The 111,461-nt window shown below is 38.7% G+C and overlaps 9 protein-coding genes and 1 long non-coding RNA gene across 22 annotated transcripts in view; 3 read left to right on the forward strand and 7 right to left on the reverse strand.

Annotated features, from left to right (window-relative positions):
• Positions 1-10,074, forward strand: part of sod3a (superoxide dismutase 3, extracellular a) — a 15,776-nt gene extending 5,702 nt beyond the window's left edge. For 2 of the 3 annotated variants that reach the window (XM_053233197.1, XM_053233199.1), the window contains 4 exons: positions 3,400-3,473; positions 3,604-4,084; positions 4,177-4,267; positions 9,610-10,074. In XM_053233197.1, the coding sequence (XP_053089172.1) occupies positions 3,400-3,473; positions 3,604-4,084; positions 4,177-4,267; positions 9,610-9,617 (654 nt within the window). In that variant the 3' untranslated portion in view covers positions 9,618-10,074. The remainder of the gene's footprint in view (positions 1-3,399; positions 3,474-3,603; positions 4,085-4,176; positions 4,268-9,609) is intronic. The other variant, XM_053233198.1, reaches the window with a different exon arrangement.
• Positions 10,075-13,862: 3,788 nt separating this feature from the next.
• On the reverse strand, positions 13,863-30,292 carry ccdc149a (coiled-coil domain containing 149a). Of its 5 annotated transcripts, none has more exons than XM_026936454.3 (13): positions 30,134-30,292; positions 27,379-27,540; positions 27,182-27,220; positions 25,937-26,044; positions 25,000-25,116; positions 24,408-24,580; positions 22,618-22,690; positions 22,427-22,511; positions 22,081-22,225; positions 21,417-21,493; positions 20,064-20,096; positions 16,401-16,517; positions 13,863-15,669 (listed from the first exon to the last, which is right to left on the reverse strand). In XM_026936454.3, the coding sequence occupies exons 1-13, from the start codon at positions 30,245-30,247 to the stop codon at positions 15,065-15,067; spliced, it is 1,848 nt and encodes a 615-aa protein (XP_026792255.3). In that variant the 5' UTR covers positions 30,248-30,292; the 3' UTR covers positions 13,863-15,064. The 5 variants fall into 5 exon arrangements, with proteins under 5 accessions (XP_026792255.3, XP_026792254.3, XP_026792257.3 ...); XM_026936453.3 differs by having other exon boundaries at positions 16,401-16,520; XM_026936456.3 differs by lacking the exon at positions 20,064-20,096.
• Positions 30,293-32,743: 2,451 nt separating this feature from the next.
• LOC113540167 (uncharacterized) lies at positions 32,744-43,571 on the reverse strand. The gene is made up of 7 exons (XM_026936452.3): positions 43,419-43,571; positions 37,019-39,029; positions 36,703-36,866; positions 36,403-36,623; positions 35,435-35,564; positions 34,902-35,002; positions 32,744-34,815 (listed from the first exon to the last, which is right to left on the reverse strand). The coding sequence occupies exons 2-7, from the start codon at positions 39,012-39,014 to the stop codon at positions 34,659-34,661; spliced, it is 2,769 nt and encodes a 922-aa protein (XP_026792253.3). The 5' UTR covers positions 39,015-39,029; positions 43,419-43,571; the 3' UTR covers positions 32,744-34,658.
• Positions 43,572-46,609: 3,038 nt separating this feature from the next.
• On the reverse strand, positions 46,610-57,923 carry lgi2a (leucine-rich repeat LGI family, member 2a). The gene is made up of 8 exons (XM_026935825.3): positions 54,054-57,923; positions 53,695-53,766; positions 52,744-52,815; positions 52,365-52,436; positions 52,202-52,273; positions 51,589-51,758; positions 50,995-51,159; positions 46,610-49,558 (listed from the first exon to the last, which is right to left on the reverse strand). The coding sequence occupies exons 1-8, from the start codon at positions 54,236-54,238 to the stop codon at positions 48,741-48,743; spliced, it is 1,626 nt and encodes a 541-aa protein (XP_026791626.1). The 5' UTR covers positions 54,239-57,923; the 3' UTR covers positions 46,610-48,740.
• An 818-nt stretch (positions 57,924-58,741) lies between these two features.
• sepsecs (Sep (O-phosphoserine) tRNA:Sec (selenocysteine) tRNA synthase) lies at positions 58,742-72,902 on the reverse strand. Its single transcript, XM_026935938.3, has 11 exons — positions 72,395-72,902; positions 70,770-70,924; positions 68,914-69,032; positions 68,666-68,824; positions 68,219-68,372; positions 67,686-67,788; positions 67,467-67,596; positions 66,850-66,941; positions 64,299-64,392; positions 63,353-63,443; positions 58,742-59,221 (listed from the first exon to the last, which is right to left on the reverse strand). The coding sequence occupies exons 1-11, from the start codon at positions 72,506-72,508 to the stop codon at positions 58,975-58,977; spliced, it is 1,458 nt and encodes a 485-aa protein (XP_026791739.3). The 5' UTR covers positions 72,509-72,902; the 3' UTR covers positions 58,742-58,974.
• A 145-nt stretch (positions 72,903-73,047) lies between these two features.
• Positions 73,048-90,459, reverse strand: aco1 (aconitase 1, soluble). 4 transcript variants are annotated; one of them, XM_026936661.3, is made up of 21 exons: positions 90,364-90,459; positions 87,354-87,493; positions 86,418-86,586; positions 85,331-85,468; positions 84,329-84,398; positions 84,041-84,224; positions 83,185-83,324; positions 80,856-81,027; positions 79,612-79,712; positions 78,960-79,076; positions 78,607-78,766; positions 78,270-78,405; positions 77,581-77,665; positions 77,334-77,490; positions 77,086-77,210; positions 76,887-76,991; positions 76,556-76,698; positions 76,308-76,455; positions 75,549-75,671; positions 75,196-75,381; positions 73,048-74,605 (listed from the first exon to the last, which is right to left on the reverse strand). In XM_026936661.3, the coding sequence occupies exons 2-21, from the start codon at positions 87,448-87,450 to the stop codon at positions 74,489-74,491; spliced, it is 2,673 nt and encodes an 890-aa protein (XP_026792462.1). In that variant the 5' UTR covers positions 87,451-87,493; positions 90,364-90,459; the 3' UTR covers positions 73,048-74,488. The 4 variants fall into 4 exon arrangements, with proteins under 4 accessions (XP_026792462.1, XP_026792464.1, XP_026792463.1 ...); XM_026936663.3 differs by lacking the exon at positions 90,364-90,459 and adding an exon at positions 90,180-90,318; XM_026936662.3 differs by lacking the exon at positions 90,364-90,459 and adding an exon at positions 88,687-88,809.
• On the forward strand, positions 88,001-91,319 carry LOC128318096 (uncharacterized). The gene is made up of 3 exons (XR_008301591.1): positions 88,001-88,446; positions 88,695-88,762; positions 91,180-91,319. It is a non-coding gene; the product is annotated as an uncharacterized LOC128318096 (long non-coding RNA).
• Positions 91,251-95,817, reverse strand: LOC113540271 (leucine-rich melanocyte differentiation-associated protein). Of its 3 annotated transcripts, none has more exons than XM_034303868.2 (5): positions 94,933-95,817; positions 93,241-93,477; positions 92,795-92,911; positions 92,576-92,653; positions 91,251-91,395 (listed from the first exon to the last, which is right to left on the reverse strand). In XM_034303868.2, exons 2-5 carry the CDS (start codon positions 93,417-93,419, stop codon positions 91,251-91,253), a joined length of 519 nt encoding a protein of 172 aa, XP_034159759.1. In that variant the 5' UTR covers positions 93,420-93,477; positions 94,933-95,817. The 3 variants fall into 3 exon arrangements, with proteins under 3 accessions (XP_034159759.1, XP_034159758.1, XP_053089161.1); XM_034303867.2 differs by having other exon boundaries at positions 92,795-92,974; XM_053233186.1 differs by lacking the exon at positions 94,933-95,817 and having other exon boundaries at positions 92,795-92,974; positions 93,241-94,476.
• A 2,524-nt stretch (positions 95,818-98,341) lies between these two features.
• On the forward strand, positions 98,342-101,281 carry ppp1r15a (protein phosphatase 1, regulatory subunit 15A). Its single transcript, XM_053233184.1, has 3 exons — positions 98,342-98,575; positions 99,166-100,174; positions 100,768-101,281. Exons 2-3 carry the CDS (start codon positions 99,182-99,184, stop codon positions 100,999-101,001), a joined length of 1,227 nt encoding a protein of 408 aa, XP_053089159.1. The 5' UTR covers positions 98,342-98,575; positions 99,166-99,181; the 3' UTR covers positions 101,002-101,281.
• Positions 101,282-101,992: 711 nt separating this feature from the next.
• On the reverse strand, positions 101,993-110,821 carry acer2 (alkaline ceramidase 2). 2 transcript variants are annotated; one of them, XM_053233185.1, is made up of 6 exons: positions 110,234-110,821; positions 109,832-109,889; positions 108,043-108,184; positions 107,751-107,888; positions 103,770-103,907; positions 101,993-103,545 (listed from the first exon to the last, which is right to left on the reverse strand). In XM_053233185.1, the coding sequence occupies exons 1-6, from the start codon at positions 110,336-110,338 to the stop codon at positions 103,359-103,361; spliced, it is 768 nt and encodes a 255-aa protein (XP_053089160.1). In that variant the 5' UTR covers positions 110,339-110,821; the 3' UTR covers positions 101,993-103,358. The 2 variants fall into 2 exon arrangements, with proteins under 2 accessions (XP_053089160.1, XP_026792445.1); XM_026936644.3 differs by having other exon boundaries at positions 109,832-109,946; positions 110,234-110,804.
• Between the last annotated feature and the right edge of the window lie 640 nt (positions 110,822-111,461).

A 111,461-nucleotide genomic window follows, 5' to 3' on the forward strand; every position in this document is an offset into this window, starting at 1 on the left:
ATATGTACCATGGAACACCGTGAAGGCCATCATCAACAAGTGGAGACAATGGAACACCGCAGTGACATCATCAAGAACAGGAAGTGCCTCAAATATTTACAAAAGTACAAGACAAAAACTTACCAGGGAGGCTGCCAAGAGACTAACGGCAACATTAAAGGAGCTGCAGGAATATCTGACAAATACTGATTATTCTCTGCATGTGACAACAATCTTCTTCATGTCTGGGCTATGAGGTAGGTTGGCTAGGTGGAAGCTCCTTCTCACAAAAAAAATCCAAGCTCAACTAAATCTCTCTAAACTATGTGGCAACATATCTTATGGTCTGATGAGACCAATTCCAAAAGGTATAATAATTCCATAATTCCAAAAGGTATGTTTGATGCAAAAAAGCACATCACCAAAAGTACACCATACCCACGGTGAAGCGTGGTGGCAGCATTATTATTATTATTATTGAAGCATGGTGGTGGCAGCATTATTATTATTATTATTAGGTGCTTTTCTTCAGCCAGAAATGGGGCTTTTATCAAGGTGGCAGGAGTCACTAATAGCTACAAATTCCAGTTGATTTTAGTGCTTCAGGTGCTAAAAGCTTCAGGTGTCTGTTATTAAGCTGAAGATGAAAAGGAATTTTACTTAGCATGACAATGACCCAAAGCATACATCCAAATGAAAAAAAAAATGGCTTAAGCAAAAGAAGATCAATGTTTTTGAATAACCTAGCCAGAGCCCAGACCTGAATACAACTAAAAATCTATGGGGTGACCTGAAGCTGGAGATGCCCTTGCAATTTGTTGGATCTAGAATGTTTTTGCAAGAAAGAGTAGGAAAGTATTGGAAGAGACAAGATGTGCCATGCTGATAGACTCTTACCCAAAAAGACAGAGTTGTGACGGCCTGCATACCTGCCTGCTGTGTTTTTTTTCTTTTTGTGTTTCAGTGGGGCGGAGCTGCAGTCCGAGTGCGGATGGAGGACACCTGGGCCCGGAGTCTTTCCTCATTATAAAACCTTTCCCCTGTTGGGGGGGTGTGTGTGAGGGGAGTTTCTCTCTCCCGCACGGCACCCTTATGTTACTTTTGCTGGCATTTGTGTTCAATTACTATTTCGTTTGTTAAATAAATTTGTTATATTGTGATTAAATCCCTGCTTCCCTCTTTTTTGTCATAATCTCTGAGCCGGGTTATGACAAATGGGGGCTCGTCCGTTTGTTTTTGGGTCGTTTTTGGGCTACGTATTAAGTCGCGCGTTTGCGGGACAATATTTGTGAATGAAGTGTCGCTGGAGTGACGTCACATGTCCGTAGTATTGGACCGCGTGGTGCAGCTGTAGGTTGTTAAGAAAGTTTGCGTGGTGATTGTTTGCGTGAACGTGGTTTTTGACCGATGCGCGTGAAAATCTAGGTGAGTAAGTATTTTAAATTAAATTCGTTTTTTAATAAGGTGCTTCTCTGTGAGGTTTAGTGGCGTTACCCCTTTGGGTTTGGCCTGGTTTGTTTCTGTAGTGTTGTGGTGAAAGTGGACAGAGCAGTTGTCTCGGGGGCACTTCCGTGGTTTTAGGAGAGTCGCCAGTTTCTGGTTGCTTTTCCTTCCCATCGGGTTTTGTGCATAATGGACCCACCATCAGTAGCCGCATGAAGATTAGGGTTGAGTTTATGTAGGTAGTTTAGGGTTGAGGTAGTTAGAGAGGCGCACCTTATTTTGTTTCTTTGTGGTATAGTTTATGTAGTAATTTGATTGCTACTGTTTTTGCTGAGATTTCACGCACACGGTTAAAATGCCTACAGTAGAGGAATTTATAGCGTCTCCGTCGGAAGAATTATTGGATCTCTGCACAAAAGAGCGGCTTCTTTAAATAGCTGAACATTATGATATTGATGTCAGCAATGATATGCTTAAAGAACGACGAAAAGCTATTTTGAGAAGTAACTTAATTGAAAGAAATTTTGGCGGAAAGATCGTCTGTTTCATTACCTTTACTTTCTATGTCGACTTCAGATTTCACATTTGAGCAGCAAAGAGTTACTTACGATGCAAAGTGAACATAAAGTTTAAACTGAAGGCAGAAATGGATAGGGATTTAGCAGTGGAGAAAATCCGACAGGAGACAATGCAGGCTAGGTTCGATTTTGAACATGGACTTGAAACGGATAGAGAAGGTGCCGCAGCTGGGATAGGTGTGTTCAGTCAACTTCTTTTTTAGGACGGGGTAATTCTGGTTTTGATGTTGTAGGAAATCTGCGGCTGGTGCCGAAATTTTGCGAAAAAGATCGAGATTCTTTTTTTTGTACTTTTTGAACGCATTGCCGATGCGTGTAATTGGCCGGATGCGGCCCGCGCATTGATGCTTCAGACTGTATTCCCAGGTAAAGCACAGGACGCTTATTCGTCTTTAACTGTGGAGGATAGTCGGGATTATGCAAACGTGAAGGCAGTAGTGTTAAAAGCCTACGAACGTGTCCCAGAATTTTATAGGCAGCACTTTAGAACCTGGAAGAAAAGCGAAAAGCAGTCATCTTGAGTTTGAGTTTGCGCGGGATTTGCAAACGCATTCTTCACGCTGGTGTTCTGCTGCCGAGGTCAGTGACTTTGACGGGTTGTGCAACTTAACTGTTTTGGAACAATTTAAAAATTCTGTTCCCAATCGTGTTGCGGTTCGTTAGTGAACAAAAAGCGCAGGCAGCAACTAATGTAGCAATGCTTGCAGACGATTGTGTTAACGCACAGACACATTTTTAATCAATAAGTACCAGTCAAGTTACAGTAGGCCAAGTGCCAATGTGTGACGTTTTTGCGCGCCAGAGTGAAGGATTCCCGTCTGAAAATAGAGCTAATGGTTCGCGTGACTCGGATAGATTGTCAACATTGCCATAAACGAGGTCATTGGAAGTCTGACTGTTGTATGCTTAAATCTAAGCCCAAATCTGTTCCAGGTGCTTCGGTTAAAGGTACGGGTTTAGTAGTGCCTGTGCGTTCGTCTGATGCGGGCTCTTCTGTACAAATTAGAAACTCTTGCTCCGCAGTGTTGGAATCTTACCAACCTTTTGGTAAGGGTTTGTGTCTTTAGTAGGCAGTGATACAAAAGTGCCTGTAAAAACTGAGACAAAGGAGCATTCGATTCCTTTATTCTGGCTGATGTGTTGCCCTCCTGGGAGTCTGAATTGGGTAGATTAGTGCCAGTTCGGGGGATGGGGTTGAATGTTTTGCATGTGCCGTTGCATAAATTGATGCTTGACTGTGACTGAGGATGATCACTGATGAGCCCGGGTTAGCCCATTAGCATCGCTAGCCCGTTAGCCCAGCTACCACAAAGTTTGTTTACGTTTCTCACACCGAGTATCTCTGTTGTACTACTGCTATAAAACACTCTGTCGGTTGTGTGTCTGCCTTTGAGTGCAGGTGAGGATACATTCGAGCTGCACTCGGTGGATCTGGAGCTGGAGGCCGCGGAGAAGCAGAGCTGCGACCTACAGGTGAAGCAGGCCCAGCTGCGACGGCGGAAAGCCGCGCTGGAATTGTCCCGGACTGACGCTCACCTGTCCCAGGTAAATTCGGGGCGGGAAACAAACACTCCCACACCCTCAACTCCGCGTACTTCTCCAGGTCCACTGCACCAAGGACGCGGCCCGCCCAGGTTTCGTTCACTCCGGCGCCGGGGTACCACGGAGCCTGGATGCAGCAGCAGTGGAAGACACGAGCCAGGACCTCTCCCCCTCCGCCATCACCCGTTTTCGAGATCTCGACCCAGAACTGCTTCGCTCCCCTTCGCAAGACGGAATGCGACGCGGTGATCATCGGAGACTCCATCGTCCGGCACGTCCGTGCTACCATGGCTAAAGGTAAGGTGCGCACTTGCTGTTTTCCTGGTGCTCATGTTCTCGATGTCGCTGCACAGGTACCTGCGATCCTGATTAAGAACAACATTGGAGCTGTGGTCCTCCATGCTGGCACGAACGACACCAGGCTGAGGCAGACGGAGATCCTGAAGAAGGACTTCAGAAGCCTGGTTGAGAAGGTACACAGCGCCCATGACGAGGATCATCGTGTCAGGACCGCTTCCCGCGTTCCAGCGAGGAATCGAGAGGTTCAGTGGGCTATTTGCTTTGAATGAATGGTTAGTCATGGTGTCAAGACCAGAAATTACCCTTTGTTGATAACTGGAATTTTTTCTGGAAGCGTCCTAGGCTCTACCATACTGATGGCCTGCAGGGTTGGAGCAGCGGTCCTCTCGGACAACATTTCCAGGACACTACGCACCATCTGACTGGTAAGTCATACCTCAGATCACAATTATAATAGCTACTGTTCAACTCACCAGACTGATACAAGTGTACACATAGCTTGTCTTATAGAAACGGTGTCTGTTCCACGAATAGTGAGATCAAATCTAATCACCATTAAACCTGAAAAAGGCCAAATAAGTAAACAAACAATTTCTAAAGTTTGGGCTTCTCAACATTAAGTGCTTTCCATGTAAGAGATCTACTGTTAATGAAGTAGTCTCAGATTATAGTCTTGATGCACTCTGCCTTACTGAAACCTGGCTTAGACCAAATGAATACACTGGTCTGAATGAGTCTACTCCGTCAGCATATTCCTATAAGCATGAGCCCTGTCAGACTGGTCGTGGAGGTGGTGTTGCAACTATATATAACAATTTTCTTACCGTTACTCAGAAAACAGGACCCAGGTTTAACGCATTCGAAGTGCTTGTCCTCAATGTTGCACTCAGACATGCATAAAAATCCCTACTATATCTTGCTCTGGCCACCGTATATAGACCCCCAGGGCCGTACATTGATTTTCTTAGTTTGCACATTTACACTCAGACCTGCTGATTAATTTTGACAAAGTGTTGATTGTAGGAGACTAACATTCATGTTGATGATGCTAATGACGACTTAGGACTGCATTTATGGACTTATTAAATTCATTTGGGGTTAAACAAAACATTACTAGACCAACTCATCGTTTTAATCATACGCTAGATTTAATTATCACGTGGAACAGATGTCACTGATAGATATTCTACCTCAAAGCAGTGATATCACAGACCAACACCTCTTAGTGTACACTCTACCTGTAGAACATATTAGCCATGTCCCTCCACGTTATCAGTTCAGTAGAAATATTCTGACCACTAAAGACAGATTCACATGTTATCTGCCGGATCTGTCTCAACTTCTCACTAGACCCCTAAATGAAGTGACTAACAGCATAGATGAAGTGACTAACTAGATGAAGTGACTAACAGCATAGGCACTATTTTCACCAGCACACTAGACACTGTTGCCCCCATCTGATTAAAAAAAGGTCAGAGATAAAACACCTGCACCATGGTACAATAGTCATTCTCGCGCCCTCAAGAGAGCAACCCGTAACCTCAAGCAAAAGTGTCGAAAATCTAAATTGGAAATTTTTAGAATTGCGTATAAAGACAGTATGTCTAGCTATAGACAGGCTCTAAAAGCTGATGGGGCTAAGCATCTGAGCAAACTGATAACAATAAACCAAAACAATCTCAGATTCTGATTTAGTACAGTGGCTAGACTAACAAAACATCAGATATCTCGAGAGAGTATTCTATTACAGTTTAGTAGTGAGGACTTTATGAACTTCTTCACTGAAAAAATTGATAGTATCAGGAACAAAATACTGGATGTTCAACCTTTTGACAGCATCCTGTGATCTAGGGGAACATTCTTGATTTGGTCATTACTGAGTCTCCCCTTTTAAATGCACCATTTGTGTATGATCTGGGTGTATCTGACCATAAGGTCATCTCCGTCGAGCTGCCATTTCTGTCTTCCCACATCAAGCCCAAACGTGAAATACGTTTCAGAAATCTGAAAAACATTAACACAGAAAACTTGACCTTAAGCCTTCAACATCTTCATTCTGTAAATGTCTCATCAGTCACTGAATCTGTGGAATCTTATAATAAGATACTGAGCAGCATTTTGGATTTTCATGCACCCATCAAAGTTAGGACAATTGCGTTTTCTCGCTCAGCTCCCTGGTTCACAAGTGACCTGCGGAAAATGAAAGCAGCTGGACGTGCCATTGAGCGGCGGTATAATGCTTCTGGACTTACTGTTCACAAGCTGGCCTATCGGGACCACCAAAAAGCTTATTTGAAGTCCATCAAAGAAGCACGGTCACAGTACTATTCAAATATTATTCACAATAGTTCTGCCAATTCCAAACAGTTGTTCTCCACCATAAATCACCTCCTTAAACCTCAAATTGCTCCACTCACAGGAGCTACAGAAGAACAATGCAATGATTTTATGACCTTTTTTTAAAACCAAAATTGACAAAATTCACTCCTTTTTATGTTCCTTCCTCCTTGTCTGCCCCAACTGCTGACCCGCAGTCTGATATTTCGATCCTGCTTTGCTGCTTCCCAGAAGTTACTCAACATGAGGTCGAAGACACCATCAGGGGGATGAGATCCTCCACATGTGCCCTCGACCCTTTTCCTAGACCTCTGCTGAAAGCAAATATTTCTGCCATCAGTCCCCTTATCACCATAATAATAAACCAATCCCTTCAGACTGGCCATGTACCGTCTGCCTTGAAAACGGCCATAATCAGACCATTACTTAAGAAACCCTCAATTGATCCTCAAAGTTTTGCTAACTATAGGCCCATATCCAACCTGCCATTTCTCTCTAAGGTTCTGGAGAAAGTAGTTGCCAGCCACCTTCAAGACCACCTCAAACACAATAACATTTTTGAAAAGTTTCAGTCTGGTTTCCGTTCCGCTCACAGCACAGAAACAGCCTTAGTGAGAGTCACAAATGACCTGCTGATGACAGCTGATGCTGGTTCACCATCACTTCTTGTCCTTTTGGATCCTTCTGCAGCGTTCGACACCATTGATCACGGTATATTTCTCAACAGGCTACACCACTCCGTTGGACTTAATAACACCGCCTTGCGTTGGTTCGAGTCATACCTTGCAGACAGATCTGAATTTGTGGCCATGGGAAGCTCAAGGTCCCGCCTGTCTGGAGGAGATAAGGGCTCACTGCCTGTCTGGAGGAGATAAGGGCTTGGATGAATCATAACTTTCTCCAGTTGAACAGCTCAAAAACAGAAGCCATCCTCATTGGTTCCCCTCATCAGATCAGAACATCTACCATAACTTGTATTACATTCTCTGGCCAGGACATCCCCCTATCACCATTAGTTACAAATCTTGGTGTTAGGTTTGACCCTCATTTAACCTTTGAGGCTCACATTAAACATCTTTGCAAAACATCATTTCATCACCTCAGGAATATAGCCAGACTCCGTCCTATACTCTCCCTACATGATGCTGAGAAACTCGTCCACGCCTTTGTCTCCTCCAGACTGGACTACTGCAACTCTCTTCTTATCGGGATCCCTAGCAAGAGCATCCAGAAACTCCAGCACATACAGAATAGTGCCGCTAGGATCCTGATGAGAGTGCGTAAATACGAACACATCACACCAATTCTTCAATCATTACACTGGCTTCCCATTTCCGCCCAGATTGAATACAAGGTCTCCCTCCTCACACATCAGTGCATCTATGGCAACGCCCCCACTTACCTTAAAGAACTCTTCACCCCACAGATTTCAGCACATCCCCTCCGCTCCACAAACACTCATCTCCTCCCCCCTAGGACTAATACCCGCACCATTGGGGATCGAGCCTTTTGCGCCGCTGCTCCTCGCCTGTGGAACGCCCTCCCTGAACATCTGAGGGCTCCACAAATGACTGATGGTTTTAAAAGGGGTTTAAAAACATACCTTTTTAAAAAGTGTTTTAATATAGTTTAAATTTCTGTGCTAATCTCAGTTGGCAGCTGGTTTTAATTGCTGTTTTTTTGTAGCACTGAGATTTTCTTTAAAATGTAAAGTGCTTTATAAATAAAATGTATTATTATTATCTAGTCCAGCCTAAAGCTCCACATTTAGTGCTAAAATGCTTTACAGGTATAGGACAGGAAGAGCTTTATAAACTTATCACCATGGCTAAATCAACATGTTTGTCAGACCCAATCCCAACTAGATTGCTGAAAGAAGTGATACATACAGATGGAGAGCCTCTTCTCAACATTATTAATTTCTCATTATATTTAGGTCACGTCCCAAAACCTCTCAAGTTAGCAGTTATTAAGCCTCTTCTTAAGAAACCTAAACTAGACCCTAATGAATTATCAAATTACAGACAAATTTCAAACCTTCCATTTATATCTAAAATATTAGAAAAGGTTGTCTGCTCAATTATGCTCCTTTTTACAGGAAAACAATATCCTTGAAGAATTTGTCAGGTTTCAGGCCCCATCATAGCACAAACTGCGCTAGTAAAAATCACAAATGACCTGTTTTTAGCTTTGGACCAAGGCTGCATCTCAATATTAGTCTTACTTGATTTTAGTGCTGCATTCAACACTATAGATCATAACATTCTCGTAGATCGCTTACAAAATCACATGGGTATTCAGGGACGGGCATTAAAATGGTTTAGATCCTACCTGTCTGATCGATACCATTTTGTAGATTTAAGTGGAGAACTATCCAGTGTAATGCCAGTGAAATATGGGGTTCCACAAGGATCAGTTTTAGGACCTCTGCTGTTCTCAATTTACATGCTTCCCTTGGGTAACATCATTAGAAGACATGGGATTAGTTTCCATTGTTATGCTGACGATACCCAGTTATACATCTCATCAAAACCAAAATAGTCTAGATTAACTGAGTGTTAAAGATAGAAGATTGGATGACTGAATTTTCTATTACTAAATCCTGATAAGACAGATTACTTATTGGTCCAAAAACCAGTACACAAGCTCTCACAATTCAACTTGCATTTAGAAGGATGTATTACTACTAGCTTGACAGTGAAAGACCTGGGTCTAATATTAGACAGCAGCTTGTCTTTTGAAAATCATATTTCCAATATTAAAACAGCCTTCTTCCACCTTAGAAACCTTGCCAAGCTTAGGAACATTTTATCTGTATCAGATGCAGAAAAGCTAGTTCATGCATTCATGACCTCCAGACTGGACTATTGTAATGCATTGCTAGGTGGTTGTCCTGCATCTTCAGTAAACAAGCTACAGTTAGTCCAGAATGCAGCTGCCGGAGTTCTTACTAGGTCAATAAAAGATGATCACACAACCTCAATATTATCCCTGCACTGGCTACCTGTTAAGTTTAGAACTGATTACAAACTAGCACTACTTGTGTACAAGGCTCTAAATGGTTTAGCTCCCACGTATCTAGCCAGTCTTCTAACACGTCACAATCCACCATGCTCCTTAAGATCTCAAAACTCCAGACTTCTGGTAGTTCCCGGAATATCAAAGTCTACAAAAGGGGGTAGAGTGTTTTCGTATTTACCTCCTAAACTTTGGAATAGCCTTCCTGACAGTGTTCGGGGCTCAGACACAGTCTCCCAGTTCAAATGTAGATTAGACATATATCTTTAGCCAGGCATACACTAAATACATACCATAACCTTGTACTTCAGTACATCTGATTAATTGCACCTTATGATCTAGTGCTTGCTAATATTATGAACAGCAGCTATGCTAATTCCTTTCCACTTATTTCCCTTCTACCCATCCCAAGGCACATAGAGATTGTGCCAGCTCCGGTAGACAGAGGCCAACCCTACAAGGATCCTGAGGCACCCAGAGATGGACCAGCTCCAGCTGGTTTCTGCTTCATGAGGACTTGGGTATTCAAAGCAACGCTGCCAACCCTATGTGGACTTTGAGGAAGACAACAACCTCCAAATTAATATACACACACAAATCTACATGACTATACATAAATGCAGAAAGGGTATTGTTCATATCACACTCCAGTGTCACCCAAATGAGGATGGGTTCCCTTTTGAGTCTGGTTCCTCTCAAGGTTTCTTCCTCATCTAAGGGAGTTTTTCCTTGCCACAGTCGCCTCAGGCTTACTCACTAGGGATAATTTTGTCTAACATCTAGGACTGTTTGGATGTTTTTTGTTTGTTCTGTAAAGCTGCTTTGAGACAATGTTCATTGTTAAAAGCGCTATACAAATAAAATGGAATTGAATTTGTTTCAGGGCGAAGCTGCACTGGCTGTGTGTCCGGCATTGCCGATTGAAGGAGTGGCAGTTATTCTTGGTAACAAACTAGCAGGTGATCGGGTTTGGTCTGATGTTTCGCTGTTGCTGTTGGTGAGAAAATGGGTTGATCATAAAGGTAAAGCCCTTGGGAACCCTGTTTTTCAGATTGTGCTGCCATCAAAATTTCGTGATGCGAAACAGTGAGGCATTTCTTTTGGCCTCGTGTTAAAGACATGTCTGCTTATATTAAAACTTGTCATACATGTCAACTTGCAGGTAAACTGAACCAAACGTTAAAACCTGCCCCGTTATTTCCCATTCCTGCAGTGAGTCAGCCTTTTGAACATCTTATAGTTGACTGTGTAGGTCCTTTGCCTAGATTGAAGTCTGGTGCAAACTATTTACTAACAGTAGTCACATTTACATGGACACTTTTTGTTTCAATCGGAATGAAATTAATCGGATTGATTAATCCGATCGCAGTGTTTACAAGAACACTGAATAAAGTAATCGGGCTGATATGCGCGTTTACATGACAGAATCGGATTTGATCTTCGGACATGCGCCCAGTGCATGAATACACGTTTCCAGCCGTTCCAACACGCAGATACTAGCAGCCACTCTTGCCATTGCTTCTTTTTTGCCATTGCAGATAGCAAAACTATCACTTCAACCCCTGAACGTAGAAAGAGCACACAGCTGTCACGTTAATCTATTAAAACCGTGTGCTGCCCGTGCGCTTCAGTCGTCTGCGTGTAGTGATCGTACTGTAAACCACGCTCATGCGGCGTGTGTCGCTGACTCGGCAGCTCCAGTTAAAGCTGATTGTATAGACTTTGAAAATGCATTGGATGAGAGAACAAATGTCTATAGATTGTTTTAAAAACTCAGACTGTGGCTAACTTGGGAAAAGTGTTTGCTCATTTGCCAGCGGCGCAGTCGACAGAGTTAATAGTTGTCCTTGTTTATTCTCCTACGCGCACTCATCTGCTAGAACATGACATTGAGGTTGGCGATGTTAAACTAATAAAACAGATTCTATCGGGTAAATGCGGAAAAACAAACAAATGGAGGAGCAGATAAATTACATGTTGGAAAATGACATTGCGGAACCCAGGTTTTCTCCCTGTCTACTCGTTCCTAAGTCGGGCGGCGCTATGCGTTTTTGCACTGATTTTCGTAAAGTTAATTCTGTCACAAAACCAGATTCGTTTCCCCTTCCGAGAATGGCTGACTGCATCGATCAGGTGCGACCTGCGAAGATTCAGTAAATTTGACCTCCTTAAAGGCTACTGGCAGGTCCCCATGTCTAACCGTGCACGTGAGATTGCTGCGTTCATTACTCCAAAAGGTTTGTATTCTTATAAGGTAATGCAGTTCGGGCTTCGAAACTCACCTGCGTCCTTCCAGCGTCTCATGAATCGCGTTATAGGTGATGTGCAGGGTTGCGCTGTGTATCTTCACGATGTAGTCATTTATTCAGACACCTGGGATGTTCACTTGGAACGTATGCGGGAACTTTTTACGCTTTTGGTGTAGGCAAAGCTCACGGTCAACCTCGCAAAGTGAGTTCGCGAGGGCGAGCGTGACCTGTCTTGGCCGTGTAGCCGGACAAGGGCAGGTGCGTCCGGTTAATGCGAAAATTCAGGCGGTGGAGCAGTTTCCAGTTCTAACAACTAAGAGCTGATGCGTTTTCTAGGCCTCGTAGGTTATTACAGAGCATTCTGCAGAAATTTCTCTAGTGTTGTGGCGCCTCTCACTGATTTGTTGAGGGATAAAGTGAAGTTCGTTTGGTCTCCTTTTTTGTCAAAGTGCCTTTCAGCACGTTAAAACGCTCCCTGAGGGCAGCCCTCATGCAGGAGGATGACCTTGGCGTTGAAAGGCCGGTTAGCTTCTTTGAATTTTTTTTTTTTTTTTTTTTTAAATCTTTGTCAGTTGAATTATTCAGTGATCGAAAAAGAGACGTTGGCTTTGATTATGGCTCTAAAACAGTTTGTTTGTCAGTGGCAGTGCTCCTGTGGTGGTCTTTACTGACCATAATCCCCTTACCACCTTAAACTCCTCGCAGTGTCCGAACCAAAGATTGATTCGGTGGTTATTTTTGCAGTCTTATTGCCTGGATGGTCGCTATGTGAAGGGAGCTGACAACGTGATTGCAGATGCGCTGTCTAGAGCGCCTCTAACTGTTTATCCTCTGTGTATTCTGCCTCTTCTGGATACTTAAACTGCTTCCTAGGTGAACCGTTTGCTGAAGCAGAAGCAGGAATGGGAGATGAGGGTTGGAACAGTGGCAGTCCGAGTGCGGATGGAGGACACCTGGGCCCGGAGTCTTTCCTCATTATAAAACCTTTCCCCTGTTGGGGGTGTGTGTGAGGGGAGTTTCTCTCTCCCGTGCGTCACCCTCATGTTACTTTTGCCGGCATTTGTGTTCCATTACTATTTCGTTTGTTAAATAAATTTGTTATTGTGATTAAATCCCTGCTTCCCTCTTTTTTTTGGTCATAATCTTTGAGCTGGGTTATGACAGTGGTGTCATAAAATCAAAAGGTGCTTCAACAAAGTATTAGATTAGGGGTGTACACTTATGCAACGAAGTTATTGTAAGTTTTTTTTTGTTTCCCTATAAAAGTTTGATTGTATTTCACCTTTTCAGATACTTTGCAATTGCACATTAAAGGTGAGAAAAGATCTGACATTTATCTTAGTTTCATTCTTTTACTTCACAAAAACCTGCCATTTTATAGGGGTGTGTGGAAATTTAAAAAGGTCTATTGTATTAATAAAGTTAATTTCTCTTCAATTATCCTATTATAAATAGCTTTCCAATACACATTCTGTTGTTTAAGCTCCTGCTCCTGTATCTGTGTTGCTCATGTTCTAATTTCCAATACACACAATTACACAAACCCTCCTAAGAAAAGGCAAGTGGTCTCCCAGTGTTCCATGTGGCTAATTTCCCATAATCACTTGTGGGCTAGCCTGGCACTGCAGTGGCTCAGCGCATGGCTTCAATAGAGCATAATCCAGCCTGCCATTCCACACAGCCCGCCAACACGACGCATCAAATACATCAGCTGGCATCACGCCTCACCCTCCGCCTGGCTTCTCCAGAATTTCTGCCCATATGATTGAGAAAGTGTGTGTGTGTGTGTGTGTGTGTGTGTGTGTGTGTGTGTGTGTGTGAATATAGCAAAGTGGGATCAAAAATAGAAAAGCCATGCCTTCTGCAGAATACGCAATTGAGTTTTTGGCTTAGATGATGCATTTGCTCAGAAAAGCTGAATGCCAGCTGAGTCCGTGCTGAGATGGAATGTGTGTACAACCTGAATTGAACTGGGAAGTAGTAACTTACTCCTGAAAATAAGAGAAGCGAGAGTTTGTATAAGAGTAGATGCTACCTCTTTCCAAGAGAAGTCAGGATTTTACAGGATGTTGATTTTGCACAGGCACAAGAGGGTAGATTCTAACAGTGCTACCCTTGACCGCTGGTGTCATGGCCTTCACAGCACAGTAGCTACATGCACAAGGGTTCTGGAAGATTCTAAGAAACCACTGACACTGTAGATGTGGAAAAGTTGCATGATCATAGCTTTTCAATGTTGTTTCCTTCTGATAATTGTGTTACAAAGATAATACAATTGACTAACATACAGAACTATCATTTCTGAATCAATCAGTTAATAAATGTGCCATGTATTTAAGTTGGAACTTAATGGAACATGGTTCAAGAACAGAAAATGACAATATGAATTTGACCCTTTGACAATTTGAGAAAATATATATTTATATTTAATTAAACAGGTATACCATATCAGAGTATACAGGTCATAGACAAGATAATTGACATGAACTTAATGCCAAGAGACTGAAAAAGAAAACAAACCCTATCCCATATCATCCCATCACATTTATCTTGTCTCTCCCAACAGAGAAAGCACAGTTCATTTTGCATTATAAGGCACATGCAGCAAAAAAAAGAGGGAGGGCAGCCACAATCTACATTTGTAAACATTTAAATTAGTGTATAATTAGTTGTGTAAACAGCAATACCATCATGATTTGAAACAATTTGATATCTTATGTGAATCATTTGTGATTCAAATGTAATTTGTGTGAAATCTGTGTGCATTTCTTTTTTTAAATTGCATCATTTGTATGACACATGTGAATACAATTGCCTGACTTTTTTCTCCAAAAAAAAAAGAAAAAGGGAGCTAAAAGAAATAAACATTCTACAGAAACAACAGGAAGTAGAGAAGGTAGAAACTATATGGCATTGGCAATCAGGACAACAAAATACTATATGTAACAACTGCAAGAAAACAAAATCATAAACAATTACATAATCAGTGCTGAAAGGGTTTCTTAGACTGGTTTCAAGATTGCACAAATATGATCCCTTAACAACAACACTAAGTTGACATAAAGTGTAAACACATGTAAGATATTAAGTGGTTCACTGACACCTTATTCTTGACACCGGCGTGATATATGTAGAGTACATGATGCAGTCTGTGATATACATGCATTTAAATAAAGTTCAGAGTGAACTTATCCCTGTTTATGGAGGATGAATCACTGTTGCTTGTGAATTTTTGTCTAATCATAAACTTAATTTATACACAGGAACTGTAAATTTAGCATACTGTAATTCAACAGACAAAGACATGTAGAAATAAAGCAAAACACAAAAATCACTAATACATGCACTGGTTTTAGATTTAGAAGAATATTCCAACATCTTGAGATGCAAGCGTAAAGTATGCACACTTTAGTTCATTTACAGCTGGGTCCTGCCTGTTTCATGTTTCATATTTGTTCTTATCTACCATGCCTGATCGAGGTCATCAACTAAATATTAAGGCGTTTTGAGGGAAAACATGAAACACGCAGGGCAACAAACAAGAACTGAAAACCTTTGCTTTAGAGATTTAATTCTTACACAAGTTCCTGTTATAAGGAACAGAAATTTGGTCACTATTTAAGCCACACTTTCACTGTGACAGCTGTCAGTCTCTCCTGATTGATAGTCCAGATCCCACCTTGGTGTGAGAGGTGAAGCCGGGGTAGGCTCTTTGGAAGTAGATGCAAGACTTGAGAACTTCTCTTCCAACACATCTGCAGGGTCAGTAGTTACACTTAAAATCTGTCTAAAATCATGATGGATATAGTCCTCATGCTGGCTTTGGTCACAGATGCGCATTGAACTGAGATGTGGAGAATAATCAGAGCTATCAGACACTGGAGAAGCCAGTGCCATTGCAGCATCTTCACCTTCCTCCACAGTCAAGCTGCTGTCCACCTCTACAACTTCCCCCTCCTCTACAACAGGATGCTGCTTCGTGATTGGCTGCATCTCTGCAACTGGCCCCACTTCCTCATCACATAGCCGCTGCTCTGTCTGCCTCACGATTTCCAGCCCGCTAGACTGCGTATCCTCCCCTTGCTCAGAGGTGACAGGTGTCTCCACCTCGTCTCCACCTCCATCTGGACTGGGGCGGGAGCGAGGCCACACATTCAGGAAGCTGTCATCGCCAGCTGTGTCCAGTTCCCATGGCAATAACCCTCCACTTCCTGTCCTGTCATCTGAATCAGTCAGGGGGACAAAGAAGATTAATGGTCATTGTTTTAGTGCCATTGCTAATGAAGAAGTGTCCTGTGGGCTCATGTCTGCAATGTGGAGATGGTGGTAAGATCTCAACAACTCCAAGACAGTTCAGCTTATAAAATGTCTATATAAAATAATAGCCTTGATATAAAATAGACTGTTGTTGAGACTAATAAAGTCAAGAAAATCCTAAAAAAGCAGATTTTGGAATGCCTAAGTAGCCTCTCAATAGCAGAAATAGATTTATTTACAGGAGTGTTTTACACCAGCATATTTTAATGTGAAGTCATCCATGTGGAGAAGCAATTGACACCCATTCTCTTGGATTACTGAGCCATGTTTGGATGCATGCAAGCAAAAGGTTAAACACTTTCACAGCTTTCTCAAGTACGAGTGAAAAGAGAAACAGCTCACAGTATGGCTGGCATCCATATTTATGGACCATCCCTTTTGCAAAGACGTCCCAAAAGTTGGTGAATGTCAGCAAGCGAGAATTTGCTAGCATTTGCAAAATGCCATGGCATTTGAGAAGGATTGGCCATTTAGCCACCACAGCGATAAGAGTGTGCGTGAAGCAGAGGTGCGTTCATGGGGACACATGCAGGACGAGCTACAGTGAGTGATCAAGCTAATTATGGCTCTTTAGCTTTGAGTTGAGGGCACAATTAGAGAACAGTGGTTTCAGTTACACACAATTACAGTCCCTCACCTGCAGGGGGCTGTGAATCAGTCAGCCGTTCACTGAGCACAGGCTGTAAGGGAAAGCCAAGAGAGGAGGGAGGCGTGGCACGCTGACTCTCATTCAAGATAATGGCATCTTTACCTCCTGCTGAACACCAAGACCAAGAGAGAACATAGTGTTATCATTCAATTTCTTTAAGACAACTACATTGGCATCCTGAATGGTTCAGAATGACTGAGGAGGATTCAATGATGACATGATGGGATGGACAAAAAATGGGACTATAGAGGACATGGGTGTCAGACTAATTCTGGAGGGCCAAAACCCAAACTCAACCTCAGTAATCCTAAGATCATCGGTACTACACATAACCCTAAACTCAACCTCACTACACCGAACCCTAACTTCAACCTCACTACACATAAATCAAACCTCAACTCATGGCACATAACCCTAACCTCAACCTCATGACACAAAACCCTAACTTCAACCTCACTATACCTAACCCTAACCCCAACATCACTATACTTAACCCTAATCTCAACGTCACTACACTTAACCCTAACCTCAACCTCAATACACCTAACCCTAACCTCAACCTCACTATTCCTAATCTTCAACCTCGCTACACCTAACCCTAAACTCAACCTTACTATAGCTAACCCAACCCACAACGTTACCATCACAACTCTCAACCTCATTACAGCTAACTTCAACCTCACTCCATCTAACCTGAACCTCAACCTCACGGCACCTAAACCAACCCTTAACCTCATTATATCTAACCTCACTACACCTAACCCTAAGCTCAACCTCACTGTGCCAAACCTCTTGACGCTGTTCTGGCAACTTGCGGTGGCCCTTTATGTTGATTTATATATGTATATGCTGGAACAAAATATACTAAACACACACACACACACACACACACACACACACAGAGGAAGTGGCTACAGACACTCTGTCATCTGTCTTCATTAGTGCTAGCTGTATGCATCACAGTCTAAAGCCATATGCTGCTCACAGACAAATTTCCACTATAGACCTGTGCCATCACAGTTGCCAGTGCTTACATGTTTGATCTGTCTTGAAACCAGGTTCCAGGTTCCTTGTTGATGGGAACATCAACAAGAATATAAAAGATATATGAGATATAAGAAGACTATCATGTCAAGAGGGCACAGGAATGTTGTGCCAAATTTGTGTTAAATTATCCAAAGATTAAGCAGTGGGAAAAATCTCTTTCTCTGTCTCTCTCAGTCTCCCTCAGTTTCTCTCGGTCTCTCTCGGTGTCTCCCTGTTCCTCCCTGTCTCTAACCCACACATCCGTACACAATAAATGTGGTTATTATTTTTTTCTAGTGGTGAATGAGTGATGCTTTAAAAGCACCATGTTCAGCTCTCTTGGTTTGAAAAGGTCATTGATGTGATGTAGAAAGGCACCTCAGAACCAATTAAAAACTTGGGCTAATTTGGTATGCAGAGCAGGATGGACGCTTGGCACAGCCTGCTGCGCAAAGCGGAATGGATGGATGAGTGGCTATTCCCACCTGGCAGCTGCCCATCCATCCGTTCGCTCTCTGTCTCTCCCTGTGTCTGTCATTCTCTCTCTCTTTCACACACACACACAAACACACACACGCATACAAAAAGCAGATTGGACAAAACTCTCTCCCTCTGTCTCTCTCACACACACATAATACATATATGCTTGCACACACACAAAAACTAGGTACTTCACAATTAATACAGCTTGTTTCTCACTAAAAGTGCCTGCACTGTCCCATGCAAATGTGCACCTGCCTGTCTTTTCTATGCATACAAAGGCAGGGATGTGAAGACACCTGTCTGGGCTCGTATTTTGACATGACCGTTAGTCTGTCACATTGTCATCACAAACACAGCATCTAAAACCAAAGCTGTCACATAAAGAGACAATAACAGGGGATGAACTGACTGGAAAAAATGGTTTACACTGTTTTACAACTGAACATTTCTATGCAAATAAATTGGCTGTATTTCTGCACTATGGGCAGGTTGTGCTCTTAATACGTAATGAAATGCTGACATTTCCCCCTCATGGTCACATTATTCCTCCATTTTCTCCCTGGCATTAACTGGTACAGGCTGTCTGTTTTCACAAGGCCACTCACTTCCCTCCCCACTGCATTTACCTTCGTAGGGTGAGCTGCGAGCCCCTCTGTCTCGTCTACAAATTCCACTAATAACAACACATTCCCCAAATGTGTTTGTAATGTGGGCAATCATTTTTTGTAATGGATGCTTGTCAGCTTTATGGTGGTAGAAAGACAGTCTTACGACAGGCGAGCTTCACTGGGCCTCAGTGCATCAGAGTTAGACTTGGAAAATGGTGAAAGAGCCACACTGCCCTCTTGTGGATGGAGAATGGGAGCTCTGTCCTTCACTATGACTGTGCTTTTGTTGGTAAATGCATTAAGCCCATCAAGGTAAAGGCATAATAGTTCATTTAACAATTTGTCATGCTTTGATAAACATCAAAAGATACTAGTGCCAAAGCAGTTGGTTCCACAGTGCTGTTAAGAATACACAATATTTATTGTTAATTCATTCATTCATTAATTTTCAGTAACCACTTTATCTTGGTCAGAGAGTTGTGCTAGATCTAAAGGCTATCCTGAGAACCCTGAGTGGGACCCTAGTCCACTACAGAGCACCATACGCGCACACACTCACACACTCACACACTCCTTTATACCTAGGGGCAATTTACACTACAGTTCAGATAATTACCTGCTAGACCACCATGCCCCCTCATCTAAATATTAGTTAACAAAATTTACTAAAACAAAGAGTTGTTGTAATACCAAAGTGGCGTTTGAAAGGTTTCAAACTCAACTTTATCAAAAAATAAATCCATAGTCATGCATTTCAGGCTTGTTCTTTCTTTGCTTGCATGTACTTTCACTACTTTGTCAAATGTGTCATATTGAAAAATGCAGTGTGAAAACATCTAAAGAACATCTATTCCTAACGCACCACTGAACACATCTCTACACACTTTAGCACTGTCACTGAATCAAAAATAAAGTTGAGTCCATTTTTTTTTTCCAGAAGCTTTCTTAGTCACTGGGCAGATGAACACATTGAGCTATTCTTAAATCATCTCTATAACTGCATTGTTACCTGCACATAACAAATCTGCCCACTCAAACACCATTTAACACACTGTTAATGCGTAGAGCACCTAATTTCACACAAGGGAGATCAGATGCCAAAAACTGAATGAGAATCTTGGACTTGCTGACATTTGAATTATTGATATAACTAATCATCATGTTACAGAAAAGCTAAGTGCTATATTTTATTTGTTTGCTGCAGATATTAATGATGTGCTTGCGCACTTATTTTTCACTTTAAATTTGCAGTACAGACCACTTAGCCTAATAAACACAAATTATTTACTAAACATATCAGCTAATTATCAAGACTTAGATGACTTGGATATGGTGAGTTTGAGCAGAAAAGCATTAAACTCTACATCATTAGGGCTTGGGGTGTGAGCTCTGGACACACACAGATGTCACATTAGTATGGAGTGTTTATGGGAGGTGGTTATGACAAAAAAATGAGGGGCAGGTTAGTGGGCAGGTGCCCAGCATCCTGGTGACACATAATAATGAAGCAAAAGCCAGAGGGGCAGAAACATACTCCCTAATCCCACTGATATGTTGTAGGTCAGACCTTAACAAGGCAGCAAAGGAAAGGAGAGAAAACATCATCAATTTTACATCCAGCTTGGTTTTCATACAGCAAGGCTTTGACATGCAGGCACTGCTACAGCTGGGCTGAATACAGACTAACACATATACACTCACCAGCCACTTTGTTATACCTGATAATTCAGGCAATTATCAGGACTGGTTCACACTGACAGGAAGGCCACGGTAACTTAAATAACCACTCTCTGCAGCCATGTAGAGCAGAAAAGCATCTCAGAACATGACACGGCGAGCTTTGAGGTAATGGACTACAGCAGCAGAAGACCACATTGGGTTCCACTCCTGTCAGCCAAGAACAGTTGAAGATTGGAAAAAACATCATCTGGTCTGGTGAATCTTGATTTCAAATGCTGTGACATTTGAAATGCTAGGGTCAGAATTTGCAATGCTAGGGTCAGAATTTGCAATGCTAGGGTCAGAATTTGGTGTCAACAGCATGAATCCATGGAGCCAAAATGCCTTGTGTCAACAGTTTATGCTGGTGGTGGTGATGTAATGGTGTGGGGGATGTTCTATTGACACAAATTTGGCCCCTTAATACCAATCAAGCATCGTTTAAATCCCACAACCTGCCCATCTGATTACTGATGCTGACATCATGCATCCCAACAATTTACCCATCATATAATGGCTACTTCCAGCATGATAAGCCATCACAAACTGGTTCCACAAACATGTTAATGAGTTCAGTGTACTTCAGTGGCCTCCGCAGTCACCAGATCTGAATCTGATAGAGCACCTTTGGGATATGGTAGAACAAGAGCTGAAGAGATCAAGAGATGATAGTGCACCTGAAAAATCTGCAGCAATTATGTGATACAATCATGTCAGCATGGACCAGAATCTCAAAGGAATTTTACCAACACCTTGTGGAATCCATGCCATGAAGAACTACGGCTGTTCTGAGAGAAATCCTACAAAGTATTAGAATGCTGTCCCTAATAAAGTGGCCGGTGAGTGTAGATTGACTATTTTTCACCCAGATGTTAAAGTTTTAGTTAGACAATAATAATACAGTTTTAAATATGGTGAGCAAGATCTAGTCATACATATTATTTAACACTGCTATATTCATTCCTGGTACTGTGATCTCAGATCTCCACAGGTACAGACATTAATAAATGTGTTTGTGTGTGGTGTTTCAGTTAACAGATACAGCAACAAAAATATAACATGAAATGAGTGTAAAACTGCAATTAACAGCCATGTGATACTAATGCACCTTAATGTAGACCACGGCATGACAATTAGCAAATACCTAAAAGCAGAACACAGCACTGACCTGGTAAACTCCAAAGCCCAGATACCTCCAGAGTCTTCAATTTCTTCTCAAGCTCAGCAACTCGGTTCCCCAGAATCCTGTTAAAGGAACATCAACACCAAAGCTGGAGCTGTCAGTCTCTAGACATCCATGCAAAAACTACCATAAAGCTGCAGTAAGCATTTTTACGTGTGATCTCAGTCCAGAAATACCGTTCTGTGCAAAGGTCTTAGGTACCCTAATATTTTTTTAAATGCAAATGTTTATTTTATGACATCTGATTATTAAATCTGTAAAAAAAAAAAAGATTTGATTTGCAAACATTACTTTTCCAACCAAAACAGAAAAAAATGGTTCATATTTCAATACACCACTTTTCAGACCAAAAATAAACATAATAAGGCTGTCAGGTTTTAGCAAAAAAAAAAAACAAGTGTGATGAAGTCTTTTAAACACAAATGGTTGTCGCACCAAATACTGACTTTGTTTAGTTTATTACTGTTTACTGCTCTTTATAGTAGATTTTTTTATGCAGAAAAATTTCATTTCATTTATCAAAGCATTTCTTTGCATGTGCCTAAGACTTGCACTGTACTGTATGCGCATGAGAAAATTAAGAGATTAGAGTTTAAACAGAGCAAAAAAAAAAAGCAAGCAAAAGGAACACACTCACACACACACACACCTGTTAGTCTGTCGTTGGTGCTGAATAACCATGTTCTTTTCATGAATTGTTTCCAGCAGAGCCATGGCTAGAGACTTCAGGTCAGAGAGAGACTGAGGCGTGACTGGAAGACCACATCCATTATCCTCCATCAATAAATCTTGCACTGCAGTGAAACGTGGTTTGTGTGTGGTGTGTGAAAGTGAATATGAGAAAAGAAAGAAGAGAAGAGAGACAGAAGAAAGCAATCTGATATAAAAAATTTCCAGTTAAAGACATTCACAGTGTAAACTGAATAATTCACTAATTCTTCACATCTTCCATTCTTAGCATTGAAATATTCACTTCTGAGCTACTGTCCAGTTACCCTGTTTGGCAGAGAGCACACCAGTAAGTGCACTAGTGTTAGATTTGCCACTTGTTTTTGAGTTCTTTCTCCGGTCCAGGGCATTCTGCAAACAAAAATACACATGTACAGATGCAGCTTCCTAGAGAAAAATGGTTTGCTTCCATTAAAAGCATAACCTTCTCCTTTAAATACTTCAATTTAATTCATACCTTGTATTTCATTATGTTTGTTTTCAGCAGACTGACTTCTTCTTGAACTTGTTTCAGTCTCTCATGTAAATACCTGGAGTTAAACGAGACATGGCAATGTGAAGTACTAAGACAAAATAAATTTGAAGAAACAAAAAACCATTAGGTTACTGCAAGTATTTGTTTAAAACATACAGTGCTCTCCAGTAATAATTAGAGAAATTATTGTACAATTTAACCATGACAGACAATTTAAAATTTCCATTCAAACAATACAAAAAACTGTTTATTTTGGATCTAATAAAAATCATTCTTTTTAGAACTACTTTTTTGATATTAGCATTTCCTCTCAAAAATATAGAGGCTTGTACTAGTATTACTGACAATACTAAAAATTATTTTAAATAAATAAAAACAAATTGTAATTTTTGAAAAACTTATTTTTCATTTGCTCTCAATCCCTAAGTATTCTGTTACAGCCTTTAACCATGTTGGCTGCAAGCATTGTAAAATCCCTCTGACATCCATTACCATGGCAAAAAAAAAAAAAAAAGCACTTCTAATAGAAAATGGAAATATGGGCATTGACCTGCACAAATCAGGTAATGGATATAAAAAATACATAAGAAGATAAGAATACCATTAAGTACAATTAGTGCCATAAATAATTAGAATCATGTGTTGTGGACTACTGAGGCCAAAATCAAAATGTTTGGTCATGCACACCCTCAGCAGGTTTAGTGACAAAAGGGGACTTCTTACAAAGAAAAGGACTTGATAGCTAAAATATGTAGCCTTGGAGCTGTTTTGTTATTGGTGGTTTGGGGGCTCTTGATAACGACATTTCAGCCCAAAACCTGGTTGCCTCTGCCAGGAGGTTTAAACGTGGCTGTCAATAGAGTTTTCAATAAAAGGGTTTTTAAATCAACACAGCAAGGTTAAAGAAACACAAAATCAATGTTTGCAATGACCATCTCAGTTTCCAGCCTGCTGTGGTCTGTGGTCTGAATTCAACATGCACAAACCTTAGAATATAATGAAGTTTAAATAGGAGAAGTGGACCTTAAAGCAACTATTTCAACATTTACATTTACTTGATTGCCATTTAAATATTTGGTTCTGGGATTCAGAGTCTCATTTATAAATTATAAACCTATTCAGAATGAAATGAATACTTGTGGTTTGTTTGCTATTTTTGGTATGGTTCAGCTTCAAACTATACATAATCAAACCAAAAGCAAAAAAAATTGCAGAGAGGTGGTGAGGCTGAAAATGTACTCTATTATTTATTGCTCAGAATACAGTGAATGAAAATATAAACCAATTTTTTGCAAGTGCTTACAGAAGATCAAAGAAAGCTCAGAGAATATAGGCCCTATGCTAAATATATGATAAAATGATTCTATAAATAATTAGTTTAAAACATTCTGTGAACCATATTCAACACTTCCTTTCTTTTTTTTTCTTCTAGCTATTGTGCTCTGTCCTTTGGCTCAGTTTGCTTCACACATGCCAGTTTTTAGTCAACACCCATGTGCTGTGTTCGCACCTGCCCAAACGAACTGCACTGACAGACTAAATCCGGTCTATGTGAAAGTGCCCTTAAAGCTCTGTTCCAGTGTCAAGTCCCATCAAATTGAAAAAAAAAAAGACTGAACACAACAATGTGATTAATCATTAATAAGCTTCACAATAACAAGCTAGGACTAAATTCCTTGTAAATTAATGTTTAGCCTGGATCACTATAGCAATTTGTAACTGTTGAAGGTTTATAACATAACTAGCTGTAGCTACATAAAACACTGCCTGACCTGTTCTCCATGCAAAGAGCGTCCACATCCACGATGCGTTTGCCTCCACCTCCCAATACATGGTTGAGCTCGAGGTTGAGGCGATCAGCTTTCTCCTTGTATACAGTCCTTTCTGCCTTCACATCCTCCAATTCATCACTCACTGCCTTCAGGCTGTTCTCCAGCTCTTCTCTCTGAAACAGGGATAATATTGCACTGATGTCAGACACTGTCAGTTCTGCTTCAATACTCTTCAAGTTTTATTATACAGCACTGTCAGTCTTGTTAAAGTGAGATCATCAAGCCCTATCAAGTCCCCTGATGTACGGCATGATTATCATTCCCAGTCTATAAGTAATGCTATTACACATCTCAGCAGTCATGAAGTGTGAAAGTCGGAGTGAAGTGCGCTACACTCTAATCTACTACATTAGTGTTACTACACTTGGTGCTGTCACATGCTGATGAAGAATGTGTTAACGTTATCCTGGATTGGAAACACAGGAGTTAAAATCTCCCGTTAGATGGAAGGCTGAAATCTATTCTGTTGTATTCAGAAGCAAATCAAAATTCTCAATAGTGCTCATCTTTTTAGGCATCAGTGACTCTTTACCTGCAATCCTGCTTCCTCCAACTGCCTGACTAGATCCTCTCGTTCATGGGCTGGGAAGTGCCTGACCCCAACTTCATCATCCCCAAGCCTCTGTTTAGTAATTGTCATTCTCAAAAGCTGTTGAGGAAGCAGAAACATCAGATAAGAACAGAAAGCTCTGTATTTGCATTTTTACAGCAGACAGATTTTTACAGCAAATTAACTGTGATCCTGCATATTGTTACTATTTCCATCACCACACAAGTCATGCCACACCCAAGTACCATGTTTTTTTGCCCATGTACCAAGAGAACCAAGGTGGAACATAGCTAATAATAGTGGAGACCATCAACTGGTCAAACACAAGCATCACAGAATGTTCCTGATGACTTCTCTGGATCATAATCACTTTTCTACTGGACAGCGATCTTCAGTAGTGTAGTGACTGTTTACCAAAAATTATTCCTTTTCTCAAAAGTCAAAAGGTTTTCTGGTAGATTTAAGACACATCACAGTTTAATGTTTCTGATTCATTTTTATTTATTTTCCCACTGTAATGTTTTCTTAATGCTATTTGGTTTGATTTCACATTCCACATAACAGTATTTATAAAAGCAAGTAAAATTCCTGCTTCTTCTAGTTAGGGCAGATCCCTAATAACTTTCTATTCAGGTGGTGCACCTATAATATGAGTACAGCATAATGAAGCTGTGCACCCTACCTAGTGTTCTATATGCATACTGTAGAACACCATTTGAGTCTCACTGACAGAAAAAACACATGACTCCATGGTTTTGTTGTATTTTCAACAGCCTTATATAAAGTTTGTGCTCTAGTTGTATTTTCACAGAATCGAGATTAAAGTATCAGCACACATAGCTGTGTTTGGGTGTGCCTTGTTTGCTAGAAAAGTGCTGTAAGAGTGTGTGTGTGTGTGTGTGTGTGTTTGTGTATTTACCTTGTTGTCACCCTGGGCCTCAGTTAGTCTCTGAGTCAGCTCCTTCACTTCCTCTGCTAACTGCTTACTCCTCTCCCGTGAATCCCTCAACAGCTGGGCCAGATTTACCTGAGATAGAGAGAGAGAGAGAGAGAGAGAGATTATATATTGTGTAAGTGGAATATTATTGACCCGTGATAAATAAGGAATAAAACATGACGGAGTGTGCTGTTATAGGAAAATAATCAATGACAGCTGGTTTCTGTTACTGTCTGTTACTGTTACCACCCCAAAGTTGATTATTTTCCTATAACAGCATGTCCCGAAGCGTGTTATTCCATTTAAGCCACAGCAATTTCCCAATGATTGCAATTTTTTTTTTATTAATGAACAAAACATCATACATCTTCCACTTAATCCACTTACAGTTACATTTAATGTTGTGGAACAAACAGAAAATAAGTTACATCCTGTTATCGTGTATGTTATGACAGCTATAAGCAGTCATTCCCTCACGAACCTCTCCTTTTTATGTCTAATAAGCTAATAAGGCAAAAAAAAATGCAGCTAGTCATGTTACCAACAAACTCCCTCCAAAATCCTTGCAAAACTGTGAAACACACATCTCCTCACAGAACACTTTACTATATAAACAATTACATGTTTTTGTTAATCTGTTTATGTAGAAAGTCCACTTTTCTATGTCCTTGTGTTAGTTGTTACTATGGAAATGATAACGTGTTAGAACGAGTTCTGTGACTTGTCTTGCAGCTGGCACTATTGTCAGCACTGCTGTTATAGAAAATTAATCAACACCTTCTGGTCAGTCAGATCAGAGAATTTAACAGCACAGAGCTGTAACTGCAGTTTTCCCTATAAAACATGGCATTTGCATTTTTTTTTCTTACATCGCACATGTCTTTCAGCACTTGTCATTTCCTTTAATAGCTCTATGCTTGGATTGTATTTTGTTTAACTTACAAATTGATTTGGATAAACTTGGCTGCCTACGAAGAACTGTAAATAATTTAAACACAGTTAATCAGTCTGTCTATAGCATTCAAATTGATCATATCACAGGTTTGGTAATATTCACTCCAGTACTGAAGGCCCACTGCCCTGCAGAGTATCAAGTGTTTCCTGCTTCCAACACAATACATGCGGTTCATCATATAATAATTGATTTAGGTGTGTTTGCAACTGGAATTGAGAAACGCTGTCTTACTGAAACCGCTCTGATGGTTATACTATTGATCACAGACCCACCTGGTTGCGTTTCTCTGGTGGTAACGTAGGATCTCCATCCTGAAACACAGAGTACAAGGGTAAGCAAAGCTAACAGTACAGTTCTAGCAACATTTGTCATTCATTCTTTTTAATGTTAGATAATATTTCATGGAATACTGTCTTCAACATAAACACTGCAAAATTCAGCTGTAGTATGTATGCTTCATAGGACACACAATAAGTTCTCTGTATTTTTTCTTCAGGCCCTGATGTCTCTCGCGCAGCTGATTGGCCATCAGCTTGTACTGGTCTCTCTCCTGCTGGCATGTGTCTAACTCTTTGGACAGAATCAGCAGAGCCTCCTTCTTACTCTCTAGCTTACGCTTGCAGATCAGAAACTGGAAATAAAAACAAACAGATCAGTTTATTCAGGTGCATTTATGTGTTTAACAATAAGGTTACCATTCTTACTCTTTGTCATTTACAGTGGTAAATTCACCCGTCAATTCTATTTATATCTAGTATTCCAGATATCAACTACCCTGCAGATATATAACTACACAGAACACGGAGTTCAGGCTCAAGTTTAATTTGACACTCCTGGAAAAGTAAATATTCCGCTTTGTTTGAGGGGAGGAGATAAGAATCTACCTCTTTCATTTTCTTAGTGGAGTACTTCATGCTTACGTAAAGCCATTCTGAATTAAAAATGGCTTACCAGAACAGCAAACACAACAAATATCCGTTACAAACACAAGACAAATAAAAAACACAAAGTTTATGTTTGATGCCTCACACCAAATGACCAAATACTGTGATCTATTACATTTGGTGTCGGAACAGCATGCACTCGTAATGTCATGAGAAAAAAGACTGCTGCACAGGTTTTTACACGTGGCAAATGGACACGGTTGTTTTTATCTCGAATGGAGACGAGCAACTTGACTCTAGACAGTGTTCGATGCACATAACCCAGAATGATGACTTAGTGCTCTTCCACACTTACCACTTTTATCCCACAACACCATGAAACTAATCTCAAATTAGATGTCAGAACATAATTACATTTACAGCATGATGTGGCCCAATATATTACAGTTGGGCCACTAAAATCAAACTGGTCCATTACGTACAGATGGTAGCATTCAGCCTTTTTGGCACAAATGCTCTGAAACCTTTAATTGTGGCATCGTTTATTTGAGCAGCGTTTGTGGTTACAGGAAATTACACAACAGTTAGTTCCAACCATGCAATCTGATTGGTTGAAAAATGTTCTTGCTCGCACTTTTTTTCAACGAATCTGTATTTTACTGCGACCATAGGTTGTTAAGTAACAGCAATAGTAGCGTTACTGCAGTTTAGGGCTTAAAATAACAGGTCATGTGACCCGTTGACATCACTATTTGTCATTTAGTCTGTTAGAAAAATTTCTCTCTGATACTGTGAGGAAACCTGCATCAAGACTGGATTTAAAAAAACTTTTTCACAGAGTTTGGAACAATGAAAATATGTTTAAGTTTGTAAAGCAATGCAGAGTTTATAAAATATAATCTCAGTTGACCTTTTTTGACAACCATCATAAAAAGAATAGCTGCACACTCGCCAGCTAGTGCAGCTTCCCCAATAGCCACTAATTTACAGTTACAGTGTACATCTATTTATCCACCAAATAATAACATTGTTACTTTGTTGCATAGCAACAAGCCACTTGTGATGAAACTACTTTTTTTGTGATGGATGAAATAGCCAGTATGAAAGGTCGATATTTAAAAGTGTTTATCATTGCTTTACTACTTAAAAAAGCAATAAAACCTATTGTGTTATTGCCAATAACATCACACCTTCTTTAGCTATTCCTGTAACAAATTCAAGCAGTGATATTATTCAAGCTAACACAATAACTTTTGTGTTTTATTGCTTAATTACACTACAGCAATTTGCAAATAATTACACTTTAATAATTTCATTAAAGAACGAAGTGTTATACTTTTTATCCATTTATAGTTACATTGTTGATTATTTTCCTGTAACGACAGTGCCTGTCTGCCTTTATTCCAGACATAACCAACCAATGTGTGCCTAAAACTGTCATATTTGTTCAGAAATCATCTGCTATCTGGGTAGGTGTACATTTTCTGTGCAATATTCTACTTTTTTACTTACAGCTCAATAGTTATACCTCTGTACATAGGAAATTTGTGTTACAAATTCGTGTCTTGTCCTTGTTATCTTGTTGTAATGTCTACAAGCGAGAGTTCAACAACCAAGTGAAATTCCTTGTATAGCCTGCACAAGTGTACTTGTCCAATAAAACAGGATACTGGTCCTTATTCTAATGCTCTAAATCAAGGTATGGCCTTTTAATAATAGCTGGAAAAGAACCACAAGGAATTTCTTATTCGCCCTCGATTAATTTATATCTACATCTGTCTTTCTATCTATCTATCTATCTATATATATATATATATATATATATATATATATATATATATATATACATAAACAACTTAAACCTTTATCTTCCATGTAACTAATGTAACTAATTCTATGCTGCAATATATATATATATATATATATATATATATATATATATATATATATATATATATATATATATCTGTGTGTGTGTGTGTGTGTGTGTGTGTATATTGCAGCATAGAATTAGTTAATTAAAAATAAAAGACACATGGAAGATAAAGGTTTAAGATGGTAAAGCATAAAAATGACATACGACCAACTGTAAACACAGTAAATACACACACCTGCACTTAACGTCCTTGTCTAATCTAACTGTATGATGAAGCCATCGTAAGTGTATCATATCTCTCCTTGTTTAATACAGAATGTTAACTGGATACTATATAATAAACAAATAAACAGTATGAAAGTTAGCGCATGAAAACAGCTGGTTGCTATGCGTATCCTGTTCCATATGTTCCATATGTTCCATGATAACACAGCAGCCTGCACTGCACTGCATTCAGCACCCACCTCGCTCACTAAGCCTTGCCAGTCACTTTCACTTCTTGTAGAAGAGTTCATTGTGGCAGCATTTACTGGCAGCTGATTAATGCAGCTCTCATTTGATCTGCTAGCCAGCATCATGCAGCAACACCGAAATATTACGCTAGTGGTTTTTTTTTTTTTTTTTGGGAAGTTCCGCCCTCTCGCCGCTATTTACCGACTGTAAAGATAAGCAGCCAATCGGATTGCTGAGTTTTGTCACGTGATAGGATTCGCCACCAACCTGAGCCTGCACTGATGGGAATTCCAGCTCCTGTCAGTAGGGCTGGGCGATACCACTTTCCAAACAAATACCGAGTAATGTCAAATTTCAAATTTGACATTATATATATATATATATATATATATATATATATATATATATATATATATATATAAAGGAGCATTTTTAATTTCTAAAGCGAGAATTTACTAGTTACTGAGGTTAAGGTTAGATTCAGGTGTAGCATAGCATTAAAGAGCTGCCTCAGTAATTATGTCAGTGTAAAGTCCTCACAAGTATTTTATTTTATTTTACTTTATTTTATTTTTTTTTTAAAGATTTTCAAGCCTGTAATTCAAGCACCAAAAACAGTACATAGAACAAAAAAAAATAAAAAATCAAAAAATCAAATAAAAATAAAAATAAAACAAGATGGACATAACTATCTGAACTATTACTGAAAACTAACAAGCTTGTTAATTATGAACCAACATCATTCAAACTGTTTACCTGTTTATGAATGTCTGCATTTAGAAAAAGAAACATTATTTAAAATGTCAGGAATGTAAGCACGTGTCCTGTGAAATTCCCAGCTGGCAAAGAGTCTTATGGGTGTTATTCTGTTGAACACTATGCTTCTGATTGAAATCTTTGGTTTTTGTACCCTTTGTGCAACTTGTTTTTGGGAAGCCAGGCTTATGTTTATTATGCCAGAAGAGGGAGTAACCTTGAACTTTGGTGTGATTTATGAAAGCTTTCTCAACCCATTTTAGCTCAGCAGGTCCATTTTTACCCTGCTGACATAGCCCGCATAGTGATTAAAAAATAAACATACTACACATACAGTGCTGGTGTGAATCTGCCACCTCTTTGCCACCTGCCACAGCATAGAGGAAAACAGACAAGCATATAATACTTGACTAATTCTGAAATAAATGAAAAGGATGGACTATAGGCTTCATGTTGGACTTGTCTGGACTTGCATCTGACTCCTGGACCTACGCAGTCTCTGCAGAGTCCCATCATTATGCTTCAGACCATCCACTAGAGGGGGTACCAAACATGAGAGATGATACCAGCAGCAGTTGAAAGCAAGAAAACTGTCACTGTACTGTTAGTGTGCACTGAGCCATTGCTGCAAGATACTTTTCCAATGTCCAATGACAGTGACAATCAGCTGTTTAAATGAAAAAATGCAGTATATCCAACACTCATTAAATGGTATCCTTTCTTTATAAATGATATTGATAATAGAGAATTTATTATAAATAGAAAAAGGGTAGTTCACAGGCAAAAAAAGATCTAATGCAAGACACTGAAACTGCTGACACTTGGTTTGTCTCTGGAAGGCCCTAGTTTGGTAGAGAACATAACTAAACAAACATGATCATGAAGACCAAGTCAGTGAAGCAACCAGGGGACTAAGGATAACGTTAAACACGATGCTACCACCACCATGCATCATTGTGCAGATGGTGTTCTCAGTCTGATGAGTCACGTTTGTTAGTTAGTACCTAGGCAAAAAGTTTTGGTCTCATCAGACCAGAGAACATTTTTCCATGAGTTTTTCTGAGTCTTCAACATGACTTTCACAAACTCCAATGAGATTTCATATGACTCACTACTCTTGCATAAAACCCAGCTTTGTGGCTGTCCTGTGAACATCTTCCATCTGAGCAGTGGATCTTTCCAGAATTTATCTTGTCCTTGTTCCCCTTATCTGGTCACTAATTTGTGGTGGATTTCCTCTTCTAGGCCATGGTTGGGCAATATTCTTTCCAATGTGTTACAACAGGGAATTTAAATTCTAGTTTGTAACTTATGCAAGCTGTTGTAAATGCTGATTTTTGCATCTCAAACTTTCATTGTTTGGAGAGCAAAAACATCTCTAAATAGGCATTAAAACATCCAAACATTCGTATTTACTATTTAACATTACCTTTACCTGTCAATGGTGATGAACAAGTGATACTGTATGGAAAGGATATCCTCAAACTATACTCTCTAAATGTGAAATGTTTTAAGGAATTAAATGATTCTTCTGTCTCTTCCTAAGAGCTTAATTCTTAGAATGTATCAACTGTAGCTTTAAAATTAAATGTTTAATGAAATGAAATTCAACATTCATGTTGTCATGACTGCCTCATTCAGAAAGAGGTAAGAGATAGTTAAATATTGTGATTTTACACAGTACTGCTAAGCCAACACCATAAGGTTGTTTCTCCCTGTGCACTTTTTACTCTTGTTCTTGAGTTCTTTAAAACGTAAAATATTAATGGCATTAAGCTTCATTTGTTATACATCACAGTGAAAAGTCAGAAATTTTTTTTTTAAATAATTTAAATACTAATAATAAATAAAGACACCAACAGAAATTTAAATAAAGAAAGTAGTTTAATTTGGGTAAAATTCAGATTTTTCAAAAATTCAAAAAGGAGTAATAGAAAAGTTTGAAACAGGAAATCTTGAATAAAAAACATTATCTAATAACATAAGTAAGAAGCCTTTCAGTTATCGAATGCATTTAATGATTTTGACGTTTACAAGCAAAACTGTTTTTATTCAAATTAAATGATTCTAAACTGTATCAAAAAGACACATTTAACAAAACATGTTTCACAATTAATGGCACCCCTAGAAATTCCTGTAAACAAATTCTGGTATAAAATTAACGTATATTCCCATTTATATTTTACTGTATTCCTTTTTATTTTTCAGTTAAGTCTTTTGGAAATAGTCATCCATGACTTTCTGTTTCACAAGGGTATAAATATGACAGGCTAAATCTATTCATCTTTAAAAAAAAACAAAAAAAAAAAAAACATGCCCTGTTTGACTTGCCCTTGTCATTTCCCCTTAAGGGAATCCTCAATGCCACTTTACTTCATAAGTGAAGTTTGTTAAATGAGGGCAAGGGATCTAGCCAACGCAGGTTTAGACTTATCTAGCCAACGCAGGTTCTGATTTAGACCAGAACTTGCCCAGAAATCATTCTGATATTACCCAATTTCATTTCTTGTTCTGAGTGAATGAAAAAGTGAATTCACAATATGACTTTGTACTGAAATAACAATCTTCACTGAGGGCAAATGCATTCTTATTTTAAAATCTGCTCCTTGTTTGGCAAGTGCCCACTTATGTGTCATGGGTGTTAAGGACTTCTGCATTCATAAGGGCATGTTAAAAGGAGCATTGATAAAGAGCATTAGTACTTTATCAAAAGGGGAATGATCAGAGAATACAGAATGTTTAGCCAAGGAACAGTCAATGTTTCTCTAAGAATTAATGTTAGAAAATTGCAGAAGTTGATAACACCTTGGGATCACCAAATCTCAAAAACTATAAATCAGACACCAGCGCCATACCAACTACCAATTTGGAAGTTGTGCCAGAAAAACGACTCAAAACAACTTTTAGAAAATGCTGGGGACAAGGATGAGGGCCAGGTAGTTAAGTATTACATTCCTATTTCTCTTTCCATGTAAGAAGGCATCCACCTCATGTAAAACGTCACCTAGAGCTGGCTTTTTTTTTTTTTTTTTTTTGCTTTTATCATCAGTTGGCTAGAATGTTTGAAACAGCAGCTCATGAATCTATTGAAACAGCAACAACTACACAACAAACTAAAAGCAGTAACTAACAGAGTGCTTTAAAATCAAATTCTGTGAATGTCACACAGCCAAAGTCTGGTAGTAAAATGGTGCCAGCTGATTAACCGGGGTGTAGTAATCACAGCCACAGGGATAAAGCCGTACTTTTATATTCTCATAGGACAGTATCATGACTGTACTTTTCTATAAATAAATGAACAATTCATTAATGTGATCAAATGTTTACAATCATTAGGGTTGGTATAAAAACAATAAGCTGCTAGACCTGTGTTCATTTGTAGCTGTTCAGACTTGAGAGTTTTATCACAGATGACACATACAAATATTACAGACATTTCCCTGAGAAACTTACACTTTCAAAATGAGGCTTTAGGGACATTTGTCTGGAATGGCTTCTTCCATGAACTATTATATAAACAATTTTTAAAAGAGTACTTTTAAAAAGTGGAGACATCATTGGGCATTTTAAAAGTGGTCATGTCCCTGGTATCCCAAGCATAAATTATACTATGATGATATACACATAGTGCTTATTTAGAACAGATTTGAGTGCACTTCATGCACTGACACATTTGATCACTCCACAGAAAACTCATACCTGATCATTTTAAACATGGAATATTCTCTCATAATTCTGGTGTCACACAAACTGGTTACAATTTTGAATATGTAGTACATGCTATCCAGTTAAGTCCTGATAAATCACTGGTACTGTGCGAAGCCATTTTTTCAGACTTGGTCTGGTGTTCCATCCTCTCTTTTTGGCAAACTTGAAAGAATTTCCAAAAAGGTCAGGGAATAATGTCATCAAATTTAACTTCTCGGCATCTTCAGGGCTATTCAGACAGAGCAAAATTAATTAACTTTTACACAGTACAAACAAAATTATATCAGTAATGTATCTTTTTTTTACACCACTCACTAATGCTCATGTAGATTCCGTATGAAGCGCAGCAGGCCGAGTGTGTTCTCCGGGTAGGGCTTTTTCTTACCATCCAATTTTTGTACAAGCTCAGAGGGCAACTGTGGAGAAACAGGTATTATAGAAAGCCATGAACTTTATGATGCATGAATAAGTATTCTGTAGTAGTCTCACAAATCACATTTGCATGGTGAGATCACTGATGCAGGCTATTGCATGATATAATCCCTCATAATAAACAAAGCACAAGCTTGTTTGTATATCTTTGAGCAGAAACACTTTAAACAGTTGACTTATAGTTTTTTCCAGCTACTATCATAAATCAGTAACTACCAAATTCACTGTTTCAAAATTTGCACATTTCTTTGCACAAACATACTGCACATTATTGCACACATATTTCATGACGAAAATGTGACTAAAATACAATAAACACATCTTAAATGAAACATAGTGGCACATCTGTATTGTCTTCTGTAACATGGCTGAGAAAATCAAGTCAGTATTAAAGAGTGAGATCTGGTTGGACTCACTTTTGTTTTCCAGTCTGAGAAGCTTTTCCCTGCTGTAATATCCTCTATAGCAGAAAGGAGGTCCGGGTCAGCGTTACGGCAGTTCTCCACATCCTTTTCATTCCCCAGCCTTTTTAAATACTCCACTTTCCTGAAAATTTTATATGAAATTTGAAAAGCAACACACCATACAAAATTCAGTTTGCGATGTATTTGAAAAAAAAAAATAACTTAGAAAATTTAACTTAAATATACAATGCAATTTCAGTTTGTATTACAGTTTTTTTTTAATTGCTAACAAAAAACTATACACTCCCAAATTCAGTTTTTCAAAACTCTTCACAATGTTTTTGTACAAACATTCAGATCAGCACATCAATTCATTTTGTGACCAAAACGCACAACTATCAAAATGCAATGAACACACCTCATGAGAAACTAATTTGTCAAAACACCAGGGCTAGTTTGCTTCTAACAAGAACACTGTCAATCAGAGCGCAACAATCAAAAACACTACAAACTGGTAGCGTTGTAGCAGGTACACTTTGTGATTTAAAGTTTCCAAGTCTTCTGTGTGGTTAAGTTATTGTAAATACTGTAGTTGGAAATGTGAAACAATTTTCGAATGGACTGAAAAATCAGTGTGTCCAATGCAAATGCATGCTTTCCTACCCGTTTCCTTCCACACAGGGCTTCCAGAATAAAATGAGGCACTATGTATTGTATTCAGTATTAGTGGTACAGCAATCTTCTGGGTGATATTCCTGTACACGCTGAGCTGTTAGTAACCCAGTGAGCCAGAACTTTCACCGTGACTCTTTCCTCTTTCACTCATTTATAATTTTGAGGGATTTGTTCAATTTTTTTTTTTGTTACTTCAATTTGATATCTCATAACTAAGCTTTAGTTCTGAACTTGAATGTAATCAGTTTTGAAACAAAGTATGAAATAATTTATAATTTATTTGGTGATTTTTGGGTATGTCTTACCATTCATCTCTCCAAAAGAATGGGTGGCAAAGAGTCTCCTCTACATTAGGTCTGTCCTTTGGCTCATGACTGATCATCCACTCCACTAGATCCTTTGCCATTTCATCCTCCAGGTGTTCCAAAGAGAACTTCCCATCAAGAATATTAGCTTCACATCGGACACCTTTGCCAAACGGATGATGTCCGCGGGAGAGGATGTAATACACTAACATTCCTGCAACCTAAAAGAGTTATAAAACCAAAAATTAAAACCAAAAACCTTTTTACATTCTGTTATGGATTCTGCTTAATATCCAAAACCTGAATGTCAGAACTCCTCTTGTAGCCACTGTTATTGTCCTCTTCAACAGTTTCGCTGGCTTTCCAGCACTTTGTTCCAGCAGCATTAGTGCGGCAAGTCGTCTCCCCCAACTTCAGTCTTCGACTTATGCCAAAATCAGCTAATCTCGCCTTTCCAGTTATATCTGTTAAATAATAATAATAATAATAATAATAATAATAATAATAATAAAATTGTATGAGTAAAAGGGCAATGGAAGAATTTGCCTCTGATAAATATATTTTGATTGTGTCAATAATTACAGAGAGGTTTGATAATAATTAGTATGTCTCTTACCAATCAGAACATTTTGAGGTTTGATGTCTCGATGAAGCACTTTGGTATCTTGGCTGTGAAGAACTTTTAGGCTACAGAGCACTTCTTTTACAATTTTCTTCAGGACCTGTAGCTGCTGACAACTGTCTTCTGGCAAATGGTCTTGGATGTATTCCTCCAGTGTGTATTCACAAAGTTGAAGGACAAGATATCCAAATTTGTCATCCTCTGCAAAGTCCACATATCGCACAATACAAGGATTTTCAAGCTCAGGAAGCCTTAGAAATTCCTCTTCATTTTTGAGGTCTTGATAATTGGACTTAAGCATTCGTTTGACAGCGACCTCAGTGCCATCATCTCTCAGGCCAAGAAAAACCCGTGTTCCATCACTTCCTTTAGCTATCTCGAATTCAGGGCTATCACTAATTGTGAGATTCCCCAGGCGATAAACCTTACTTGCTTCCATGGTAGCTAGTTTCTCTAGCTTGGGCTTCCAGCGATGGCTGATTGAATGCCATTTTCTTGGCACAGGCGAATCCTCAGTGTATGTTGCAAATGGACGCACAGTGAAATGTGACTCCTCAACTGAAGTCTTTGCGGTATCTGAATCAAGTTTTGATTCTTCTTCTTCTTTTGAGCTTGTATCTTGCTGATTGTCTTTCTTCTTTTTTTTCTTCTTCTTTTTTTTCTTCTTTGATGGCATGCTGTCTGCTGCATCACCTAAGCTATCTAGAGTCCTGGAGCTTTGGGGAAATCTGAGATTTGTGTCCAGTTTTCGCAGTTTCTCTTTAATTACATCATCTGTTCTGATATCTACAGCAAGAAGAACGCTATCAGGCACTGAGGTTAATCCACGTGAATTAATGTGCTCTGGGACAAACTCATATAGAGCAGCAAGCAAACGGTAAGTTAGAATGCTGACATCAGTTGAGCAGATAGTGGTGGTGAGAGGCATAAGTGCATTGCATAACTCTTCAAGAACAACAAAGTTAAGACCATCAGCAGGTTTTTGCTTTGAGAACCTGTCCATAGTCACACAAAGAATACTTAGCATTTGGCGATTGGACACATTTCCCTGCACTGTACTAGTGGGCAGTAAACTTTTAACCAGAATGGGTACGATCGCATTGAACATTTGAGGGGCTATTTCTCTCATCATGCAAATTACAGCATGTAAGCTGTTCAGTGCCAACATCCTATGTTCATGAGAAATTCTGGGAAAGCGGTCAATAAATCCCTTGATGTAGATGTCTGTGTTCTTGGAGTATTTCAACCACTTCATGCTACTTTGTCGATATTGTTCTGCTGATTTTTCTGCTCCCACAACATTAAAATATCTTTCAAAAAGTGCAAGATGCGTAAAAGGATGTTCCTCAAGAAAATACTCCCTACAGAAGTTAAAAACCTCTGGCTGAGATTTTTTGGGAACAGCAGCAGTAAAATTGAAAAACATTCTGCACTTTTCTACAACTTCATTTCCTGCAGGTAATTTATTAATAAGACTCTCTACTTTTTTATCAAATTCTAGATGTACCCCATAATTTCTTTCAGGGTCAGCACCAGCTTCTATAAGAGCTTTGAACATGTCCAGTCTGTCCTTACTGGCAGCAAACTGTAATGGTGTAAAAGGTTGTTGTTGATGACCATTTGGATTAGCTTTTGCAGCTATTAATCTTCTCACAATAGTCAGTGGAACTCCTGGTGTATCTACAGCATAGTGCAGAGATGTTAGGCCATTTGTGGACAGTATGTTTGGATCAGCATTTTCTCCCAGTAGAAAGTTACAAATCTCTTCATTCCCACATACAGCTGCTGCTGTCAGCAGGGAAACATCATCATTCCAGGTTGCAGAAGGGTACAGTCCATTAATATTTACCCCTCTAACTAGTTTCTTCAATTTCTTCAGGTTTTTGTCAATAATGTATTGTATTAATGGATTTGTTTTCCTTGGTTCAACTTGAACAGGAACTGCAACAGGAATTGGAACAGGAACTTCAAATTGTATTTGGAATGCCATAGATTCTCAGATGTTCTGTTGAGATAAAATGGGTTGGCATGGGTTATCAGCTTATCTCTTTATATCCATACATTTTACACTGAAGGAAAACCTGCATGCTATTAAAAAAGACTTTCAGGAATAGATCATGATTAGTTTACAAGCCACAGAAATAATAGATTGTGAATTAATCATTTAAGAATGAGCCAGACATATACAACTTTGCAGCACTATCTTTTGTTAAACAATTTCTGTTGTTCTGAATATTTTGGCCATACTTTTCTTTGAACACGCACACATATAACCAATATTTAGGGGCCCATTACTGCAGATAAATCGCAACTTTGTTTGTCTTTTTTGTATTTATCAAAGGTTCCTCAAAGGTTCTTCAGATAGTTCAGATAAGTTCTAGCTTCCTAAGTGATTAGGGGCCGAGCACTGAAGATGCATAGGCACCCACTATGTTAGTGATCTTCTTCTTATTATTCCAAGGTGGAAGTCTATGGCAGCTCCTAGAACTGTAAAAACGGTAAAAAGCTGTGAAATTTGGCACACTGATTAGAACTAGTGCCAAAGTCATTGGTACAATTTCTGACTCTGTCCCTTAATGCCTCTAGCACCACAACTGGGTCAAAATTCAAAGTACATTTATGCTTATAACTTTTAAGCCTTTTAATGTAGGAATGAAATTCCTTTTCCACATAAATCCTTGGATCATGCCGAGTTCAACGCATCATACGGCATCATTTTCCAAAAAAATTTCCTGCCATTTTGAGTTTTCACAGCCCATAATTTTAATTTTTGTTCAATCTTCACCTAAGTTGGCTCAGATGATCTTCAGACTAATCTACATAAAAGCTATCAGAATGATTTTTGATATGCAAAACAATTTGCCAAATTTGACAATAAAGCCACCGACCAGGGACTGAGGCCATATCTTGACAATGGCACGATAGATCGACATGAACCTTGTGAATGCCAAACTTTGCATGTCATTTGAGCAATAGGGGATACTAAAACCTGAAAACATATGTTTTTGCTCTTTATTCTGAAACCCTTTGGAAATAAATTAATCTCTAGTGGCACCTGATTTCTAACAAGATATCAAGTCACCTCAATGCAAAAAACTGTCCACCCACCATTTTTTGAATTTCTACCATTACGTAAAAACAGGGTGTTTGGCTACACACTATATGGTCAAAGGTTTGTGGACACTTGGCCATCACACCAACATGCTTGTTGAAAATCCCATTTCAGATTTAGCCCCCCTTTGCTGTTATAATAACCTCCACTCTTCTGGGAAGGCTTTCATCTGAATTTTGGAGCATGGCTGTGGGAATTTGTGGTCATTCAGTCTCAAGAGCATTAGTGAGGTAAGGCACTGATGTCAGGCGAGGAGTCCTGAGGTGCAGTCGGCGTTACAGTTCATCCCAAAGGTGTTCAGTGGGGTTGAGGTCAGGGCTCTGTGCAAGCCACTAAAGTTCTTCCACATCAATCTTGGGAAACCATGTCTCCATGGAGCTTGATATGCTCATGGGGCATTGTCATGCTGGAACAGGTTTGGGTGAGTCCCCACAGCTCCAGTGAAGGGAAACTGTAACATTACAGCATAAAAAGATCCTATACAATTGTGTAGTGAAGTGAGTGTGAAGTGAAGTGACTTGTGGCCAAGTATGGTGACCCATACTCGGAATTTGTGCTCTGCATTTAACCCATCCAAGTGCACACACACAGTAGTGAACACACACACACCGTGAACACACACCCAGAGCACTGGGCAGCCTTTTTTGCTGCGGCGCCCGGGGAGCAGTTGAGGGTTCGGTGCCTTGCTCAAGGGTGGTATTGAGGGTGGGAGAGACCACTGGTCATTCACTCCCCCCACCTACAATCCCTGCCGGACCCGAGACTCGAACCCACAATCTTCGGGTTGCAAGTCCGACTCTCTATCCATTAGGCCACGACTGCCCCCATTAGGCCACGACTGCCCCCATTAGGCCACGTGTGGCAACAGTATGGGAAAGACCCTTATATGGCAAACTTTTGGCCATATAATGTTACTCTTTCATTTTTGCACCAAACAAGAATGTCTTGAGAGATCATATTAATTTGGTGGTGTCACTACAACGAGGAAAACAGTTTTTTCCAATTACTTTTGAAGTGTTTGGTTTAGAATTATTATTATTTATAATTATATAATTATGGTTTAGAATTATTATTTATCATTATTTTTTGTCAGATTGCTTGGAAGCTTCTAAAGTCACTTGATGTAAAAATTTCATGCCCACTATTGTATTTTATGCACAATTTCAAATTTCCTGAAAACTCTTTAAAATTTCTCACAGACTTCAGTTTTTGTGAAATCCTTACCACCTTTGCCTCAGGCCGTGAATTTTTGATAAATGAACGTTTTTCACCCATACACCCATACAAATTTGACAGTCAGTCAATGTGCAAAACTGTAAGTGGGATCATATTTTAAAAATGCACAAAATTTTATATGATATGAATCCAACAGTATATCCTAAATCCCTGTAGATGCATGGCAACTTTGGCCGCAATCTGACTCACAGAGCAACTCACAGAATACGGACAGAGCTAATCACTGATGATTCATAAGAGATTATCATCATTAACAAATTTCATTTTATTTTATCAGACCTAACAAAATTTCCCTTACATAAAATCCTTTTCTCTTTTATCAGACGTAATAAAAAAAAGTTAGTCTCTTCACAGGTTAAATATATATAACAGGTCATGTATCTTTGCCAGAATAAAAATGCAGTAGTAAGAAGTAAGTAGGCCTACCTCCTAAATCCTGAATTAAGTCCTAACAATGTGGTAGAAGAAGGCTGACAAATTTTGCAGAGTAAAAGAGCAGCTCATGTAGGGATTTTTTCTCCTGAGATGCAGATAGATTTGCAAGATTTTACAGAGATTTTACAAACCATTATAATGGAGTTCTATGCAAGGAAATATGTTCAAATAAACGTGTTTTTTTAAAAACATAACGTAAAATTTTATTATCTTAGAACAGCAGTGTCCAATCTTATCCACAAAGGGCTGATGTGGCTGCAGGTTTTCATTCCAATCAAAAAGAGCCATACCTTATATTGGGCTTAGCTGAAACATGAAAATAAGGTGTGGTTCCTACTTGGCTGGAATGAAAATCTGGAACTGTACAGACTCTGTGAGGATATAACTGAACACACCCTACCTGGTATATTTATTTAATGTAGAGCTCCTCTTGAGGTCAATTTATGTGAGAACTTTGGGCGCTTAAAATGGAGTCAATATCCATATCAGGGGTTAAGCACACCCTTAATAACGTTGGGGGCATGGTGGCATAGTGGCTAGCACTGTTGCCTCGAACCTCTGGGCTTGGGGGTTTGAATCCCACCTCCATCCTATGTACACGTAGCTTGCATGTTCTCCCCATACTTCAGGGGTTTCCTCCTCTAGTTCAAAGACATGCGTTATAGGCTGACTGGCATTTCTAAATTATCCGTTGTGTGTGTGTGATTGCGCCCTGCCATGGACTGGCACCCTGTCGAGGGTGTTCCCCACCTTGTACCCTGAGTCCTACATAGGCTCCAGGCTACCTCGCAACCCTGTGTAGGATAAGCAGTATGGAAAACGGATGGACAACAGAGAGTATGTTCCAATTATTAAATGTATTTAGTAGACCATCTTTTTCAGCAGTAAGTTATTTTCCAGTTTCTTATTACTTGACTACATCAAACAATAAAGGTTTAAGATTTTTTTTTTGCCTTAGTGTTGTTTTATTTTTAAAAAAAAGGGGGGAAAAAAAGGGAAAAAAAAAAAGCTTTAGTAGCTGTAATTCAGAAACTGTTTCAGTCTACCAGCAAACTAGTCTAGCAGTCTGAGCAGCTCAGTGTCTCAGCAGCTGGAAGCCTGATCATCAGATTAAGGTGGGTTATAGCTGTAGCTCCAGAGGATATTGCGTTACAACTAGACTATATGAAGATGATGTTGAGCTTTACACCTACATTTAATCAGTGACTTGCTGTAAATCACTTGCATAGCTTACAAAATATGTGAGAAAACTCACTCACTCATCAAAGGTAATAACAGAAAGGAGTGAAAGAAAGATAGAAGTGAGCTTCCCGCCACTGTTTGAAGTTACTTCCGCTTTTCAGACTACTATCCGTTTCCAACCACTTGCAGACGAAAGTGACACAACATCAAGATTTTCAGATCTGATCTAGTTTGAGCAAACTTTCAGATCTTAGGTTGATAACAAATAACATAACTAAGAATAATTAGGACAAGCGAGAATAGTTGTATGCGCCACGCTAGTTACTTTAAGCTGAACATTAGACTACTCATTATTCTGTCTGGTGTCTAACATAAAACCGGATATAAACTTAAATTCTTTATACAGTTACTTATAATAACCGTACTTACTTATTTTCGGCGTGTTATTGGGTTGACTGACAAAAGAAAAGGAATGATAAGGGCGGAATTAGAAAGCAGATCCCTCCAGTTCTTCCCTGTAGGAAGAGTGGGAGGAGTTTAGACCACATTGTGCCAGCGTCAGAGCCAACAGGAAGCGCGAGGAGATGTGCTGGAGGAGCTGTAGACTGCAATGTTCAGATCGGAAAATCTTTTTATAAAATTAGCTCAAGTGCATCTGCATTCACCGAACACTTTATTAGGCACACTATACTAATGTTCAGTTTTTAATGGTTTATGGTATGGATTCCATAAGATTTTGAAAACAGTCCTTTGAGATTCTGGTCCACGTTGACTTGATTACATCATGCAATTCCTGCAGATTTTTCAGGTGCACTTTCATGCTGCGATTCTCCCGTTCTGCCACATCCTAAATGTTATCTATTGGATTCAGATCTGGTGACTGGGAAGGCCACTAAAGAACACTGAACTCATGGTCATGTTCATGAAACCATTTTGAGACAACTTTTGTGACATGGTGCATTATCATGCTGGAAGTAGCCATTAGAAGATGGATAAATTGTGGCCATGAAGGGATGCACATGGTCAACAACAATACTCAAATAGGCTGTGGCATTCAAGTGATGATTGATTGGTAACGGGCCCAAAGTGTGCCAAGAAAACATTCCCCACATGATTACACCACCTCTACCAGCCAGGACTGTTGCAGGTTGGGTCCATGGATTCATGCTGTTGATGCCATATTCTGACCCAACCATCTGTGTGCCTCAGCAGAAATCGAGATTCATCAGACCAGGCTACGTTTTTCCAGTCTTAAGCTGTCCAGTTTTGGTGAGCTTGTGCCCACTGCAGCCTCAGCCTTCTGTTCTTGCCTGACAGAAGTGGAACCCGATGTGGACTTCTGCTGTTGTAGCCCATCCGGGTCAAGGTTCAATGTGTTGTGAATTCTAAGATGCTTTTCTGCTCACCACAGTTTTACAGAATGCTTATCTGAGTAACTGTAGCCTTTCTGTCAGATCGAACCAGTCTGGCTATTCTCCGTTAACCTCTCTCATGAACAAGGTGTTTCCATCTGCAGAACTGCCATTCACTGGATGTTTTTTCTTTATTGCACCTTTCTGAGTAAACTCTAGAGACTGTTGTGCATGAAAATCCCAGGAGATCAGCAGTTATCCAAACCAGAAATATCCAAACCAGCTCGTCTGGCAGCATCATCATGTCACAGTCAAAATCACTGAAATCACATTTTTTCCCGATTCGGATGGTTGTTGTGAACGTTACTCAAAGCTGCTGGCCCGTATCCGCATGATGTTATGCATTGCACATGATTGGCTGATTAGATAATTGCATAAATGAGTAGGAGTACAGGTGTTCCTAATAAAGTGCTCACTAAGTGTAATTGTACACTACACTATATGGCCAAAAATTGTGAACACCTGGGGCCTCATTTATAAAGAGTGTGCATGTACAAAAATGGGTCTGGAATGTCCCATCAGGGATATCCCAGCCATCCTAAGCTCCATCATGTCAGCCATATTGGTTAGCATAATTAAACTGACAAGTGGTACATCAGAGTTCCTTGCATGAATCTTTGACTGCACTCATATTGCTATAAGGATGCCTAGTTAGAATTTCGTCAATCGAAAGGAATTTAACTCTAGAAATGAACAAGTCATTTTTATTCCCAATCCCATACAGGTGGGACACTGCTATACCAACCAGAAAAAGTCTGCCAGATTGTCAGGGCATGTGCTGTGCTCCACAACATGGCATGGCACAATGGGCTCCCCCTCCTCATCTCCCCTAACCAACAACTCACTTAACTAATTCACATCTCTACCCACTGGACAAATGTAATGTTCATATTGTGACTCCATCAGAACGTTATGCATGGGTTGTGAATATCTGAGGCCAGTGCAAGAAGCACACAATTGTATAGAATGCCTTTCTTCTTTGTAGCATTAAGATTTACCTTCACTGGAACTAAGGGGCCCAAACATGTTTCAGCATGACAGTGCTCCTGTGCACAAAGTGAGCTCCATGAAGACATGGTTTGCCAAGGCTAGTGTGAAGAACTTTAGTGGCCTGCACAGAGCCCTGACCTCAACCCCTCTGAACACCTTTGGGATGAACAGGAACACTGACTGAGCCCCAGGCCTCCTTGCCCAACATCAGTTCCTGACCTCACTAATGCTCTTGTGGTTGAATGAGCACAAATCCCCACAGCCACACTCCAAAAGGTAAAAGCCTTCCTAGAAGGGTGAATGTTATTATAACAGCAAAAGGAGAACTAAATCTGGAATGGGATGTTCGAAAAGCACATATATGTGATGGCCAGGTGGCCACAAACGTTTGGCCATATAGTGTATAATCACATTATCTATTTGTTCAAAAGTTTTTCAGTTTATGTGACAATCTGGACAGATGTGCAAGGTGGTCAGCGGGGCACACTGAACCATTCATTCAAATGTATGAATACATCACAGTAAAATTTATTTTAATTTCTTTACATAAACTGTCAATTAATTAATTGTGCATTATATGGTGAAACATGATGCATTGCAATTCTTTAGGCGAAAGACTTACACCAGCAACCAATTTTAAAAGGAATTACTGCCTAACTGATCATGAAGACTATAAAATTTCAAAGATAGAAATGCATAAGATCTATAACAATTCTCCCTATTAATATTACTTTTTTTCTACTCTGTATTTCTGGGTGTCATCTTATCTAAAGATGAGATGGTAAATAGTGACATTCTGCCACAGTGTAAGATGGATGCCATACAAAACCCTAGGGAAACACTTTGGAGTGTGTTTAAGAGTAATTACAAGTCAAATACAAGAGTAAATACAAGACGCATATTGTTTCATACCCGCAGTGTGTGACTTTGTAATTGCATGAAATGTATTGTTGTTTTCCCTTCACAGAGGTCATCCAAAAATAAAACTCTATATGAAAATAAATAGTACTCATCTGCATTTATTTGATATTTTAGTAGTATTCAAAAATGTACATAACATTCAAACACAAAAGGAATGTTCCACAAATTAGCATAAAAATAAATGGCATGGAAAAACATACAACAATATATATATATATATATATATATATATATATATATATATATATATATATATATATATATATATATATATATATATATATATATATATGTAGATATCTTTATTCTGTGTTAAAGTGGCACTAGGAAACTTTCTACTTGAAATCATAAAGTTTTTTGTGTTATTTTTGCATCAGAAGATTGAATGTGTTGTACATTCAGATCTAAATAGCATGCGCTTACAATGTGCAATATTTTAAGGGCTGTCAGTGTTTACAATCCACATTTGTATGCAGCTAAAATTATTTTGATTTGAAACACTCATTTTCTGAGTATGTTTGACATTCAGTATTTTTACATGAATAATGAAAATTAAACAACTGACATAATCAACACTGATCAGTTAAAATCCAAAAGGCAGAATAGTACAACAAGAAGTACAAGAGAAAGATCAACATGTAATAAGAAAGTAAATGCATGATTAAAACTTTGTGCTTTTAAGATTTTCCCTGTAATTTTGTTGGTGTTGTTTTATTTTGTGTTTAAACAAAATTATTTCACTGGTATTACAGTAAGTCTCTCAGTTCAGAGATTACATTAATAATAGAGATCATAACATGAGCAGTAATGTTTGTGTAACTGTAAAAGACATTCAAAAGTCTGGAGGAAGACAAGTACTTATACTATCAGACATATCACTTTGAGATATCCTCATGTATAATCACATAACAAAAGGGTTAATCATATTCTAACATTCATCATCTTCTAAAATAACTACAGTAATAACTGTTATTGTGAGAATTATTACTAATAGGAAGAGCATTAACACTGCCCTCTAAGGGATAAACATGGCACTACAATTTAGTGAGTGTTAAACTGAAAGACTAGGGATGAGCCAAGGACAATTGTTTTTTTTATTTATTTATTTTTTTTTTAGTTTTTTTTTTTATGGAAATTTGGATTTTTTGGATTCTACTACATACAATCAGTCTAAATCTGAGGTATGGAGTTGAAGGAAACCACAGAGAGCAAATACAGATTGGCTGGAGTGAGCAAGTTCCAACAACTGGGCCAAAACATGGTTATATGGTTGGAAAAACTGTTTCAGTATTTCCTAGATGGCTGTAAGATACCTAAAGTGTTTTAAGGTTGTTATAGGCACAGATTAGATATGAGTTATCAAGGGTTAAAAGCCGTTGCTCTAGATCCTCTCTCTCTCTCTTTTTCTATAGTATCTATCTTACACTATGGTAACTGTACTTATTAAAAAGTTAATGTCAATAACCAGAGAGAGTTTGAATAGTTAGAGACCTTTCGTATGCCTCCACTCCACTGATATTTTGCCATGACAACATGCTGAGAGTGTAATGAAGTCTTGAAAAAATACTGGCCAATGGTGAAATGTAGGGATTTGTAATGTTAAATGGAACAGAAAATGGGTTTAGATTTACTCTATAAAAATCACATATATTTCTCTCCGTTTTTCTGTTTTAATTTAAGTAACAAAGTAAACCGAATTTGCTCCGAAACTCATACGTTTGCAAAATAGGATTAAATCTATAATGCAACAAAACTAATTTGAGTTTTAGCTGACTATGAACAAGTACCTATACTTTTCAGCATTCAGCAGGTAATAGTACGTAACTGGTTTTGATTAATCAGGTCCTATATTCAACAAAAATAATGTGTGTTTTTAAAAATGATTCAAGAATATGTAAATTAAGCATTAACTATAACGGATACTGGGGTATTTAATATTATAGGCTTTGTCACCTGTATTTCTTTTATTGTCTGTATTTTTCAGCATGCCTGGATTGAAATCATCTTTGCAACAGTATCATGCAGGTGCTGCAGCATGATTGCTGAAGAAATGGAAAGTCCTGAAAGATGTTGTAAGTGTTAGATATGCAAATGACTTGAGTACAAAGGAGCAGCTCTGCTCAGAGCTATGTACCCTCCATGAATATGCTTATTTTTTCAACTGGGTGGAAAAACATCTCTGCTAAAGAGATACAAAAACAAATAAAGACTGAATTGCAAAGAAATGGAAAAAACCTCATACAAATGCATGAATTACCATGCACATGAATTTACATTACATACCTGATAAAACCACAAACTACAAATTATTTCGACCTCACAGCCATCATTTTTAACCCTTCCTTGGAAAATATCCAATTTTAAATGGAAGACATTGTAGGATGCTGAAATGCTTCCATTCAACATTTTTTACATGTTGTCTGAGACCTCAAAGGCTCAGATCAATAATGATGTGCTCGAATATCTGCGTGCTCCCCTTGAAGCTGGAAGCGAAGATGAAGTCTCTGCGGTATGTGGAGACCACAGTAAAAGAGCGTGGGGCCTGAATGTATACCTCCTTGAAGCGCTGAAAGACCTTGTCCTCTGCATTCCAAAGGTAGACCTGTGAGAATGTGTAGTCACTACCTAAAGCTAGATAATAACGATCTTTAAAGGAAAACGGCTGAAGGATCATGGAACCTCTCGAAGGAAGGGCCTGAACCTCAGAGAAATGTTTGGCAGTCCAGTGTAAAACTTTGGAGTCACCAATATATCGCGTCATAGCCAGATACAGGTCCTCTTTAATCCAGAACGTTTTGACAGCCACTACATCCTCCATGTTGGGGATTTCACCCTGCAACACAAACTTCTGTGCACCCTTGCTCCACTGGTAGATGACTGGAACTTGGGAACGACTGGCCAGAATGAGGTGAGCCTTGCCATCCAGGTCCACAAACTCTGCATCAGTATCACGGAACCACTCGTGCAGTGATTGATAGGAGTAGAAGCCTTTGTCATTCCACTTATAGAGGGTTGAAAGACCAGCCTTAGAGCTGTCAGCAATGATAAAGAACCATTCATCACCAATTTGGAAGGTCTCTATGTCATTGGGCTTGGAGATCTTGGAGACTTCAATGTCCTGAAACTTGGTGAATTTGCTTTGGTCTTCATCAAATTTATAGATGTGAGAACCGCCAAACAGCTGGGCAACAATCATAAATACAAGGTTCTGGATGATCACTGATTTGCAGCCAACAATGGACTGACCTGAGGATTGATAAAGAAATAAAGTTATGCCTTTAAGGCAGACCTCAGAAATTCAAAAAGTTTGGAAACAATAGTCTAGTTCTCAAAGGAAAAGTCTACCCTGAAGCACAATAAATATGTTTATATTGACAAATTTGTGATTTGTTTAGAGATTCTGGTGCTAGTTTGTTAGTTGGTGCTGTATTTCCTTAGACGTCTGTCCTCTGCGACGTTAAGTCTGTGCCATGCTAATGTCACACTGCTAGCTCAGGTTCAATGGCTTTTAATAGGAGAAAAAGTTTCAATGATCACAAACAGTCAGGTTTTGCTGTTAGCTCCTAAACACAAAAGAGCAAGAGCTTCTTTTATCATGCCCAATTTTATCAATGTACAATGTCAGTGAGAAATCCAATGTAGAAATAATGCCAAACATTAGCAAACATTGGACTCCAAGTATCAGAATGTGCTGCAGCTATATACCACAAGTGTACTGAGTTGCAGCAGACACTCAGCTCAGCTAGTTGATGCTAACACTACTATGAGATAGTAGTGTTAGCATCAAAGCTGATGCTTTCTGCTCTGTTTGAGTAGAGCGTACAGATGAGGAGGTGAGAGAGATGGACAGACTAAAGAGCTATAGCTCTGCTGCTGCTGCACTGTTTGCTTTAGACAGAGAGGAAGCAAGGGCTAACTTCCCTTGATACCACACCGGCAGTTGATTGGCAGTGTGGATAATGTAGGATATCATTAGCCAAAGTGAAAACAGACCAACTTGTTGATTACATCATAAAATAAATCTTGTGCAACACTGAAGATCACATACTGACAACTGCTAAAATAATAATAAAAATATATAAATAGCGCACATCATATGTATGCTGCTTAAAATTTCAGTATTGAAAACAATGTAAAAGGACTCAGTGTAAAAGGCCTTGCCATGTCCCTGCATTTTGATTAGAAATATTGACATACAAGTCATTCAGGGTGGATTTTTCTTTTAGTCTGTTACATGCTGTTGTGTCTGCAGTATACTTTAACAGTTTGGAGGGGTTGAGATTTGGCTAAATACAGAATGTCAGGTTGTATTTATGGAAATACAAATTTAGGTTTTTGAAATATTAGTGCTCTTAATCGCCAAGGTTAAGGGTTGCTGTGCTGTATAGTTTGGTGTTTTCCTGCTCTAATAGTCTTCATATATCGATATGTCGGTTAATTATCCAATTAAGTCAGCTGCGTTAGAGGAGGGAAATTACAGAACTCGGCAGTCCCGCAGGCCAAAATTGAGAGAAATAAATATGAACTGAAGTTAGTAGTTGATGACACAAATCCTATTCAAAAAAGGACTATATTAATTGTTTTACATTTTGAGTATAATAGCAACAAAAATATACATACATTTTTATGACAATTGTGACCTGGAAATTGGGGCTAGGACTTGCTTATTTAGCTTATCCCACCTGTAATGTTGTCATAACTCCTGAAGTTCATTTCGATGTGGTCCCACTGAAGCACCATACAGCTCTCTATATTAGGGGCAGCAATGGTCACATACACATCATTCTTGTGGGAGAACGTGTCCACGGAAAGAGACTCAGTGGTCACAGACTGAAGTGGAATGAAATCTGTATAAACAATGTTAGCACAGGATAGGAGATGTTAGTTCAAAATGGGGTTCCCATTGGTTAGCATTTTAGAAAATTTGCATATTTCAGTAAATCTGATTAAAACTAATTGAATCTGTATGTGACTCAGTGGTTAAGGCACTGGGCTATGGATTGGAGGTCGTGAGATCAAATGCCAGCATTGCTACATGCCACTTTTGTGCCCTTGAGCAAGGCCCTAAACTCATCAACTGCTCACTTGTATCCTGTATCCTGTCTAAACTGTAGGTCACTTTGAATGAAAGTATCAGCTAAATGTGTTAAATGGAAATGTGAATGAATGTCAGTAAAACAACAGTATTGTGATTTTGGTGTATGTAATAAAAACCTAGCAAGATATCTTCAGCTACATTTGGAAATCTCTCTTTCACATAAGCACACACACACAACCTGTGGAGATGCACTCATCTTGGAGGCTTGTCATGTCATTGAGCCTCTTGCCCTTCAGCTCCTCTGGACCAGCACACAGGATATCTGACACTGAGGCATTGGTGTTCTTCAGCCACGTCATCAGCCATTTAGCACGGCAGTCACACTCGAACGCATTGCCCCTTAGGTCTCTGTTGAAGAAGACAGTTAGCCAAAGGGGCTTCTGAGAGGGCAAACAAAAGGTTTGGTTCTAAAAACCTTTTCGAACCAGCATTATCAAAAATTATAACAAAGCACTGAAGCTACACTTTCTACAGAATAAACAGACCACAATGGCAGGAATGACAGGAATAATTTAGGAAAAACCTTTAATATAGAACTTGAATTGACAAATTAATAAAAGCTGAATTACAAATCAAAGTGTTCATAATTTAATTTTGTAAAAGTTCTTAACACATCTTCTCATCATCTGTAAAACCCAGCTTTAAAAGGTCTATAGAAATTTGACCTTTAGAAGCAATTACACCATATAAAATCCAATTTCATTCATCCAGATCCAAATACTGTATCTAGAGGAAGAACAGGTATATGACACACAGAATGAATTTCAACACGAATTGAAATGTAAGCTCACAGCTCTATCAGCGAGTCCAGATCACTGAAGAGATCTCTTGGCAAGGCTTTGATGTTGTTGTTCGCCAAAGACCTGTGGGGGGTACAGACAGACTTAGTAGCATCAGAGTCAATATGATAACAGTGTAAATAGGAAAATAAGAAGAGTGATATTATAAACTTACAGATGGGTCAGGTCCCTGAGTCCTCTAAAAGAATATTTTGATGTGGTCTCAATCTTATTGTTTTCAATAAACCTAGAAGATTACAGATTTATACAGATAGTGCAGTATAATTACAAGCATAGCACAAAGAGAAAAAGAAAGTATGTGTAAGCAAAACTGTGGCAGAACGTAATATCTTAAAAAATCAGTACTTTAGCAGTAATATGATACTGCGCCTATTTAAAACAATAATCTGATCGGAGGTATATCATTATACTATGAGAGGAAGGGGAGGATGGACTTAAATGATAAAAAAAAGGGAATGTATTTAATGCAACCTAAAAAGAGATGTTTCCATTGTGGTACAGATGTTTAATGACACAAAAGTGATTTCACTTACAAATATTCAAGGTGTGGTAGACCAGAGAATGCATCATCTTTAATTGTGGTAAGAGCATTTGAATTAAGTAATCTGTAGAAATCAATAGAGAGCATAAAGAACATAAAGCACCGCATCAATAATATATAACTGAAGCAGCTCAGACTGCATCATAATCTTAGTGAGTCATTTGTAAATGTATTGTACCATCCAGAACTGATATAGAAATATTTGCATTAAATCAACCAGAATTTCATATTCCTTTAATAAACATATTTCGTAAATCATTTATTAAATACAAGAGCATATTAGTAAACATATTTCCTGACCAGTGCAACATCTGATATTAATACAAATTCAGATCTATTTTTATCCTTTACGCAGCAAGTCAAAGCTGGCATCATGTCTCCAGTTGACAAAGTCAACAATGGCATTGTCCCCCATAAGTCACAGACAGACCCTATCACTTTTCGAGCGAGAGAAGGACAGTTATGCTGATTGTCTCTTCAACTGGACCCCTCATCTACAGGTTTAGTGCAAGTTATTAACCTGCCCCTAAACGGCATCCTTATTTTCATAGTACACTAGTTCATTGGAGCACAATAATACTTTCTTTGCCCACAGCATGAGACTAATTTGAATACTGAAGATAAGGAGCGATGCTTTTAAAATGTAATAAGATACAGTACCACATCCATCAACAATATACAGTCTAGGTGTATGACTCCTTTAAGAAGTTTTCCTGATTTCCTTGACATTCAAATCACACATTTAGCATGCTTTTGGGAATCCTGGCTCTGGTTTGCACATCCTATTCTACTGTATTGATCCTCAACAGTGTACAATATGTCCTGAATTCCCCATTACTACAAATGATCAGCATATTATTCCCTTAAAAGGGTACATCTCTAATACTTTTCAGCTAACAGAAAGCAGATAAGAGGTGGGTGAACATTCAGGTTTTGGACTTACAGCAGCTGGAGAGATGGCATGTGTGCGAACATGGCCTCCCTGACCTCAGAGAAGGTCCCATTCACAATGCTCCTGGAAAACGTAGCACCATTAGTTCATGAGGGACACGTGAAACTGACACATATGATGCCTAACGACGTTAAATATCTGTTCCAGCATTGCAGCATGGAGACATTACAGATCATGGCTACCTGGGATTATTACTATTATTATTCTCCCAAAATACATTATGCTGTACGCTGTGTTGTGACATGCGTAATGGCATCACCGACATCACACAGGTAGGCTGTGGATGGCTTTATAACGCGCAGATGTCAGGTGGAAAGCTTATTCATCTTGCGGTAAATGGAGAGACTTACAGTGAGCTGACATCGCTCGGTGTGATCCGCGGCACATATGAAGAGCCGACGCAGATGATGGACTCCTTGGAGCAGCTGCAGGATGAAGGGCACTTCACTGCCTTTTTGCCCGTGTGGCCGGACGGCACTAAGCACAGCAGCACAGTGTACACTATCACAGCGTGGTGTTTAATAACGGCCAGCATGTTGATGATGTCGGGGCAGTTTGCATGTGTGAGTGAGAGAGCAGATGGAGCTGAGGTGAGGAGGCTGAGAGCGGTCCGCCCTGCACCATGAGAATGCAGCAGTGAACCAAAGCTACTGACATCAGCAATTCAGCTGCAGCTCTCTCTCTCTCTCTCTCTCTCATCAACGCACCCAGTGCTGGAGACTACAGCTCACATGAAACAAATGAGCTCTCACTGAATTATTTCAGCCATAATCTTTATCCATAACAGGCGATGTTCATGTACTACTTTAATAGATTTCACAACATAGCAATACTTCTCTAACTTGTTTTCCTGAGCAGCTACTAGTAACACATTTAGCTTACAGTATGTTCACTCTCAGAAAAAGAAGGGTACTAAACTATAGCTTTCCCTGTGCCTTATCTTTTGTAATATGTATCTTTTGCCTGAAATTATAGTGAAGTGATGTGACGTGTAGCAAAGTATGGTGACCCATACTCCAAATTTGTGCTCTGCATTTAACCCATCCAAGTGCACACACACACACACACACACACACACAGTGAACACACACCCAGAGAAGTGGGCAGCCTTTTTTGCTGCAGCACCCAGGGAGCAGTTGGGGGTTCAGTGCCTTGCTCAAGGGTCTCACCTCAGTCGTGGTATTGAAGGTGGGAGAGAGCACTGGTCATTCACTCCCCCCACCTATAATCCCTGCCAGACCTGAGACTCAAACCCACAACCTTCAGGTTCACCTTCAGGTTCCAAGTCTGAGACTCTAACCATTAAGCCACAATTGTCCCCCCAAAATGATTTAAAACTTAAAAACTTAAAAATGAAGGTAGATAGCTGAACCTGTTAACATAAAGCTTTATATGTACACTATATGCACCTATGTAAAAGATACATACAATTGGTACAATATATGGCCAAAATTATTTGGACACCTCACCATCACAGCGATATAACTCCAGTTGGTCCTCCCTTTGCTGTTATAGTAACCTCTACTCTTCTGGGAAGGCTTTCCACTAGATTTTGGAATGTGGCTGTTGGGATTTGTGCTCATTCAGCGACAAGAACATTAGTGAGGTTGGGAAGTGATGTTGGGTGAGGAGGCCTGGTGCACAGTCAATGTTTCAATTCATCCAAAAGGTGTTCAGTGGGGTTGAGGTCAGGGCTCTGTGTAGGACACTTGAATTCTTCCACTCCAACCTTGGCAAACCATGTTTTCATGGAGCTCGCTTTGTGCACAGAAGCATTGTTGGTTCCAGTGAAAAGAATCTTAATAAAGCTACAGCATACAAAGATATTCTAAACAATTGTGTGCTTTCAATTTTACATAAAGTGTACAATAGGTATACTTTTGCATATACCACCCCAGCAACAAGGAATGGTACAGAGTGTTGCAGTCAGACTGTTAAGGTGCTATGTACTTAATATTGAGTTTCAGAATGTAAACTCACAGTGCTCATTAATTTTAGTCAGAAAGTTTTGTTTAGATTGTGATTCACTTTATCATCACAATCTTCAGTGTGGGGATTGAAAGCAGTAGCTAGTTATACCCACTAAGCTAAACCAATTTGATTAGATATGTGTGTGGATTGCCTGTACGAAATAATCTCAATAATCATCTAAATTAAGAAAGAAAAAAAAAAAAATGAAATGGATGGGGTTAGATAATAAAGAGAACATTTTTGTACAGTAAGATCAGCGGCCAGTTTTGCAAAAGCATCATAAAGATCATCAGAGAGAGAGACTTCTTTATTATGCTCACGCTACCATTCAGCAATGATTGTTTACTGCAATGCTTCAGGGAAAGTCAAACAAGATTAATAATAAAAAAAAATAATAATCTTTTATTCGGTCATAATAACACACACACCACATTTATGTTTAGGCATGCTAAATCTCTTAACAAAGTCCACCTGGTTATTTTGGGGTACAGAAGAAGGCAATATGTTATTACAATCACATGTAAACTGTAGATCAGCACCTCAGAGAGATACTGAATATTCTTACTGTCAATCCACTGATGATTTCATCCACATGCTGTGACCACTAATAAATTGTAATTAATAAATGTAAAGCCACAGCAACTACTGGGATTCACAGTTTCCCCGTTGAAATCACTACTGGTGCCATCATAAGACTTCAGCACTGCAGTGAGACTGATCAATATTACATAATCGTCAAGCACAAGTTTATGTCCGGCCCTTAGCCACTCTGTACAAAATGCTATGGTGCAAAATCAGCAGCAGGCTATAGAGCAAAGAGTGAGAAGGGAAATAAAGTGTGTACAGATAGAGTGGAAGTGAATAAACTGTTGACTCAGCAAAGAGAGAGAGACAGAGAGGGAGAAACAATTCTGGCACTGCAGCGGCAAAGATAAAGCAAGTCAGAAAGAAAAAAATATACTTAAAGTAAAAAGTGGAACAAAGGTGGGAGAGGAGAGTAAGCAAAAGAGATGGTTTCAGATCATCTTCCATGTATTATTAATGGCAATGTTGCTGCGCTGAACATAAAAATCATTATCCAGTGCTGGGAACAGGCTGACTCAACACCTCCTAGCTAGAAACAGATGCTGCACATCCCCTCAGCTCAACCAACAAATACAAAACTTCTACAATACTTATACTACATCTAGAACTTCTTTTTCCTTATAATGAGAATGATGAAAAACAATGGAATGTTGGTTTAACCTCCTAAACTCATAGGAATCTTGCATAGGTCCTCACTTCCACTACACATCCAAATGTACAGAGTGTCTGAAAAATCAGGCGTAACACGAAGTACCAAGTAGCACTATCTCTACCCTCTCATCCAATATTAATGCCATTTTTACCTGTAAGGAAATAAATAAATAAATACAAAAATAAGTGTTAATAAATAAGTAAATAAATAATAAATACGAAATCACGTATATACAGCTTAAAACCCACTTGTTTCTGACTTTTCGTACACCCTGTAGTTGCTGCATAATGAGGCTTAAACACTTAGCAACAAAGGTTCTGTAGTGGTTCTTTGGATAGTTAAGAGTTTTAAGCAAGGGGTTTTGTTCGGAAACCTCTGAAAGCGAAACCTTTTTGTTATAAAGCTTAACATACTGTAGAATCTTTAATAGCTCCCCAGAGAGGCAAACCATTCTCTCTACAGAAAAAAGAAAAGATACCTTTAGGGTGACACAATGCCACAGTGGTTAGTTTTACTGCTTCACAGCTCGAAGGTCCCTGCTTCAATCCTAAGCTTGGGTTACTGTCTGTGTGGTGTTTTGTACACTCTCCCTGTGTCCATGGTTTTTTTTCCGGGTACTCCAGGTTGCTTCCCACTTCCCAAAAACATGACGATAGGTGGACTTGTTATGCTACATTGCCTGAAGGTGTGAATGTGTGTGTGTATGTTGCTCTGAAGTGGACTGGTGTCCCATCCATTGTATGTGTAATGCAGCGAAACAGAAAAATGAGACAACATTGTATGTGTAATGCGATCAGTTGCTGTGTACCAGATAATGAACTTAGGCAAGTCCACTTATCGGACATTACTGGACATTTTCGAATTATTTTATCACTGCAAGTCTGTTATAAGATTAATCAGGACACTGTTGGGTTTCTGTGTGTAAAGTATTGTGACTCTGTGTTTAGCTGTTGGTGAGCAGGGCGATGGGAAAGGGGAGGGGTGTGTTAAAAAAGAAATACTCATTAAAAACTGCAAATTCTTAAAGCCCAGAGTGTCTACTTTCATATGAGCCATTAACCACTACTGTGTTGTGTGACATCACAAATAAATTCAATGCTGAACACAGGCATCCATAATACAGACGGAAATTCCATTTTTTGGCCTCTGGTAAAAAGAGTTTAATTTTGTAGCATAGATTGCATAATGTGCCCTTCTAAACAAACCTGAATTCTCCATTGCCTTTTTAATTCAAAATTCTAAAAAAAGAAAATAACTGGCTATTTTAAATGTCTACTACTAAATGTCCCCTCTTGAGAGCACCTGCACTCTTACACAGTGTAAGTGGATTAGTAAAGGTGATTGTGCATTTCCGTTCTTGTGGCTTCTATTCAATTCTTCTATATAATCAGGTATAGGCTTCATAACCTCACATCTGTTCCCCTGTAGGCTTCCATTTGTATTCTAAATGGGTTCTTATCCTTGGCAGTAACACACTGTTTTATATCCAGTGCTACTGATCCACAGCTGAGGGAGCAAGCATTCATTTCACTACTAGCCCCTTCTTATATCCTTCATCTACTGCAGATGTGGATCAGTAATACCAGCTGGGTGTGTGAATATTGCTGGGTACATATCAGTCTAACCAGTAATAGGGTTAATGAATTGCACTGGCATTAGGAGTGGTTTAGTTCCCATTGAGCAAATTCTCACCTTTCTGTGATGCATATCCTGATACATATCATATATCATAGAAAGGTCTTCAAGTATCATAATATGATATTTTTGTCACCCCTAGCAGATATTCTACTTACCATGGTAAATAGTAACCATGCTGACTATTTAAAAGGATTCAATGAAATAGTTTTATTAATAAATGTCTTCAGTCATATTCTAGACTAAATACTTTGGCTTGTTAGAGAAGACCAGCAACTAAAAAATCTCAGCAGATGACACTTTTTAAAGCTACTTTCCACTTTCATTACAAAACAGGAAACCTAATTGGCTCTTTTACTGAGTTTTGTCCAGAGAAGTGCAATACAGACAGATCTCACAAAAAAATCTTTTTAAAGGCAGTATTTGGTTCAGGAAACAGTTTGGTCATCAGGACCTGAAGGCGATGATACTGACTCACACTTTTCTCCCTTTGTGTCTTTCTTAAGAGCCTTGAGGCATTTGTCCAGCCTTTTGATGGAAAGCTCCACGTCTTTTTTGGTGATGCCAATAGCAGAAGCAGCATTAAGGTATGGGCATGGGTAGGCATCCGAATGTGACATGAAGCCATGGAATGTGTGTCCGCTCACAGTTTGTTCAGTGCCCAGTGGCACGACCCTGAAACAATAGAATGGAAACTAATTTAAAAACAATTTTATAATCTATTAAGACACTTTCTCTGCTACTCTTTTCAATGAATGTCAAAATGTGATTCTGAAATCAATCTGCAAAAGGAACAGAGTAGAAGGAATTTTCCTGAAAATGAAAAGCAAATAAATTTACAGCATATTTATTTATTTGCCAGAATTTTTTGAGGATTAAGGACCTTGCTCAAGATACTAACGGCCGCTCTCTGCTAGTCCAAACATATATCTTTTCATCAGTAGCTCAGACCCTTAAGCACTGAGTTAGCATTTGTAATTAAAATGACTACAGCAGTGACCAAGCTGGATAGACATTCTAGTCAAATTGACCTTTTTTGCTCTTATAGCTATTTTAGGACACTTGCAGTACTAGCTACTCTGAAAAGCTGGCTGAAAAAATACAGTATTTCACAGTGCAGTGACCTTCATTTAAAGTTAGGACTCTGATTATCAGCGTTTTAAATTTGGACAGCTCACTGTGTATGGCAGCTCATCAGCTGAAACTAAATCCCAGCAAAACTGAGCTGTTGTACATCCCTGGAGATGCATCCCTATGTCAAGATCTTGCGATCTTCCTGGGCAACTCTCAGATCACACCATCTGACACTGCACACAGCCTTGGGGTAGTTCTGGACAACCAACTATTCTTCTTGTGTCACATTGCTAACCTGACAGTCATACAGGTTTCTCCTTTATAACATCAGGAGGATATGGCATCCCTAGCATCCATCCTACCCTTGCAACTGACGCAGAATAGAGCTGAAAGACTTGTTTTCAACCTGCCCAGGTTCTCCCACACCATGCCGATTCTGTGTTCATTCCACTGACTCCAGCAGCAGCCTGCATCAGATTTAAAAAAACTGACGCTTGTCTACAAATTCAAAAACGCAACAGTGCCTGCCTTTAAGCACTCATCACACCCCACACTGCACCAAATTCCATTCGAGCCTCTAGCATGGCTTGACCCACCATCCCACATGGTATGAGGAAGACATACAACAACTCAGGTGGTGAAATGAACTTCCCCTTGCTGTTGGAAAAGCTGAGTCACTGGCTGTTTTCAAATGAAGACTAAAAAAAACACCTCTCACCAAGAAATTGTATTAACATTTCTATTTAAAAAAACTTTTATCTTGTGTTCCCCTTTCATGCTGTATTGACCTCCCCCAACAGGGTTTTAGCGCGACGGTATTCTTAGTCGCTGACCTCATGAACTAGCATGAAAATGTTTTTGACAGAGGCTACAAACCACTTCTATAAGTCACTCTGGTCAAGGGCGCCTACAATATAAATTTATGACTGAGTCCTTTTCAACGAATTAACTTGAGTGAATGGACTGGTCAAAGTGTGTAAACTGTCACTAATACAGGTTTGCCACAGTGCTTTAAGAAACGGGGAGCTGAAAAGCTCGATCTTATTTAATACGGAATATGAGAGCAGTTATTGCACCATAAAATATAACAGCCTACAGCATTCTAATATGCAGCATGCAGCACCCAGAGGAAGTGGGTGGAGCCATTCCCAATGTGCATATTCATAACATAAATTTTTTGATAAGGCTAAAGTTTTAGGTGCTTCTGTGCATTATACTGATATCTACAGACATTTTTAGGTAAATTTATTAAACAGTTTATTATTCAAAACAGAATAAGATATATGGTCAAGTTCTGTGTGGCTAACACAAGGATGCACACATAATTATAATCAGTGAAACAGAAGTCAAATTCTAGTCTTGCATAATTAGTTGTAAATATTACAGCTTTGAAAATTCACTCAATTAATGACTCTAAATAAACTCTGAGACAATCGTTACTAACACAGCCCCGAACACATTAGTATATCTATTAGAAGTCCACTAAAAGCGTGTTAGACCATGTTTCCATCAGCTCAGTGAAACAGAAAAATCAATAGAAAAGGACTTGACTATGTACGCTGAAACCCATTAGACAACTGGAGAACACTGTGGACATGCAGTTAGAAGTTACTCTGTTTTGCTTTATGCTTTTCAGTAGATCCAAAATATTGACCTGAGTCTCACTTTCAGTGTACATCTGTTGATTTTTATTTTGATTCTAAATTTCTAATTTGGTTTAAAGATGTTTGCATGCAATGTACTATTACCTACAATGAGATTGATTTATTTTACACAGAGCAAAGACACTTACTTAAATTTATTAGATTAGTTGCACTATTAAAAAAAACTCTTGTATAGATAAAAAAGAAAAATAAATCATTTATATGGACAAAGTGGGGCAATTTTTGTCAACATAAAAAGTGCTAATAGAAAACATTAGTGGTGTACAAATTTAAAGACACAGCAGTAATTGCTTGAGTAAGTTATTTATGATAACTTATAAATTATTTATGTATCTCCATCACTGCTGCAGGGAAAGACATAAGAAAGAGAGCTCCGCTTGCAGTTAAGAAACTGGGCAGCAATACTAAACCCCGTCATTAATATTAAACTAACCCTCACATTAATATGCAATTCAGCAGTTTATCCATTCTATATCCACAGGGAACTGAAATTGGTTCTTACTGTGGGAAAATGTAATGTGGAAAAACACCTTTGGAAACTTAACCCTTTAATCTCACAGGATCTACTGACATTGATCACTTACATAACTGCATACCTTTTCCTATAATAATAATAATAATATATAGTACTATGGTATTAGTACTAAATAATAGAGTATGATAAAAAGAAAATAATGAACATTAATAAAAGAAAAAGGAAGTTTAAGGGGTTGATAAATGAAGATGTTGAATCATTAATATTCAGTTCAAGAGCAACACATTTGGGCATAAAAACAAGTGTATCATTAGGATAATATAGGGATATACACCAATCAGCCAAAACATTAAACCCACAGACAGGTGGTTAACATTGATTATCTCATTACAATGGCACCTGTCGAGGGGTGGGATATAATAACAGTCAGTTCTCAAAGTTGATGTGTTGGAAGCAGGAAAAATGGGCAAGCGTAAAAATCTGAGCGATTTTGACAAGGGGCAAATTATGATGGCTGGACGACTGGTTTAGTGCATCTCCAACACAGCAGGTCTTGTCAGGTGTTCCCAGTATGCAGTGGTTAGTACCTACCAAAAGTGGTCCAGAGAAAGACAACCGGTGAACCGGCGACAGGGTCATGGGCGCCCCAGGCTCACTGACGCACGTAGGGAGAGAAGGCTAGCCCATCTGGTCTGATCCCACAGAAGAGCTACTGTAGCACAAATTGCTGAAAAAGTTAATGCTGGCTACACAGTTCACCACAACATGCTACGTATGTGTCTGCGTAGCCTCAGACCAGTCAGAGTGCCCATGCTGACCTCTGTCCACCGCCGAAAGCACCTACAATGGGCACGTGAGCATCAGAACTGGACCATGGAGCAATGAAAGAAGGTGGCCTGGTCTGATGAATCATGTTTTCCTTTACATCATGTGGACGACCAGGTGCGTGTGGATCGCTTACCTGGGGAAGAGATGGCTCCAGGATGCACTATGGGAAGAAGTCAAACCTTGGGTCCTGGCATTCATGTGGACGTTACTTTGACATGTACCACCTACCTAAACATTGTTGCAGACCAAGTACATCCCTTAATGGCAACAGTATTCCCTAATGGCAGTAGCCTTTTTCAGCAGGATAATGCGTCCTGCCATACTGCAAAATTTGTTCAGGAATGGTTTGAGGAACATGACAAAGAGTTCAAGGTGTTGACTTGGCCTCCAAATTCCCCAGATTTCAATCTAATCGAACATCTGTGGAATGTGCTGGACAAACAGGTCTGATCCATGGAGGCCCCACTTCTCAACTTACAGGACTTAAAGGATGTGCTGCTAACGTCTTTGTGCCAGATACCACAGCACACCTTCAGAGGTCTTGTAGAGTCTATGCCTCAACGGGTCAGAGCTGTTTTGCCTACAGAATTAGGCAGATGGTTTTAGTGTTATGGCTGATTGGTGTAGCCTATAATATAGTGCATAATATAGTGTACAGTGTATAATATAAGAATACTCTCTTTGAGATAAAAGTCAGACTACATTGGGCATGAAAATATTCAGCATATTTTTGTCAGGACTGCTGATTAGGCAGAAGCAGCTCACCTGGCTCCCGACACCTGTCTGGTGAAGAGCATAGAGCCCAGCTGGGTAACGGCTTTATCACAGTTAGCCTGAAGAGCATCCAGGGACATAGCTGAGGAGGACAAAGTTACAAAAGCCTTTTAGCACAAAAAAGGATTTATTGTCAGTTCACTAACTTAAATGACATACAATAACTTTCATAGGGAAATAAATGAAGCAGTGTGTGTCAGTGTTTTGCTGCAGACTTGAAATGATGACTGCTCCACATTTTACACTTTTATATAAGGAATTCTCCTAGTGATATCCAACTTCAACTCTTTTTACTTTGGCCTATGAGTCTGCAGTTTTTAGACAGCAACTAAGAAAACGTGAATACCCTTAATTAAAAATAAGCAAGAATAAAATCTTATTAATAAGAATAAAAGTAATGAGCAGGTGATGTTCAGTAATGATTTATCCTTTTATTTTGAGTTAATGCTGTTAATGCTGTGGTGACTTACCGGTCACCACACCTTGGCCTGTCCTGTCATTGTCACATTACATGTTGCGTGTCTGTGTGTACCTGGTCCTTCTTATTTTCTTTGGTTGATTCTGCATTGGAAGGTTTGTGTGTCCATAGTCTTGTCTTTTACTTTATGTTGTGCTTTTAAAGTATTATTTTTGTTTACAGTTTGAATTAAGATGTCCTCACCATACATTACAGCATTTTTGTTCAACAGCAATAACTGACAAACTGATCTGATGGCAACGATTATATTCTATTGACTCCTAAAAAGAGCACTGATCATAAATTTTAAAACAAACTCAGAAAAGACTATGTGAAGGATAGGAGAAATGTCTGACAGCACTGTGTTTATATTTGCCTTGCTTATGTACTATGATGCGATGTATTGGCCTTATCCAGTGAGAGTTTAAGTAATTTATATCAACGTATAATGTAATTTATATCAACGTGTGTGTGTCTCACCCAGTGATATGGGATTATGTGGTGTGTGCAGCAGTCTCTCTCCATGCCTTTCAGCCAGTGTCTTCAGCTCCTGAGCCAGGTGGGTGTACAGCTCCTTCAGGCAGTGCAAAATCACAGTTATAAATAGCCCCACAATGATCAGCCATTTTGCTGCACACACTGTTTACTGCTCATATTGCAATTTTCCATCTGCTGACCTACTCCCTCCATCTGCTTCTCTATTCCTCACTCCTGCTGTCCTCCTCTCTCTCCCTCCCTCTTTTTCTCTTTTCCTGTCTTTCTCTACATGCCTTTATTAGCATCCCATTAGCTCTCCTCATGCTTTAATGGCAGTAGTGTACTATGAATAGCAGTGCTGGTGGTATTACAGTTCAACACTATTACAGAGGACAAAATGAGACTATGCAGCCGCACATGATAATAAGTCCTGTGTGAGCATAGTAAACGAAGGGCTGTTTCTTTTTTTTTCAGGTTTGTTTTTGTCCTGAAGATGCTGCCATTGAAACATCTTTACATGGTGAAATGCACTAATAACAGCATTAGGTTTATAATTCAAAACAACTTTTATTATATTCATAGAGTTTTGAGGTCATAAACAAACCAAATGCTTTAGTTATTTATATTTCACAGCCTTTAAAATGACAGCTGACATTTATATTTTGTTTCATGATAAATAGACCAATAGAAACTGTCCAAATCAAAATGCATTGGCTATAAATTCTGTCTCAAACCTCCTACCTCTAAGGGAGCAATTAAAAAAAAAAATTACGCAAGCAACATTAGCTTTTATTTCATTTTTTTCCATTAAGTCATGTAAGAAAAAGGAAAATAGAAACAAATTTAGCTAGTCAATTGCATGCTTGTTATTTGGAAATACACAATTTTACAGAATGGGTAGAATCTTGATTTTTTTTTCCAGTCTGACTAAGTCCCCAGTCTCTTATGGCTAACATGACATGATTGTAAATATGTTTTTGAGCCAAGCAATGGCATGAGACTTGGAGGAGATCTGTACCATGGTAAATGGTGCAGAGACAAGAATATGCAACGACAAGAATGTCATGTATCACAAAAGTGAAAGCCCCCTAGGATGGAACCTATGTAAAAACACACCACATAGGTGTGGCTCAGTGGTTAAGGCTCTGGGTTACTGATCAGAACGTTGGGGGTTCAAGCCCCAGCAGTGCCAAGCTACCACTGTTGGGCCCTTGGGCAAAGGCCCTTAATCCTCCCTGCTCTAGGGGCACTGTATCATGGCGGACCCTGTGCTCTGACCCTAGCTTTCTAACAAGCTGGGATATACAAGGAAAAGAATTTCACTGTGCTGTAATGTATATGTGACAAATAAAAGGCTGCTTCTTCTGAAAACTATATACATTATACTGTATACTTTCAGGTTGCTGCAGAAAACTTGTGTCTCCACAACTAAATTTGCTCAGTGTCCAGAGTCTGCGTATTACATTTGTCATAAAAATTATATTGGCTTTAGTAACTTAGCAGCCTTAATCACACATTTCAATGGAATTCAATTTTATTTGTATAGCACTTTTATCAATGGACATTGTCACAAAGCATCTTTACAGAAATATATAAATTCCAGATATAAAATTTAAATTTATAAATTTATCCCTAATGAGTAAGCCAGAGGTAACAGTGGCAAGGAAAAACTCCTTGAGACAACATGGAGAAAGGAGTTCTTGAAAGGAACCATACTCAAAATGACACCCATCCTCATCTGGGTGATACAATATAGTGCTATTCTAAATAATTTCTATAACTGCATACTACATAATCAAAATGGGCAATTGTGTTAACAGGAACTTATGAGCTTATGAGCAATTTATGAGTATGAGCATCAGAATCATTCTGAATTCATTATAGTTTTAACTTAGAGTCTACAGCATCGAACTTAAGTTATGAACTGTTCAATGACAGAGATTTGAGTGTAAAATGGTCTTAGCAATTTCAGTCCTAAGGCTATCCAACAAAGAACATCTTTATGGTTTATATATATATATATATACATACATATATATACATACACATATATATATATATATATATATATATATATATATATATATATATATATATATATATATATATAAATTTGTAAATAATTTATACAGTAAAAATTGAATACTGTTCTAGTGAATTTTTTTCTATTAGTTTGTTGGTTTATGATCGTTTTCTCATATCCAGATATAGAAAAATGTACATATATAAATAAAGTATGCTCTGTATCATATGATGTTAATATAATTTTCCTTTGTTCCTTTTTTGAAGCCTGGAGAAGAATTATTGCAGCTATTCCTCTGTGACATGGCCATTTATCCACAAACGCTTCATTACATGCAGGTGGCTGGTGCACTAAAACACTGCACAGCTGTAAACAACTACCACAGCCTTTTTGTTTGGAAAAGCCTCAGCTCCCCCTCAATCAATATTTCCTACTGGCTCTCATTTGTTAATGTTAGCAGGTGCTGCAGAGAAAGGAACATTCCATCATATTGGGCACTGAACGTATCAGTGCGGTGTGTTGGCGGTTTACCTTTCTCTCAGACAGGAGTTTCTTATAGCCGCTGGCTCCGAGGCTGAGTAGAGTGATAAGCACATCCAGAGATGGGGAAGCTGATGCACGACCTGTTGGAGAGTAATAAATCAGGATAAATTCGGGCAAGGGCAAAAAATTGTTAATAATAAAGCTAAAGGTGTGTAATAATTATTTTTCATATTTATAAAATATCTGTGATAACAGTTAGAAACTAATAGAAAAGAATGTCTGTTAAAACTAGTCCAGTAGGAATTGTAAAGGATATGGGATACTCAACATAGTAAAAACTTGTCCTGAACTAAAGGAGTGCACAATCAATATTACAGCATTTGGTATTCACACTGCAGTAGGAGGGTGGGAATGATGCAGGTAAGAAAGGATAGTTTGAGACGAAAAAACATGCAGAGAGAAATAATATCTCAAGTCTAACAACTACGACTTCAGAAGTGGTGCATTGTGCATTTGCAGAAAATCAATTAAATAGCAAATAAACTGAAATGGACTCTTTATAACATTTCATTTTAATGAACTAAAATGTTGATAAAGTGTTCAAATTGAGTGTCATTTACAAAACACATTCACAGAGACAACGGGGAAGTGATTCACACACTAACCAGGGTACATTTTACTGATCTCTTTAATGAAGTCCTCATCAAAGCCTGCAATAATAGCACCTCCAACAGGAACCATGAAATTTTTGTCCAAGCTTTGAACAAAGGCATCAATTCTGCCCACTCGTGCACCCTGTAAATACACTCTGTTAGCTCACAGGTCTGAACAGCTTAACCTAAGCAAGAGAAATTGTTATAGTTAGAGAAGCATGTGCGCTTTACCTGTTGTATGAGGTGCATGCATTTAGACGACTGCACTCCATAGGCATTGTTGACTATATGAGGGATGTTATATTTGGCACACATAACAGCGAGCTCTTCCAACCTGTACAATAAGAGGCATAAAAGTGATCTGCATGTCTATTATGTATTTATCTCAATTCTAGACAGGTTATATCTTAAAACTTTATATATATATATAAAGTTTATATGCCAAATATATATATATATATATATATATATATATATATATATATATATATATATATATATATATATATATATATATATATATATATATATATATATATATTTGGTACCCAAGTGGCACAACAGAAAAGCGTTTGCCATCCTCAGAGGAAGCACGTGATAGCCTTTGCCCTTCCTGGTTTGTAACCTTAAATATAACTGTTTGTAAAACTTTTCATTATGTGTGCCTTTTCATTCCATTCCATTTAAGGTTTTTTCCATTTAATGTCTTCAAGTTGTAAGAAATACTATGTCTGAGACAGGCCGTAATTGGCCAGTTGACCTGCCTGTCAGGGACGCGAGGAGCAAAACAGGAAGTAGTGGAATGAACACAGAGGATATTCTCAGCTCCAAGTTCCTCGATCTTCTTCTCCACAGCCTCCAGGTCTGTCCTCAACTCATCTCCTTCCAGAACATTCTCAATGACCACTGGCTCAAACCCTGCTCATATTTAGACCAGATAATACAGATATTTCATATCTTATTTGACATAAAATAAATATTCTGTTGTATTTACAGGCATTTCTCCACCATAACTGAACAACGCTGACTATGCAGAGAACCTTTTTGTGCACAATATCAATAAAAAAAAATCAATCATAAAGGAGTTTCTAAATATGGCAGGAAGTAGCTAACTCAACTTGTCTATCTGTAAATAAACTATAATTTTGAATGGTTGTCTGATTGGCTTTTCTTTAATGAATTAGTTTACTTTTTTTTAGTCAGTGTCATACCAGCAGTGACCATGGATTTGATACAGGACTTCTGGTCAATGCGAGGCCAAAGAATGTAGCGTGCTGACGGCCTCCTGTGTCGAAGTGTCAGGAAACACAACGTCAAGCTCATTCCAGTTGCCATAGGCACCACAAAGCATGATGACACACTTCTAACACCTGTGTGAAGAAAACAGCTCCATCCAGTAAATCCATTAACATAAGAAAGCAAATTTCTCTATGTGTTCAGGTAATCATGTGACATTCACCGCTGAATCTGAGAACATCCAGCACTACTGAATTGGTGATCTTGTTGAGGAGACTGGAGCCAGCGGCCTTCGGCTGAACAGCAGCGATATCACCGGAGCGGCCGATGCCATGGATCAATCTAAGACAGAGATACTTCCTCTAAGTTTGTAGCGTGAATGGAGCTTTACATTATTCTGCAACATTTTTCTAGTTCTTTTTCTTTTAAAGATGATATTTATATGTTCTCATATAGATATAGAAGAACATGTAGGCAGACACAGCATTCAGTGACACATTCAAATTGTTACACCAACATTTTAATCATTATTCCTGGTTGAGGGTTTTGATCTATGAACTATTTGTAACTAAAGTATCCTTTGTTGTGGAACACAGTAATAGAGTTATAATTTGATGACTATTGCTACTGTCCTGTAAACTACTTGTGTGTATTACAGTAACAGGGTGTACATATTTAAGGCAAGACACTACAGGTAGAAATGCAGATTTTGATCACATCATTTTTCTTTTCAGATTTTTGGATATATATTGTATATCTCACGTCTATAACATATCTTCACTTAAACTGTAATAAAAATACTTTGCAGAACTACGTTTATTTCACTGTTTTTGCCCCTCACGACTACTGCATTATGTGTAAATGAGCGACTTTAGAAAGTTTAACTCCTCCCCACATAGCACTCATCATGTCATTATCCTTGAAAAGCTTGTTTCCTGCTATATACAGCAGGTGATAAGGAAAAAGAAAATATGCTGGCACGGTTCTGTTGTGTGAGAAACATTTTACTGGCATGGTTAGAGTCCACTTGTCCACGTGATGACCTTTTATCCTTCAACACCTTTGTCCACATCCACATGGCATGAATGGTTTGAAGAGTATGAAAACGATGTAAAGCATATGCTATGGCATACGGTGGTGGAGGGAGCTTTTTACCACCATCATGGAAAAAAAAACAACTGAGGGAATTTCTTTTGAAAGAACGGTGTTCATCCCTCTACTACAGTTCCAGAAATGTGTAGAATCTGTGCTAAAGGCTCATTAATGATGGCTCATTTTGGCCCAACACCTTCTTATTAAGACATTTTCTTTATAAACTTTATAAACCACACTTACTAGAGTGGAAACAAATAAATTTCTGAAAATCTTTTTTATTATATCCAGAATAAAAATTATCATTTTCTAGAACAATGATCCAAAGACTAGATTCCTGTTTCACTAAGGAAGCAAATGCATTCATTTTTAATTAGATGAAGCCCCAAAACAAAATGTACTTGTATATACTTGATTGACTACTGGCAATCAAGTGGCAAAGATTATTGTGGTGTATACAGTTTAAAAAAATTACCCTGTTCACTTCTTGTGCCTTGCCTTAAGCTATTTGTGTCAGGTCTTACATTTGCCACATTTGTCTTACAATTTTATTTACTTGCTGATATTTGGCTGCTCTTCTTGAGGTATATGTGCATTTTTACCCTACTGTTACACTTATATTATGGAAGTGGCATAAAAACACAGTTTGTATGACTTTGTACGACAATTAATTGTCAGTCAAAATATAATATTTGTGATGGGTGTATCCAGGTGTGATACATTATTTTTCCCCACTGAGCTCATAAATTATCAATTATATGTTGTTATATAATTCTATTAATTGTTACTCAAGACAGTGGGAAACACACATGGATTGACAGCTCTTGGATTGACACTGAACACATGGCGACTGGTTTGCTACAAACCCCCTGAACTACTAATGCGTTAAATAATATTTCCATTCCTGCCCATTTTACACAAAACTGTGCTTTTGCTCACCAGGCCAACACTTCTAACAATGTAACTCAAACAAATCATGTAAGTTACCTGTAATGTCTTCGGGCCACCAGGTCAGAGGCGACTCTGCCTTCTCTCTCTCCAACTCCACAGTTCCCCAAGAAATTATTACTGTCCATGACTGCGAGCTCATTCAGAAAGAGCTCTATGGTGCTTTCGCTCCATCCCTCCTCTGGACATTTGCCCTGGAAAGACAGGGAAACATCTCATAAATAGCACTTTACCTATTTAGAAGAAAGCGGGTGTTAAGTAATGAGCTACAATCATACTGTAGAGTCGAAGCACTGTAATTACAGTATTCTACAGTGACAGATGAACATGACATTAACTGGGAGGGCTAAAATCTAAATCTATCAATAGCTCAACAATAAACTATTAGGGCTGAGCAATGCTTAATATCATGATGGCTCATCAATGGCATAATAAGAATGATGTGGGGCAAACTATTACACACGCACTCATACGTAAGGGCAGATAGGCAGCTGTATTCATGATTTGTAATTTTTCAGTAATGCTGTACTGGGATCATGACGTGTTTCCTCCAAATTGCAAACATAGCAATCAGAAAAACTCTAACTCTTTTGTTCAAACAAACAAAAAAAGGCTAATTTTATGGTCCTGTCGTTTGTCCTTTTGTGTACTTTGAACACTGATTGGACAATATGTGCTTAGTCTATCTACTTTTAGCTCCTGATCCAAAGGCATTTTGTGAAAAAAGGATGACAGAGTAAATAATCCACCTTGTTCAAGTTTATTACACCCATGACTATTTCACATGTGCTTTCTCAGTCACTGCTCATGATATTTAACTGATGCGTGGAAAAATATCAGACCAAATGGAGATGAAAGCTAGGGTGGGTTTCACTCTGTGTACCCTGTGTTCACTCTGTATACCATTCTGTATATTTTTCAATTCATTCTGTATATATTTTACAGCCACTGGTGGTGCTGTTGTGCTCGGTCCCAAAAAAATTCAAAATAAACCCCTTTAAGACATTTGTTAACAGCAAATAATCTGATTCCAAAAATGAAACCTTATATTTATGTTTTTATCTTTGCAAGTCAGGGGTGGGCTTAGCCCTGCTAGGCCACTTGTACAGATGTCCCAGTGGTCTATGTATAAAACAGTAACAGGACAGGATGAAGGCACAAATGATTCTAATGCTTAAAGCAAAACAGGGTAGCACCAAATACTATGAAACTCTGAAATTCATGTAAATATTTCAAAAGCTTCCATTTTTCACTCAAGTTGTCATCAATAGCCCATTCATTCCATATCCTACACAGGGTTTCAGGGATCCTGGAGCTTATGTCAGGGGACACCCAGGACAGGTGCCAACCCATCACTGGGCAAAGTCACACACTTGAACAAGTTGGAAATGCCAGTCAGTCTACAATACATGTCTTTAGACTGGGGGAGGAAGCTGGAATGCCTGGAGAGAGAGGCTTTGAGAATCAGAGAGAATGGGTAAGCGCCATGCGCACGGGCGGGATTCGAACCCACAACCTTAGAGGTGCGGGTCAAGCGTGCTAACCCCTAAGCCATGATAAGCCACCGCGCCCCACCTTCTATAGCGGTGCCGTCTAACGTCTTTAAATGTGCAGTACTGGATCTCGTGGTTGATGTGTTCAGTACAGGGTTATGAGAAGTGTACCTGCTCTAGCAGAGTCCTGATGAGTTGCTCATGACTGCGCCGAGCCTGCACACCCTGCCGCACATAGGAAGCGGCCACCAGCTTCTCACTCAGGCTGAAGTTTTCCTCATTCATTCCTGCAGCTCTGTAACACACTGACACGCACCTGAACCGCAGCAATCTGCGCCTTTGTGAACCAGTCACTGCTAGATACTGTTGCTGTCTTCTTTAACTAGCTAGCTATTTCTAGCCTGCACTATGGCTGAAATTTCACCCACCTTTAACTGCTAACCTATAACGTGCTTCTGAGCACTAATTTAGCATTTCTACTTACGAAACCCTGGCTAAAAATGTCTCAGAAAATCATTAGTCAGCATGGGTAAATCCTAAGTGCTACTCATTTGCCTATGTAATGCACTAGGTATGGTGTATAACCCATTATTTCACACCCTAGACAGGGCACTTATCTAGGGAATAGTAGCCGGTTTGGGTTCCAGCCCAATACAATCGCTATACACTTCCTGTTTATGCGTCTCTTAGACTCCGCCCACCGACGGATCGTCACTTCACTGTTTCAAAATAAAAGTCCTGTCTACTTCTGTTGTGTTGGATTGTGTTGTTCTGGATTTTAGTTACAGTATAAATTAAAACACTACAACCATCAGATAACCATCTGAAAAAAGAAAGATTTTTATTTGAGTAGATCATGATCGTGAGACACTGAGGGGCATGACATCAGAACAGTCAAGATAAGTGAAACTGTATTGCTGTTTCTATCCATAATTATTTCTTGAATATAAAATTCCTTTTGAAATGGTAAACACCTGTTAAACTCCTCAGTGCAGCATCTATTGTACATCCTCATCTTTATTGTGATATTAAAAATTTATATGACCGGTAGCTTCCAGAGGAATTTAGGAACCATGAAGAGGTATACATTAAAGCTGTATTATGTAGAGCGTTTTCAGTCATATCCTCTAGATTCCATGTTTCTCTAAAACAGAATGCTTTAAATTAACTACAGTAAAGTGCATGGCTACTGTATGGCTCACACAACTGTTTCATCACCAACAAAGCAAAAAAAAAAGTACACACATACATCTGGTTTGGAATGATGACCAAGCTTCATTAAACAGACTTACATAAGCATCACAGTGTACTATAGGCACTTACAGGAATCTCACACACTGTTAGATCATTTGGTTAGCATACAAATATGATCAATACACTGAAATATAATGATTTATACAAAATTATATGGATAGATTTCTCATCAACAGTAAACTTCAGCATTTTAGTCACCAGTAAATTAGTCACAAACACTAGTTGCCTTTTTGTTGTGTTGTATTAGTTGATAGCTGAGAAGGCTGGAAGGCAAAGATGGGCCACAGAATGTAAAGATCAAAGCTGGTGAGTATCACAGCATTATCATTTCGGTTAGTTTGAATAGACAAAGATTTTACATAGCAAGAAAAATTTTTTTACCATAAGGACACAGTGAGTTATGTTTGTTTAGTGTCTTCGTGATAGATAATATTTTCCTTGTAAAAATAATATTACAGCTACTGTCAAATCGTAATTTTAAATTAATGCGATGACTGTGAGAGACACAGTGAAGGTTATTGTTTGGCAATACTGAGGTAGGACTAGAAACCGGACCACTGGTGGATCTGCACACACCTGCAGCCAGTGCCTGTAGTTATTAAATCAAATTCTCTCCATCTCTGATTTGCCTCTTATGATCTTCATGAGGAGCTAGAACATTATTAAAGTCTTATTAAGGATTAGGGACCATAAGCAGTGATGAGAAAAGTACTCTGTTAGCCAGATGTCATTTGACCTTCACAGATACAGTGATAACAACTACGACTGCCAACTTTAAATACCAACCTCTAATACTTTCATATAGTGTATTCCAAGCTGATGTGTTGTATATGCAGTACAGACATGTTAATTTATAAACAAACATTTAAATTCATTTCTGATTCACAAAAAATGACTTATTCCTAAACAAGGCCAAAGTGTAAAGGTTTGCACATCCAAAACAAGAGACAGATGAAAAAAATGACTATGCTTGTGCACTGTCAGCTGCACTGGAGGGAGAGGAGACAACCTCTACTTTTCTGTCATCTTGCGGATCATGTAATTCAGGATGCCGCCGTGGTGGAAGTAGGTAAGCTCCACATCAGTGTCGAACCGCATCCTAGCCTGGAACGTCTTTCCATTGTCCAACTGCAGAGAGCGCCATGAAAGCAAAGAGAAAAGATGTGCCATTAATTTGAATCTAGGGTATTGTTTTTGATTTATTAACATATACGGAGTATTTCCATTTGTGATGTGTTTTAGTTCAATCGAGGATAGAACCCTGTGTGTGTTTATATGCTTAGAAAAAGTAGCAGCTGCATCTACCGTTAGTAGAAAACATGTCAGTTGTAAACTTTGGCAGCCTGTATTTGGAAATGCATGTACGTCTGTCCATGAACTGAGATAACTCTGAACTTTGATATTTTGCGGCCTTTAGACTTCTCTCTATTCTTTGGAGTCAGCTCCACACAGCACCTCTCCCCTCAATCGACTGAGCAGCACCAGTACCAGCACCAGTGATCTGAATTCTGAGCTGAGCACTCTCTCTTTATTTATTATCATATTTAGTTAATGCAGTTGCTGTGTAGCAAACAGAACAGAGGAAGCGTAATTGCATTGCAAAATTTAAATAAGGAAGTGATTTATTAAAGCCACCCTGCTTAAAAATAATTGCTGCCACTTATTCTGATGCAAAGAGTAAAATAGAGCAGCAAAAATAAAGTATAAGCAAAATGTACCTTAATGTCAACAATCATTCTGGGTGTGAGCTCTTCAGGGATGACCACAGTGTAGCGCTCTCGGCCAGTGAGCCCCAGGCTTTCAGCCGTTTCTCCAGGCAGATACTCCAGAGGAATGATCCCCATACCCACCAGGTTACTGCGGTGGATGCGCTCGTAGCTCTCTGCCAGTACAGCTTTGATACTCTGAGGGCATCAAAAGACAACTGTATAAGGACAACTTAACTCACAGAAAGAAATGCAGACAATTCTTCACATATTATTCGTCTTCTAATCATTGATTCATTGCTGAAAGAAAACAGGTATGACCTCATAGTCATTAACATTAGGTAGAACGTGTACATGACACTCACCAGCAGGAACGGTCCTTTGGCAGCCCAGTCTCTGGAGCTGCCTGAACCATACTCCTTCCCAGCCAGCACCAGCAGTGCGTAACCTGCCTCCTGGTACTTCTCTGCAGCATCATACACATCCAGCTGCAGGAAGGAACATCATTTAAAGGAGCAGTTTGTAAATTTCTGAGCTTGTTGCTACATAGTAGACAAACTGCAATTACACTGAGAACATCAAGTCCCAAAGTACTCCCCTTCCTCTGTCAAAACTATATATGACTTTTGAGCTGCCTGTTATTTTTTTCAGATCAGAAAAATATAAAAAGAGATGGAAGAGATTTTTAAAATTAAATGATTATGGATCTAAATTATCAGGGCTGTATAACATCATGGGACAATTGAGTGCATGTAGAGGAATAAGCCCACTACTCAACTGTATGCAATCAAAGAAATACCTAGAAGTGACTAACAACAATATAAATGAATATGGAGAGAGAGAGAGAGAGAGAGAGAGAGAGAGAGAGAGAGAGGGAGAGAATTGCTCTGCAGACAACTGTACTCTTGGAGTCTCTTGGGCCATTGCAATAGGACACAACATTCTTAGCACATCAGTAGTGTTAGCTAAGACTACTCTTGGTAGCACAAGAGTCAAATAACACAATGTCTAGAAATATAAGTCTTTGGGAAAAACTCCTCCATAGCAGCACATCTTTTTTAAAGTGTTTTTGTGCTGGTGTTGCATGTTACATATGAGGTCAGATCACATGATCCCTGTCCTACCGTGTCCCCTGTAGGCAGGTAGATGGTGCAAGGTGCCTGTTTGTTCAGGAATTTGTTGAAAAGGCGAATGTTTGCGAACGTTCCCCGAGCCATGACAGCATCGTTTCCACGCCGAGAGCCATATGAGTTAAACTCTCGAGGTGTTAATCTACATGGAGAAGAGAAACAATCATTTATTTCTAATCTTTAAAAACTACATGGTAAGTGACATTCTAGAGAACAACTGGTGAATATCAAAAACGTCTCACCCACGACTGGTCAGGTAGCGAGCAGCAGGACTGCTACGAGCAATGTTTCCGGCCGGAGAGATGTGGTCCGTGGTCACTGAATCCCCCAAATTGAGAAGCACATATGCATCTACAATAGACTTGGGCTTTGGAAGCTCTTTAGTCTAAAATATAAAACAGACAATTTGGCCAAGCTCTAAATGCAAGTCTTGTAATTGTTTTAAACACTTCTTCTAGTTCTATGAGCTACACTGCTTCTTTACTTTCATAGTGTAATTGTGTAGTGTGAAACTTGAAACTAATTTATGAATTGCTGTTCCTCTGAGACAGTAGTGAGTAGAAATTATATTACCAGTCCATCAAAGAAAGGTGGAGACTTGATGTAGGTGGACTTAGGGTCCCAGGTGTAGAGGTTGTCAGAGGGAGCATTCAGAGAGTTCCAGCGCTCATTTACATTCTAAAAAAAGAAGAGGAAAAAAAAAAAAAAAAAACTTATGATAACAGCCTATATACTGAACAAGACATATACTGCTTAAGCATCATTTACTAACCTCCACTTTCTCATACACCTCTTTGAACATGGCAGGGATAACAAACTTCCTTTCCACAGCCTGGATCTCCTCTCGCGTTGGCCAAATGTCCCTTAGAAAAATCTTCTTCCCCTCTGTGTTCACCGCTATTCCAACACACACCAAAAAGAACCTACTGGCTTAACTTCACTTGCTGAACCAAGTGACTCATATAAGTGAACTGGATATTAAAATACAAAAGACAATGGACATATTCAGATTTCACTTACCAATGGGCTCCTTTTCAAAATCAATCCTTATTGTTCCTGCAATTGCATAAGCAATGACCAGAAGAGGAGAAGCTAAGTAGTTGGCACGTGTGTTGGGGTGTACACGACCTTCGAAGTTCCTGTTGCCAGACAGTACACCTGCTGCTACCAGATCTCCCTGAGAAGAGACATTCTCATAGCATGATGTTCGATAAACACTTCCAGACTAACAACATGCACAGTTACAGGAAAGACGTTCAGTATTTACCTGAGTGATGGCCTCTACAACTGGCTCTGGAAGAGGGCCACTGTTTCCTATGCAGGTCATGCAGCCATAACCAACCACCTCAAAACTAACAAGGGACAAACACATCAAGTGCAAATTATAATGCCGTCATTTCTGTGGAGGCTTAAAAAAGATGATTAATCTGGTGCTCAATCGCAAAAAAGACCCTGTTTTATATCTATCATAAAAACTATACATTTGATTGCATTTCTACTTGTGTCTCTTGTATTAGTAATAAATACAAAACATATTTAAATTGCAAAAACTGTCATCTTACCAAATGAACAAATCTTGAATATAGTCAAATTTATCTATTATTTCCTATTAAAATACCAATAACCAAATATAAGATTAATAAGCCTATTTCTAGATATTTTACTATTTTTAAGCTTTAAGTAAATGCTTAAAATTAGCAAAACTACCTGCCAATAGAACAAGACTACTTCAAAATGTCTAGAAATAGGTTTAATAATCTCATATTTGGTTTTTTGTAATCTTCTGATAGGAAATGCTAGATCATTTTGTCTATGTTCAAGATATTTTAACTTACTAAAATGTAATTTTTTGCAGTGTTCTGATCCTGTTTCTGCATTTTACATAGCATTAAATACTTTACATTGTGTTTAATATGAAGTTAGTCTCATTCATTGCATGACTTAATGATATCATACCCTAATTCTACGAGGTACTCCATTACACCACTTTCCTTCAGATAATACGTGACCACTCCACTACCAGGAGACAGGCTCGTCTTAATGTAAGGCTTCACACTTAAGCCACACTGGATGGCCTTCTTTGCCAGGAGACCTGGGGGGGGGGGGGGGGGGCGGGGGAATAAAGAAAGCATTTATCATTTATTTGGATAAGCAAGACAGCTTTTTAGAGATACTAGTTTACGGACCATATTACACATTCTCACTAAAAACTTAGTGCACAAGTAAGATGCCTTTAAGAGTTGCCACTGGGTTACAGAGGAATTACATGAGTGTATACACAGCCTATACATACCTGCACCCAGCATGACAGAAGGGTTGCTGGTGTTTGTGCAGCTGGTGATGGCAGCAATAACCACAGAGCCATGAGAGAGGGAGTAGTCCACCCCGTTATACTGGAACGGTACGCTGACATTATGGCATTCGGGAGGCACCTGAAACCCCTTAAAACCTTGCTAAAGTAAAAAAAAAAAAGAGAGAGACAAGCAAACTTAACAACACCATAAAACATTATAATTAACTGATTAAAAATTCAAGGTAATGAAAATTAGATGAGTTAGGAGTGTCAAAATACAGATTTATAGAGACATTACTTAAAGTAAAAGGAAAGGCTCAGTGTAGTTTGTACTGAAATGGAACATTATGTACCTTGGCTCCTAAACAAGTCTCAAAGTCCTGCTTCATTTCCGATATGGCCACTTTGTCCTGTGGCCTCTTCGGACCACTGCAGCAAGGGTCAACTGTGCTGAGATCAAGTTCAACAACCTGCATGAAGAGAAGACTGTGTAAAGACAGCTGAATATGTGAATCTGAGTGGATGCCACCAAATGAACACACCACGAAGGCAAGGCATAGAATAGAACAGAATGAAAAAGTATAAAAAAAAGACAATTAAAAACAGAGAAAATAAAAACAATAAATAAATTAAAAAATAAAAACATCTAAATGATAAAAATTAAGGGAAATATATAGGATAAGAAGTAAGTTAAAGTTCAGTTTAAAGGAGCAGCAATAAATATTGCAAAAAAATGTCTGATGTTGTGGCACTTCTGTGGCTCTATGATAACTGATTCCATCTAAAAACAGAATAAAAACTAAAAGCTGCTTCGCCATCCTTAGTATTTAGTTTCAGCTTAACTAACTGACTAGTTCCTAATGACCTGAGCGTCCTGCTAGGCTTATATTGCTTGAGCATATCCAGCAGGGATGTTGGTCCTAATCCATGCAGGGATTAATCAAAATAACAACATGTTTGTGTGTGTGTGTGTGTGTGTGTGTGTGTGTGTATATGCAAGTATACCTTTGTAAATTCTGGATCCTGAGCCTGATTGCTGTAGTCCCTAAACATGCCAACTGCTTTCAGGTACTGTGTAATGTAAATAAGCTTCTCAGCATCTCGCCCTATCATACACAAAAAGCCATTACATATCAGGCACACCTCTTACTTAGAAAGCAGAAACAATTACACTACACTCACCGTCCACTTTATTAGGAACACCTGTACACCTGCACATTCATGCAGTTATCTGATCAGCCAATCATGTGGCAGCAGCGCAATGCAAAAAATCATGCAGATAAAGGTCAACAGCTTCAACAATTCTTTTTTTTTTTTTTTTTAACCAAAACTGCACAGTTGAAGACTGGAAAAAGATCAGGTGATTTTTTTTTTCTAATCTTCAACTGTCCAGTTTCAATGAGCCTGTACCCATGACAGCCTCAGATTCCTGCTCCTGGCTGACAGGAGTGGAACCTGATGGGGTCTTCTGCTGTTGTAGCTCATCCACCTCAAGGTTCGATGTATTACGTGTTCTGAGATGCTTTTCTGCTCACCACGGTTGCAAAGAGTGATTATCTGAGCTAGTACAGACTTCCTGTCAGCTCAGAACAGTCTGGTCATTCTCCTCTGATCTCTCTCATCAGCAAGGTGTTTCAGCCTGCAGACCTTCCACTCACAGGATGTTTTTTGTTGTTGTTGTTGTTTTTCACACCATTCTGTGTAAACTGTAGAGACTGTTGTGTTTTAAAAACCCCCGGAATTAGCAGTTTCTGAAATACTCAAACCAGCCCATCTGGTACCAATATCCATGCTATGATCAAAGTCACAGATATTACACTTTTTCTTCATTCTGATGTTTGATGTGAACATTAACTGAAGCTCTTGACCTGTATCTGCATGATTTTTTGGATTGCCACATGATTGGCTAATTAGATAACTGCATGAATGTGTAGGTGTTCCTAATAAAGTGAACTGTGAATGTATATGGCCAAAAGTATGTGGACACCTGACCAATCACCCATATCTGATTGTTGAACATCCCATTCCAGATTTACTCCTCCCTCTGCTGTTATAATAACCAATATCAATTCTTCTGGAAAGGCTTTCCACTAGGTTTTGGAGCATGAATATGGGGATTTGTCCATTCAGCCACACAAGCATTAATGAGGTCAGGCATTGAACTGAACTTTTGGCCATATATTGTATGAATTTGACACAAAAATGCACTTAATGTTTGAACAGATGATCTGAAATCAATGCCAGTCTACCTGTCTGCTCGAGATACTGGACACTGATGTGGTCCACAGGGAAGAAGGCGGCCGTAGCACCATACTCTGGGCACATGTTGGCAATAGTGGCACGGTCTGCAATAGAAAGCTGAGCCACACCAGGCCCAAAGAACTCCACAAACTTCCCTACCACACCAACCTGACGCAAATGCTATAAGAAATAAGAGACATAGAGACAAGCCACAGGTTTACTTTATAAATGAATAGTCATATTCTAACAATGGGCCTCATTTATCAAGATGGATAGGAACGGATTTATGCCTAAATTCTTGTATGAGCATTTCCACAAGAAATGTGCTATTCATGAAAATCTTGTAAATTCAGAAAAATGTTCATATCCTACTCGTGCTCCTGAGTCTGTGTAAATTTATGCATAACTAATATAAATCTCAACTTGATTGACTTCAAATCATATCGTTTGCTCGGATTACTGTACTTCTGAAAAAAATGGAACATACTGTCAAAAATGTCAACATACTGTTTTGTCATTGTTTTGCTTTTGCTATACACTGAATACATTTGGGTTTGACATTAAAAAAAAAGAAAATGATAGATGAGAATTTCAGTTTTCATTTGCTGATACTTACATCTGTGTTAAACAAATTAGAACATGGCACCTTTTGTTTGAACCCACTCATTTACAAGTGATCAAAAATAGTCTAACATGTGACTGGCCAGTGTTTCTTGTTTCTTGCCCTGACAGATTGACTAATTAATAGCTCTGAATGTCTTCTCTTGGTTTGAGCCCTGGGTTTCGTCTATAAAGACTGCATTTGTTGTTTAAAAGGATAAACCAACATGAAGACCAGAGAGCTGTCTAGGGACAGCTGGGAGAAAAGCAAGGCATTCTGAAACTGAGAAAAGAGGGAAAATCGATCAGAAGCATTGCACAAGCATTGAGCATAGCCAAACAACAATTTGGAATGTCCAGAAAAAGAAAGAAACCACTGGTACCAACAAACAGACATTGAACAGTTCGGCCAAGGAAAACAACAGCAGTTGATGACAGAAACATTGTAAACATTGTATATTTCTGTATATTTTCTAAATTTCAGAACCATTATAGACACTGTATATTTCTGCTCGTGAAGTCTTCTTGACTTTGTGTCAGTTACAAGAAGTCAAGAAGACTTCGAGAGCAGAAATATAGATGATATACCACAAGATTCAAACCACTCATCAGCAGTATGAATCGAAAGGCCAGGATGGAATTCGCAAAGAGATGAGCCAAAAAAAGTTCTGGAACCAAGATTGCTCTCTACCAATGTGATGGAAAGGCCAAAGTGTAGAGAAAGAAGGGATCTGCTCATGATCCAAAACATACAAACTCACTGGTCAAGCAGAGTGGAGGTAGTGTCATGGCTTGGGCTTGCATGGCTGCATTGGGAACAGGCTCACTAATCTTTTTATTGGATGATGTAACTCATGATGGTAGCAGCAGAATTAATTCAGTCTACAGAAACATTCTTCATCATGCAGCAAGCCAGTGACCCAAGAAACACTGCCAACACAACAAAGGACTTCATCAGGGGAAAAAGGTGGAAGGTTTTAGACTGGCCAATTCGATCACCAGACCTTAACCCACTTGAGTATGAATTTCACCTCCTGAAGAGGAGTCTGAATGGAGAAACCTCCCAAAACAAACAACTGAAAGAAACTGTGGCACAAGCCTGGAAGAGCATCACAAAAGAAAAATGCATTTTCGATGTCAGTGGGTCACCAGCTTGATGCAGCTTTTGCAAGCAAGGGATATCCAACCAAATATAATAACCAAATAAGTGTTATTTACTTTAATTCTATGTGTTCCTGTACTTTTGCTCACCTAAAAATTGGGTGATCTGCCACCAAAGGTGCCATGTTCTAAGTTGTTTAACACATCTAAATATAAATATCAGGAAATTAAAGCTTCTGATCTATCGTCTCTCTTTGATCTGAAACGCAAATGTATTGTCAAAACAAATTGGCCTTGCCGTTCCAATTATTTTCAGAGGGGACTGTATTATTAAATATTTTTATTGGCATATAAGTGAGTCAAGATAACTTCCACTTCTGTTTTTTTGTGATTTACCCTGATTAATCATTTTGTGCTCACAACTGTCTTTGCACTTGAAACTATATGAAGTGTTGTGGGTGTCACTACATGCAAATCAGCTGTGTCATGCAGGCACTTTGTAATTTATGGGTGATTGGCATTCATCAACATAGAAGAAAATCAGCGTTTATGCAAACATTCGCACACAGCTTTACTAAAAGACTGATAAATGAAGCCCAAAACTCTTATATTCTCTGAACACACAAAAAAGAGTACCTTAGTGACAGTTAGGACAATATCAGTGGAAGTGATGTACTTGGATGGCATGCCCTTGAGTTTGTACCCAACGACCTCTGGGAGGACCATACTGATTGGCTGACCCAACATAACCGCCTCAGCTTCAATACCTCCCACACCTGCTCAGACATAGTGATAGTACACCTTGTTAGAATTCATTGCTCTCTATAACAAGTATTTGAACACAGAAAAGTTAAGATACTTTCAAGCAAAAACCAAACTGTATAGGTTAAACATCTACACTATATGGCCAAAAGATTGTGGACACCTGACCATCACACCCATATGTGCTTGTTGAACATCCCACTAATTTAATCCCCCTATTCTGTTATAATAACCTCCACTCTTCTGAGAAGGCTTTCTACTAGATTTTGGAAAGTGGCTGTGGGGATTTGTGCTCATTCAGTAACAAGAGCATTAGTGGGGTCAGGCACTGATGTTGGGCGAGGAGGTGCAGTCTGCATTCCTGTTCATCCCAAAGGTGTTCAGTGGGGTTGAGGTCAGAGTTCTGTGCAGGACACTCGAGTTTTTCCACTCCAACATTGGCGAACCATGTCTTCAAGGACTTTGCTCTGTGCACAGGGGCATTGTCATGCTGGAACAGGTTTGGGCCTGTTAGTTCCAGCGAAGGAAAATTGTAAATCTACAGCATACACAGACATTCTAGACAATACTTCCAACTTTAAGGCAACAGTTTGGGCAAACCACATATGGGTGGGATGGTTAGGTTTCCACATACTTTTGGCCATATGGTGTATATTTAGGTCATTCTATATAACAGTATTAATTATCGGCCCTGAGGGCTGCAACTGTGCACGTTCAGTAAAATACTCACCCCAGCCCAGCACACCCAGGCCATTGATCATGGTTGTGTGTGAATCAGTGCCCACCAGGCTGTCAGGGTAATAGTAGCCATCCTGCTGGAAGACGACCCGGGCTAGATATTCCAGGTTCACCTGATGCACTATTCCCGATCCTGGAGGAATGATGCGCATATTCTGGAATGCTTTTGAACCCCACTGTGGACAAGAAGGTAAAAGTTATCACTCCTGGCATGTAGGAAGGAATTGTGTGCAAGTATTTTACTGTCAAAACATGAAGCTAAAATAGAATATGTGATTACCTTTAAAAACTCAAAACGTTCCCTGTTTCTTTCAAATTCAAGTTCTTGGTTTTTCTGAAGACTGTCAGACCTGAAATGAATTTTAATAAAAGTCAATGAGCATGTCGATAAAAACAGGTACCATGTGAGATTGGAACTGGTGTCTTATAAACATCATACACATCAACAAATATATTTCTAATTAAAACAAAGCGTAACTAATATAGGTATAAGTTTAAATATACTTTGCGGCTTCTAGTGATATACTCCGAACATAGTAACACTTCAAATGTGAATAATTTATGATAAATGTATAATTTATAATAATAAGTGGAATGTGTAAAAGCTATTTTGTGTAAAAGTATTAAACATATTCAGTGCAGATTTAGGTGATCAGTCAGTGTGCCACACAACCTGTGTGGTCAAAGGTAAACCTTTAATACATGTCCAACTTGGCAACACTTGCGGTATAAGGCTCACAATGTGAGTGCAGTACGATTACGTGATTTTTTAACTTGGGATTGACACTGCAGATAACAAACCAAATCTCCCATTAAACATACAATACTGAGATTTAAATGATTTACTGGTACTGACAGAGCTGCATTTTGTGTAAACAACTTTTGAATGAATGAAATTTATTCCTATATAATTTTAACTATCATACAATCCTGTAAAATCTCATTACAATCTCTGCTCACTTAGTTAGATCTTAAAAAGAAGAATTTCTCATAACTGGATTTGATAAATTAACTTTATAAGCATATCCTAGGCAGCTAATCCCTTGACCTATGTATGTGTAAACAGACTCAGCTAATACAAATAACACACATCACAAAGCCAACTTGACTCAATAACAAGTACAGTACGTTTGTGTTGCAGTTTGTGCCATAGTCACCTGAGCGTTTAAAAGGGTCTTTCTAGAGGGTGTTTGAGTATAAACCCAGAGGAAACTCACTTTAATATCTCTGAAATAAATTAGATTAAATGTAATTTCTGTCCTAACCATGGTAAATAACTTACTTCCTGTTGAAGTCCACCTGAATAGAATGGTCAATGACTAGGTCAGCAGGACACACGGGGTTGATCTTCTCAGGATCTCCACCCAGCTTCTTTACTGCATCACGCATTGCAGCAAAATCCACCACTGCAGGAACCCCACTGTCAACAGCAGAGATATACACTCATAGCAGAGCAACACTTAGAGACACCAAATAACTACTTTCTCATATGTTTTTTTTGTATGCTGTTTCATGTGTTGTCTTGCACTCCCCCTTACCTTATATCCATTTTACATCGTCTATATAGTCTATTTGTCTGTTACGCACAGTCTTTGGAGCTGTGACATCTCATTTTACTGTACCTTTGTACCAGATACAAAAGCGCATACGACAGATAAACCTTTGAATTTTGAATTTCTTGTACATTAAATAGTGCCAGCGTGACATGTAAGGAATAAAACACAATGGAGAGTGCTGTTGTAGGAAAATAATCAGCTGCAGGGTGTTGCGATGCCACCACAAAGCTGTTTCTTTTCCTATAACAGCACATCCCAAAGTCATGTTACCAAGAAACCACAAAGCCCTCTGTGCTAAAGACGCCTGTTCCGGAAAGCTTAAAGGAACAGCTTTACCTCTGACTGTAAACAAAGTGCTGACACTGGAGACTACTTCCAAAAATGCTACAGAAACATATCATATGGAGCGCCTGCCATGCAAGTCCCTGAGTAAGTTGTTACCATAGAGCAATAACATACTAGAAAAAGCTCATTAATATAAACCTGCCATTTACCTTGCAGCCCCACCGCTGTCTGAGCCATGCTATTATAGAAAATTAATCTACACCTCCTGGCCAATCAGAATCGAGAATTCAACAGTACTGTCGTATAAAACACCATAAAATTGCTTACAGCTATTAAACACACCAGAGGATAGTGTTTCTTGTCTGTTATTAAGTTACCAATTAAGTCTTGGACTTTTGATATGAATACTATAAGGAGGGACAAGCAGCATGAATAGCTTAAGTACACTTAAGAAAAACACAAAACTTTACAAAAGCCAATATGACAAGGAGTCAATGCTGTTAAAGGCTAAAGTGTAATTAACCCTACGTGAAGTCCTGCAGGATGACGCGGGCAGGCCTGAAGGGCACCTCCACCGTCTGGGTCTGGGTCTGCTTCCAGTTGAGTATGCGCTCCACATCTTCCTTCTTTACCAGAAACTCATCACAGTTCCTCACCGCCGACTCCAGCAGCATACGGATGGAGAAAGGTAGGTGTTCTGTATTTAAAACAGAAAATAAGTTAATGTTATTAATAGCTCTCTCCAGCTGTTTGCAGGTATCCTCAGATTAATGTGATTAATTTTTAGGACTTAAAATACTTCAAAATTTACATTTACATTTATGGCATTTAGCACACGCCCTTATCCAGAGCGACTTACATTTAATCTCATTTTTTTTTATACATCTGAGCAGTTGAGGGTTAAGGGCCTTGCTCAAGGGCCCAGCAGTGGTAGCTTGGCGGTGCTGGGGATTGAACTCATGACCTTCTGATCAGTAGTCCAACGTCTTAACCACTGAGCTACCACTGCCCAAAATAACACACACATGAGGATTTTTTTTTTTTAATTAAATACAGAACTACAATTTCTTTAACAATCCTTTTTACAATATAGTTTAGAACTCACATCATCAAAAAATGTTAAAAAAAGAAAAAAGTTTGGCATAACATGTAAGAAGTTTCATTGGCAAGAGTCACTGGCATATGCCAGCTTTAACATGTGAGAGCATTTGCTTTTCTCTGTCCACTTTTGGTTCAATTTTCCCTCATCATCTCTGTGTATGCTAGTTGCATCAGTTGCACATGAAAATAACATTAGAAGACAAATGCACAGGAATTAGACTACAACTAACAAAAAAATTAGTATATGGCATAAACACTAATGTCACTATTAGATCGCTCGAAAGATCATGCTTAGCTGAGAGAAAAAAAAAATTGGAAAAAAGGAAAAAGAAAAATGCAGTGACTCTGCAGCAATTCTCTTACCATATCGGGGATCTCCAAGCTTTCTGAGATTGAAAAACTTGCATTCAGGCTTCTGGGAGTTCAGAGGCTCAATGATGTGTGCGTAAGGGTTACTCATAGCTGAAGACTCTCTCCTAACCCACAAGCTACCTTTGTGTTACCTGATAATGTAGGGAAAAAGATATAATTAACTAAGAATAATTATCTAAGAAACAACATATGCATAAAGAGCACACCATTTAACCACAATACATGGTTACACCCAAGACCTGGTTTTAAACATGCTGTGACTAGCTTAAAGACCCAATTAAACATCCAAACCTGCCACTTAGACTTGAGCATTTTAGCTCCTTCTGATGCCCCTATTTATCAGTAAAGACTTGAGGCACTGCCAAATTCGAGAGGTTGGTACGTGACGAGCAGGATTACACCATCTGAGATAGGACAAGCCACAGAGAAGGGGCAATGTGAAATTTATCTGCTCAGACTTGAAATAGAGGCTAGGATACTTGTTGAATAATCTAGTGTTTGCATCAAAACCTTCATGTCTGACAGATCCAAAGCCGATAAATTAAATCTCCAAAACATGTTCCCATAAACTATGAAGCACAAACATAAAAGCTAACAAAACTGTGACTAATACTGGATTATGGTGTTTGAGGTTATATGAATTACAGCAGCCATGTTGTCCTTAGACGTCTAGTGAAAAACACAGACAGGTGATTGTGTATATTGTGAAAGTCTGAATGGAAGATCATTGTGAAACTGGAGGGAGGGACTGAAGAAGTGCTCAGGTGACATGTCACACGATGATGTCAGAGCATTTGCAACACAACACAGTATTAGCAATAACATCTAGTTTACCCATATTTAATTCAAACTTACAAGTTCGAGGATTAGAACTGGTTAAACTATTGCTCATTGGATCCAAGCAGTTAAAAAGAGAAATCACTGACCCAGAGGAAATGACAAACATGACTAGTATAGTCTGTAGCAAAGTAATTTTTTTTTTTTGCTGCAGTTAATGAGTCTATGCTTCAGAAAATGCTTCAGGAAACCAGACAAGCAGGGTGGTTCACTCTATCCTGCAAGCGAACTAACCAGTAAATTCCAGGTCAGTAAACAAAACATATCTACCGTCATATTTGTAAGTGTTTCCAGTTTGATAGTCACAGTCTCAAAAACTCAATACATTTTCAATTTAGTCCTTTCATGAATCACTTTCATAAAATAAAAAACAGATTTTATATTTTATAACTGATGTTAACTATATACTTGTCTAATGTTAACCAAGACGAACATACATTGATCGATTTTATTTAACATTAATGAACTCAAAATATTCTCCATGTACCTTAGCAGAAAGTGAGAGCACTGCATCTGCGGATCTTTCAAGCAGGAAAATCGAGAGGAGACGACAGATTACTAATGTAAGATGAGGGGAAGGGGCGGAGCTTCCAGGTTGTCAGTTAATATCAGGGACCTTAAACTTTAACACCTGAGCAACTGTCAGTCATTCCAGATTCATGTGTTGCTTGGCTCATCTGCCATTTTTATTGGGGGGAAATTAGAAGACTGCTCTTTTGGAGTATTTTTGAGTGATAACTTGTACCAACATACTCTGATGTTAAAATGCACCTAGGCAAAATGCGTACAGGTTGCCAGGTCTGCCAAAAAAACATTAGCATATTAGCATTAGTGTTTTTCACCTCTCTGGCAGAGGACAGTCAGCAGAACACTTCTGTGGTGACATAGCTAAAGCAGTTAAATCAAGCTAGCAGTCCAGACCTATAGCTGCAACAACTCATCAGCAATTTTGAACCATTTTGCATATATTAAACCTTCAGGTGTGAGACTAGAGTTAGGCTTAGGGTTTGAGAAGCCAGCACACATACAGCTTCCAAACTTAAGACTTTAGGAGATAATAATGCACCGTGGTGTGCAGGACAGGTTTTGTGTTTAGATTATTTTTATGATTTTAAAAATGCATTTTTAAAAAGACATTTTTGCATGTATTAAACCTATAGGCGGAGAGCCCAGTGGTGCAGTGGTTAGGGTTGCCACATCACAAATCCAGGATCTCCAGTTCAATCCTAAGCTCGGGCTACTGTCTGTGGGGTTTCACATGTTCTCCTCATGACCATATGGGTTTTCTCCAGGTTCTGCAGTTTCCGCCCACTGTCCAAAATCATGCATGAGGTGAATTAGCTAGCCTAAATTGCCAGTAGGTGTGAATGAGTGTCCTGCAATGGACTGGTGTCCCATCAGAGGTCCATTCCTGCCTCACATCCAGTATTTCCAGGATAGGTTCCAGATCCAAAGCAACTCTGACTAGCATAAAGTGATTACTGAAGATGAATGAATGAATAAACCTATAGGCATATGGTTACGTCTACAGTTATGGTTAAGAAAACCAGATCACCTTTCTGCAGACTTAATGCATTATATCAACTCAAAAACTCAGTTGTAGTGCTGTAACTATTTTGAAATAATCTCTCCAGTACTAGGAACTATAAATCAACTATAAAGCCAGTACAGTAATGTCATTGTGTGTCCAATCACCTTGTATCAAGCAACAAATTAGATATTCTGCAAAAGCAGCCTATATATAAAATCAATATATAATCATGTGTGCTCTTATTAATGACATTGTAAGACTACTGACAAATAAAACTTCTGTTATATCTAATAAAAACTTTGGTAGATATCAACTTAAATCAACTAGCTAGCAACCTGGGCTTCCAGAGACTGCTTGATTAACTACATAACGGACTAGCATTAACGCAATTTGCAAAATAAATATCAGTGTGCACAAACATCCAGCTTCTTCCTGCTGCTGCTGTGTACCTGCTGCTGTGTATCTGCCTTCCTCCCTCATGAGGATCTGTCAGTGGCCTGTCTGTTGTCGCTAAGGTTAGCTAGCTAACAGGAGCATGCCCTCGCATTGCTAAAGGTCACATTAATTTCAAAAACTAACATGTTGTTTCCCCAAATCCACACAAGTGAGGCTATGTTATTCCACAGGACTTACCGTTTTAAACACTACCCGACCCCTGGAACTCAGTTCAGCTACTAGCACTACCTGAACCAAAAACCAGTAGACCACTCTCCTACCGTAATGCACGTAGTACCACAGACTCCAAATAAATACAATTAGATAAATTCTCTTTAATATTCTCCCTTGTGTTATTTCGCGAAAGCTGTAATTCACATATATACACTAGTAATAGAAATACAAGCATATAGATGTGTAAATATGTTTTAAAATTTGACTCTACAATGAGTAATGCTATTAAACGACGCTTTCTGGCTGTAATACGGTAATGATTCAGCTCTTTGTCAGTGAGGTTAAAGTAATTAGTTTTACGCCTATGTGATACCAGTTTTATACCTAAAAGGTGTTTTTATAACAGTTGAAACCTATAAATAAAATAAACACAGCTCTCCAGCGTACTGTTTTGGGTAGCAGGAACCAATTAAAAGTTATACTGAACAAGAAAAACTGCTTATTAAATGAAGGAATCAACATGTGCAGAGAAAACAGCAAGTGTAATAAATAATATAGTAGGCTTATTTCATTCATCTTATTTCTTCATCTTTGTTTTCATTGTTGTCCACAAGACAAAAATCCTAAAGAGTAGGATATTACTTAAAAATGTTTTTAATGGACAAAACAGCAATATAGCTTATCTTGAAAAGTATAGAATGTTCAGACAACCCATCCAACCTGATCTAGTACTTGTTCATATTGTTCAACATTCATTAAAAAAAAAAAAAAGAAAGAAAGAAGGTTGGTACAAGTATAAAAACAGCAATTATCATGTATTTGTGTCATTCTGGATTTCAGGTCAGTTCATATCACCACTACAGGTCAAGCTTGGCATAGAGCTCAGTAGCATCCGATGGATGAAGCAAGCATCAGTGATGGAGCTCCTTCCTCCTTTTACTGCCATCTCTGCTCTTCCTCATCCTGTAAGTCTTCCTGGCCTGTGCTCTCTCTTTCTCCTGCACCTCCGTGTCATCCAGCACCTCCAGACTGGGGAGCTGACTGATAACATACTGCCTGGAGAATAAGAGTAGACCCAAATCAGCTTGAACTCAGTAGGAATCTTTGTTTAATAACCATAACTGCAAACCAAAAAATTCAATTATCTGTTCACAACTGAGAGAGAAATACGTTCTGAGATTTAAGCACATAAAGCTGATGTAAGCAAAAGTGCATCATCAAAGGCAAGAATTTGATTTTTGACACAAGTAATGTACTTGATTTCATAAGGCAAGACAATACAGGTGAATATGGTAATTTTTATAAAACAATAGATATCATATTTATGTAGATTGCTGATCTTCTTGTGTTTTTATTGGAACATTTCTCCAAGTCATGTAAATGAGGCTGTAAATTTAAGTCATGTAAATGAGGCTGCATTCAACTGAATATGTGCAAATTTGCATGCATTACAAAATCAAAAATCTACTCCTTGAATGATGTCAGAATTAAAATCTTCATTTTAATGTGTACTTAACAAAAAGGACTTTTACAGAACAGTTTGTTGGAATATAATTTATTTATTGTTTAAACAAGAACATACCATGTGCTGTTTTTCCCCCCAAATTGTTTTATGCTATTTTCAGTAGAAACTCTATCATTAATCCAGCAATTATCACTATTTTGGGGAAATTCCTCTCTAATAAGCTTTAATAAGCTTCTAAATAGGGATAGGAATGCACATGTAAAATTTCATGAATACATGTCATGTAGAAGGTCATCTTATTTTTGGGACAAAAACGATTTTGTGAAAAACGTTACTGCTGAGTTTTGACATTTTAGTAATACAGTTTAAGATTAGACATGTAAATGCAGTCGATCAAAAAAAAAAAAAAATACTTTCTGCCAAAAATCTACTGATTTTCTGGTCTCAATATTTTAAAGGGGCTTCTTTTAATGCAAAAGTTTTTATATTATTACATTATATTTTTTTGTGTTCATTAAAAGCCTGATATTTTCTTATTATTATATTAGAAGGATCTGCATGGCGTTAAATGTGGACAGAACAGCATAGCTGTATACACGTTGACCACTTGATGGAGCAGTATGCACATCTGAAGTCATGTGCTGTTTACTATTTGTAAAACCTTTAAATCACTGAACCAAACCAATATGTATTAAGTTGGTAATGTAGTTGAGCCCATTAAAAGGTTTTAGATGTTTCATATATGGGAATTTTTTGGGTTGTTTTATTTACCTGTAATCAATGTACTGAGTCAGACTGCCTCCATTAAAGTAACTGGGCGCTGCCTCATTGTTCATCATACTAAGTATCCTGTAATCACAGCAGACAACAACAACATATTCAACATCTTACTGAGACTCCAGAACACTGAGACTTATTCTCTGATGACTCAACTAATTCATAATACAGAAATATTTAATACAGAAAGAGACATGGCCAAATGGAGCCTACTTGATATTGGGGAACTTGCAGCGTATCTCCTCAACTATGATGGGAAGGTTGCTTATTTTGTTCTTGTTGATCCACAGTGTGGTCAGACTTGGCATGTAGGGGAATTTGACATGAGTGCTATAGTTGTTGCCATCCAGGATGAGAGTGCTCAGCTTGTCCAGCTCCCCCAGAAGAGCTGGGCTCCGTTTATGGCTGAGTTAAGGGCTATTGCTTTTGAAAAAAGGGATGACATAAGGCAAAATGTGAAGAGAGGTTGACCATGTGGCAAATTCTCATGCCAGAAGGTTTGTGGGTGTGCGTTACTGTGGGTGTGTGTGTGTTCATGTACAGTTTTGTGCAGAATACAATGATGTCTGGAGTTTAAAGAGCCTTAAATGCCTGTTTTATAGGCTGATATATAATTCAATTATTTACACACATGGAAAGAGGTGCACATTAAAGGATACTCATCCAGCAGGTTATAACTGAGGTCCAGGACCTCTAGGGTGTCCCGCTGTTTGAGAATGGCATCATAAGGAATCTCCAGGAGGCTCTGGTACGCAAAGGAGAGCCTCTTCAGCCCTGGCTCTATGGTGGAGCTCCCTGGGGCCCCTGGCTCCATTACACCACTCTCACACACCTCCATACGCTCAGCCCACAGTATCAGGTCACATATTAAAGATGACCAGACCAGGCATGACACCCTATACAAATATGCAGTTAATTTTTTTTACACAGCACAACCAATTTACTCAGGAGCATTAATAGAAGTAGATTCATTCATTTATTCATCTTCAGTAGCTGCTTTATTCTGATCAGGATCACAGTAATCTGGAGCCTATCCCAGGAAACTGGTGTTGACGCAGGAATACACCCTGGACGGTACACCAGTTCATCACACAGCACAATGCGCACACACATTTATACACTCATTCACACCTAGGGGCAATTTAGAGTACATATACTGGTATGTTTTGGGAGGTGAAAGGAAATGCAATCAAAGTAGGTCAAAATCCATCATTCATTACTATTCAGTAAGTGGGACTCCAGTACATCGCCAGGCACCATGCACACAGAATTTTGGAATTTCCACCTGTTTGTAAAAGTCAGATTATTTACTGTGCCTTTAGGACACTCCTTTATAGTGTGCATATTCATGCATTGTGTCACAGCATTCTCTGTATATGTCTTAAATTTCACTTCTCAACTCTAAAATAGTCATGCTGCTGTGAAGTTTATAGTGTTAGTGGTATTAGTTGGACTTGGTTTTGTATGGTTGGAACAATTTTTTCAGCATAGATGTGTGCGTGGTTATCTGCATCACTTAGCCACCCACTGTCACACACCTCCCATGCTAACTCTATAAATGAAAGCATCTCAACAGCAACTTGTATCTTACAGTAGAATTGATGAACTGATGAAGCACCTTGGAGGAGTATCAAAATGTTCTACCATTATTTGGCATTCAAGATCTACCATTATTAGGCATTTACTAAACTTGATGACTTCTGGACAGGCAGAGTATTTTTAACTTTGTACAGAGAGCAGTGACTATAACTAAACAGCAGAGTTAAGTCTGCAAACAATTTAGAGTTCATGCATTGCTTTGTGTCATACCAGTATGCAATGAAAGTAGGTCAAAGTCCAGTGTCAATAACCGAAATCAAAGCAAAGCTACTTACTTGGGTTTATATATATATATATATATATATATATATATATATATATATATATATATATATATATATATATATGTATACACATACATACGTATTTTTAAAACTCAAATTGGATATGGAGATAAAACTGACAAACTCACTATATATAAGTATGTAGCTTATTTGCATCATGCAACATTCTTCTAATACAAAACTCTTCATTCAAACATTCCTGTGTTTTGTTTCATGTCTTTAGGCATCAGCATGATTCTTTTTACCCCAGACATTCATCTACTTTCCTCAAATCTGTCATGTACCTTTCTATTCACAAGAAGAATAGTTTAATATCAAGTTCATAACAAGTTGTCATCAGTAATTTACTTAAAGGTGAATTATGTCCATGCACTTAAACACTAGTACACTACATTATTGGACTAAAGCAACCATAGGATAAAATGTATAAAAAAAACTTTGTATTTTAATGCACAAAATTCTGCTCACCGATGTAAGCTGGGTTCCTCAGTAGGTTGTGTATTGAGACAATGCCTGAGTGTGTGTGCTGAATGTCTTCTTTATCCACATAAAGGCCTTCTTTCATGTCTGGAGTCAGGATCACAAGATCTGGATAATTACATTGCCTGTTAACCCCTTACTCAGGCCAGTGGTACACAGAAATAGGTCAAATGCTGGATAATTTTTAACTGAAGCTTATTAACAGTATGACAGTTTTACTGGTGTTTTAGGAGTGCCTTTAAGGTTGAGCCCAATAATATTATCATACATTGCTGGGTATAAGGTATCATACTGTGAATACGAATTACTGAGAAAGTACTGAGAGATGTTAGATGATGATTGTTGATGTAAAGTGGCTACATCGTTTTAACTGAAAACATTATTCAATAATTACCGGTAGCTATAATTTGACTTGCTAGCCAATGATATTATCGATGCTAGTCTAACCTGGCATTAGCAAAGACAACAGGCTAACTTAGTTACATATTATTAAATATTAGTTAATATTAGTGGAATTTACTTAATATCCATCCATTTTCCATGCTGAGCCTGGAGCCTATCCCAGAGAACTCAGGGCACAAGGTGGCAGCCAACCCATCACAGGGCACAATCACACACACATTCACACACTACAGACAGTTTGGAAGTTCCAATCAGCCTACAACACTTTAGACTGGGGGAGGAAACCAGAATACCTGAGGGAAACCCCCAAAGCACAGGGAGAACATGTAAACTCTGCATACACAGGGTGGAGGTGGAAATGGAACCCACAACCCCAGAGGTGAGACTAGATGATGAACTGGCATGGTTCTTGAGTGGTGAACCTGACTGGATGCTAAACTCAATTTCATTTTATTGATGTGTAGTATACAGTCATTAGCTGAATGACAGACCTTCAAAATTTGTGACGAGTACTTTGAAGGTCTAAGTCCTGATCTCCTCCATCTGCCACTGGATTCTGGACTTCCTGACCGGATGCCCCCAGGTGGTCAGGATGGGAAACCACACCAACGCTCGCCCTCAGCACTGGAGCTCCTCGGGGCTGAATCCTCAGCCCCCTGCTGTACTCCCTCTACACCAGCGACTGCACGGCCACACACAGTTCCAATAAGTTGGTGAAGTTTCCCAACAACACAGTGATGGTAGGCCTCATCACCAACAACGACGAGAAGGCCTACTTAGAAGAAGTGAATATATTCTCCACGTGGTATTGGAATAACAATCTCTCCCTGAATGTCACCAAGACTAAGGAGATGATTATTGACTATGGGAAGAAGCAGGTGAGGAACTACAGCCCCCATTGATAAACGGGGCCACAGTCGAGAGGGTGAGCAGCTTCAAATACCTTGGGGTCCATCTCACAGAAGACCTCTCATGAACTACACACACAAACAGCTTGGTGACAAGAGCACACCAGCGTATCTACCATCTATGATGTCTGGCCAGGTTCAGGGTCTCTCACAGGGTGCTGAAAGCTTTCTACACTTGCGCTGTTGAGAGTCTTCTCACCGGAAGCATCACCACCTGGTTCGGAGGCACCATGGCCAAGGACCAGAATATGCTGTCCAGAGTGGTGAGGGCAGCGGAGAAGACCATCAGGACTTCTCTCCCCTGCATCACATACATCTACAACCAGCGATGCAAGACCCAGACCAGGAGGACTGTGAAAGACTTTCACCACCCCGGACACAGTATCTTCTCATTGCTCCCATCAGGGTAGCACTACTGGATCCTGAGGACCAACACAAAGACTCAGAAGGAGTTTCTACCCTCAGGCAATCTGATTACTGAATGAGGACACTTGAAAAATCTGCATATCACTCTACCTCTCACACAGACACACACACACAGTTGCACTATGGATAAACAAAAACTCTTGCACTCTTGCACTATGAGACAATTTTTTTTTTGCACTTTACAATCCTCAAAACAAGCTGCTGTCTACTAGATTTTATTTTATTTTATTTTACTTTATTCTGCTTTTATTATATTCTGCTTTATTATGTATCACTGTTGCACTGTGGAACGAGGCACTAAGGAAAAACATTTCACTACATTAATACATTACATGTAGTAAATATGTATGTGACAAATAAAGAACCTTGAACCTTGAACCTTAAACAAAAATGTAAGGAATGAAAAGTACTTTTTTTGTTTTGTTTTGGAAATGTAATTAAGTAAGTATACAAGTATTTAATTTCAATACTAAGGTAAAATATAAATATGCCAAAATAATAACTATAGTAACGAAGTACAACTGCTCAGGTATATTCTACCCTGAATATGTTTTCATGAAGATTTTTACCCTTATTTTTGGGACACTTAATTACAATTAACACTAGGCCTAAGTATTTTAGATAAAATTTGTCTCAGCTGGATGTCTTTTTCACTGGCATAGCTGATGGTTGTAAATAATTCTTATTTGTTGGCAAATTTACTTTTGATCTAATACACAGATGTCTTTGCCTCTAATGTGCACTAAATACAGCTCTCCTTCATTTAGCTTATTATTCTTAGTGGCATTTAATGGGCTCTGTTTACTAGATATTTAAACTAATTACTGTTAGTGTTGTTACTTTCATATGTGACATGTAGATGAGGATTTTTTCCCCTTTTTCCTCTGAACAAGTTTTGAATTTCACTTTCCATGTTAGGTTATGATGAAATCCAGCTTCAGTCCTACAGTATTATTTATTTATTTATTTATTTATTTATCTCTATCTATCTATCTATCTATCTGTTTACTTATTCATTTGCACAATTGCAGGAACAGGAATATTACATTAATCTTACAGTGCACGCTGGCACAAGAACAGAGCTCAGAGAGACAAAAATGAAAACAAACCAACAAACAAATAAATAGCATAAACATAAGATATTTAATGAGTAATGGATATTACTTATTGTCTATTAATTTCAGTACTGTTATGGGTTATGTGTAGCCAAACACTGCTGGTTTGGTTTCTACAGGGCATTATGTAGTCCAGCCTCAGTTCTACAGTGGTTAATTAATCACTAAATAAATGAATGTATTAATTTATTAGATCGTATAAGAACAATTGCATGGACAGGAATAACAAATAACAGAGCATATCTTATGGACTCAACATATTACGTAATTTGTATTCATTATTTTCGGTCCATTTTTTGGTGGTGTGTAGTCACGGTTTTGTTTTCTTTTCTCCCAGGCTGGGTTTTGTTGTGAATTTTGATTTCCATTTTAACGTATGACGAAACTCGACCTCAATCCTGCACCGCTGCTGTCTCTGTGGGAGTTTCTCGAAACGTCACGAGCACATTCTGGTCACGTGACTTTCGGGTTCCCATGTTGGGGGAAATCTGCCTCTCCCGCCTCCTCCTCCTCGCGCTGACGTCAGCGCTCTCTATATAAGCAGCTGGTGTCGCTCACAGCATTAGACACAACAGCCAAGAAAAGAAAAGTAGATGAAACATAAAGGCAGCGAGAGACGTTCATGAGCGAAGACACGGCGGATTATTTCTTCATTATGGCACTGCTTCATTCAGGGAAATCAACGACTTTTGTCGATACTTTCAACAATTTCAGCATTTCATCCCGAAATCTTCACTGGAGCGCGCGCCAGGCAACTGGCTGAACTGTCATTTATCAGAGGTGAGAGCTGGCAGCTTTGTGTTACTCGGATAAATAAGAAATAAACATTTTATTTATAGTATATTTTAGAGATATTAGAAAACTTCTAATAGTTGGGCTGTTGCCTAGGTTACCACGCAGCGTACGTGACTAAACACGCCGTGAGAGTGACTAATGTCACGTAGGCCAACGTCATGTACATGACGTAGTGACCTAAACATTGACTAGACTGTAATCTCCATAAATAATATTATTATTTAGAATTCGAGTATTCACAACAAAAATAGCATGACGTAATTAATCTTACAGAGGATTGTACATGATTCTTAGTATGTTGTGAAAAATTCTAGGTCTTTGAAGACTTTTTTTTTTTTTTTTTCAAATTTGTTTCTTTAAAGCATGAAAGCTTTCTTTCTTGTAAGGCTATGATCTGTATCATGAAAAGGAAATACATGAAAAGTTAAATGTATTTTGGAGGCTGCTTATAAGCTGTAATATCTTCACTTAACAACAGAGTACACCTTTTTCTTTAAAATATTTTAAGAAAAAATATTTTTCTAGTCCATTACAAGGACCCTGTTATAGTAATTTCACTGTTTTTACACTTACAGAGTGAGTGTGACTGCGATGGCATCATTTTCCACCTGTTTACGTCTTCTGTTCTGTTGTTGGGGGTCACCACAGACAGCCATGTACCACCCTTCCTTGAAGAATCTTGATCTTTATCCTGACATGACAAAGACAAGTGAAAGGCGTTCACTCTGCTCATACAGGGGAAGGTCCGTCCATTCTGTGTTACAGAACATTTGCTTTTTTCTGTGTGAAGTCCTCAGGAAAGTCATCCATCACTGTATGAGTGTTACAGAGCTACTAAACATGAAGATGTTCTTCTTGTGTACCACAGAAAAAGTGGTCATGACGGGCAAGACGAAGAATAGAACCGTACAGGTCAAAGACTGGCCTGAACACGAGACCTGGAACGGCGAAATCAAAATGGCCACCATTTTCAGTAAGACTGTTGATCCACAAATGAAGGTGATGATCCAGTCTGATCAGCTGACAGTGGCAGAAGTTCTGCTCTCAGACTGGCTTGAATGTCAGTCTGAAGAGCAGGATGAAAGTGATGATGGTAGTGATAGTGAAGCAGAATGGAGTGAGGAAGGAGAATGGTCAGATGTCGGAGATTCAGAGATGTCCTCAGAGAACAGAGAGTTATGGGAGTCCTTCTTGAACAACAGTGATCCCTACAATCCTTTCCACTTTTCCTGCCCTACTGAAGATAAAGTAAAGGCTTTAGACAGTGATGATGATGATGATGAGGAGGAGGAGGAGGAGGAGGAACCTGTTCCTCCTTGTCCTCAGGAGAAAGATGAAACAGAATGGAGTGAGGAAGAAGATTCTGATTGGTCAGATGAAGGTGATTTAGAGATGTCTGCAGAGAGCAGAGAGTTATGGGAGTCCTTTAACAGTGATCCCTATAATCCTCTTTGCTTCTCCTACCCTACTGGAGTCAAAATAAAGCCATCAGAGATTAAACAAAACCACACCCATTCAAGCCCCACAGCCAATGAGACTGAGGCTCACAATCCTGAACAGAGCACAAAGAAACGCGCAAAGAAGGTAGATATTACATCAATATTACATCATGCGTTTATTCATATGTAATCCTATGGCAAAAATATGGATATTTAGATATAACAGTTGAGTGATTTTCAATATTATGACTAATGTTTATCTTTATCAGCTTGTATATTAATCTCCATCAAAAGACTCTAGTGAATATTTTCAGTATTAAGTGTAGGTTACAGAAAAAAATTCCTAGGGCTGTTTGCTGAGAATAGTGATGCAACCGTGTGCAATTCACAGGAAAGGACATTTAACTCCAACTTAGCCGCTCTTGACTACAAAGAAATATCATGATCTCAGTTCTTCAGAATGTCACATCCAATGACGAGGCTCAAATATGACTCATTGTATGATAAATACACACATGTATTTCATATGTGCACTCAAGCATGTACACCTTGCTTTAAAAGATAAGTTGTAAGATGTAGGATGTATGCTCCCAGCATCATACAGTTTATTACAACCCTGCTTCAACCCTGTTTCTTGGAAGAGGTTTCTGAGTTTTGTTCTGCGTACTCTCATTGCACCATGTTGGCATGGTAATTTACCTGTCAGAATTTTTCTCACTCTGTAATTGTGATTTTCAGGTGTGTTTCAGTGAGAAGGTGACCATCCACAACCTCGAGGCATGGGGCTTTGCAAGCCAGGCAGCGCGAGATGGGTCGTGCTGGATGGAGCTGGCGAGAGATAGAGAGCGTTTCAAAAGGAGAGTGGAGAAAACTGGAGAGATCATCAGCCCGTGTCTCACAGCTCAGCACAGAGCCAGAGTTTTCGACAGACTACTGTTGAACCACTCTGACAGCATTTTAGCAGTTCAGTGATGGCAAACAACTAAAAAATTATGGCAGCTTTTTTTTTTTTTTTTATGCTTTTGTTTTATATGGTGCTCTTGTATTTACCTCAACACACTGAAGTTACTGCACTGGGATAATCACTTTTTTTTGTTGGTTCTATTAGTGTGACTAAGTTTAGTTTTGCACTGTTCTGCAAATTTGTATTCTTTTTTACGTATTTATAACACATTCCTGAATGTCCACTATGTGGTGTCTTTATTGGGGGAGGGGGATGAACTGAGATTTTCAATAAACATTATGACCTTTACATTTGCTCATTTGGCTGATGCTTTTATCTGAAACATTCGAGGCAGGATACAAGTGTGCAGTTGAAGGTTAAGTGTTTTGCTCAAGGATCCAGCAATGCCAGCTTGGTAGTGCTGGGATTTGAACTCACAACATAACAAATTGTTTGAAAACTAGTAACACTCTGAGAGAAAGGTGTACATGTGACAGACCAGACAAGAGAAAGAACAAGTGGAAGCGACATCATACACAGTACATTAGTACAGTGAGAATGCAGAGTTGGATATTATTCATATGTGCACATACACACATGCCCACTACTCAGTACTTCTCTGTCTGTACTACTTGATAAGAAAATGGACACTCTGTGGAGCAGTGACCATCTGTCTGGGGACTGGTTTGAGATCCACTGATTAAAAGGACAAGAATCATGCATGTTAGAGACAGAGCAGAAAGCTGCTGAAAGTGGAGTAAAGGGTGTCATCTGTGTCGACTACCACAGAGCATTTTAATACCTATCGAGAAAGTTTCTGACACATTTACCCTATTTTAATCCCACACATACATGTTCACTGAAAATGTAAGCTTATAGCAAACTCAGTAGCTCATGAAAAGGTCACTTTAATGGTATATTGAATTAAGATGAGCACTCCAGGTATAACAGAGTTATGTTAAGGAGATCTGAATATATAATACTGCAGCTTTCTTTACATTAAACAAACAACACTGCTGGTAATATGGAACATTTTTATTACATAAATAAAACAGAAAAAGTCATTACATTTTACAAATTTTACAAACATATCAGCAATACTTACAAAATCATTTGTTACAAACAGGAAAAATAGTCTTTGTATGAGTCCTTGTGTCTCCTTTGAGTAGAGGACAAAAAATGTACTGGGGTTTGTGCTGTGTCCCATAAGTGCAGTTATTTTGTCTTCACTCACAACTGTTTTAGATTAAGATCTATACAAAAACAGTTTTAGACATCAATCTAAATGAGGCAATTTGGCCTCTGAAATGCTGATGCCGATGCTGTGGCACTTAAATTTCAGTTTATGTCATAGCAAAACACTGCAAGGCTGGCTCACTGTGAATGTGTTGAGAATGAGATCATGTCATGCAATTTTCTTCCATAGCATGGCTTTCACTCTCTAATATTAAACGGAAATCTGCAAACGGACTTTAGAGTTTCCTGCCTCCATATAACAAAGCATGCATTTATTTTCCCAATACCAAAAGACATTCCCTCAGGAAACATGTGGACACATGATGCAGTAATAGAACCACTAATATAAGTAATGTAATCACTACGGAATTAATTTTTTTATTATTATTTTTTTTTTTACTAGAACACTTGATTATAATGCAGTTCCATGCAATACCTTTCCCAGTACATTGTGTAATACAGCAGCGCAAAATGGCTCACATTCTAACATTTGTGTTAAACTCCATTAAGGCTAAAATATTAATCATTCCTACAGACATACAGTGGGTTCACACAAATGGATATGACTAAAGATTAAACCAGTAAGTTCATGTTCATGTTCATAGCAAAATCAATGTTCATAGCAAAATGACTTTATTTTGAAGGAAAATAATTAATTCTGGTTGAACACTAATAAATTGTGGTTTGATTTTAGTTTACCATTATCATTTTTCACTTCCATTTTTACACTCAAGTAATGAAAATAAGTCTTTAGTATGAAGAAGTAACAATCACACTATTAGAAAGTACTTTGCTAAGGGTTATATGCATTCTCAAATCCAGTGTGCACTGAAGGGTTAATTATGTGTATTGCTGAAAAACTTTTCAGGAGAAATAAAGCATTTCCCCTACAGACCAAAAGTAATGTCTGCGTTTAGCTCATTTTGTGCTTGGTTCCCAAGAACTTCGAAAAAAGTTTCTTTTGGTTTTGTGTTTTTTTTTTTTTTTTTTTTTCATTTTTGGACACTTTTTATAACAAAAATGCTTATGTGAATTATATAAATAAACAATACAAACAGAACACTTCATGAAGCCACTGAATCCTCAGTCTAAAGAATGCTCAGTCTATGAAAGTGCATTGATGTCTGATATTTTAACCAGCGCTGGCTAATCATGTCACCTTGATGGCTGGCTTGTGGTGAACACAAAGCAGAGTTACATAGGGCACTCCAATGAAGGCCCACTTCTCACTGGGCCAGAATTTAACCACCGGGCCTTGCTCTGGAGCTTCAGAGGCTGCATCGAAGTAAGCGAAGCACACACAGCCAAGGTAGGAGGCCAGGCAGATCAGAATGTGCCTACAGATTCAAATAACATTATATTCATTAATTATCAAAACCATCAAAATGCATCTTTAAAAATACTATTTATTTCAATCTAGAGTGAGATTGGATAACTTTGCTTTTTGCTTTCTCTATTTCTAGCTAATCGAAGTACAGTCCATGGAAATGAATAAAATGCAGGTCCTATAGATAGTCAAGTGTGCTACTTGTGCTCAGAGTGGATACAGCTGTGCACTCACCAGGCGCAGTGGAGGTATGGGAAGTTTACAGATGACCACATCTCACAGAAGATACGGTCACTGATCCAACACATGAGTGCTAAAGTCCACCACAGACCAGCGAGGAGGCCCAGCTTAAACACACGCAGATTCTCGCACCTGTACAACACACAAACACATAAACAAACATATTTACAAAAGCTCTCTAACAGTTTTCACTGTCACTGGTTAACAAAGATAAGTGTTTAAGTAGTGTCTCTGTACTGGCCATAGTATCTTTGCCAGACCAAGTCTGTTTGTCTCTTATCTCCACGAACACGTACACAAACACTTTCTCTAACACCAGGAAGTCTCATTTATCAAAATAGGCATACGAGCACTGACATACTGAAACATACATAAACTCAAATTATTTAGGCTCATTTAGCTGATGCTTATTATTAGGGGTGGACAGTAAGCACTACAAGAATTACAGGAGTTCATGGTTCATTGTACTGGAACCTTTTTTGAGTATAAATAAATCATAATAATTTTACTTGAGTTCTTTTTTTTTTTTTTATTTCAGCTTTGCTACATTTATTTCTCATCACCATTGTAGAGTAAGAAAAAAATAATGCTTTTCTTCCTGGAAAACTGTAAACCAATTAAAAGACACTATTTGCAAATTACTGTGAGACCGAAACCTTCTGAAAGAACACACTTCAGGCGCTTAAATGCTTTGGTCAGGCGCTTAAATGCCCGGGACAGTCAAGACTGATGAGCATCCCTGTCTCAATTTATCAGGTATCTTCAGTTTTAAATGCTTCAAAGGAAACACTATGATAATGATCTGCAAATTATATGAGCCAAAACCCATGGAGATATCAGGTATCTAAAAATTAAGACATCTTACTAAACTTCATATATCTAACTGCTGCTACAGTCTGTAAGTAATGCTCAGGAGAATGTGTAAGGGGCATATTTGCTAGATAGCTAACTATGTAGCTATTGACTACTGAATTAACATGAACCTAGCAATCTACTGAAACCCTAACAGCTAGCAACATTACCTTTCTTTATATACTGTTGATAATTGAGGTGTTCACTTCAGTTTCACTTCGTTTTACAGTTTACGGCCCATGTACTGTGAATTTATTGTCCCGTTTTGTGTATTTATTGTCCTGTGAATTTATTGTCCTGTTTTGTGTATTTACTGTCCTTTGCGTTTATTATCCTATGTATTTATTGTCCTGTCTATTTATTATCCTGTGTGTTTATTGTCCTCTGTTTTTATCGTCCTGCACTCATCTCACGCTGTGGTGTATTCCACTTTATGTAGTCTTGCGTACTGATGTGTGTTGCACCATGGTCCTTGAGAAAGGACATTTCATACCACTGTGTACAAGCTCTATAGACAAATGACAATAAAAACCCACTTGACTTGACTTCAGCATAACTCACTTGGTTAGTACACATAATTGTTCAACAAAGCATTCCTCAGATATAGAAAATTTTCAGATTAGTTGTGTCAAAAGTCAGTGTGTGTTTGTACTCTTTCCACAACTGCTTATTACAGAAGGATTTTGTAAATGTTCAGATATTACGGATCAAACTGTGTTACCAAATTATAAGCATCAAGTGACTAACAACTGCCGTCCACAGTAAACACAAATGTGACTCTTCTATCGAATAAAATATGAAGTAATCCACGGTCCAAGTCATAATCCACAGACAAAACCTTACAGTAAATGTGTCAGTTACGGAACTGCAAGGCAAAAAGAGAGAGACACAGACAAATAATTAAGGCTTGTTCTATACATACAGTCGTAAATCTGACCCACAGAGGCAGACGTCTAAGAAGAAGTGTGAGCTTTGCTTGCCGCAGAGTCAGATAGTCATGAACACTGTCAGCATTGTTTAAGCCTTAGTCAGTGACTTACACTTACACAGATACTGGGAACATGCTGACTCGATGATTGCACCTGGTAAACATGCATGCGTAGCACATAAAATGGAGCAGTTTTCACACTGATAGAAGCAGACACTTTTATCTGCATGGTAATCTTACAAACTAAGGCTTTTTATCTCTCTTGTGATATTGCTCATTGCTCACACTCTTTTTATGCATGTTAATGCAATCGAATGGCACTGATTGAAGAAAATCCCACTCATCGCCTCATTGTCTGATGCATTCAGACTGTTCTAAAAAATGATTTACAGACTAGAAAACATAAAGCAGTCAGAGATGCTTTATATCTTCATAGACAATCAAGCCATTCCAGGACACGACTCTGTAGGAATTCGCTTAAATTCCTTCTGGAGGTTTGTTGGCGCCAGCGTAGTCTCCGCTGTCAACTGCATGTTGGCCTCAGTAACTGACACTAAATCCTGAGGCACGGGGTTAACAATGACAGAACATTATGGTCTGCCAAATGCCCCAGCAGTGAGAGAACAGGAAGAAGACATAGGGAGTGGAGGAAATATGGACATTGGAGGGTGTTGAATGTAAGTCAATGAAAAGGACAGACATAAAAGTAGGAACAAAACATTTATGAAGTTCATTAAAATATATCAAGACCTTGGCATCTAGGTTCTATCTGACAAAGCTGTGATTTTAACATGGCAAGTCATAAAGATTTATCCCTCAATAAGTTACAACTTTCCAAGTCTTAGATAGGGAAACCTTGATAGCAGTCTCTAACTTGTTATTATTTCCATCTATCAAACAAATTACACATGTTTAACAAAGAAAGGATGACCTAACCAAAGCACATTAATGAAAAACCAAGGAAAGGAAATCTATAAGCAGGGAAGAAAAACATCCCTGGAAGATTAGTGAGGGATAGAGGATGGGGTGAGGCAGGAATTGCCCTGATTTAATATGATTTATTAAGAAACAGTACTTTAGAGCAAAGACTGTTGCAACTGGTAGCAACATTAAGAAACAAACTGTTTAGACACTATACATCTTGCTGAAGGAAATTATTTCTGTGGTATATAGAATATCCATGTCTATGTTTGATATAGTGCATGTTTTAACATTTTAGAGAAACTAGAAAAAAAAAACAACAGAAAGAATGTAATACAGCTATATAAAAGCCTTTCTTTGGTTTAGATGGATGAAATATTCTGTTTTGTACTCTGGCTTATAGAATCCCTTACACACATAAAAAAGTTACTTATGTGATCCCGTGACAGGTCTCAGAGCAGAAGTGGAACAAATTGTACGTGCATGCTGCTAAACACAGCTGAGCAAAGCAGATGATAAGAACTAGACTTCCTCTTCTGAGAAAAATGACATCATGCTATATTATGTCTATTAAAAAGAGCCTAGGAATGAACACTTGTGGAACATATTGTACACTACAGTGTAACACCAAACATGTAGTGACTGAATCAGGTCCAGAACTTCATGATCAGTTTAATAATGACATGCTTTATACATGTGATTTCAGATCTACTGGATCAGTCTGATGGGTATGAGCTCCCTCTGAACTAAAACTACTTCTTATCAGGTAACAACAGAAATTACACAAAAATATAAACTACTCCTAGCCCATGATTGATTTTCATCTTTACATCTTTAACTTTACTTTCATGGTATAACTAAAGGTGATATAGACCAATTAATCAATCAATCTAACGCTAGAATTTTTGGTTTATGATTAAATAATCTGTCTAGCAAACATCTGCTCATGATGAGAAAATCTTAGCTGTTAAGGAGATTTCTTCACATTAAATGTTTTCCTCTCACTACTCAACTGTCAGTAAAACATTTACTGAGGTGGGGTGAATGTACAAAAAAAAAAAAGATGTATTTTTACACAATGGTGTTTTAGACATCCTAAAACAAAGCACAGCATATTTAACAAATAACTTCACTTCTGGAAAGTCACGATTGTGTTTTACACTTTTTATTTTAGTCCACTAACTGTATTAAAGTATTAAATGCACTAGAATGAAAAGCTCTGGAATGCCATATCATATCGTGAATGTTTCGTGAAAGGTGTTAGGCTCACTGACCTCTTAAGTTCTGTGATGAGAAGAGCTGTGCACGGAATTCCCAGTGTCATTAACGAAATAGAGTTAATAGCTGGCTTAATGAAAGCCAGACCAGTGGTGATCCCAGAGAAGATGCCTACAACCATTTTAAACCTTGACCTGGAGAAACAGATGGACAGAGGAAAGAGAGAAATGCACCATACTTATGAACACAGAGTTGTGGTATAAAATGAAGATACAATAACGCAATAATGTAATTAAATTAACGTGGTTGCTAAACGAGTGCTGTGCATGAGATGCGAGTCAATCTCACCTGTCTCTACGGAAAATCCTGGGCAGGTATCTCTTGGGGAACCACATGCCAATGGCACACATAAGAACCCAGAGTATTGCTAATTCATCCAGCATCTGTCCTAGGAAACTCAGGGTAGCGTGGAAATAAGTGGAGCCAATTCCTGTATAAAATGTACACAGAGTTTCTCTTTCCAACACAATCCAAGCACACAGCATATGACCTACACAGGACAAGGTTTTACTCTCTTGAGAAAGCAGAATATATCAAACTACATTTGTAAACATAAGTGGGAATAGTATGGCTCGTTAGGAATTCCAACTGATGAAAAATGATTCAATTGATGAAAAATGACCTTTTATTGAACCTTGCTTACACAATCACATACACTCACCCTGTTTTACTATTAACAGAAAATTCAAATAACCTGCCAAGCAAGTGTGTATAAGACAGAAGATTTTCTTTCATTCTGTTAAACTGTAGTCACGCCAGTAACTGGTACACAATAAACCCAGAGAAAGCAATTCAAACATTCCGCATGGTTGTGTCAGCATTTTTCCTCCCAAGTACTGCATTTTACTCTCACAAACAAGACAAATGTGTCCTTAAAATAATGACAAAATTGCCACTTCAATTTCAGTGCAGATACAGCTTTGATATAATTAGCAAAAATTGCTGTTTGTTACTATGAGCACTATCTGTCCCTTTAGTTTTGAAGGCAGTTGTAAAATAAAGTCCAATCCTAATCCCTTAAATACACCCTGGTGCAATGACAGGAATGTTTCTCAATCAATAAATGAAAGCATGAAGAACGAATTAAGTCGGCAATCCACCGGGAGTGATTGCACTATGAAAAATATTCTGATGAATCAAATGACTGGTGTTTGCACTGAGTTGGCTGATGTTTTATGTTCTGGCCAGACCAGAAGTTAAAGATACCCTCATGTACTAATACAACACTGTTCCACTACTCAAACCCCAAACACAACCAGCATGAGGGACACCAGTCAAACTGCTGACAGATCAGCAATGGTAAGCACTGTACTGATAAAATCCTAACTGAAATGTGTTTTCAAACAGCGTGAGAATGCCGAATGAGACAAAAGACAGAGGCGACTGTTGTTTTCCAGCAAACTCCTCTCAGTCTGAGGAGGTCAGTGTTCTCACATGTGGCCTTGCTGGTGTATTTATGGCCACCTTAAAATGAACATTCTCCCTAGCTGAGACACGAAAATATTTCCCGGAATAAGAAAGTACATTGAGGGGAACATCACTGGGGAGGAAAAAAGTCAGGAAAGTCATTAAGCTTAAATTTAAAAATAGATTTTATGGAAATTTAACTTCTCTTTTCCTTAAAGGTCACTCATAAACTCGTTGAAAAATCCAACTCGATCTGAGCTGCTTCTAAAACTTTGAAAAATCTGTTAAAACAGAACAGGTCAAGCTGGTGTTTTGAAGAAAGTAACACAACAGTAAGGCAATTAGAAAATCTCCAACTATTCATCTGTTGATTAATTTAGCCACAAATATAGTCTAAGGTAGAGGCAAAGATAGTCTAGCAGTTTGGTGTGTGTTTTGGCAGAAGGTAGCTCAGACCAAGCTGGAGTTCACACTGTAAAAACCCTTCTCACTCATTTATTGCTGCATTGTGGTTCCATCTCCATCATATTAAAAAAAAAGAAAAAAAAAAAACAACTTATAATTTAAAAAAACAAAAGGGAATAACAAAAGGTTGTGACCTCTGCTATTCAGAGCCAAGCAAGTCTTGTGTAAGCTCCTCAGTGAGGTTACTTTAGGTCAGGAAACTTACCAACCACCACTAGGAGGGTCCATATCAGATAGATGCCGCTGTTGAAATGCGTGGCATACTGACGAAAAAGACACATCAGAATAGGGGGCAGAATGAAGAATAAAAAGTTGCTTATCTGAAGAGAGATATAGATGTAGAAAGAGAGGAACTGTGAGTGACCTGGAAGGCAGACATGACAGAGACATGTAGTGTGTGCAGTCTATATTTAACTACAGCTGACAGGATGGAGTGTAGTTTCATCTAAACTAGTGCAAAAACAAAAAGCAAAACAAAAGAAACACCGAGTTTGGGTTATTAATGAAGCAATACATGACTGAAAGACTGAAACGCTATGATGAAACTCGTGAAAGAGTGATGAAGAGTGGTTATAAAGTAATGCGACTGAGTGAAGCAGAGTCGTACCGTGTTGTAAAACTCGGCTATTCCTGGATAGATGAGATAATTCCCTTCACACCAGTCCACCTCTGAGCTCCCAGCCTGGAGCTGATTCCACAAAGGTACACTCATGTCTCTCTCTCACACACACACACACACACGAAGCACACAGCCTCGCTCTTGTCCACATAAACAATCCGCCTGCCTGTGTGAGCTGACTGACAGACTTGTTTAAATAGCTTTACACAAAGAAAGCGCAGAGTTTCGCACCACCAACTCCAATGTCACGGGATTTAACCTGCTTCTAAACCGCGTTTCTGCTTTGCTCGCTGATCTGTAGTTAGTCCACTCATCCGCTCTTGTCATCTTTGTGTCCAGTTCAGAGTGCAAGTCCAGCTCACGAGGACCGCTCGAGCTCCCACTACACTCACGATAACAACACAGCGACATGCGAGCTGCGCATGCGCACTGACGTTAGCGACCACCGTTTCCTGCTTGCCTCGTGTCAGCAGCAGGTAGTTTGTAGGGGACAAAGTTTGCAGCTTGTCTAACGTAAAGGAATGTGCAAGATATACAATACACACATCCTTTAGTCACGGGAACAGGATGAATACCAGGTCTAGGTAGTGCAATGTATGTGCAGCAGGAAGTCATTTAGCATCCAGCTTCCATATATAGGCATCTAAAGGCTGTTTACTGCGTCACGTGTTGACATTCCTGAAGTGTAGACATTCAGATCGGCTGACAAGTTCTCCTGAGAAGAAAAACAATCAGTAGTGTGCTAAACCACACACACACACACACACACACACGTTTGCCTTACTAGCCTTGTGAGGACCTTCCATTCCTTCCTAACTATTGCTATGCTACACCTAAACCTAACTCTAACCTTTAGGATCTTTTAGATTTTTATTGTTTTTTTTTTAAATACAATCTATATATATACATATACATTTATACATGTATAATATAATGTATATACAGTCTGTAGTTTTCCATGTGGGGACCAGTCAAATGTCCCCATCCCACAAGATCAGTTATTCCTATCCTTGTGAGGACATTTCATCCCAACCGAGATATAAATATGACACCCTTCTCACACACACATTTAAGAGAATTGTCTATTTCTTAATCCTGAGTCCTGGGCCTAAGCATAAAATAAAATCGAATGTTTAGAGTTCTTGATATTTTAACACCCAAATTGACACAAGGTAAAGTTTACTGTAAAAAAATATTAAGATAATGCTTAACATTA

The sequence above is a fragment of the Pangasianodon hypophthalmus genome, chromosome 4, assembly GCF_027358585.1.
Source record: "Pangasianodon hypophthalmus isolate fPanHyp1 chromosome 4, fPanHyp1.pri, whole genome shotgun sequence".
NCBI lineage: Eukaryota > Metazoa > Chordata > Actinopteri > Siluriformes > Pangasiidae > Pangasianodon > Pangasianodon hypophthalmus.

Coding starts and splice junctions, on each gene's coding strand:
- ccdc149a (XM_026936453.3), bottom strand. CDS start 30,247: ATGATGCTGGCTAGCAGATCAAATGAGAGCTGCATTAATCAGCTGCCA. Junction 22,512..22,617: donor CAAACATAATGAAATACAAG/GTATGAATTAAA, acceptor TTTTGTTTGCAG/AATGCCCTGGACCGGAGAAA. Junction 16,521..20,063: donor CATATCAGTGGGATTAGGGA/GTATGTTTCTGC, acceptor CTTGGTGTTCAG/CAGGAGGTAAAGATGCCATT.
- LOC113540167 (XM_026936452.3), bottom strand. CDS start 39,014: ATGGCATTCCAAATACAATTTGAAGTTCCTGTTCCAATTCCTGTTGCA. Junction 35,003..35,434: donor TCTCAGACTGGAAAACAAAA/GTGAGTCCAACC, acceptor GTTTCTCCACAG/TTGCCCTCTGAGCTTGTACA. Junction 34,816..34,901: donor CGGAATCTACATGAGCATTA/GTGAGTGGTGTA, acceptor CTGTCTGAATAG/CCCTGAAGATGCCGAGAAGT.
- lgi2a (XM_026935825.3), bottom strand. CDS start 54,238: ATGCTGGCCGTTATTAAACACCACGCTGTGATAGTGTACACTGTGCTG. Junction 52,816..53,694: donor ATGCCATCTCTCCAGCTGCT/GTAAGTCCAAAA, acceptor TGATTTCTACAG/ATTACTTAATTCAAATGCTC. Junction 52,437..52,743: donor CTACCACACCTTGAATATTT/GTAAGTGAAATC, acceptor GTAATCTTCTAG/GTTTATTGAAAACAATAAGA.
- sepsecs (XM_026935938.3), bottom strand. CDS start 72,508: ATGAATGAGGAAAACTTCAGCCTGAGTGAGAAGCTGGTGGCCGCTTCC. Junction 68,373..68,665: donor CAAATCCATGGTCACTGCTG/GTATGACACTGA, acceptor AAATATGAGCAG/GGTTTGAGCCAGTGGTCATT. Junction 63,444..64,298: donor ACATAATCCCATATCACTGG/GTGAGACACACA, acceptor TGTCCTCCTCAG/CTATGTCCCTGGATGCTCTT.
- aco1 (XM_026936661.3), bottom strand. CDS start 87,450: ATGAGTAACCCTTACGCACACATCATTGAGCCTCTGAACTCCCAGAAG. Junction 79,713..80,855: donor CCAGTATCTCGAGCAGACAG/GTAGACTGGCAT, acceptor TGTGTATGATAG/GGCGAGATGCTGAGAAGCTT. Junction 77,491..77,580: donor TTGTAGAGGCCATCACTCAG/GTAAATACTGAA, acceptor GTCTCTTCTCAG/GGAGATCTGGTAGCAGCAGG.
- LOC113540271 (XM_034303867.2), bottom strand. CDS start 93,419: ATGGAGGTGTGTGAGAGTGGTGTAATGGAGCCAGGGGCCCCAGGGAGC. Junction 92,975..93,240: donor AGTTATAACCTGCTGGATGA/GTATCCTTTAAT, acceptor CCATAAACGGAG/CCCAGCTCTTCTGGGGGAGC. Junction 91,396..92,575: donor ACTCAGTACATTGATTACAG/GTAAATAAAACA, acceptor CTTATTCTCCAG/GCAGTATGTTATCAGTCAGC.
- ppp1r15a (XM_053233184.1), top strand. CDS start 99,182: ATGGCATCATTTTCCACCTGTTTACGTCTTCTGTTCTGTTGTTGGGGG. Junction 100,175..100,767: donor CAAAGAAACGCGCAAAGAAG/GTAGATATTACA, acceptor TGTGATTTTCAG/GTGTGTTTCAGTGAGAAGGT.
- acer2 (XM_026936644.3), bottom strand. CDS start 110,338: ATGAGTGTACCTTTGTGGAATCAGCTCCAGGCTGGGAGCTCAGAGGTG. Junction 109,947..110,233: donor TAGCCGAGTTTTACAACACG/GTACGACTCTGC, acceptor ATCTCTCTTCAG/ATAAGCAACTTTTTATTCTT. Junction 103,908..107,750: donor CTCATCACAGAACTTAAGAG/GTCAGTGAGCCT, acceptor TGTGTTGTACAG/GTGCGAGAATCTGCGTGTGT.